The sequence below is a fragment of the Oncorhynchus nerka genome, linkage group LG18 (assembly GCF_034236695.1).
Source record: "Oncorhynchus nerka isolate Pitt River linkage group LG18, Oner_Uvic_2.0, whole genome shotgun sequence".
Classification (NCBI taxonomy): domain Eukaryota; kingdom Metazoa; phylum Chordata; class Actinopteri; order Salmoniformes; family Salmonidae; genus Oncorhynchus; species Oncorhynchus nerka.
In genome coordinates this window covers 49,726,643-49,870,821 of record NC_088413.1, presented here as the reverse complement: position 1 = coordinate 49,870,821, position 144,179 = coordinate 49,726,643, and the positions used below count along the sequence as shown (strand labels likewise).

The 144,179-nt window shown below is 42.8% G+C and overlaps 3 protein-coding genes and 1 pseudogene across 6 annotated transcripts; all 4 read right to left on the bottom strand.

The window, feature by feature from the left end:
* Positions 1–41,803: 41,803 nt before the first annotated feature.
* Positions 41,804–45,552, bottom strand: LOC135561628 (uncharacterized protein K02A2.6-like; annotated as a pseudogene).
* A 24,557-nt stretch (positions 45,553–70,109) lies between these two features.
* LOC115146043 (JNK1/MAPK8-associated membrane protein) lies at positions 70,110–74,433 on the bottom strand. Of its 3 annotated transcripts, none has more exons than XM_029687804.2 (7): positions 74,344–74,433; positions 73,990–74,069; positions 73,685–73,839; positions 73,288–73,494; positions 72,331–72,512; positions 71,337–71,413; positions 70,110–71,231 (listed from the first exon to the last, which is right to left on the bottom strand). In XM_029687804.2, the coding sequence occupies exons 2-7, from the start codon at positions 74,059–74,061 to the stop codon at positions 71,013–71,015; spliced, it is 912 nt and encodes a 303-aa protein (XP_029543664.1). In that variant the 5' UTR covers positions 74,062–74,069; positions 74,344–74,433; the 3' UTR covers positions 70,110–71,012. The 3 variants fall into 3 exon arrangements, with proteins under 3 accessions (XP_029543664.1, XP_029543661.1, XP_029543662.1); XM_029687801.2 differs by having other exon boundaries at positions 74,298–74,427; XM_029687802.2 differs by having other exon boundaries at positions 73,990–74,066; positions 74,298–74,427.
* A 4,235-nt stretch (positions 74,434–78,668) lies between these two features.
* LOC115146041 (disheveled-associated activator of morphogenesis 1-A-like) lies at positions 78,669–103,176 on the bottom strand. 2 transcript variants are annotated; one of them, XM_065004159.1, is made up of 23 exons: positions 103,109–103,176; positions 102,034–102,128; positions 100,456–100,789; positions 99,894–100,004; positions 99,696–99,799; positions 99,519–99,585; positions 99,300–99,417; positions 98,561–98,699; positions 97,776–97,834; positions 97,470–97,657; positions 95,335–95,613; positions 94,776–94,883; positions 93,785–93,811; positions 92,351–92,448; positions 91,038–91,122; positions 89,302–89,408; positions 86,708–86,796; positions 84,994–85,162; positions 84,734–84,841; positions 84,009–84,069; positions 83,712–83,843; positions 82,474–82,644; positions 78,669–82,172 (listed from the first exon to the last, which is right to left on the bottom strand). In XM_065004159.1, exons 1-23 carry the CDS (start codon positions 103,115–103,117, stop codon positions 81,966–81,968), a joined length of 2,865 nt encoding a protein of 954 aa, XP_064860231.1. In that variant the 5' UTR covers positions 103,118–103,176; the 3' UTR covers positions 78,669–81,965. The 2 variants fall into 2 exon arrangements, with proteins under 2 accessions (XP_064860231.1, XP_064860232.1); XM_065004160.1 differs by lacking the exon at positions 93,785–93,811.
* On the bottom strand, positions 103,123–140,832 carry LOC135561627 (disheveled-associated activator of morphogenesis 1-like). The gene is made up of 4 exons (XM_065003350.1): positions 140,222–140,832; positions 123,402–123,640; positions 107,531–107,619; positions 103,123–103,180 (listed from the first exon to the last, which is right to left on the bottom strand). Exons 2-4 carry the CDS (start codon positions 123,582–123,584, stop codon positions 103,123–103,125), a joined length of 330 nt encoding a protein of 109 aa, XP_064859422.1. The 5' UTR covers positions 123,585–123,640; positions 140,222–140,832.
* Between the last annotated feature and the right edge of the window lie 3,347 nt (positions 140,833–144,179).

The following is a 144,179-nucleotide window of genomic DNA, read 5'->3' as shown; positions in this document are numbered from 1 at the left end:
TTTTTTTCAACAGGTAGTGGACTCAGAGGGAAACTGCAAAGTCCAGGTGCTGCTGCCCTCTTTGTGCTGAGTGTTTGCAGTGCTAGTGTTTTTAGCTAATCGGTGCAGCTCACATTATGTGCCCAGTATGATAGTTTTCTTGCTCTTTCTTAGCAGATAATGATAACATGACAACAGTAGCTGTAGATGATGTAATGAAAAGTTGGAGGGTGGTTGGTAATGGAGGACATCAGGTGGTCCCACGTCTGTGTGTTGGGCAGAACCGCTAGGTCCTGGAGAACAGGAGCAGAGTAAAGGGAACAAGGTAAGAGACAGATGTAAACAAGCCAACACACAGATTAAATGATTATCAGGTATGTAAAAATACAGCTATTGAATGATTTAATTGAAATATTTGAATAGACATGCAATAATGTTAATGGCAGACAGAAAAGAAAGGATACCTGTCTAATTTTTGATGTCAGTGGGGTTGGTAAGGGATAGTCCCTGGAAAAGATAGAGAGATGAGTTGTGAGAGAAACTCCAGGGTGGCGTCATGACCAGTGCAGTCATACACCTTAACAGTACCTACCTGGAAGTGGCGGTTACTTAACGTGACCCCGTGGTTAGCTTTGAGATGAACTATTTGGAGAAACCTCTGGGCCAGTGTTGGTACTGCTGACAGCATGGTGATGCCGCCCACCACGAGGCAGCATATGCAAATAGTTACCATCTGAGATTTTTATATTTCACCTTAACAAATGTTGACCCCAGCTTGGAGCAAAAGAGCACCAAGCTTTCCCGGGTCTCGCCTTCCTTTCGTCCTTCTTCCAAGCCAAGTCATTCACCCAGATGTTGAAGCACTTTGTCCACTTGATTCTTCTGCGCCCTGTCCATGCTCAGTCTCACCTTGATTGATAATATAAATACATGCAATGCTTATATATCTCTTGGAAGGCCAGAAAATAAATTAACAGCGGACTATTTTTACCTGGTCAAAAACCTCCACATCCTTCTCAGTCCGTGCCCGAAGGTGGTCTTCGAAGGCGTTCTGATCTGGTTCGACAACTTAGACCACATCAGGTGGAGTATCAGTGGCCTCAAAGTATGTTATACAAACAGCAAAAGAAAAACACTAAGTCAGTCAAAAAATATATATTCTACAGTATATGCAATAATGTTATACACAATTGCATTGTTTTTGTCAGTTAACTGCTGAGGCTCATAGAAAATAAAACAAATTGGATCCAAAACTTTGAAAAAAAAAGTACGGACACCATGTTAATCCCTTTTCATTCATGTAAACCATTAGCAACCTAGCCAAACTCCATTACCTTACTTACAATTTTTCACTCAGTTAAAACTTCCTTCAAATATCAACAAACTCATTGACTATGTAATTAACCATGTCACCTCAATATTTTGAGTCATATTTTATTTTTGCACATTACATACCTGAATTAATCGGGTAAAATTATGGGACGGAGAAACGTTTGTTTTCAGAACTAACGTTAGTCATTCTCCATAATGAAGAAGAAATGTTAAATATCTCACTAACTTACTTATTTGACGTCACAGTTCCCCTAGCGGTAGTAATTATATACACTGCTCAAAAAAATAAAGGGAACACTTAAACAACACAATGTAACTCCAAGTCAATCACACTTCTCTGAAATCAAACTGTCCACTTAGGAAGCAACACTGATTGACAATACATTTCATATGCTGTTGTGCAAATGGAATAGACAACAGGTGGAAATTATAGGCAATTAGCAAGACACCCCCAATAAAGGAGTGGTTCTGCAGGTGGTGACCACAGACCACTTCTCAGTTCCTATGCTTCCTGGCTGATGTTTTGGTCTCTTTTGAATGCTGGCGGTGCTTTCACTCTAGTGGTAGCATGAGACGGAGTCTACAACCCACACAAGTTGCTCAGATAGTGCAGCTCATCCAGGATGGGACATCAATGCGAGCTGTGGCAAGAAGGTTTGCTGTGTCTGTCAGCGTAGTGTCCAGAACATGGAGGCGCTACCAGGAGACAGGCCAGTACATCTGGAGATGTGGAGGAGGCCGTATGAGGGCAACAACCCAGCAGCAGGACCGCTACCTCCGCCTTTGTGCAAGGAGGACCACTGCCAGAGCCCTGTAAAATGACCTCCAGCAGGCCACAAATGTGCATGTGTCTGCTCAAACGGTCAGAAACAGACTCCATGAGGGTATGGTATGAGGGCCCGACGTCCACAGGTGGGGGTTGTGCTTACAGCCCAACACCGTGCAGGATGTTTGGCATTTGCCAGAGAACACCAAGATTGGCAAATTCGCCACTTGCGCCCTGTGCTCTTCACAGATGAAAGCAGGTTCACACTGAGCACATGTGACAGACGTGACAGAGTCTGGAGACGCCGTGGAGAACATTCTGCTGCCTGCAACATCCTCCAGCATGACTGGTTTGGCGGTGGGTCAGTCATGGTGTGGGGTGGCATTTATTTGGGAGGCCGCACAGCCCTCCATGTGCTCGCCAGAGGTAGCCTGACTGCCATTAGGTACCGAGATGAGATCCTCAGACCCTTTGTGAGACCATATGCTGGTGCGGTTGGCCATGGGTTTCTCCTAGGGCAAGACAATGCTAGACCTCATGTGGCTGGAGTGTGTCAGCAGTTCCTGCAAGAGGAAGGCATTGATGCTATGGACTGGTCCGCCCATTCCCCAGACCTGAATCCAATTGAGTACATCTGGGGCATCATGTCTCGCTCCATCCACCAACGCCACGTTGCACCACAGACTGTCCAGGAGTTGGCGGATGCTTTAGTCCAGGTCTGGGAGGAGATCCCTCAGGAGACCATCCGCCACCTCATCAGGAGCATGCCCAGGTGTTGTAGGGAGGTCATACAGGCACGTGGAGGCCACACACATTACTGAGCCTCATTTTGACTTGTTTTAAGGACATTACATCAAAGTTGGATCAGCCTGTAGTGTGGTTTTCCACTTTAATTTTGAGTGTCACTCTGAATCCAGACCTCCATGGGTTGATAAATTTGATTTCCATTGATAATTTTTGTGTGATTTTGTTGTCAGCACATTCAACTATGTGAAGAAAAAAGTATTTTTTCATTCAGATCTAGGATGTGTTATTTTAGTGTTCCCTTAATTTTTTGAGCAGTGTACATACATTAAATGCAAATACCTGGGAGGCAAAATAAACTAAATTAAACATAAAAAATGTGTCCATACACATGGCATATGTTTGTGTACCACCTTGACATCTCTGATCTGCTTGCCTCAATAAATGAATACGAGAACATTAGTAGCCAGGATTAGCTATTTCAAATCAAACTTTGTCACATGCACCGAATACAAGTGTAGACCTTACCGTGAAATGCTTACTTACAAGCCCTTAACCAACAGTGCAGTTCAAGAAGATTAAGAAAATATATTGTAAAAAAATAAAATACGAAATAATTCAAAGTAACACAATGACGTAACAATAGCGAGGCTATATACAGGGGGTACCGGTACCGAATCAGTGTGCGGGATACAGGTTAGCTGAGGTAATTTGTACATGTAGGTAGGGGTGGAGTGACTATGCATAGATAATAAACAGCAAATAGCAGCAGTATACAAAAGAAATGGGTGGGGGGGTCAATGAAACAGCAGCAGCGTATCTAGTCTCCTAACAATTGCATAAAGGTGCAAGTTAGACAAGTCATCTTTTGTTTGCATGTTTTTTAAATATATATTTTTAAGTAACCTTTATTTAACTAGGCAGGTCAGTTAAGAACAAATCCTTATTTACAATGACAACCTACCACGGCCAAACGCTACCCCGGACGACACTGGGCCAATTGTGCGCTGCCCTACGGGACTCCCAATCACGGCTGGTTGTGATACAGCCTGGAAACGAACCAAGGTCTGTAGTGATGCCTTTAGTACTGAGATGCAGTGCCTTAGACCGCTGCACCACTCGGGAGTCCCAAGCATGTATTTTTTTGGGGCCTGTCAATGTTGAGTGATCACACATCCCTCAGCACACATGGGTTTCTTTGCCTGCTTGCAAATGTGTGCTAAGTGGGGATGTTTCATAGTATTTCTGATTATCTTAACTCACCACCAATTCATTTTATTTTTCACAGATATCCACGGAACCACCACCGCAATATAGGCCTACACTCAGATAAACAAACTAACAGGATTCTTCCGCTGTCCCCATAAGAGAACCCTTTTTGGTGCCAGGTAGAACCCCTTCTGTGCCTAGGTAGAACCCTTTTGGGCTCCATTCCACAGAGGGTTCTACATGGAACCAAAAATACTTTTACCTGGAACCAAAAAGTTTTCTCCTTTGGTGACAGCCAAAGAACCCTGTTGGAACCCCTTTCTCAAAGAGTGTACTCAACAAGTTTAGACTGTTAAGTTTACACCATTTGATTCTGTACTCAAACACCACCTTTAAAGGTTTTCGTCAACCTCTGCTCAGACTTAAATCACAGTGTTCCAAGAACCTCCACCAGGGGTGACTGTAGTATCCTCAAATGGACTAAAAGGAGACGCAAGAGGCAACCCACACTCATTTTAGATCCTAAGGGGTCTTTATCTTCATACTGTATGCTCTCACTCTCATCACTATCTCCCTTGTCATCTTCTCAAGTCTTTGCTTGGAACTCCATCCACACACACACACACACACACACTATAGCATCTTACTTACATTTCTCACATTTTAGGCATCCAGCTAAGGCCTTGGATGGATCATATTACACTGAGATGGGCACAGGGGTATATGTACAGTCTTTTCTAGTGTGGTGGCAAAATAGTTGAACAGGAGAAGACATTGTGGTTATTTGTGGATGGAGAACATTGAGGGTGGTGGGTTGAGCACCTGCAGTGAAGCTGATTGGTTGCTCTGGCTCATCACATCTTGACTGGAAGAAAGAGATTTAGAAAGTAGCTTGACATTGCCATAGTTCAACAGCTGAAAAGCCATCAATAACATACTCCCAGAGATAGCAATATATGCAGTATTCACTGAATGAAGTAGCCTACCCATCCCCATTTACAACTGTATTAATCAATTAAATACATTATACTATAGCACATTCAATTACATTATTACTGTAGACTATAGACTACTCCTGTATCTACCTTGTACAATAACGTAATCATTGAATGAAATAACGTACCCATCCACATTTACAATTGATCAATTAGATAAATAATACCAGCACATACAGTTACATTGTTGTAGAATAGGCTGCTACTGTATCCACACTATATAAGGATACCGTTGTGATATTGTCAGGCTTAATTTTAGGTCGAAGTTCGATCGAAGTTGCATGTTGTACCTCATTTCCCTTCTACAGTGAAAAGTAGTTATTTAATTTACAATTTAATTCATCCGTTAAGTAAATAATACTAGCACATCAAATTACATTATTGTAGCCTATCCTACTCTATTTAGGCTAGTGTTATTTACGCTATCGACACAGTAAATAATATTGCCTACATGCTTTCGACAATACGTTATCAACAAAACAATATTATTTTCAAATAAACCACATTAGGCCTACATTAACACAGTAGGCCTAAATAGTTCCTAACAATATCACAACTTAAATATAGCCTACTTACTCCTCAATTGGATCAAGGACATAATTATTTTCATTATCTTTAATGAAACTATCATCGGCAGACACTCGAAAATCACTTCTGCCACTTGTAAAAAAAAAGAAAAAAAGAATGAATATATGTGTCGCCGAGCTCTCAAATACCATGCCAGTCTCTCACTCTATGAACAGTCACTGCAATCCGGATTCCTTGGGACGTCCTTACCCTAAACCCTAAACTAACACTAAACTTCAATTTAAATGTATACTTGACAGAGGTATGGACATCCCAAGGATTCTGAATAGCACGGACCCTCTGAGAAAGTCTATGAACTGTTTTATTCGACTGAAGGGACATCCCAAGGATCCCGAAATAGCACCTATGAACTCCTCTGAAAGCCTTATTGGTTGAAACTCTTATTGAGTGTCTGATGTGGAACTGGTAACAACACAGTCTGTGATAACGACATTTAGATCTGTTTTCAGCAAGATAAAATAGGGAAAGACAAATTATCTATAGATTGGGCATCATCCTTTCTAGGCCATTAGCGATAACAGGAAATACACAAGCCGTAGGCTACACTATAGTTCAAGGTGGCTACGTTGGAATGTCTGCTTGCACGGGAGAAATTGTACGTTTCTAACATTTATGGTTTAAATTGTATTTAGAAAAATATACTAAATATAAACTATGCACATTATGATTTTCATTAACACGCGATGCAGGCGTCACGCAGACGTTGGTATCATGTCATGTCAGGTGGTACGCTTGCCTAGGCTTATATATGTCCCTTATCACCCCCTATAGATTTGGGTATCCATAAAAAGCAGGAAAAAAACTCACACGTTCCTACAACACAGAAATAAGACTCGAAGCTACAGGGCTGTTGAATGTGGGGACGGACTTGATGTTTACAGCCACCATGGCGCACAGAATCCTCAGTCTTCTCGGTCTTCCAAACAAATTAATCCAGGCAAAAGCAATGGCTCTTTACACTGGAGTAAAAGTGGTCCGCAATGAGTTGGAGTGTGTCGAGAAACTGAGGTGCGAGTTTAAAGCCATTTGGGCACAGTGCAGTGCCAGTGGCACTGATGCAGCATCCCCAGCTCGAAGCAAACGACAACGTTATGGAGGCCCTGTGTACCCTTGACCCAGAGACCCATGACTTAGATGTGAAACCACTGCTGGATCTAAGCAAAGCAGATTTGGTGGAAGCTGAGTTTAGTGTCGCTTGCCAGTTTTTGCCGCTCTGGCTCCAATGAGGACAAATTGCCCCCTTTTGATATCCTGCAACGATTCTCTAGGCCTCTCTTCACTATGCTGACCGTGCTGACTGCACTGGAACATGGACTGAGTTTTGAGGTGTCCACAGTTACCTGCGATAACTAATTGTCCACTTTGACAAGTGTTCAGTCAGTACAGAAGAAGCATGCTACACCTGAAGAAAGCTAAACTAATCACTCTAAAAATAAAAGGTTCCTGGAGTATCCTTTAGGGGTTCTTCAAATTGAAACTGTGGGGGAACCCCTATTTGAAGAAAAGGGTTCTTCAAAGATTATAAGATTGTAATTATACAGATGACTAACAAAACATGCACAAGTCAGTTTTCATACCTTGGATTTTGTGGTGAATGTGAATGAAAAAAACTGTTTTGATAATGGTTTTCATACACATACCTTCATACACATATCCATAATGTAGATGCTTATGGGACATCCATTCACTGAAGAGGTAAGGGAGTAGGATGATAAATGTGATCTGCGTAACATGCCAATACTAATTGACATACCTTTGTATGCCTCCTCATCTGTATACCTGCAGACAGACAAAAAAAAAGTGAGTAGCTCAGTCATCTGTGCCCAATACAGCTAGCCTTCAACATATTCTTATAGCCTACGTATTCTTCCTCTTTGTTGACTGATATCCATTGAATTGTGTCCATTTTCAGATTTAGAAAGATTTTCACAAATATGAAAAGATAGATGGTAGAACAATATCAATTTAGATCATTCAAGGGACAGATCTTACCTTAAACCGAGATCTTTACATTTTTTCAATGAGGTGCCTGCACATGCTGTCCTTTCAATTTCAAATCCAAATGTTTCAGTTGGGCAGTCAGGTTCCTGCAAGAACCCCCACCAACTAAGGAGGTTCCTCAATGAACCCCACCTCCTATGGGGTTCTTGGAAAAACCTTTTGGAGGCCATTTTCAATGCCAAGAACCCTGAGGTTCTTCGAAAAACTTTGAGGATCTTAGAAGAACCCTTGTTGAACTCCACATGTTTTGAGTGCACCGCTGTTTTGTTCTGTTCCATTCGTTCACATTCGCAGTTTTGTCGGTATTCTAAGCAAAAACTGCTATTCAATATTATTACTTGCTTGCATGAATAACTAGGCAACTATTTTCAGCATGCATTAGTATGCATTATTTTGATAAGACAGCTGTGTGTACTGTTTGTAATAGGTGAATTGCCATATCTATCTTGTAGCCTGTAGTCATTACCTAAATGGCCTAGCTGTTGGGTGCTGTCCATTGTGCTGCTACAGCACAGCAGAGATAGGCTACAGATTTAAAAAGCACTCAATAATCTCGCAGTCTCTGCATTTTATCTTTGTGTTTATTGTGGTATAGCGTGATTATATAAGCAGAATTCAATATTATTCCAATGCAAGAACCCCCCCTCCCCAAAAAATGTTATGCCTCGCCAATTTCAACTGCGCCCGTAGTCATTTTATCCTGGCGCCAGGTCTGAATAGGCCTATAGCAAATGCAGCATATGGCATTCATTTTTCACATGCAAATAGCACTTTTCGGGTAGTGCTCAATGCGTGCCATTCAATGAGAGCAGCATTTATTTTTCAACTCTAAGCAATGAGCCCAATCAGTCCTCCACGACAACAAAGTCATAAACAACAGAGTAGGCTAAAAGTCCTTAGTTTTGAGGTTATGCTCAGGTAAAACAATTCAACCAATCTATATTTCCAAGTCCGATTCTTAAAGATTGAGGGCTATTAAGTTAATTGGAATTACTTGAAATCTGACAGACTTTGGCCTAATCGTAATATGATCTGTAGTAGAAAGCAATGGGTTAGAAGAAGCCTACATAAAGTAAAATGCAACGTCTGTTTATGGGCAGCATGTAAACCATTATTTATCCTTCATGTCAAAAGCTCTAAAGGGGAAAGTAACTGAAAGTAAATCAGATTATGTTGCTGAGTTGGGTAATCCAAAAAATTACCGATTACAATTTTGGACAGGTAACTAGTAACTATTTGATTACATTTAGAAAGTAACCTACTCAAACCTGGCCATTTCTGAATTAGCTTAATTAGCACGTTCAGTTCAACATGTCGATGTGTTTTTCCCCATTGTCTCTCACAGTCTTCTTCACAAGGAAATGCAGAGGTGTTTCTCTAAGCAATGAGTAGAGACGGTCTCAGCCCAGCGTTAAACTCATCTCAGCTTCGTTCACAATGAGGTGTGGATAAGGGGGTTGGTACACATAGTATGTACCATAAGATTGTGGTTTTGGCATTGGTGCTGTTCCCAAAGCGCTACATTGACAAATCTCAGTCATTGGGTTTGATAAAGTGTTTAACTGATACTAACTGTATGCCAGAGTTCAAAAGACATGCAACCCACACACATCATACACAAATATTATACTTTGACAACATAGCACTACACATACTGTAGAACAGACTAAGCATTCCAAATGTCATCTACAGATGAACGTGTGAATCATCACTGTCCTATAAGAACTGTAAATATAATATTTCTTATTTTTAAATGCAGTCAAAAATGTGATTTTCCTGTAATTTATATGTACTGTATTTCCACACTATGAGGTTAGAACAATACTGTGAAATTGTGAAAATTATGATAATTTTTGTGTAAGAGCTGTTTGGAAAGACTGCCTGAAATTTCAGCCTGTTTTGGTGGGATGGAGATTTGGCCTGCCTGGTGACATCAGAAATGATATGATATTGAGATAAAAATGGCCGGATTGGACCTTTAACTTTTGTAGTGGTCCAATCCAGCCTTTTTTTTATCTCAATATCATATCATCTCAAAGTGCTTTAAATATTAAAGAGTGAAAGTAAAGACATGCCATTTTGAAAACAAAAACAAATCATTATTGCGTCGATGATGGACGGGACGATCATGACAGGCAGGGTAGTTCATTCATGGCTTGGAAGGGTTGAGTAAAGGCAGTTCAGAGATCAAACAGATGGAGGTTTCAGACCGGTCTCGAGCTGTTCATCAGGGAACCCCGGCACTTGCCATCTCTGAAAGATGCTTCTCTGTAGTAGTCTCTGAAGTCAGACTCGATGGGTAAAACTCCACCAGTACCGATATGTAGCACACTGGGTGACGTCACGACAGAAACAAAGGCGCCAGAAAAGCACACTGGACATCAGTCCAGACTAGTCAGCCTTGGAGCTAACCACTTAAGAAAACTGCTCAAAACGGTAACTTCAACATCCTTATCTCAAAAACAAACATCCCCTTACTTTCAATCAAAACATGACCTAGTTAGCTTGCTAAACTTCTTGATGACAGTGAAATATTTTATGGCGAAACCAACTGACTTGCCAGTCATACCATGCTGATAGATAACAAATTAGAAGACAATTAGAAGATAAAAAGATAATTCAAAAATGTCATCAAAAATCCCCAAAAATGATTCAATATTTACAAATGTACAGGAGCTCATAGCCTAGGGTATCAAACTCATTCCATGGAGGGCCTAGTGTCTGCAGGTTTTTCCTTTCAATTAAGACCTAGAAAAGCAGGTGAGGGGAGTTCTTTACTAATTAGTGAACTTAATTCATCAATCAAGTACGAGGGAGGAGCGAAAACCAGACACTTGGCCCTCCGTGGAATGAGTTTGACACATATGGCCTAGGCTATTCCAGCGCCATTGCTAAAATGGAATTACTGATATGACATATGTCTAATTGTTTCGACACCTTAGACCTAGATTGAAGAAACCCAGGTTAAGACATAACTCTGCAAGATTATTATTCAAAACAGACCAGCTTCTGCATTCAGAATGAATGGAGGAGTATCGCCGAAGCACCAAAACAATAAGAAAGTCGATTTATGCATGTGTTTTGTAATATCCTGATATAGTTCAATGTAAATAAAGACAGTTGTGTCACAGTGCATGCTTGTTGTTTTTTTGCAAATGGTTGACTGTCTTTCTATTGTTAGCCTCTTCACTCCGGGAGAGCAGTACATGTAACATTACAGGTCTCCCTGAATGAAGTGGCTAGCTACAGCGAGCGATAAAACTAAACTGGTAACCCGAAAGGTAGCCTGTGAAAATCATCCTAGCATATGGCTAACACTGCTAACAAAACAGTGGGTTGTGATTATATTGGTGATATAGGAGCAATTGCTATTTATCCCAATGTTAGTTTAAGACCAGAAGCCAATTGTCTCTAACCAAGATTGTGTACGAAAACACTCAACACAAGCATTACAAGTGTGTTTCACGTTGTCTTATGTTATTTTTGTTTAAATTAGTTACCGTTGGATTTTGAAAGTTAATTTTCAAATGGCACCATTGATTATAGTTGTATCTTTTGCTGTAGACGTTGCTACAAAGTAACTAGCTATCTAATCAAAACCGTTCATGTACACTTGTATATTTTTTAAAGGTGCTGAGCCACTCAAATAGGGGTGATGGGGCAAACAAAATAAAAATATTATGTTTCCAAAAGAAAGGAAAAGACAGGAATTGTGGTTTAGGGCTATCAGAAGTACAGGACAGAAATACAGTATTCAATTGTGGTTTCCCAAACCAGGATCAAGGATTTGTGAGGTTGCTATCTATAGGTTGACAAGATTAACTTATTTTAGACATCATGTCATATCAGTCAACAGGGCTTGACATTCATGTGAATTTGTAGTGGCAAACCGGCCAATAACATGGGCCATTGGTGAATTTTGATGTTGTGAATGTGCAGAATAACAAACGTGTCTATTCAAATTACACACCAAATTTCAAACCATGAAGAACACGTGATGCTGATGGTTCATTGACTTGTGCAGGACATGCGGCCTACAAATTACAATTATAGGCTAGTGAATTTGTTTTTAATGTTGAATACAAACAGGGCCTATTTTACTTTTTTTTTCATAATATTTGCCCAAATGTTGTACGTATGACTTCCTCTTTCACTAATGTTGCTTCATTCCTTCCTCGCTCTCATCAGTTCAATTAAATAACTTTCATTGTCCTTCTCGTCATGACATCAGTGGTGATTTTAGCATGTCAAACTTGGTGGGGCAAACTTTAAAAAAAACATTTAGATGCATGCCAGCAAAGCCACTACACAACACTAAACAATACATTAATTGCACTATAATGGTAACAAACGGTGCTCACAAACTGTGGGCCTAGATAAAACTGTCCCAAAAGCAGAGCTTTCTTTTCAGCACCATTGAGTGAATCATTACCACTGCTACACCTGGCTATCAGCGTAGCCTTGTCTGGCATTGAAACAGTTCAGTCAGCCTCATTTACTACCTTTAAAAAAAACATAACTGATATGGCTGACTTGCTTAAACAAATGTGGTTTCTACTGCCAATTGAGATGTACAAACTATGGTATAAAGGGACGACGAGCGGATAAGAGGCAAACCTTCATTTCAATTAAGACATTAATGAGCGAGCTAGGATGGATGTAATCAATTAAACTATTTGTTCAGCACTTTTTAAATATACAGCGACATAATTCAGAACATGGGCCGTTCTTACAGTATGCTCCATGTACACCAAGTCAGAAGCATATGATAAATAAAGGGAACATATACGCAGACAATGAAAGCTCTTACAGTATCCAATGATTACATTTCTCTAAAACAGGCAATAGGCCACCAAGTCAGAACAGTAGGCTAAGTTATGAGGGGGAAAGGAACCAAATTATTAGGGTGAGGAGCATGGGCTACTAAAAACTTACTACACAACATACACTTAATATTACTTCCTTAGCTACAGTATACATATCTCCCTGGCATACAAGACCCTTTTGGACTCTTGTTGTGCTTTTTGGACTCTTGTTGTGCTGTGCTCACTTGGCACAGCGGTCCTTGTGGCCAAATTTTGTCATCAATGTCTGGCATTCTCTGGATTGATGGTGCTCTCATGACAACTGGGAACTCTGGGGGGAAAAACAAGGTTGAATAATGACGTCAGTGATCATCAGGTCGGAGCTCTAGAAAGAGGCTAAAGGTCCCGACATGGAATTCCGAGTTGGATGATCGTTCAAAATCTTCACAGTCAGAGCTAGTTTTTCCCCCAATTCCCTGTTGATTTGAACTCACTGAAGTCTGCGATTTCCTAGTCCTGAGTTTCCAGTTGTTTTGAACGCAGCAGAAGTCATGCTGGATTGACAACATGGCCAATGTATTCAAACTTTTCTGGTCCATGGTGTTGAATGTTTATCCTTTTAAGCTTGGAAAAATTACCCATAAACCCAAACTTGGACCACATACCTACTCCACTGAATAACAGGCTACTGATTGCTTTGCAACGCTTGCAGTTAGCTACTGATTCCTTCCAAACCACTCATTGTTGAATTTGCGATTTCCAACTTGTTGTGTGATGTTTATGTCCAAAGGCTAATGAGCCTTCGATACGTTATATCTGTAATTTATCTTCATTTGACAAGGATTGAAAAGGATTTTCCAGGAGATTGCCAACGTGATTCATGATGATGACTGCTTATCTAGCTTGCTAGCATGATGTTAACATGATCAGTCCAATCAATGCTACAGTAGATATAACGTGATTTGTCGTAATTTTATCTGTGGCTAATGACCTTGAGCCTTCTTGGATGGGCTCTTCTAATATAACTCTATGGCAGCACCCAAGGTGCTTTTATTTTAGAGCTCTGCCCGTAGATTTTGCTGTGATGTAGTGTCCCCATAAGCAGTTATTACTACATCATTACTTAATCCAGTATTATATATGAGTGTGAGCAGTAGATGAGAATGTAGTATCAGTAGACAAAACATGAACCTGAACTAATAAGCTGAACCTGAACTTATTAGTTCAGGTTCATGTTTTGTATACTGTTACTACATTCTCATCTACTGCTCACATACATATATAATACTGAATTAAATAAGGATGTAGTAATAACTGCTTACTGTACCTCTCTCCACTGATCTCCACAGCGAGCCTGCTCAAACGGTTCCAGGACTCTACACACCACCTCCTGCATTGTCGCTAACACAACAGACCCCTTTCCCATCTACTTGCCATTCTCTGGCCACTCTCAATGGTTCCTCTGCCAAGTTCCCTGAGGTGTGTCTGTCGCTGAACTCAAAGGAGTCCAGAAGACAGCTAGACATCAAACAAATCTTCAATGAAGTGACATGTAACCATAAGAAGTGGTTACCCTTGATGTCCAGCAGTCAGTGGTAAGGCAAACTGCAGTAGCTTTTTGGAATCTCTCCCGCACTGAAGCCTGCTCTCGTACATTTGTGGAATAAGTGATTTTGAAAGGGTTTTCCTGCTTGGAATTGTGTACACTGGATTTAGACTATTGCTATAATTTCTCTGTCCTCCACGATCAAAAATGTCTGGAAATCGGTGGAAATCATTTCAGCCAATGCAATATCAATTTGGCCTTGTTTTGCTACAGACATAGACTTTGGCATAAACTGATCCCTAGAAGATTGCGTTGCTGTGGGTCGCGGAGTAAGCCTACTTGACTGAGTGGTGAGGTACTGGCTCCACCACTATCACTAGTAGGCCCGCTAGTTTCTCGAAGCTCCGCTAAAGCTAGCTTCACAGTTGGGTGTACAGTTCACATATGACGGTGTTTGTTGTACGTTGAACCGGCTTTATATGAAATTTTGTTTTGGCAAATTCTACACTGTGCTTTAACATGGTCTACATTATTAAAATGCATCCAAATGCTACTATGCTTCCGACTCATTTTCCAACTGTTGTTTTCACAGCTGTCCTTCCTCTCTCTCCTCGGCTGCTAAGTGTGTGACTGTGAGTGAGTTGGCTCGGCCCTCCCTCACACATCTTTGGTTCATTGGTTGACACTGGGCGTCTGATTGACAGGAACAACACGTGAGGCTGTTAGTCTGAGCAGACAGTCAGAGCAAATGTGTGTACGCTTGAGCATTTAGCCCTATATTATTTTATTTATTTTTTCGTTCTTTGAATTAGCTAATTCTATTCATTTAAATCTTTTGATTATTCATATCTTAATTTTTTAATATTTTTAGAAATAGATTCGGCTCTTTTGATATACGAGCCGGCACCCAACACACACCTACAAGAGCTCGCTCTTAGAGCCGACTCGTTCGCGAACAACCTATTTCTATCAGTTACAGCTAGTGGAACGAGCACTGGATACAAATGTCAAGATATGAAATACATAAAACCATGTTTCCAACTAAGGCACGATCATTGAAAGAAACTAACCAGAAAGATTAAGTATATCTAACGTACAGAACAGTTCTGGGTTTTGATCAAATTAAGTTGGATCTTAGTCATTTTTTTATACATTAGTGTTTGTGAAACACTAAAAATTAAGTATATTATATGTAAAAAATACATGTTGGAAATACTCAAAAAGCTAACGCAAATAGTTCCTCAATTATTTTAAGTGGAACTTGCAAAGGTCTTTTTACAGTGTAACTGTAATGGATGTCGTCTGGAGATAAAGAGGAGGACCAAAGCGCAGCGTGGTTAGTGTTCATCTTATTTAATAAAAATCAATACTGAACACTGAATAACAAAAACAACAAAGAAACAACCGAAACAGTTCTGTCTGGTGCAGACACACAAAGACTGAAATTAACCACCCACAAAACACAAAGGAAAACAGGCTACCTAAATATGGTTCTCAATCAGGGACAATGATAGACAGCTGCCTCTAATTGAGAACCATATCAGGCCAAACACAGAAATGGAAAATATAGAAAAACGAACATAGACTGCCCACCCCAACTCACGCCCTGACCATACTAAATAAAGACAAAACAAAGGAATAAAGGTCAGAACGTGACAGTAACTCTGTACCCCACACATACAATTATCTGTAAGGTCGAGCAGTGAATTTCAAACACCAATGAGGATTTCCAATGCCTCGCAAAGAAGTGCACCTATATGTAGATGGGTAAAATTTAAAAAAAGATGACATTGAATATCCCTTTGAGCATGTTGAAGTTATTAATTACACTTTGGACGGTGTAGCAAAACACCCAGTCACTACAAAGGTACTTCCTAAGTCGGTTGCCGGAGATAAAGGAAACCGCTCAGGAATTTCACAATGATGCCAATGATTGTGGACTACAGGAAAAAGAGGACCGAGCACGCTCCCATTCTCATTGACAGGGCTGTAGTGGAACAGGTTGAGAGCGTAAAGTTCCTTGTTGTCCACATCACCAACAAACTATCATGGTCCAAACACACCAAGACAGTCGTGAAGAGGGCACGACAAAGCCTATTCCCCTTCAGGAGACTGAAAAGATTTGGCATGGGTCCTCACATCCTCAAAGGGTTCTAAAGCTGCACCATTGAGAGCATCCTGATTTGTTGCATCACTTTGTGGTATGGCAACTGCTCGCCCTCTGACCGCAAGGCATTACAGAGGGTAGTGCGTCCGGCTCAGTACATCACTGGGGCCAAGCTTCCTGCCATCTAGGACCTCTATAATATGCAGTGTCAGAGGAAGGCCCTAAAAATTGTCCAAGACTCCAACCACTCTAGTCATAGACTGTTCTCTCTGCTACCGCACGGCAAGCGATACCGGAGCGCCAAGTCGAGGTCCAAAAGGCTTCTTAACAGCTTCTACCCCAAGCCATAAGACTGCAGAACAGCCAATCAAAGGGCTTCCCAGAACCCTCTTTTACGCTGCTGCTACTCTCTGTTTATAATCTATGCATAGTTACTTTAACTCTACCTTCTTGTACATATTACCTCAATTACCTCGACTAACCGGTGCTCCCGTGTCACGCCCTGGACATAGGCTTTTATTCTCTATTTTCGTTAGGCCAGGGTGTGACCAGGGTGGGCATTCTATGTTCATTTTCTATGGTTTGTCCGGCAGTCGTTGTCTCTGATTGAGAACCATACTTAGGTAGCCTTTTCCCACTGGGGGTTTGTGGGTAGTTGCTTTCTGTTTTTGTGTCTGCACCAGACAGGACTGTTTCGGTTGTTCTCTTTGTTGTTTTGCTATTCAGTGTTCAGTTCAACGAATAAAAGATGAACACGTGCATCTTGGTCCTCACCTTCTTCCACCAACGGCCGTTACGTCCCGCCGCACATTGACCCTGTACCGGTACCCCCTGTATATAGCCTCCACATTGACCCTGTACCGGTACCCCCTGTATATAGCCTCCACATTGACCCTGTACCGGTACCCCCTGTATATAGCCTCCACATTGACCCTGTACCGGTACCCCCTGTATATAGCCTCCACATTGACCCTGTACCGGTACCCCCTGTATATAGCCTCCACATTGACCCTGTACCGGTACCCCCTGTATATAGCCTCCACATTGACCCTGTACCGGTACCCCTGTATATAGCCTCCACATTGACCCTGTACCGGTACCCCCTGTATATAGCCTCCACATTGACTCTGTACCGGCCCCCCTGTATATAGCCTCCACATTGACCCTGTACCGGTACCCCTGTATATAGCCTCCACATTGACCCTGTACCGGTACCCCTGTATATAGCCTCCACATTGACCCTGTACCGGTACCCCTGTATATAGCCTCCACATTGACCCTGTACCGGTACCCCTGTATATAGCCTCCACATTGACCCTGTACCGGTACCCCTGTATATAGCCTGCACATTGACCCTGTACCGGTACCCCCTGTATATAGCCTGCACATTGACCCTGTACCGGTACCCCCTGTATATAGCCTCCACATTGACTCCTGTACCCCCCCTGTATATAGCCTCCACATTGACCCTGTACCGGTACCCCTGTATATAGCCTCCACCCCCCTCCACATTGACCCTGTACCGGTACCCCCTGTATATAGCCTCCACATTGACTCTGTACCGGTACCCCCTGTATATAGCCTCCACATTGACTCTGTACCCCCTGGCCTCCACCCCTGTATATAGCCTCCACATTGACTCTGTACCGGTACCCCCTGTATATAGCCTCCACATTGACTCTGTACCGGTACCCTGTATATAGCCTCCACATTGACTCTGTACCGGTACCCCCTGTATATAGCCTCCACATTGACTCTGTACCGGTACCCCCTGTATATAGCCTCCACATTGACTCTGTACCGGTACCCCCTGTATATAGCCTCCACATTGACTCTGTACCGGTACCCCCTGTATATAGCCTCCACATTGACCTGTACATTGACTCTGTATATAGCCTCCACATTGACTCTGTACCGGTACCCCCTGTATATAGCCTCCACATTGACTCTGTACCGGTACCCCCTGTATATAGCCTCCACATTGACTCTGTACCGGTACCCCCTGTATATAGCCCCACTTGTTATTTTACTGCTGCTGTTTAATTATTTGTTACTTTTATTGTAAATGTTTTACTTATCTATTTTTTACTGAACACATTTGTTTATTTTTTTATTAACTTAAAGCATTGTTGGTTAAGAACTTGTAAGTAAGCATTTCACTGTAAGGTCTACCTACACCTGTTATATTTGGCGCAATTTGATTTGATATGAGAACTGAGGATGGATCAACAACATTATAGTTACTCCACAATACTAACTTAATTGACAGAGTGAAAATAAGCTTCTTTGTGATCGGTGTCCCTTCCACGGGATGGTTGAGCTAACGTAGGCTAATACGATTAGCATGAGGTTGTAAGTAACAAAAAACATTCCCAGGACATAGACATATCTGATATTGGCAGAAAGCTTCAATTCTTGTTCATCTAACTGCACTCTCCAATTATAGTAGCTATTACAGTGAAAGAATACCATGCTATTGTTTGAGGAGAGTACACAATTGTGAACATAAAAAGTTATTAATAAACAAATTAGGCATCATTGGATCAGTCTAAAACTTTGCACATACAGTACACTGCCAAAATGAATGTTGTACCTGGGCTGGAATAATATTTTTTTTCTTTTTACCTTTATTTAACTAGGCAAGTCTGCCTAGGAACAGTGGGCTAACTGCCTTGTTCAGGAGCAGAACGACAGCTTTTTACCTTGTCAGCTCGGGGATTCGATCTTGCAACCTTTCGGTTACTCGTCCAACGCTCTAACCACCCGGCTACCTGCCACCCTTCATGGTCTTTATCTTGCATTTCAAAGATGATGGTACAAATAAAACACAAAAGAATGTTTTTTTTTTCTTCTTTGTATTATCTTTTACCATAGCTATTGTGTTATATTCTCCTACATTCCTTTCACATTTCCACAAACTTCAAAGTGTTTCCTTTCAAATGGTACCAAGAATATGCATATCCTTACTTCAGGGCCTGAGCTACAGGCAGGTAGATTTGAGTATGTCATTTCAGGTGAAATTTGAAAAAAAATGAATTAACTTTTTGTCCTGAATACAAAATGTTACGTTTGGGGCAAATCCAATACATCACATTACTGAGTGCCACTCTCCAGATTTTCAAGAATAGTGGTGGCTGCATAATGTTCTGGGTATACTTGTAATTGTTCAGGACTGGGGGGTTCAGGATTTAAAGAAAATAAATGGAACGGAGCTAAGTACAGAAAAAAATCCTAGAAGAAATTCTGGTTCAGTTTGCTTTCCACCAGACACTGGGAGATGAGTTCACCTTTCAACAAGAAATTAACCTAAAACACAAGGCCCAATCTGAACCGGTGCTGCAGTGACTGTTCCTGGGTGGCTGAGTTAGTTTCTACTTAAAAATACTTGAAAATAATTTAGAAAAGAATAAAGGGCAAATGTTGCACATTCCAGGTGTAGAAATCTCTTAGACAATTACCCAAAATGACACACACCTATAATCGCTGCCAAAGTATTGACTCAGTGGTGTGAATACTTATGTAAATGAGAGATTTCTGTATTTCATTTTCAATACATTTGCAAGAATTTCTAAAAATATGTTTTCACTTTGTCATTTTGGGGTATTGTGTGTAGATGAGCATGGCCAGAGCTTTGAGAGGCTCAGTAAGGCAGAGTAAGCTTTATTACATCATTTACCAACAGAAACACTTACAAATAAGTAACTTAAAGTATAACGCCAGTACCAAAGGTTATCTTGATCTCAGTCTTTTAGTCCCAACATGTCTGGTGCTGTGTCCCATCCTTTGTGAGCAGCAGCAGCCTAATCATAAGGTTGGGGCTGATTGTACAACCAATCACACACTCTATTGACTAATTAACCTCAGCTGGGCTCCATTAGCCTCCCAACTGGGAAGGTGCAGGAAGGAGCCAAGAAGGCACTGGAAGGACGTCTTTCCCCCAAATTCTGGCTGTAGCACAAAGTGTGCAATAAGTCAAAGGGAAGTATAATACTTTCTGAAGGCACTGTATTTAATATTCAACAAACAAGAGCAAGTTTGCACCCCTATTCAAATAGTCTATTAGCCAAATAAATGCAAAAAACATATGTCCAACAAGCTACACCACTCTAGATTTTCCTCCACAAGAGCTAAGGAGAGAGGCCAGCAGAGAGCAGGTGTGTTATTGCGCAATAGAACAGTGAAGACAGATGCTATAAGTTAGAAGCTTATGCATGTTAACCCACCATTCATTATCCCTAATATGAGGCTAATAGGCCTACTGCATTGAATTGATAACCATGCTCTATGTAAGACAAGAGGCTAAAACATAACCTTTCTGAAACATTTCCCACATGGAGAGCGTTTCCATCACACACCATCATTATCTTGCATGGAGATAAACTCGCTGTAGAATGGAGCCTTTTCTTTCTATTGTAATGACATTTTTGAATAGTATATAGGCCTATTTGGGACTAGAATAAAGCACAGATCGGCTTTAGCTTCTCTTCAAGTGGATTGAATGGGTCTAAATGAATAACTGCTATAGGTCATGCATTCATCCTTTGAGGCTTTAAAAGTGTTCTTACACTGATTTTGAATATTCAAAGCGATTGGGAAATGTCCATGGCAGGCATTGTTGTCACCTTAGCTTGCTACGTAACTTCTGAGTGATAGGAAGCACGAGCACCAATCGGCCTACAGCACTGTGCATACATCCATCGTTACTATGACAACTAGCGTAGCCATGAGCATTAAGGCCTGCAGTGTGAACAAGGCTTCAGACAGAGGGATGATTTTTGCCTTGCTCGTATGTTTTCTCTGGTGAAATAGACTCAGCCTCTTGCGAATTGAAGTAAAATGATGGAACACGAATAGACATGAATGAGAAATAATTTCATAGGTTTGTATCTTTTTGTATTATAACTTTTTTGGTATTTTTTATGGCATTAGCAAAAAAAAAGAAACATTGCCAACCTTATGATCGGCTTCAGACCGCTTTCCAACTTCCTAGGCAGCATACTGTAGCTACAATGCATGAGCTGTTTCCATTGTTGATTCAGAGTGGTAGAACTTCCACATTATTGTGAGGCCATTGTCTGTATTTATTCAACCTAGTAGAATATTGAATTAAAAGTGGGAATTGAAATGTGTGTAGAATAACAAGAGATAGAAAAGGAGGGGGAGAGCGATTACTCAGAAGAATCATAAAGCTCTTCATAACAGAACCTAGGTATGCAGAATATACTCTAAAGCCATATGGTATGGAAGGTGTGTGGGTGTAAAAAGGTTATAGTAAGAGCATTATGAGTAATGTGTCAATAACCATTCAGCCGGGAAGTCGGAAGTTTCACTCATTAACATTCAACACGTATAACAAGGGGTGTTAATGGAACACTCAACACTATAAAGCTTCATCTTTTTGAAGGAGTAAGTGGTTTTATATCAAGAAGAAAATCAGCCATTTTGGGGCAAGAAGTGTGATGTTCCTGTTCCCTGTTCTGAGATGCCTAGAGAGCTAAAGGGCTGTTTCTAAGTTGGCTCTGTGTTGTCCAGGAGACTCTACTGTAATGGCACTGAGGGGATTAGACTCTGGGAACAGCAGTGGCAGAACGGCACGGCACGCCCCTTGCACAATGAGCCATCCTGGATCTTTATTGTACTCTGTGTCCCTAGAAGGTTTCCCCTGAAAAGGTAATCCATCAAAAGGCAGATAAGGTTATCAATGGGGATCCCGAGACGTTTTCCCGTTGTACCTCCAGATGAAAACAAAGAACAGCTAGCCAAGGACTCTGGGTCTCCAGAGGACTCATTATTTAATTATCTAGCAGCCCAGTGGAATTTATGGAACTATTAGGACAGTTTTCTTCCTTTAAGGGAAGTTGACCTATCAGAAAAACGAAATCAAATATTGGGAATCCTAAATACTAATTTAGAATTTTTGGTGGTGTGGGCATACCCCAACAACAGAATCTAACCTAATTTCGCTATATAACCCACAGTAAAGCAAGGCATGAGCTTCAGTTTCAGTTAATCTAGCGGAGTGTTTGTTTATCGACCAGTCTCAATAGCGAGAAGGGCCACTCCACGTCCACATTTTGCAAAAGAGCTTCGACATTGCTTGGATAGAACAGTACACACATAAGGTAATGTCCCAAAAGTGCGTTTAAAAAAGGCATTAGGTTTGCAGTTTGTTACTTTCAGGTTTGTTTATCAGTTTGTACCACTTTTAGTTCATTGCTCTCTAAAAGTGCTGATTCAAAAGCATTACGGTCATTTCTAGAATACACTCCATCCATATGTCTCAGCTCACTGATACAGTACGGAGTTTAAAAAAAAGGCTTTGACATGGTATATGCCATTTCTCTTTGCAGTTGCAACATCACAAGCCCATAGAAATACACGTTTGCATAGATGTTCTTTTGGCATGCTGCAAAATCTCTGCCAATTTGTAAAAATACATAGCCACTGGTGATGCCATAGTTTTCCAGCCCATATCGCATTGAATAGCAGCATTTGGCGGGCATTTACCCACACCAAGGTAAAATATGCAGGCACGGTTAAAAACACCATTAACACAAGTATAATTTCCGTGCCCCCACACTACTGCAGCATAAGTAATAGCAGGTACAATTGAAGTCGGAAGTTTACATACAGTTAGGTTGGAGTCTTAAAAACTCATTTTTCAATCACTCTACAAATTCCTTGTTAACAAACTATAGTTTTGGCAAGTCGGACATCTTCTTTGTGCATGACACAGGTAACTTTCCAACAATTGTTTACAGACAGATTATTTCAATCATAATTCACTGTATCACAATTCCAGTGGGTCAGAAGTTTCATACACTAAGTTGACTGTGCCTTTAAACAGCTTAGAATATTCCAGAAAATTGTATAATGGATTTAAAAGCTTCTGATAGGCTAATTGACATAATTTTAGTCAATCGATGGTGTACCTGTGGATGTATTTCAAGGCCTACCTTCAAACTCAGTGCCTCTTGAATTGACATCATGGAAAAATCAAAAGAAATCAACCAGAAAAATTGTAGACTTCCACAAGTCAGGTTCATCCTTGGAAGCAATTTCCAAACGCCTGAAGGTACCACATTCATTTGTACAAACAATAGTACGCAAGTATAAACACCATGGGACCACGCAGCCGTCATACTACTCAGTAAGGAGACGCATTCTGTCTCCTAGAGATGAATGTACTTTGGTGCGAAAAGTGCAAATCAATCCCAGAACAACAGCAAAGGACCTTGTGAAGATGCTAGAGGAAACAGGTACAAAAGTATCTATATCCACAGTGAAACGAGTCCTATATAGACATAACCTGAAAGGCCGCTCAGCAAGGAAGAAGCCACTGCTCCAAAACTGTTATAAAAAAAAGTCAGACTACGGTTTGCTGCTGCATATGGGGACAAAGAAAACGCCGCACACTGCAGCGTTTTGTAGTAATATATTTGTAGTAATTTACATACACATACAATGTTCAATTAGGATAAAAAAATAATATTTAGAATGATTTCAACTATAAGAACAGTTTCAAGGTCAGCCTGTGGATCCAGAAAGATTCCCTTTGAAGAAGTTTCCTCTCAATGTGTCCTCCCCTGTGTGACATCTTGACCATTTCTATTCCAATGTATCTCAGAGAACTAATAGGATGTCCAGCTAGTACAAAATGAGCAGCAACCAGATTTTTTGTCATTCGCCTGTGATGTTGGGACAAATGATAGTCCCTTACCTAGGACAGATGAACATGTATCAGATATAAACCTGTTGGACAGGTTTATTACCGTGTCTTGCTTCGTGTGTGGAGCAGGGACTTCGGGTGTTGTTGTCTTTGTGCGTAGTCCACAGACTGAACACACTGTCTCCTCTTGGCCTTAACGAGGAGTTTGACTTGAAACCGTTCTTATAGTTTCAATAATTCTAAATTGTGTTTTTTTTTTATCCTAATTGAATAGTATATGCATATGTATATTACTATAAATATTGATAACATTCTCTGTGTATGATAATGTATTTTGATACATTGAATGTTAATATTGTGAAACTATGTTATACATTTTGACCGAAGGGTCGAAACGTTGTAAATAAATATCACCTGTGAGCATGAGCAGCAGTCAGCCGAGTTTTTCCTTTCTGTTTTCCATGAATTTGCCTACAACTCCAGCTCCTGTGGAAAGTACCTGGATATACGTATGTTCTTCAGCTTTTGTACATGAACTCTATACCATACAGCACTCCTTTATGAGACTCCCTTTTCACAAGTCTTACCTGTCTTTTAACATTATGACTGACATAAGAGTTCTCAGAGCATCATTATTCCCGGATCATAATGAAGGACTCGCTTTTTGATGAAACTGGCCCAACGACAGACTGCAATGCAGACTCAGTTATCACATCTCTCAAGAATCTACGGATCCGTGAGGCAAAACGATATTATCATGAAGTGATTATCTAAGGAATAAAACAATTCCACGAGGATTACGGACACAGAAAGCACCTGCTCTTGGTTCGAACAATCCCTCTTTATGTATCCGACGGTGCGAGGTTCTTAATAAATGCTATTTTTATTTAATGGTGCTTACCATACAAGAAGTGACAGAACAACAGAGTGGGACCAGAGATCAAGTGACACAGTTAAATGTTGACCTAGAAAACAAGATCACCGATAAGGACAAAAGAGAGTACATTCTGACCAATGTGGAAAACGTCCGTGACAAACAAGCGGGAAAAGTTTGAGCATGATACTGCGGACAACACGGAGCAGAAGGCTTATTTCTGGAGGGATGGCCAGAGACAGCCAATTGGCACTCCCCCACGAGCAAGCTGGAAGGGTAAATGCCAGCCCAGCCATAATCCTAGAGGGCCACTAATGTGGTGATCAACCAACTCTCTCACATCTAACTCCAGTGACCAATCCGGAGCCGGAGTGTCTTCTTTTTTGGGGAATCCCGATGGACGACGTCATCGAATAGGCCGTCATCAAGACCACCGCTCAGCCTGCATACCCGCAAGAAATGCAGGCGAGGACTACGTACGAAGTCGACAGCTCCCAAAGTCCCCGCCCTACACACGAAGCAAGACACGGTAATAAACCTGTCCAACAGGTCTATATCTGATACATGTTAATCTGCCCTAAGTAAGGGACTATCATTTGTCCCAACATCACAGGCCAATGACTTTGATGCAGTTATGGACTTTCAAATGTTTTTTTGCAGTTTGAGATTGACTGAGTTTTTTGGTAATGGGGTTGCTGCCAATGTTAATCTATTGAACAATATTAGTAACCAGACAGGAAACCGTGCTAATGTTTTTCCAATTGATAACGTCAATGAACTTGACTCTCGCACTGAGGACATGACAAGGGAAAATACATATTTCAAGAGGAAAAGCACATTTTTACCAGCCAAAAGAAATCCCTCTCTTGAAACATATTGCCGAATAGTTGAGAAAGATGTAAATAATCTCCTGGCTAATAAAAAGAATACAAGGTATTCCACAATATGTCCAAGCAGAGAAAGAATCTCTTGTGGAACTGAAAAATGACTCCAGTATCATTATAAAACCTTGCCGACAAAGGAAGTGCAATAGTGATACTAAACGCAGCAGACTGAAAAGGAAATTCTGAGGCAACCTAGTGATGATGAATTTGACAAAAGACTCCCAAAGGACCCTACTAATCAAATTCAAGTCTCTGATCCATGATAAATTGTCAACATTTTTGAATGAAGTGGAAATTACAAATACAGAATATGAGTATATGAAAGTTGACTGCCCAACCACACCTGTCATATACGCTCTACCCAAAATTCACAAGAGTATGACACCTATACCAGGCATGCCCATCGTGAGTAGTAATGGATCTCTGACAGAGAATATCTCTACCTTTGCAGACCATTTTGTGAAACCCTGGGCAATCTCCCTCCCCACATATACTAGAGACTATTGATTTTATACTTTTTTTAATCAGCGGACCATATATCTGGAAATTCTATTCTGTGTACTTTTGATGTTACCAGTCTATATACTAACATCCTCCATTAGGGTGGCCTAGAGGCCCTCATGTTCTACCTCAATGAACATCCCCCTAATGCTCTACTCAGCACCAATTGTATTGTGGACTTGGCTGAACTGGTACTAAACTCTAACTATTTTCTCTTCAGAGGAGACTTCTTCCTCCAGACCAAAGGAACAGCGATGGTAAGCACTATGGCTCCTAATTATGCTAACCTATATCTAGGTATGTTTGAAAAACAGGTGGTGCTGAACCCAGACCTTTACCATTTTCTCTCTCCAATATTCTCCAAATTCTGAGATATTTCGATGACATTTTCGTTATCTATACCGGCACCCAGGAAGAACTTTTGGAATTCCATGCTTATCTACACTCTATGAATGAACACCTTCACTTCACCATTAACTATGACCTATCACAAATCAGTTTTCTTGATGTGATGGTTATTAAGGACAAAACCTCCCTCTCTACAGATCTCTATAGGAAACCTACGGACAGCAATACCCTCCTTAGAGGTGACAGCTTTCATCCACGTCCACTTATTAAGTCTCCCTATAAGTCAATTCAGTCGCATCAGAAGAATATGCAGCTCTGATGCTGCTTATCTGAAACAGACCACGGACCTCGCACAAAGATTTAAGGAAAGGGGGTACGAAAACAATTGGGTAAAACATGCCAATAATCGTTTTGAAGGACTAACACAAGTGGAAAGCCTGAAACCAAAAGTAAAAGAAAAAGCAGAACATATCCCATCATGCTTTTCCCAATACTCACCATTGGGGAAGGCATTTAAGGACATTATCGGGAAGCACTGGTACATTATTGATGCTGACCCTCAATTGAAACTCATTGTTAAATATCCCCCACGTATGGTTTTTAAAAGACCTCCAAACTTGAGAGATATTGTGGTTAAATCTGATTTACCCACCAGAGAAAAGGGAAACTTTTTTGGACAAGGTTCCGGAGGGTAATTACAAATGTGGCCAACGTGCTCAAATGCAGCTTTACGTACAAATGCAACTCATTTACACCCCCCCCCCCCACAGGGCAAAAATTTAAGATAAAGGGCCTGATTACTTGCATGTCCACCAATGTTATTTCCATGTTGAAATGTCCTTCTGGTCTGTCTTGGAGTGAAAACCTGTAGAAGCCTTAAGACACAGATCAGTGAGCACCACAGCAATATAAGGACAGGGGAGACAAACAAATCTGGTTGCTGCTCAATTTGTACAAGCTGGACATCCTATTAGTTCTCTGAGATACATTAGAATAGAAATGGTCAAGATGTCACGCAGGAGAGGGGACATTGAGAGGAAATTTCTTCGAAGGGAATCTTTCTGGATCCTCAGGCTGAACACACTGTCTCCTCTTGGCCTTAACGAGGAGTTTGACTTGAAACTGTTCTTATAGTTTCAATAATGCAAAATTATGTTTTTTTAAATCCTAATTGATTATTGTATGCGTATGTATATTACTATAAATATTGATCACATTCTCTCTGTATGATCATATATTTTGATAAATTGAACGTTAATATTGCGAAACTATGTTATGCATTTTTAATTCCTATTTTAGGAAGTGATGTCACTGAGTACTGCCCCCGAAATATAGGACCTTCCACCTCCACCATGGAATATGGATGCCTGACGATGACGTAAGGGTCGCAACGTTGTAAATAAATATCACCTGGGAGCATGAGCAGCAGTGTGTGGCATTTTCCTTTCTGTTTTCCATTGTTCTTTATAACACACTGCTGTCTTCCACAGGTTCAAGCTTTGAGATGGGTTTTAAAGGAGAAAGGCGTTACTGTCATACTGTCAACACATAAACCCCCTTCATTGTGGGTGTTTGCATCCAGATGAAGAGGTACAGGTAACTGCCTAAATAAAAGAAACCAACATAAAGTGTCTAAATAGTGTGTTGGGCCACCACGAGACAGACCAGCCTCAATGCACCTTGGCATGGATTCTATAAGTGGGATGCAACACCATTCAGAGGGGTCTCAATTTACTGTTGCAAGTTAGAATTTCACTAAATTCACAAGATATCATTCTAAATTTGATTGTGCATCAGCAGTTTCTATCTTGTTATGTCAGACCTGCAAGCAACTGCGGCCCCTCATGATGAGTTCAGATTTGTCTCTCACCCCCATTCAAAGTTGCCCATCCCTGGTTAATATCGTTTTCATGCTCATCAAACTATTCAGTGAGTGACCTCTCGTGCCCTGTTGATGTGGGAATTATCATCCTATGGGAGCATAGCCATGGTAGCCAAAATAATGGCCTGCCCAGTATGACCCTAAGCATTATGGGATGTGGTACTGTGTGGATCTGTTGGTAGAGCATGGTGCTTGCAATGCCAGAGCTGTGCGTTTGATTCCCATGGGGGGGGACCAGTACAATTATGTTTTTGGAAAATGTATGCACTCACTACTGTAAGTTGCTCTGGATAAGAGCATCTGCTAAAATTACATTAAAAAATACATTTTAATTGCTTAAATAACTCAGGAACCACAAATGTGTGAAAGCACCTGCTTTCAATATACTTTGCATCCCTTTACTCAAGTGTTTCCATTATTTTGGCAGTTAGCTGTAAATAGTGTAAATATCCAGCGGAGAGAGTGAATTTATGCTTCTTATATTCGCCTACATTTATTGTGCATCAACAGTATGAAACAAACAGTCAGCCGACAACTTCTAACAGGCCCATTTGGAGTGAAATCAATTACATCAATGCATAGGTATTACCATACCTCCTGTCTTTTCCCAGTGGTTGACATGACATCATAATGAATGTACAATTGGTTGTAATGATGTCTGGGATTGCTATAACACTGTACACTTGCCTGCCATTTCTTCATAGTGCAGTGTAGAACAGTGCATCAAATACAAATCATTTCTGTGTGAAATCAAATGCATTACAACCAGAATGCGAAAGGCTGTGTTGGCCAGACTAAAAAGTCGCCAGAGCCCGTGTACAGGTTACCGTTACCCCTTTATTCTACCGAGTAGTGACAGGCATGCCAAACACACACTCCAACATACACATGCACGCCCCCCCCCCCCCCCCCCCCCCACGGCCAGACCCCTCGGTGGCTCTTTTACCCTCCTGGCCATGGTAAGAGCTGATCAGAGATGGAACCGGTATCTCTCTCTCGCAGAGTGACAGTGCAATCACAGAGCACAGACAGCACACAGGTGTTCAGTGACAGGGAACACAGCTGATATAACACTCATTATTCATCTGAGCCAGCTGATGCTTTTATCCAAGGTGACATGGCCGACAACACAAGACACAGCTGGAGACCCAGACAGGTGATGAGGAGGAAGAGGAGGAGGGAAGAACGGGGTTCACAATGTTCTCTGAAAGATTGTATCATCCAACAACCAACCCTCCCAAATGGTGTTGGCACAAACCAAAAACCTTCCCCACTCTACATGTCAAAATGCAGGGAATAAGATCAGATAGGATAAGATAGTACTTTAATAATCCTCCAAGGGGAAATTGGATTGTGCCAGCCAGAACATACAAAACACGAACATATACACATACCAACACAATAATTCTACCACAAGCAACAAATGAATAAGGCAATATGATGATATAGATATGCACTCTTCATTGGGCACTAATGAAACAACAGCTAGAATATTGCTCAATGGTAAATAAATCAAATCAAAGTTTATTGGTCAGGTAAACAGGTTTGCAGATGTTATCGCAGGTGCAGCGAAATGCTTGTGTTTCTAGCTCCAACGGTGCTGTAATACCTAACGATAAAAATAAAAAAAAACAATACACACACAATCCAGAAATATAAATGTATGAGAAAGTCATTTTCTTTACAGGAGCTGTAAAATAAATGAAGCCCGGGCAAAGCAGTGCAGACAATACAAAGGCAGGTCTGCAGTTGTCTCACGATTACATTCATACTTTGTTCACATTGGTAAATAATTGTGTTCGGTACATTGCTGAACATAATCAAACCATTATGGTTAGGACAATGCCTTGCTGTGCTGTGCCTCATCAAACAAATATAATATGTTTGCTTCGCTCTTTCCCCTTCAGTGGGAAAGGGAGATGTTTTAGTATTTGAAAAATGATTGTCTCTCTCTGGAGATCTCTTGTCTGAGTTATAGACACCTTGCAAGGTAAGCACTTCTATTTACGAGTTTGCATGCATATTTTCATGTAGCCTATTTTCAGATGAGGTGTTTTCTAAATGGAGCTTGGAAAGAAGATGTGCAAGAGAGCCAGTTCCTCCTCGTCTCAAATACATTACTAAACAGAAATCAGACTATTCATTCAGGTTGTTTAGGGTTCAGTTGAGCTTGTAACGGCCTAAAATCTGCATGCAAACATAATTGTGTACAAAATGGATACATTATGCATTAGGGTAAAGTACTCTGGTAGAATGTTTTTACATTTTAAATTGTCTCTGACATTTCGGTGATGATCTGCATCTATAATCTGGGAATAATACATATTTCTGGGAATAATACATAATTCCAAAACAGTCATCTGAATTAAGCAAGGACCTGCATGTGCATCAAGCCTCTAAACAGAATGCAACAGGGTATTACCACTGGCATATAATTAAATGGGTCAAGGAATCTTTGCAGGTGTCAAATTCTGAATTCATTAGCTAGCATGACGATACAATCCCATAGCAATTCTAGTTTGAACGCCATTTTGTAAAAGTCTGCAATACAGACAGACACACACAACCACTGATCAACTCTATACGGGCTGAAGTTGGGTGGAACACAATGTTTGATTTGGGAAATATGTTTTTCTCCTGACTGATGTGCGTAAAAAATAAAGAAAAGTTATATATTTTCTCTCTGCATTGTTGAGAGGGGCCTGTAAACATTTCACTGTTTACTCTACACCTGTTGTGTGACAAATACAATTTGATTTGATTTAATTGATTGGCCTAGTCTGTCAATCGTATTCTGCCACCTGGTGGTTTAAATCAGAATTCCATGAGGGTGGTATGAGGGCCCGACGTCCACAGGTGGGGGTTGTGCTTACAGCCCAACACCGTGCAGGACGTTTGGCATTTGCCAGAGAATACCAAGATTGGCAAATTCTGGCGCCCAGTGCACTGGCGCCCTGTGCTCTTCACAGATGACAGCAGGTTCACACTGAGCACATGTGACATACGTGACAGAGTCTGGAGACGCCGTGGAGAACGTTCTGCTGCCTGCAACATCCTCCAGCATGACCGGTTTGGCGGTGGGTCAGTCATGGTGTGGGGTGGCATTTCTTTGGGGGGCCGCACAGCCCTCCATATGCTCGCCAGCGGTAGCCTGACTGCCATTAGGTACCGAGATGAGATCCTCAGACCCCTTGTGAGACCATATGCTGGTGCGGTTGGCCCTAGGTTCCTCCTAATGCAAAACAATGCTAGACCTCATGTAGCTGGAGTGTGTCAGCAGTTCCTGCAAGAGGAAGGCATTGATGCTATGGATTGGCCCGCCCGTTCCCCAGACCTGAATCCAATTGAGCACATCTGGAACATCATGTCTCGCTCCATCCACCAACGCCACGTTGCACCACAGACTGTCCAGGAGTTGGCGGATGCTTTAGTCCAGGTCTGGGAGGAGATCCCTCAGGAGACCATCCGCCACCTCATCAGGAGCATGCCCAGGCGTTGTAGGGAGGTCATACAGGCACGTGGAAGCCACACACACTACTGAGCCTCAGTTTGACTTGTTTTAAGGACATTACATCAAAAGTGGATCAGCCTGTAGTGTGGTTTTCCACTTTAATTTTGAGTGTGACTCCAAATCCAGACCTCCATGGGTTGATAAATTTGATTTCCATTGATAATTTTTGTGTGATTTTGTTGTCAGCACATTCAACTATGTAAAGAAAAAAGTATTTAATAAGAATATTTCATTCATTCAGATCTAGGATGTGTTATTTTAGTGTTCCCTTTATTTTTTGAGCAGTGTATTTAGACAAGCTCGCTACTCTAATTAGATTGATAGCCTGAAATGGCTTCTTAGTAGCTGGTTATGAGGTTGGTGTGATTAGAAACCTATCTGGGCTAGCTAAAGCCAACTTCATAACATTTCTAAGTGGCTAATACAGAGTATTACAGAGAAGAAAACTAACAAACATTTTTTTTTTAAATTATTTTTAAAGGACTAATCTGAGGGCTCACGTGCCCTCTATAGGCATGGCGCCTATGCCTGTAGTCTTGGCTGCTTTGATGTCATTGTTATTCTTACAAAGGTTTTAAAGGTGTATTGGTAGTAATGTGTGTTTTTTGCTTTATTAAAGGAAATACAGTATGTGACTCGTTTCCGGAAATTATGCGTATGTTGCGCACCACTACTTCACAGGAGAGGCATTTGAACGTAAGCATATATTTTTTTTATCAAAATGTGTTTTTTGGCAGAAATGCCTTCTGGAACATGTAATCTTTTATTTCACTTATTAACAAATTGGTATGCCATCTGTAAATAAGAATAAAATTGTGAAATTACAAGTCTAGTTTGTTTTGCCATGCAAAAAGACAGGAACCTTCCCGCTAGCCGTGATTGGCTGAGATAATGGATGGGCTGGACATGCCGAGAGATGAGTTCGGATTGCTCTGCCAAGTAGCACTCTTCTGTTTATAACAATGGGCTGCTCAGTATGTGTAGGTAATACTTTCTAAAGCTGCTTTTTTTAAGATCTTACTAATAACTGCAAAATCGTTGCCCTCCACTTTCTGGAGGACTGAGTTTTTAAATCAGTGGAATGCTCGGAGGAAGCGGAGTATGATAGCTAAGGACATGGATAAAATTCAGGCGTTTGATTGCAAATAGGTAGAGTGAGTTGAAAAGAGAACAACACAGGCTGTTGTATAAAACACCTGTCTCCGGATTACATCTTCAAACTAAGAGCAACCATGGCATCCGTGACTAGGAGGGAGAAGCATCCATCCATGTATACAGGTAAGAGTATAGCTAGCTACATTTTCAGATATTACAAGTTTTTATTTAGTCAAAAGTAATTGCAAGTTAAAGCATACTGTTAGCTAGCTAATGTTAGCTGGCTGGCTCGCTAGCTAACATTACGTGTATGATCTGTGTAGTACTATTATTCGTGTCTCAGCGACATTTGCATAGCTAGTTATAGACTAATGTCAGCTAGCTAGCTAACATTGAATCTAGCTGGTTAGCTACCTGCAGGTTCATGAAGGGTGGGATTATGATCCACATGTCTAAACAAAAGACTCCACTATGCAAGGTACCATTTCACTGTATCGTTTACACCTTCTGTATCCTGTGCATGTGACAAATAAACGTTGATTTTATTTGATATAGTGAGTGTTTACCAGAGACGATAACGTGAAGAACAACATTACCTGCACCAAAGTCAAATTAGGATATAACGTTAGGCCAACGAGACAGTGTCCAAGTTCTAAAATTCTCCGGTATAATTTAAGCTATTTTCTGTCATTTGCTTGCCCATTAACTTGTAAATAATGATCTTGTTGTGAGGTATATGATGGGTTCATTATCTGTATTAACTGCCGAAGCCAGCTAACTTAACATTAGCTAGCTAGCTAACAAGCTAGAAACTAACCAAAACATTGTTTAGAAAGTTGCTTTTAGTTTCCTGGTTTGCTCGATTGAAATATACTAAATTAATTTTTAAACGGATGGGTTTATTAGTGTTAAAATACACCAGTTATGCTATTTTGAACCACCAGGCTGCTGATGTCATGAATGTGAATCATTAAAGAAATGGGTGGGGCAAAGGCTGAAGAGGGTGTGAACAATGCTGAATGGGTGTAGACAAAGAAGAGCTCTCCAGTACGAGTTCAAAAATATTCTAGGGCCATTTTCAAAAAATTGTGTTATAAGTTTATCAACTTTCAAAGCAGAATAACTTTCCTATTGTTCATCAACTGTAATGTATATAACATGTTCTGGCTCTGTGTCTCTACTTTTATCCAATGTAAAAAAACAATTTCTAATTTTGCTACATAAGACCGAATCGAGCCGGTCGGTCACACATATGTTTTTGTCATTGAACTATATTTCTGTAGAAGTGGGAGTAAAATGGATTTGTGACAATCATCACAAAATACTGTTGATTAAATACCTTTTTGCCAAGCTACATGTAAGTGTTTCTGTCTTACTGCGACAATAGATAAGGAATTAAGGGAAAGGACATTATTTTCCAAACCAGGTTTCTTTTATCCATGCATTATCATAAATTAGACTATTTTCATTCATCTGGTTTGGTTTCTGAGTGACATTTATCAGTTCACATGCCAGCAGCATTACCACCCTGCATACCACTGCTGGCTTGCTTCTGAAGCTAAGCAGGGTTGGTCCTGGTCAGTTCCTGGATGGGAGACCAGACGCTGCTGGAGGGCTAGTAGGAGTAGGCTAATAGGAGGCACTCTTTCCTCTGGTCTAAAAACAATATTCCAATGCCCCAGGGCAGTGATTGGGGACACTGCCTTGTGTAGGGTGCCATCTTTTGGATGGGACGTTAAACAGGTGTCCTGACTCTCTGAGGTCATTAAAGATCCAATGGCACTTATCGTAGGTGTTTTAACCCTGGTGTCCTGGCTAAATTCCCAATCTGGCCCTCAAACCATCACGGTCACCTAATAATCCCCAGTTTACAATTGGCTCTTTCATCCCCCTCCTTTTCCCTGTAACTATTCCCCAGGTGGTTGCTGCAAATGAGAACGTGTTCTCAGTCAACTTACCTGGTAAAATAACTGATAAATAATCATTGACATTTTTCAAAGAGTAGGAGGGCTCCTCGTTTTTTGGCACTGCGATGGAAAAAATATTTTCAATTATGGGGAATTTATGCCAGCTTTCACAGCTGAAGTGTTTGAAATCCAATTGAGAAACTAGATCATTAGCTTGCCAGCTAGCACCCAGGGCACCTTTGTAAATAAGATTGTTATCTCTGGGTAAACAGAGGAGCCCATGTGTTTCTGGGAGAAATGGATCTCTGTGGAGCATCATGTTTTTTGTTAGTGCAAGACGGTGCCGCCGACAAGGTTAGTTTGAAACAAATTAAGGCCCTGTGCCATAGAGACTAGAAGCAAGATGGTTCTCAACTATCTAAGGTTTAGTGTTGACTAGAGGTGATGCCTGGGGGATTCTCTTGGTTGGAATAGGTATGTTGAAAAGCCTGGTGGTTCTAGAGTAAAATATTTGAGAGCAGCTAGAAGCTGCAGGCAGGCCTCCTCTACAGTAAGTAGTCATCAATTTCTATCATAGACAATGTCAGGACACCTCAGAGACATAAGTGAACAAAAATGGAATGAGACCTTCAATTTAAGTAAACAGATAGGCAGTAAGTAGAAAGGAGCGTTTCCCAACCCTCAGTATTTATTACTGTCACTCAGGCGTGTACACACACACACACACACACACACACACACACACACACACACACACACACACACACACACACACACACACATTCAACATAATAACATGGCACTAATTGTGGAGTTACATCATGTGAGTGTTAGAACACACATCTCTATGAGTTACTATTTAATCTAATGTGGTAAGGTATGTTTCCTGGTCTAGATTCCAATCACATGGAAGTGTCTGCTAGGTTGTCATCACCGTCAAGGACTGCGGCATCATCACAATTATGCTGGGTGCCTTTTGCCTAACCTAATGAGATCAACAACCTGACAGACTCCTTTCTCATTGTCTCCAAGAAGCAAGAGTACAAGTGTGACAACTGTCAGTGAATGGTTTACATAATAGGCACAAGTAATACACAGTAATAACAAACTAGGACCAGGACTCTCAGTCAACAGCTAATTCTAAATGTTCTGACAGAAAGGTACATGTATGAATGACATGTATGAAAAGGGTAATCATTCAGGTCAATCCAGTGAACACAGAATAAATGTGATGTGTCCAAAGGCATCCTATTCCCTATATAGGGCACTACATTCGAATAGGGAACCATTTGGGACTCATCCATTTACCAGCCACTCATCATCTTTCCTGTAGTTTTCATGTTCCTGTCTGGAGAGCCTGACTGACTGCCTGGTTTCCACAGTGACAATGCTTCATTGGAGAAGTGGACTGCAGAGAGGGGGTGGCTTCATGAGTAGAAATCTTAGTCGTATTATATAAGCAGTATAGAACACACAGCTACAGCTATGACACAGCAACAAACAGAGAATAACTAAATCTGCAGAATGGGACAAAAGCTCCATGAACTCCATTTGTCAAACATATTTATACTCAAGCTCAAAGAATTCAATTTATCAAAGATATTTAGCTACAATATCAAAAACATTCTCCAACCTATGCTAAAAAGATGTGCTCTGCCCAATAGCATCTATGCTCAATTTGATCAGTCCGATAAGAGCTTGTTCCCTGATCAGTAAGATTCCCATTTACTTTTGTTACCAAATAATATTTCATGTTTACCTTTTTTATTCATTGTTTTCATATGTGATGTGATGAGTGATGGTCAAATTATATATTAATTTCTAGGAACTAGACAAATATTTAATGTCAGTGTTATACAGCTTCTCCATCTCCGTCTTTGAAAACTTGTCCATTCTATGGCGTTTCTACATTGGGAATCGAAACCAAATCAATCTCTGAATCTAAATTATTTGAGATATAAATGGCCCAACCTGTGTTTCCAACACACCCAAGCCAAACTCTAAAGGATTATGCTGAAAAAGTACAATACGAAGTATTTCAAAAACACTGCCTAGAAGGAATATTTCATCTACTGTGGTTCTATTCTTGTTTCAGACAGTTTTTTAGTGTGCAGACCAGAGCAGGGAATGATCGATAACATGGTGTGAAAAACTGCAGACAGTAAATGAATAAATGAATAGCTAGCGGATGGTACGCGTCAGAAGCGAGTCATCTGGCAACATGCTACAGAAAGGATCCATTCACACAGCACTGCTATTTTACCACCACCTGTTCTGTTGTCTCTCTCACGCCCTCTCTCAGCCAACCAACTGTGACGTACAGATGCTGTTAGCTAGCTAGTACAACAAGGAAACAATGTCCAGTTTTTTTTTCAGTCAAACAGTAGCCAAAATCAGTTATATTCTTCAAGAATTAATGGGTATATAATTAATTGAAATGACCATATGACCACGACTCCTACTGAAGGTGGCTCCCCTTCCCGTTCAGGTGGCGCTCGGCGGTCGTCGTCACCGGCCTACTAGCTGCCACTGATCTTTTCCTCCCCCTCCTTGTCTGTTTATTAGTTACACCTGTTGTTAATTAGGTTTATTAGTTGGGCTTTATTAGCCAGCCGGCCCGTCTGCTGGGTGTACGAGATTGTTTTATGTGTACTCGTGTACACGCCTGTAAGTCGCGGTTGTTTGTGTATGTGAGTTATTTTCGGGACTGTTTTAGTTCCCCTGTGTTTTGGGGCATTTGTTTTGAGTGGCGTCTGTTTTCACCTGGTTGGTGAATAAAGAATAAGCACTACTCTGAACTCTCTGTCTCCTGCGTCTGACTCCTTCCTCCGCTACACCCCGGGCATTACAGGTAAATATCACAGCTTGTACCATTAACGCCTGCAGGTAAAACCTAACTGAATAATGGCGCCGGAGGGTATGGCTGCCGTTTTACGGTCTCCTAGCCAACTGTGCTATTTTGTTTGTTTTTTCGCAATGTTTGTAACTCATTTTGTACATAATGTTTCTGCTACCGTCTCTTATGACCGAAAAGAGCTTCTGGACATCAGAACAGCGATTACTGACCTCAAACTGGACAAAGATTGTTTCATTAATTAGTCCGATGCGAAGGAAATACTGCTCTTTCGGGAACAGGCCCAAATGGCCAACATGCAATCATTGGAAAATAAATTGGACGATCTACGATTAAGACTATCCTACTGTCATGACGTTGGCCTGGGTAGGTTTATGACAGTCATAAATACCTCTACCCCCTTTTTCCTCTCTCTACCCTACTGAGGTTACATTTGCAAAACCCTTGGTTAACATAGAGATTCTGGGAATATCAGTAGGTGGGGGAATGAACTATATTCTGGTAATCCGAACAATTGAACATATGCGGTGGTATTTACAGTTTTTCTCAGTCGCTTTGGTGCATTTCTTAGATCAAATGTGCAATTCTTGAAACTACTTGTACAAATTCCAAATCATCTAGTCACTTGTGCACATCATTAAAGCAATTTCTTATTCCTTTTGAGCAAATTACAATTGATAATGTACAAGTGTCAGCTTTTTTCCACATTATCAATTGCTCATGTCATGTTGATCAAAATGTAGTAGATGGTTCTCTGTTGAATAGTCTTACCCCTCAAAACATCTAGGCATTAGTTCCTTGCATAAGCCATTACATGCAAAATTGTTGAACTATTTGTCATAAACTGTCAAGCATAGTTTTACACATTTCTATTAGACCTTTTGTACAAAAACGTGAATTGATGAATCGTGCAGGTGAAATTGACCCTCACTCATGAAGGAATGTAAAGTGTTCGTTCAACCAACAATCAACCAGTTGTCTAAATTTCTCAAAGGTGCATCTCATGAAGAATCAATTGGCAAGCATATATAGACAGACCAAAAACACAGAGTTGCAATTTTCCAATAATGGATGGACCAGGAAATGAACAGGGTCAACAGCCAAGAGGAGGAGGAAGAAGAGGAGCAAGGATGCATGGTGGAAAGGCAAAACAGAGGAAGAGGCAGAAGAGGACATAGGCTCCACCCGGCACAGCCAGAAGAGGACTGGCCACCCCACATAGCCTGGTTCCTCTCTAGGTTTATAATCTCCACCCGGCACAGCCAGAAGAGGACTGGCCATCACTCATAGCCTGGTTCCTCTCTAGGTTTATAATCTCCACCCGGCACAGCCAGAAGAGGACTGGCCACCCCACATAGCCTGGTTCCTCTCTAGGTTTCTTCCTAGGTTTTGGCCTTTCTAGGGAGTTTTTCCTAGCCACCGTGCTTCTACACCTGCATTGCTTGCTGTTTGGGGTTTTAGGCTGGGTTTCTGTACAGCACTTTGAGATATCAGCTGATGTACGAAGGGCTATATAAATAAATTTGATTTAGGCGCATATCTGATGACATAAGGGCCACTATTGTAGACCATGTTGTCAATCATGGCCTTACAATGGCTGAGGCAGGTCGAAGGGTGCAGTCGAATATTGGGAGATCAACCGTGTCCTCAATAGTTCAAACGTTTTGAAGAGAGAAGCACAGTGGCTAGGAAAAACTCCCTACGGTAATACTGTCAAAGTACACAGTTACATTGACAACATGCCTAAACATTTTGACGACCTTGTTCGTGAACAATGACTCAATGACTTATCATTCTGATGACACTGACATGATCATTGGCATGAATATTTACTTTTGAGAGATGTACTAAGGATTTTTAGTGACTGACTAGCTTTAGAAACATATCTATTGTATATTGCAATTTGTACAAATTGTTCTGAGAAATGCACTTATTATTTTGCACATGTTAGGGATGATGTGAAAAATGCACCAAAGCGACTGAGAAAAACTGTAATGAATATGATGTCAGTCCGGTTGTCATCTGAGACATTCTCATCAATGATAAGATGACATAAACTTTACAGTGGAAAGTCTACACATCAGAGTTATCGGATTCACATGGAATTGTTGTTCAATTTAAATATGAAATTAAATGTGATTTTAGCTTCTAAAATGTGAGATGTGGGTTTTCATAAGATAGGGCTGCTCAATCAGTGGCCCGCCCTGTGAAGGGACATGGGCTATAAAACTTTTCAAACACGCCCTCCTCTCCCTTCCTATATAAGCCCTTGACAACAATAGAACTTCCTGTTCCGGGGATGAAGGAAGACGGTCCTATGTCAGAATGGTTCAGATAATAACTACAGAATGAAGCCAACATCAGCGTGAGCTTTGGTTGCGAATGGTATGAACTTTGAACTCTTATTCACTACAGAAGTGATACCTCCTAGCCGTTGAGTTAGCAACCGCAGCTGCAAACGCAGGTTAGGAAGGAACAGACAGAGTATTCCGTCTACCACCCAACAACGTTACTACAACGTATCCAATTGACCACCAGAGACATTCTTCAAAGGACTCGGTTGGGCAACATGGCCTTCCATCTACCACCAACCTACCGAAGCACAGCTCAGAGTAAATACTTATTGCATTTTCCTTTTCCAAATGGGCGGTAATTTAGAATGCACAAGATACTGTATTTACGATAGCACAGCTTCTTCCCATTGATCCTCAGTCTTCCCGCTCTTTCACGCAAACCCAGCCCCTTTTCTTTTGTGTAACAAGCTGTCATATCTGTTCCGCCCGCCAGGGACATTTTCCTTTATGACGTAATTTGTAATCAAGTTATGATTAATTGTGTGTATGTGTAAGTCTGTGTGATTAGTTAGGTATTTAGTAAGTAAATAATTCAACCCAATTTTGTATTGCTGATTCAACTTCTTGGCCAGGGTTCGTGCAGATAAAATAATTTACAACTTTCAGATGAGACTGAATTAAGATGACGATTGATATTGACTGCTATTGATGTAAAATATTACTAGGTCTTTAAGAGTTTATTCGGAAGATAACAGCTCTATAAATATTATTTCATGGTGCCCGACTCTCTAGGTAATTACATTTACATGATTAGCTTAATCAGATAATATTAATTACGGAGAAATTATTTTAAAGAACAGCATGTCATATCACTTAATCTGGCATAGTTTTTAATGACACTACCAACGTGACATTAAAAACTGTAATATCTTGTGTTTCACCGAGACGTTGCTGAACGACAACACGGATAATAAAGAGCTGGCTGGGTTTTCTGTGCATCGATAGGACAGAGCATCTACGTCTGGTAAGATGAGGGGTGGGGGTGTGTGTCTATTTGTCAATAACTGCTGGTGCGCGATGTCTAATATTAAAGAAGTCTCGAGGTATTGCTCAACTGAGGTAGAAAAGCTATACCAAGAGAGTTACACTATCTACACTATCTACCAAGAGAGTCCTGGCAATAAGACCACACTCAATTAGCTGTATAAGGCCATATAAGGCTGTATTTGGTAGCATTGCCTTTAAATTGTTTAACTTGGGTGTAGTGTCTTAACACTTAGTACTTATTTATGTAATGAGAAAGACTCGGAATACAAGCAATTGAACTGGAGCTTCACATTTACTCAAACGAGTTAGTACCAGAATAACATAGAACAACACTGCGCATGACCAAGGGTGCTCCATCCTTAAAGGGGACATCAGTAATTAACAGAACATAACATTCCTTCTCTTATACAATCAGAGTTACTTTTACCAGACCACAACTGAAACATTTCCCAGAACTTGTTGTAGTTATTTTGCATCTTTTAATTTGAACTTGAACAGGTAGTTTTTGTTTGTTTGTTTATAAGTCTAGTCTGTCTGGTGGACGGTGCCTTCGTTCTGGGTAGCGCCTCGGATTGTCTGGAGGCTCCTGAACATCCTCAGTGTGTGCTTGTTCCATTATAGCTTCTGCTATAGCAGCACCTTCATCAACACGTTCCCTTCTTTCAGCCTGGGGTCTCTTTACTGCCCCACCGTCCTCTACAGTTCCCTGTGTGTCACTCTCAGGATCTCTCTGTGCCTGTTCTCTCTCGATTGTTGTGCTGTTTTCCGTGGAATGCATTTGGTTAATGTGACGCCGCCAGATTATGTCTGGGCTCACTTGAACCTGCTAAGTTCTGGGTCCCGTTTGTGTGTGTATGGCCCCTCTTGTCCATTTCCCTCCTCTTCTGTAGTCTCGCACCATCACTTCCTGTCCTGTTTGGAGATGGCGCTCCCGGCCACCGGAGAGCATCTTGGCTTGTTTGTTCAGCACTTCATTACGCCTGTTTGGCTTCATGATGTCCAGCTGTGTGCGGAGAGGCCTCCCGAACATCAGTGCGGCTGGGCTTTCATTTGTCGTGGCATGTGGGGTGTTTCGGTAGGAGGCCAGGAACTTGGCCAGTTTTGTTTGCAAAGTCCCCTTCGTCTCGTTTTGCTGCACGGAGTCCTTGCTTTATGGTTTGCACAAAGCGTTCTGCCAGCCCATTGGTGGCAGGGTGGTATGGAGCTGAGGTTGAGTGTTTGATTCCATTTACTGACATGAATCTTGTAAACTCGTCACTTACAAAAGCTTGCGCGTTGTCACTTACCAGCCGCAGTGGCAAACCGAAGCGTGCAAACGTTGTTCTGAGACACTCTATCGTCTGAGCTGAGGTGGAGGAGTCAGTGCAAAACACCTCTGGCCATTTGGAATGGGCATCCACTATAACCAGAAATATGTGCTTTTCAAAGGGACCAGCGTAGTCCACATGAATTCTCTGCCATGGCTCTGCGGGCCATTCCCATGGGTGGACTGGGACAGGAGCAGGCATGTGAAGGGTTTCCAAACATCCGCTACAGTTCTTCGCCATGTTTTCTATCTGTTGATCCAGACCTGGCCACCAGAAGTGGCTCCTTGCGAGCAGCTTCATTTTGACAATTCCAACATGACCTTCATGTAATTGCTGCAAAACTAGATGTTGGCATTTCTGGGGTATCATGACTCTCATTCCACACATCAAACATCCTTGGTACGTTGTAATTTCGTTTCTCAGCTGGAAATACGGAGTCAGCTCCTTTCTGCCAGTAGCTGGCCATCCTGACATGGTGTAGGTGTACACTTGTGACAAGGTCACATCTTTCCTTGTCTCCTGTTTGATAACTGTGCTTGTGACTGGTAGTGCCTCGAGCTGAGCGGTATGGAACATGTCCACTGCATCCACCCTCCTTTGTCTTTCTCTTGTACACGGCCGTCTGGATAATCCATCTGCATTTGTGTGGAGGGATGACGGCTTAAACTCAATGTCATACATATGACTGGCAAGGAACAGGGCATATCGCTGTAACCTGGCTGCTGTCATTGCCGGAATGCCTTTCTTTGGACTGAAAATGGAAAGCAACGGCTGGTGATCTGTAACCAGTGTGAAACACTTGCCATATAGGTATAGGTGGAATTTTTTGACGCCACACATTAGTGCCAGTGCTTCTTTGTCGATTTGTGAGTAGTTTTTCTCTGCATCATTCAATGTTCGTGACACGAATGCAACTGGCCTCTCTGACCCATCTTTCAGTGTGTGAAAGGACGGCACCTAAGCCATAAGGGGACGCATCACAAGCCAACTTCACTGGCATTTCAGGGTCGTAATGCATCAGGACCTGTTCAGATGTTATGAGCCGTTTTGCCTCCAAAAATGCATTTTCACACTGCTCTGTCCACCGCCATGTCCTATTCTTTTCCAGGAGCTGATTTAGAGGCTGGAGTACTGCTGAAAGGTTTGGGAGGAATCTTCTGTAGTAATTGATCAGTCCCGTGAAAGATCTCACTTCTGTGATATTTTGTGGTCGTGGTGCCTGTACCACTGCCTCAATTTTGTCCTGTGTTTTGTGCAATCCATTACAGTCAATCTCATGTCCACAGAAGACAATCTTGTCTTTGAAGAACTCACACTTCTTTAAGTTTGCCTGTAGACCATACTCTTTCAGTCTTTTCAGGACCTCTTCCAGGTTAGCCAGGTGCTCTTTGTCGGTGCGTCCTGTTATGATCATGTCATCCAGGATACACTGGGTTCCTGGGATTCCTTGCAAAATCTGGTCAATAGTTCATTGCCAAATGGCTGGGGCTGATGCAATGCCAAAAACCAGGCGGTTATACCTGTATAGACCTTTGTGTGTGTTTATTGTCAGGTACTGTTGGGAACTCTCTTCAACCGGTAGCTGCAGGTAAGCCTGTTTCAGATCGATTTTACTGAAGTGTTTCCCACCAGCTAGTGCAGCAAAGATGTCATCCAGACGTGGTAGGGGGTATTGGTCCACATGCAACATTGGATTCACAGTTACCTTGAAGTCCCCACACATTCTAACAGACCCGTCTTTCTTCACAATAGGAACTATGGGTGTGGCCCATTCGCTTCTGTCCACTTTCGTCAGGATCCCTGTATCCTGCAAGCGATCGATTTCCGCTTCCACCTTTGGTCTCAGGGAGTATGGAACAGATCTGGCTTTGCGGAATTTGGGGGTTGCATCATCTCTTAGTACAAGTTTTGCTGTGAAGCCTTTTACTGTTCTCATCTGATCACTGAAAACTGTGTTGTATTTCTTCCGCAAGTGTTCCAGTGTTTGGTCTGTACCATTCTCTTTGGACTGGAACGTGTGGAGCATTTTCAAATCACACCAGTTCAGCTTTATTTTTGAAAGCCATTCGCTGCCAAATAATGGGGGGCCAGTTCCAGGCACCACATACAGCTGTAACTGCTGTGTTTGCCCCCCATAATACACTCTGACCTGCAACGCCCCCATTGGGCTCAATCTCTCTCCTGAGTATCTTCAGCAACACATTTGTGTTCTTCAGCTTGATAGCCTTAAAGTGCTCATTGTAGACGGTAGTGGAAATTATAGACACTGCAGATCCTGTGTCCAGCTCCATTTTGAGGGGTTTGCCTTCGATATCTGGTGTCACCGATATTATGCTACTGCTGGGAGAAGTCACTGTGTTTAACTCCATTGTACCAATTAATCGTTCATCTGAATCACTGCCACTGTTCTCTGCTAGTGCATTCACAGACCCTTTAATTTTCTCAGTTTTCCTGTTGTGACTGAATTTTTGCTTTGCATGCTCTTTGAATGTGCCCCCTTCTACTGCATTTGTGACAAATTTCGTCTTTGAAACGGCAGTCCTCTGCTCTGTGACCATCTCTGTCACATCTCTGTTGCATTTTCGGCCACACGGGGGCGCTGTCGACTGCGTGAAAACTTGTACAGGGAAATTTGTGACAGGTCAGTACTTCTTTTACTTTGCAACTCAAATGCATCTTTAGTCGCGATTTCCATAGCCACAGCAATTTCAACTGCCTTTGCAAACGTGAGCTCTGATTCTGTGAGCAAACGTTTTTGAATGTGTTCATGTTTCAGTCCACAAACAAATCTATCCCTTAATGTGTCATTTAGGTTCTCTCCAAACTGGCAATGTTCAGACAGTTTCTTCAACACTGCTACATATGTGCTAACACCCTCCCCCTCAATCTGATCTCTCTTGTGGAAACGAAAACGTTCCGCGATGAGGAGTGGTTTAGGTGATAGGTGATTTTGCAATATCTCCACAATCTCTGTGAATGTTTTATTTGAGGGCTTCAGAGGGGCAGTCAGATCTCTTAGCAAACTGTATGTTTTTGGGCCAATTAAACTCAACAACGCTGGTACTCTTTTGTTATCAGCAATGTCGTTTGCAATGAAGTACTGTTCCAGTCGTTCAATGTAAGTTGCCCAGTTTTCTTGCGTGTCATCAAACACATCTATTTTCCCGATGCTAGCCATTCTCTTTACCTCCGGCTCCACGGGTCTTTGATCTGCCGCCTCGTTCTCGTCAGCTCTCCCCTCATCTTCACTGCTTGCTAGCTGTTGTGCTACAGGGTCAAAATCTTCCTCTCTTCCTACGAACTCCATCTGTATTCGTGATGCACACTGCAGGTAATCATCCTCGTCGCCATTGTAGTGTCTTAACACTTAGTACTTATTTATGTAATAAGAAAGACTCGGAATACAAGCAATTGAACAGGAGCTTCACATTTACTCAAACGAGTTAGTACCAGAATAACATAGAACAACACTGCGCATGACCAAGGGTGCTCCATCCTTAAAGGGGACATCAGTAATTAACAGAACATAACATTGGGTCAAATGTTTCGGGTAGCCTTCCACAACCTTCCCACAATAAGTTGGGTGAATTTTGGCCCATTCCTACTAACAGAGCTGGTGTAACTGTGTCAGGTTTGTAGGCCTCCTTGCTCGAACACGCTTTTTCAGTTCTGCCCACAAATTTTCTATGGGATTGAGGTCAGGGCTTTGTGATGGCCACTCCAATACCTTGACTTTGTTGTGCTTAAGCCATTTTGCCACAACTTTGGAGGTATGCTTGGGGTCATTGTCAATTTGGAAGACCCATTTGCGACCAAGCTTCAACTTCCTGACTGATGTCTTGAGATGTTGCTTCAATATATTCACATAATTTCCTTACCTCATGATGCCATCTATTTTGTGAAGTGCACCAGTCCCTCTTGCAGCAAAGCACCCCACAACATGATGCTGCCATCCCTGTGCTTCATGGTTGGGATGGTGTTCTTTGGCTTGCAAATCCTCCTCCTTATTCCTCCAAACATAACGATGGCCATTATGGCCAAACAGTTCTATTTTTGTTTCATCAGACCAGAGGACATTTCTCCAAAAAGCACGATCTTTGTCCCCATGTGCAGTTGCAAACCGTAGTCTTGCTTTTTAATGGTGGTTTTGGAGCAGTGGAGTCTTCCTTGCTGAGCGGCCTTTCAGGTTATGTCAATATAGGACTCATTTTACTGTGAATATAGATACTTTTGTACCGGTTTCCTCCAGCATCTTCACAAGGTCCTTTGCTGTTGTTCTGGGATTGATTTGCACTTTTCACACCAAAATACGTTCATCTCTAGAAGACAGAACGCATCTCCTTCCTGAGCGGTATGACGGCTGCATGGTTCCATGGGGTTTATACTTGCGTACTATTGTTTGTACAGATGAACGTGGTACCTTCAGGTGTTTGGAAATTGCTCTCAAGGATGAACCAGACTTGTGGAGATCTAAAAGAAATCTGAGGTCTTGGCTGATTTTGGGGGATTTTCCCATGATGTCAAGGAAGAAGGCACTGAGTTTAAAAGTAGTCCTTGAAATACATCCACAGGTACACCTCCAATTGACTCAAATTATGTCAATTAGCCTATCAGAAGCTTCTAAAGCCATGACATCATATTCTGGAATTTTCCAAGCTGTTTAAAGGCACAGTCAACTTAGAGTTTTAATGACTCAAACCTAAGTGTATGTAAACATCCGACTGCTAAGACAACTGCTGGGACTACCCAGGCAGAGCTCCTGATGACATGTGTACTATGGTGCATTAAGTTGGTTGGAACCTCTCCAGCATGCTGACAGTAAACAATGATTAATATTAAGATTGACGTCAAGTGTCCCTGTGTCAGAATTTCCACGACACTGCTTACAAGCAAAAACTAAAGCAGGAAATACCAGTGGAAAATAAGTATTTGGTCACCTACAAACAAGCAAGATTTCTGGCTCTCACAGACCTGTAACTTCTTCTTTAAGAGGCTCCTCTGTCCTCCACTCGTTACCTGTATTAATGGTACCTGTTTGAACTTGTTATCAGTATAAAAGACACCTGTCCACAACCTCAAACAGTCACACTCCAAACTCCACTATGGCCAAGACAAAAGAGCTGTCAACAGTTTGTGAAAACCTTGTGAAGACTTACAGAAAACGTTTGACCTCTGTCATTGCCAACAAAGGGTAGATAACAAAGTATTGAGATAAACTTTTGTTATTGACCAAATACTTATTTTCCACCATAATTTGTAAATAAATTCATTAAAAATCCTACAATGATTTTCTGGATATTTTTTCTTCTCATTTTGTCTGTCATAGTTAAAGTGTACCTATGATGAAAATTACAGGCCTCTCTTATCTTTTTAAGTGGGAGAACTTGCACAATTGGTGGCTGACTAAATACTTTTTTGCCCCACTGTATGTGATTAAGCAGTTCAATGACCACAGCTCAGCGTTCAACACCATAGTGCCCACAAAGCTCATCGCTAAGCTAGGGACCTTGGGACTAAACACCTCCCTCTGCAACTGGATCCTGGACTTCCTCACAGGCCACCCCCAGGTGGTAAGGGTAGGCAACAACACATCTACCACGCTGATCCTCAACAATGGGGCCCCTCAGGGGTGCGTGCTTAGTCCCCTCCTGTACTCCCTGTTCACCCATGACTGCGTGGCTAATCACGACTCCAACACCATCATTAAGTTTGCTGACGACAACAGCATGATCACCGACAATGATGAGCCAACCTATAGGGAGGAGGTCAGAAACCTAGAAATGTTGTGCCAGGACAACAACCTCTCCCTCAATGTGAGCAAGACAAAGGAGCTGATAGTGAACTGTAGGAAAAGAAGGGCCGGACAGGCCTCCATTAACATCGACGGGGCTGTAGTGGAGCGGGTCGAGAGTTTCAAGTTCCTTGGTGTCCACATCACCAACAAACTATCATGGTCCAAATACAGCAAGACAGTCATGAAGAGGAAACAACAACACCTTTTCCCCCTCAGGATACTGAAAAGATTTGGCATTGGTCCCCAGATCCTCAAAGTTATACAGCTGCACTATCGAGAGCATCACCGCCTGGTATGGCAACTACTCGACATCTGACCGTAAGACGCTACAGAGGGTACTGCGTACGACCCAGTACATCACTGTGGCCAAGCTTCCTTCCATCCAGGACCTATATATTAGGCGGTGTCAGAGGAAGGCCCAAAAAATGTTCAAAGGCTCCAGTCACAGTCTGTTCTCTCTGCTACCACAAGGCAAGCAGATTTAGGTTCAAAAGGCTCCTTAACAGCTTTGACCCCAAAGACTTCTGAACAATTAATCAAATGGCCACCCAGACTATTTACATTGACCCCCCCCCCCCTTTATTTTTACACTGCTGATATGCACTGCTTATTATCTATGCATTGTCCCTTTACCCCTACCTACATGTACACATTTCCTTGACTTAAACTGTACCCCCGCAGATTGACTCGGTACCGGTACCCCCTGTATATAGCCTCGTTACTGTAAGTTCACGGTAAGGTCTACACCGGTTGTATTTGGCGCATGTGACAAATAAAATGTGATTTGATTTAAAAACAGGATTCAAGATGGGATGGCAGGGATGCTGAGACCTATACCCTGCTGAAGGCAGGGCATTCTGACGTTTCTCTTCTTTCATTTGACTTCTGACAGGCCAGCCTCTCGGTGGGGGAGTGCTATTGTTTGCTTTTAACAGGCTTTCAGGCCTGCCGGTAGTGCCTGTAAGACATCCATTATGGCCCGTGAGCCCTCTCTCTCTCCAATCATTCGCCCATTGTCAGTTCACAGCTGACAAGCTGCTTTTTTCTCTCTGTCTACTATCTCTCAGAAAAATCAATGCGATCTGATTTTGTGCCACCCTTGTCAGAGTGCTGTCAGAGCGCTATCTGAGTAATTAGAGTGGGATTTTTCTGAAATGCCATCGGCCGACGGACATGAACTCTTCCATTTTGTATGTGCATAGGTGATGCTCAATATCCACACAAGGCCATAACAAGGGAATTGAATGAAAGAAGAAATAAACAAGTGGAATAAACCAGTCGAGTGCAGGTTATCTAAAGGCCATCAGAGGGTTTGTAGTGGTTAGTAGCTCACAGAACCTGCCAGCCAGGCAGCCAGGCCTCCTGAGGATGCCAGAGCCAGAGACATGGATCTGGATGGACAGGAGGGGACAGCATACAGGGTGCAAAGCCGATCCCGGCTGTGATGAATTTCTCACTAGGCGAACATATCCCCTGAGTCAGCAATCAGTCTGGGCACTGTGAGTGGTCAAGGTAAGGAAGGCAGGCAGAGGAGATAGAGTCATCTTAAGCACCTGCACACAAAGTTCAAGAGAGCTCCAGCTTGAGAGCACTCCAGAACTTAGAGCGGGTCATTTTAGTGCCAAGAAGTATGAAAGGATATTTCGATAGAAAATAGAAAAAAACTCTAAAACATTGAGAATTTATACCCAGGGGACCCCCAAACCTCTGTGTCAGCACTCCTACCTCCCATTGAAAGCTGTTCAATAAATCTCAGCCCTGTTGCCTCTCAGCCCTGAAAAACGGCCTCCAAACAAACTTGTTAAGCAGGAATTTGAGTTGTGTTTTTGTGGTATATATCACAGCTATCTGGGTACCTCTCCAGAGGGGGTGGATGCTGGAGAGATTGAGAAGGTACTTAAATGTGTATTATTGCCATGTCAAGTGGGGGAAAGCGGCCAGGATCATCGTGTTACTGGTCAGAGCTGTCGAATGAGAGCCCTTATCCACATAAGCTCTGCCTCTGCAGCCAAGCAAGAGACATTGTGATATATTACCCCAGCTGCCCGCCTGGAGTTCATTGGCTGAAGCCATCAAGCTGCTCTCCACACACTCACACACCACTTCCAGCACCTATATCAGTACAGTTTAGAGATGGTTCTTGAATGCCTTCAGCAGGGGGGCTGCCCCTTTACTGCCTCAATATCACAGGTAAGTGATAAACCTCAAAGTTCGCAAACATGGTCATACACACACACACACACACACACATATATAAACACATGCAGTCCCTAAGTGACTCCCTAGCAAGGAAACTGTAGTTTATCTGTGCTGCAGTTTATCCCCCATCATGTATTATTCAAGGCCCACTCCTGGTAAAAGGCTCAATAATGTATCAGATAAATAGGATATCTGATGTTAAGCATGTGGCCCATATCCAGTGACTAGGCTTAAGTAGGATTACTTCATGAGCAGAGCACCTCAATGGCTAAGAGCAGTGGAAGGAAGGCCACACAGTAATCTGGGCCTGCAATCACAAAGAAGAGAAGAAAGGCCTCCATTATCAGAGAGGAGAGGCAGGAGTCAGGACGCATTTATTAATTCTCTATACTGCCGTGTAAGGAAGTGGAAATCAATCAATAAGAAGAGAGGGGGAAAGAGATTGAAGGGACCAACTCTGATCTGGTTGGTTGTAACATCTTATAACATTATAGTGTGGTTTTGATCCACCTATCAACCCACTAAACTACAACCATGAGAACCATACATCACTGTAGTTTGGTTGCTGCCTCTTCATCTCATCTTTCTTGATTTAAAACATGAATCACTCTAACATTATATTACCCAGCTGGGGCGGCAGGGTAGCCTAGTGGTTAGTGTGTTGTGTAGGACTAGTAACTAAAAGGTTGCAAGTTCAAATCCCCGAGCTGATAAGGTACAAATCTGTCTTGCTGCCCCTGAACAGGCAGTTAACCCACTGTTCCTAGGCTGTCATTGGAAATAAGAATGTGTTCTTAAATGACTTGCCTAGTTAAATAAAGGTTAAAAAATAAAATAAAAACACAGCCATGAGATTAAATAGCAATATTTTAATATCCTGAAAATCGAGTATCTTGTCTATATTGTTCATCAAGTGGTGGCATCCCACACTGCCTGTTGTGTTTATTTCCAGGTGATTGGATCAAGCTATCAAGCATGTGAATCCTCCACACCTCCACACCCTTCAACAATACTAGTTTTTAGAACCGTTAAGGGTGAGATACCAATAGACATATGTTACAGCAACAAACAACAGATGCATGCTCCAGGACCAACAAAACAATAGTTCACTTTTTTGATAGAAGACAAAATTGTTGGAGAAGTGATGTTTGTAATTTTGGTTTCCTATTGGTAGGTTAGTTCATGGGTAAGTCTACCTGAAACCCAGAAAATAATGATTGTGGCCATTTATAAGCCTAAAGGGATGGTTTCTTCCCCAAAAAAGCATAATGATTATAATTGTTCCATTGATATTTATCTGTGCTGCAAAAAGCTTTTCCTGTGTTGTAGAGGATCACACAAAAGTAAAAAGGAGAATATTACATTACATTAAAGAGATGATCTACTGGTTTAATATTTTCCTTCCTAAACGCACCTTTTCCTTCACATGTATGGTGTTATGAGAATCGAAATCCTTGTGGCCATGCTCATTAGCCCATTCTTAATGTTTTCATAATCAATGTTTCCAGCTCAGCCTTTTCTCCGCACTGCTTCAATTGATCTCATTAATTGGTAGCTCTGTGACAAGGATGAATACTTAAAGGTTTCAGTCGCTCAAGAGAGAGAGAGCGAGAGACTTGGATGTCCTAATATGATTGCAGACTGCAGTGGTGGTGTGGTGTAATTGCTAGTTTAGAGATTATTTTATTGTGTATGACAGCAGATGGGGAACAGTAGAGATGACAGCTTGGGCTCCAGGCACGCCACACTGACTGTGGCTCCGCTGTGCTGTCTGACTGGCTGCCTCTGCCTGCCTCACAGATGCTCCTTTTTAATATTTTATTCAGACCTACATGGGTTCAAATGATTTAGCTGCTGATTGAGTTTGCCTGCTGCAAAAGAACTCACAGAAAAGTCCCGCAAGGTCAAACCTCGTCCACCTGGCACTCCAGGTAGGAGAAAGCCAAACGCTTAGTGTCTGAAAGATTTCAGATAGTATTTGAACCCAGGTCTGCTTCTATTCAGATCAATCACACAGACACCCATAAAATGTCAGCTGCAATGCACACTGGGAATGAATAACTAGAGGGGTCGATGCAAGGCTGGCATTATGGGCAGGCCCTAGGGGGCCTGTACCTTCTTGCCCATCCCCCCCAAAATATTGAAATATTGATAATTTTTTGGGACGGAGATGCACGCCAACAGAAAGATGCATCAATCTCAGCTAAAGCATCCGAGCGAGGGAAACAGCGCCCCTCTGTCTCCGTACATGTGGACCATGTATCTGACACTGTCTGGACAAAAGGAGTACGGCATGTCATACTTTTTCTGTCCAGACAGTATCAGATACATGGGATAAATATAGTAAGACAGAGGGGCGCTAGTTTCAGCAGAGAGGAAGAGGCGAAGCGAGAGGGCTCACTCTCGCCAAAAAATCTGTCCTGAATAAACCCAATGCTTTTCTATGGGCATAATATGCAGACCTAAGCTTGTTGCCTGCATTCCCAGCTTTGGGACAACGACTTGCATTGTTAGGGCATTGTTTGCCAAAGGGCATTGTTTGCCAAAAATAAGTATGCCTGTCTATATTAAGTCAATAGAAATACTTTACCAGAGCCTGACTGGGCACAGAGGATCATTAGCTTATTTGAAAAAAGAACTAGCTGTGGATTGTTTCAAATCACAATAGGCCTATGCCTATTTGCGAAGCCATCAATTTGGGCAGAGTGTGTGGCAATATTTCTTGCTGATTATTGAGTTGCAGCTCTCAGTGAAAAGCAAATGTGTGAAGATAATGTGTCTTGAGTATAATTTAAAATGTTGAGACAAGAAGAAGGGGAGAAGTGTCTGGCGAAGATGTGGGTATCTCTCTCCAGAATGTGCTGCACTCAGCTCTCCAGAATGTGCTGCACTCAGCTCTCCAGAATGTGCTGCACTCAGCTCTCCAGAACGTGCTGCACTCAGCTCTCCAGAACGTGCTGCACTCAGCTCTCCAGAATGTGCTGCACTCAGCTCTCCAGAATTTGCTACACTCAGCTCTCCAGAATGTGCTGCACTCAGCTCTCCAGAATGTGCTGCAATGTCTCCCACCAATTTTTGCACCTTCATTGTTTCATTGTGTAAATTGTCCGCCTTTGATTGTTTATTTTGATCAATTCACCACTACATATGTAACCAGTAGGCCTAGAAGATGTACTGTTAACCCCTTTCATTTGGTCACATTACATGAATTTCTGTTAATGCATGTATTGTATACATGTATATGCATGTACGTTCTCATTCTCGGAGTGGAAACGTTGTTTGCAGAGTTCACAACCTGCTACACTTGTGAGAAACAAGTTTTGGTTTATTTCATAAGCATCAATTTGGAGTTTTGTCCATTTTTACATTATTTTTTGTTTGGAGTGCTCCATGTGAACAATGAGCATGTGTGTGATTTCTCTGTCCTGATTGTCAGCTTTAGGCCTATGTATTTTACTTAGTTGACGATGGAAGTTAGACCTACTGCTGCATTGGCCTATAGGCTATATCTGAGATCTTTAGCCCACAATGGATCACTGTGTATCAATGTGTCCATATGGCAAAGGATGGTGCTTTTGCATTAGTTGAATTTGAACTTTTAGGCTTTTATCAATCGAATTTGTATTGTTATGATTAGCCATTTGACAATAATTTTGAGAAACATAAACGTTTTTATTCTAATGAAACTGCTCCACGAAAACGCGCAAATTAACATAATTTCTGGCACACAGACAGGTAGAAATTGTAGGATAAATTGTAAGCTTCCCCGGACATGAAACTCATGAGTTGCCTATGGTCTTCGTGCAAGGGCATGTGAAAAAATGGGCCCGCCTATAGAAATCAAATGCCCTTCCAACTGATTCGTTCTGGCGTTGGCCCGGGCTTATTGGTGCAATACGTGCACATCCAGAGTAGAGTACATCGAACTGTGCTGTTAGACATATAGACAGAAAGTAAAGGTGCCAAATGTTGTGGAATACAGAATGTATTATGTTTTGTGAGTTTATTTAAAAAAAAATTGAGTTATATTATCTTTGATTCCTCTCCAGATGCCTAATTTATAAACCGTGAGTATTTACAAAATATACCGCCAAAATGTGCATGCGCCAGTTTCCACACAAAAGTTGGCATTTATAAAAATGGAACTTCACGTGAGATGTGCTCACCTCCCCGCAAACTTTAGACCATGAGTACGCACATCTGCTAGTGGTTGAAAGATTGTATTGCGAGATGGCAAGTAGAGGTATTTTGGGCAAATGGGAGATATGTGACGGAGTTGATGGACACCCTATGTTCATTATAACGGACAGAAAGTTCCACATAATTGAATATAATCACGTGTTATCATAAACCGCTGCACTTGAACCAATGTTTAAGAAGTTAACATTCAGTGATGCCAGAGTGAATGATGAGGCTCTTCAAAGAATAACCTCTTCAGCAGGGAGGGACAGCCCCAGCAGTCAGCTGGCTCAGGCACCAGGGCAAAAGGAAGAAGAGGGAGCAGATGGGGCAGAAGCACCAGCAGTACCAGGTCCGATCCTATTTGGAGAACCCCCTCCTCTGCAGATCCTCTGAGCTGTAGGAAGACCAAGGCCTTTGTCTACTGTCGTGGAAATTTCCTCTATTTACCAAATCATGAGAGCAAACCACAACACAAGTCAGAGTTAGTTATCAAAGTCCATCTTTAATTATATGAGCTCTATCACAACTCTGTGACTCTCAGATCAATTCAGTGTCTATCAATGAATTCTCTGAGAGCCCCCTTACACATTGCAGCTGAGATCCTTTAATAGCAAAAAAAACACATAGTCAGACAGCATAGACATAATAAATTGTTCAGCTTTGTCTCCTTACTCAAACCCAGAACCATAAACCAACCCTCCATATCAACAGGCATATATCAAATCCATCCTATCTTGACAAGATCACAGAGACACACTGACTAGCACACAGACATTGTGGAGCCAAGAGATACACGCTTGACCTCTCCCCTCTCTCCAGCCCAAACAACTTAGTCTTGACATAGAACAGATACTGCAACCCTGCCACAGTATTATACAAAAATAACATTCTGATGAGAAGTCATTTACAAACATATGATGAATATAAAACATCTTACCTATGTTACCACCTAATTCTGATTATTCCCCAACACTACCCATGGCTTACTAAAGTCATTGAAGGGAGACTGCATAGCGGCCACATCGTTCCCACATCCGTTCCTGAAAATGGGACAAATAATTACTGAGAGAAGAAACTGCATCAGCCCCTCGAAAGTGAGGCAGTTTGCATTTCTGAATGCAAATCTCTCATAAAAGCTAAACATGGTCAGCATTGCTGTGTGCTGCTGGTTATAACATGGCAATAAAGAAGAGAGAGGGACCGGTTTAATATTTTAAGTGGGGTGCTGCAGATTTATATGCACTTTGTTTATATACATTAAAAAGCTATACTTTAAATGCAAATGTTTAATAGCATTATTTTTCATAGCAAACCAATGCATTTGCAAATACATTGTGGTTAAAGTAGAGTATGATTTCATTTAATAATTTAATTAGAATTCATTTAACACCAATCATAGTCAAACTATCGCAAACTATTTGACTTGAAAAAATACAAAACATGTATTTTTTTAGAGCCGTTTGGGAGCCAAAAGAGCCGGCTCTTTGGTGAGCTGAGCCGAACGAGCCGGCTCACTGAAAAGAGCCGAATGCCCATCACTAATGCGCATCTCTCGTTTAATTGGACCTAGTAGCCTAGTAAATAGATAGCCGATATGTATGTATCATTTTTAAGGTTTGTATTGTCATGTGAACAACTATGCTACAGTGAAATGTATTTATTGCTTGCTCTTTCCCAACAATGCAGTAATGAATATCAGTAGTACTGTACAATATATATATTTTTTAAACAGTAGCCTGCCCTACGTTTCAGAACTCGCGGGAAGGCCATCATGGTGAAAAATTCATAAAACATTGTTGAATTCAAACGTTCTGCTGACAGGTCCATGACAATTTGCCATTTCTTTCTCGTTCCAAAACTGCCACAGTCCTTTTCCAGATACAGTATAAATTACTGCTAAAGATTAAAATATTCTGCCAACACAGTAAATAGACCATTAAAATATTCGACAGTATGGGTAGGCTACATTATTGCTGTTCGATAAGAGCGCGACATCATTGGCTATTTAATCTTAGAGCCTATACCAAGGCAGGACATATAAACCCGATGATCTATTGATAAACTGAATATTGAACAACAACTCCTATTATGCCGTGGCATAATGCCAATAGTTCCAAATTATACAGCAAATTAAAGGGCGTTACTGTCACCATAAAAGGGGAAAGGATGCGTTTTACAGGTGGAGTTTTAATGCTCGTTCACACGCGCACAGTTTTATGACAGGTCTGATTTACAACGGGAAACATGCGTTTGTATTTTTCAGAAATGGCGCACGCAGAAAGTTTGTGTGAAATGTACGCAGCGGTTATAAATGAGTCCACAGTAGATCATAATATGACTTGGGCCTTGATGTCAGCACAGTAAAGGCTTATAATTCCCTCAGATGTGAATTACAAGGCTGTAGAAATGTTCTATCACAAAGTAATACAGTTTACAATACCAACTTCAATCCTTTACTCAAAGTCAGTTGCATAACAGTAGCAGCATGACCATTTTGAAAGCTACAATGTGGGAGTTGTCAACACCAGCAAGAGAGACTCTCAACCTTACAATACTGACACATTGTACACAGTGGTGTATGTAAAAATATAAATATATTGTTTTTAGAAACATACAAGAATGTACCTTTCTTCTCTCAGTGTTTCATAATTGTTCTTCAAATTGCAAGAGGCAGAATGTATCTCACAGGAGAAAGCATCCAGGCAAGCGAAACAGCACCCCTCTGTCTCTACCCATAAGCCATCTGTATGATGCTGTGAGTATGCCATTGTTGCCCCTCATAGCACTGAAGGCAAGGGAAGCCAGCAAGCATTTGGCCTCCCTTGATGAAAAAAAGTATAACAAATTAGCCAATCTGCATTGAGCTAAACTGAGCAAGCTCAGTGTGAATGGCCCTGGAGCACCAAAAAGAAGTGTTAAGGGAAGCCAGCTTGGATTTTTGGCATCACTCCTATCAAATCCCATTGAGAGCATACAAGTCATTGACAGAAAAACTTGGAATTGTTGCATCTCGTTGTCCTACAGTGGCTAGCAAGCTAGTGAGCTAAAATGTCCCTTTCCTAAATTAGCCATGAATGGAGATAGGGATTTGGACTTGTGGTTTTCCTTAATTCTCTGTATTTGCCAATGATTATAATGGCAATTATGATCCAACGATTAATTCATACATTGTTGTGCACCTGGCCTAAGAGGATGGAAGTTCAATATGTAGCTAGATGTAGAAGGCCAATGTTAACTAGTTAACGTTGCCCATGAATGGAAGTTAGGCTAGCGGGCAAGAATTCTAGCCAGGTAGCCTAAGACAACAAAACATTTAAGTGGGAACTGTATGACATAGCGGTAGACCATATGGCTTCCCCAGTGATTTTACAGACGCACCGCTGCTGATTGTACATCCTCACAGGTCCTTTCCTGGCTCATTCTGTCCAATATTCTACTCAAAAATGTTTATTTTACACGTCATCTTCATAAGTGATATTCAAGGAGACATTGAACAACTTCATGTTGAAATGACATAGCTAACTACAGTACAGGCAACACTGGAGCTGTTTGACATTGAGTAGATAGTGAATAAGGATCTTATACTTAACCCCTGGCCTGTTGTACTTGACCTTGATTTAGAGATCAATTATGCACATGAGTTGTAACAGAACACCTGAGTGATCCTAGGAACTGCCTGCCATGTGCTTAAACATCCTTCCACCTGTTTCATTACAATGATCAAGCCCCATAACACACGCACACGCACACAAAACAGAATACCTAAATCAGGGGTTGGCAACAGGTGGCCCGGCCCGCGGGTCAAAATCGGCCCTCAAACAAAACATTTTTGCCCCTCAAAAGCTTTTTAGGCCCAAATACTAACATTTTGTTGGGGTGGGTGGAGATTTTAGTTTTGGGTCAAAAAATGACAGGAATTCAGCTGAACATGACTTCATTTAGGAAATCTGTTAGTCAAATATTCCCATGAAAATGATTACATTAAAAAAAGAGACGTGGTCCTGTCATTGTAATGAAGGTATGAAATGATCTATTTTGGGGCTTAGTTGTGGTCAATTTGCAGTGTACAAATGATTACAATTATGCTTCGGGCCCCCAACCATGTGCTTTGACATAAATGGGCCCGTGGCTAAATCTAGTTGCCTGCCCTTAACCTACAGCCATGCTATGTTTGACAGCAGATACACCCAGCCCTCAAGACCTAAGTGGCGGCTTGTATCCCAGTTCCTGTAAACAAAGGAGGAAAATACTGCCCGTCTTTTCATCACAGTGAGGAGTCAGAGGAACACAGGGGCCAGTGACAGAAGTAGCTTCTCTTCTAAACGACTACTGTAATTTCAGGCGATCAGGCCGGGAGTCAGTGTGCACAGGGGAAGAACATACACACAGACAAACACATCAACACACACCTGCACACACACACACACACAGCGAGCATGATTGTATAGTTCTTCTGTATAAAATCATAGGTTTTGGTTTGAGACATCATCCTGACATCTATTTCACAGGTACATCTCTCAGGTCTCCATCTCACCCTCGCCACTTTTTTATAAGAGCTATGATTTGGGGTCTCGGTCTGTTTTAGCGAGCTGTGCTTAGCCTACAGTGATCCCTGAGAAAATATGTCTGCGAGAATGTCTTTGCCCTCAGAGAGAACTGTGAAGTATAAGAGTCCGGGAGATAACTCCTCCACAACCTCAACTAGAAGATAACCATCCCTCTCGGTCTCGCTCTACTATGCTGGTTTATGGTGCTTAGCCAAGGTCCCTTGTGGGGAGTCTCTATGGCTGCTGGCCTATTTTATCACTACTTTAAAAGGCTAATTACCCTCTGTAGATAAATAAATAGTCATCTGAAGGTCAGTGCCAGTGGTATACATTCAATTTGGTAGCATGAGTAATATTCCACAGAACTATTATGCCGTTGCGTTGTACTGTATGTGTGGTATAACATTTGCTCTGTAAGAAAACTGAAAGCACAATAGCAATAATGTGCATCTTGTATGAGGTTTTCAGGGGTTGCAGGAAGTCAAAAGGGGGTGATCTTAGCTGATGTGAATTAAATACAATAGCTAGTGAACGCATGTTGGCATCATACAGTGACTTCACCTGCCCTGAGACCTAAAGTATTGTCAGCCGACCACACCCTACCATAGCTGTTCGTTTTGGTAGGCCGGTGATTCGCCCAGGTTTGCACTGCAGTTTGCTGACACTCCTTTCCAAGGTTATAGACTCATAACTTAAGATTGCTGTTAGGACAGGGGACATTGAGGAAGCTGCTCTCCACTGTCATTGGCTAATATAGGCCATTGCTGATGGGGGTGGGGTGGGGGGGGGGGATCAATGCCAAAAAATGTAATGCAGCTCAAATCCATCTCATTTCCTCTCAAACATTGTGGATCAGAGCCATCGGTCCTAGTGATACAGACAGATCCACAGTGCCCCCTTCTTGTAAAAAGATGTATGGAATTATAATAGGAGCATTGCTGCTGCTGCTAGACATAGATATCTGGACGGTCTATTATCATGTAAGCTACAACAAAACACCATCTAGGTGAAAGCACAGGTGAAAGGACAAGATAGGGTTCAATGACATGAGAACGGGCTAGGGTTGGTCAAGGGCATGCCAACATATTGCCAGCACATGGACACTTTGAGGTCAGTGGGCACAATGGAAAAACGCACAGGCTTGTGTAAATATTGGACTATAAAATCTTTATTCTATTCTACTGAGACATTTACTTTATGTTCATGTTCTTATATATTTTATTTTATTTCTTATTGTTGTTGCATTGTTGAGAAGGATCCTGCAAGCAAGCATTTTGTTGGACGATGTATACCTTGAGTGTCCTGTACATACGACTAATAAAACTTTCAACTTTAAAGCCACTCTTGAGAACTACTGACATATAGAACCTGTCTTGATGCATGCATGTCCATGACATGTACATTGCCATAGATGACAGGTGATCATTTCTATAATTTCCACTGCAGTGGGTATCACTTCTGGTGGAAACTGGACAGTCTTGTTCTGGGCATTGGTCTATGTCTGGTCCTACACTGCCATCTAGTGTACAGAGCCTTCAAAAAGTATTCAGACCCATATACTCTTTCTACATTTTGTTACATTACAACCTTATTCTAAAATGGATTAAATGAAAAAGAATCTACACACAATACCCCATAATGACAAACTGAAAACAGGTTTTTAGAAATTTTAGCAAATTTATTTTAAAAAACAAAAACGAAATACCTTATTTTACATAGTATTCAGTCTCTTTGCTATGACACTTGAAATTGAGCTCAGGTGCATTATGTTTTCATGGATCATCCTTGAGATGTTTCAACAACTTGATTGGAGTCCACCTGTGGTAAATGCAATTGATTGGACATGATTTGGAAAGGCACATACCTGTCTATAAGGTCCCACAGTTGATAGTGCAAGTCAGAGCAAAAACCAAAGCCATGAGGTTGAAGGAATTGTCTATAGAGCTCCGAGACAGGATTGTGTCGAGGCACAGATCTGGGGAAGGGTATCACAACATTTCTGCAGCATTAAAGGTCCCCAAGAACACAGTGGCCTCCATCATTCCATCATTCTAAAATGGAAGAATCTTGGAACCACCAAGATATAGTAGAGTAGACAGATGGAAGCCACTCCTCAGTAAAACACATGACAGCCCGCTTGGAGTTTGCCAAAAGGCACCTAAAGACTCTCAAACCATGAGAAACAAAATCCTCTGGTCTGATGAAACCAATATTGAATTCTTGGCCTGTATGCCAAGCATTTTGTCTGGAGGAAACCTGGCACTATCTCTACAGTGAAGCACGGTGGTGACTGGGAGACTAGTCAGGATTGAGACAAAGATGAACAGAGCAAAGTACAGAGAGATCCTTGATGGACATCTGCTCCGGAGCGCTCAGGACCTCAGACTGGGGCGAAGGTTCACCTTCCAACAGGACAACGACCCTAAGCACACAGCCAAGGCAACGCAGGAGTGGCTTCGGGACAAATCTCTGAATGTCCTTGAGTGGCCAAGCCAGAGCCTGGACTTGAACCCGATCGAACATCTATGGAGAAACCTGAAAATAGCTGTGCAGCAACGCTCCCCATCCAACCTCACAGAGCTTGACAGGATCTGCAGAGAAGAATAGGAGAAACTCTCCAAATACACGTGTGCCAAGCTTGTAGCGGAATACCAAAGAAGACTCGGGGCTGTAATCACTGCCAAAGGTAATTCAACGAAGTACTGAGTGATGGTCTGAATACTTATGTAAATGTGATATTTCAGTTTCATTTTTAATAAATTAGCAAACATTTCTAAAACCAGTTTTTCATTTGTCATTATGGGGTATTGTGTTTAGATTGCTGAGGGAAAATACTATTGAATACATTTTAGAATAAGGCTGTAACATAACAAAATGTGGGAAAAGTCTTAGGAGTCTGAATACTTTCTGATTGTTCTGTATATCATCAACAATTCTAAAGGAATTTTATGTAAATGATGGTGGATAACGTTATTCTGGATTGTAAAAAAATAAAAATAAATATGAACATACCATATACAGTATAATGCCTACAATAGTTTTAAAATGTTAGAGTGATATCCATGTTATTTCACTGGCATACCAGCTTTAAAACAGCAACATTTTCCCTCAGCCTCATGGCAAAATGTGTAGAATAGCATGAGATTAGCTATAAAACAACATTTTTCTCAATGCCCCATGTTTCTGTTTTATATGTAGAAAATTACAGGGAATGTGCTTTAAAACAGCGACATTGTTTCTCAGCTGCATGGCAAAATGTGTAGAACAGTATGGGATTAGCTATAAGAAGTTTTTTTTTTTCTCTTTGCCCCATTTAATGTACTCTGCGCCATCGTCTTGGAACGCCTTACAAAATACTTTTAAACTGGAAGAACTTGTCCCGATTGGTATTTTTAAATCACTGATGAAGGATCTTGAGACTGATTCCCTGACCTGTCAATGTTTTTAATTAGCTGTTTTTGATTTTGTTATACTCTTGTGAATTCTGTAGTTTTTCATGTTGTTTGTCTGTCATTTCTGTAATGACTTGGTGCTGCCGATCTTGGCCAGGACACTCTTTAAAAAGAGATTTCAAATCTCAATGAGCCCTTCCTGGTTGAACAAAAGGTTATATATATATATATATATATATATTGCAAATTGTGTAAAATTGCAGGAAGTTAGCCATTTTCCCCCTCCAAAAACGTTTTGTGTGTGGGGAGGGGACTTCTGCTACTAGTCCTAATGCTACTTGTTGATGTTGCGCCCCGTGATTCAGCCAGGATTAAACAATAGACTGCTGCAACCTTGGTTGGCTGAACGCGATATGCAACATCCGGGACTAGAATTCCTGTAGGCATTAGCCACTGTAGCATGATGGTGGAAAATGGTGTTTCATAACAAAAGTACACATACTTTCCCCATTTGTCCCCTGCCTTCTCACCATTAAATCCAGTTAAGGAGGAAATCGACGAAGCGGCCTGAGTGGAAAATGTTTTATGTACAAAATGGTCCACGGGGGATACGAGTGTATAGACTGTTGCATGCATTCTCTTTAAGATGGAACAACTCAGTATAGCCATCTACCGGCCTTTGGGCTACATCCCATTCCAAATGCACCACCTTTGAGTGCAAGTTCGACTATTTAATCTCGTGCATGTTAGTTACCATGCCAACCCAGTGGTCAGGTGTGTCGTGCTGCGCTGCTAAAACTTGGAAGCAATGGCTAAACACTGATAAAGGTCAATGACAATTTGTTGTTGTTTTGGCTCTGTACGCCAGAACTTTGGATTTGAAATAATACAATGACTGAGGTTATAGTGCAGACTGTCAGCTTTAAGGGTATTGTCATCCATATTGGCCAACAGGCGCAACCAACCGACGGGGTCAGGTGGGGAGGGGGGGTTAACTTGACAATGTCACAGAAACTTGCGGGAAGAGTTCAGAACAACAATGACAAAAACTTTATACAAAAAAATATATATACCACCACCCAACAGGGTATGTGCCTGTATGTGGGGTCAAGTGGGGGAGCCTCTATTGTTTGTAGAGAATTCTCATCAAATCAAATGTATTTATATAGCCCTTCATACATCAGCTGATATCTCAAAGTGCTGTACAGAAACCCAGCCTAAAACCCCAAACAGCAAGCAATGCAGGTGTAGAAGCACGGTGGCTAGGAAAAACTCCCTAGAAAGGCCAAAACCCAGGAAGAAACCTAGAGAGGAACCAGGCTATGAGGGGTGGCCAGTCCTTTTCTGGCTGTGCCGGGTGGAGATTATAACAGAACATGGCCAAGATGTTCAAATGTTCATAAATGACCAGCATGTTCAAATAATAATAATCACAGGCAGAACAGTTGAAACTGGAGCAGCAGCACGGCCAGGTGGACTGGGGACAGCAAGGAGTCATCATGCCAGGTAGTCCTGAGGCATGGTCCTAGGGCCCAGGTCCTCCGAGAGAGAGAGAGAAAGAAAGAGAGAAAGAGAGAATCAGAGAGAGCATACTTAAATTCACACAGAACACTGGATAAGACAGGAGAAGTACTCCAGATATAACAAACTGACCCTAGCTGTTGGAGGCTGAGACAGGAGGGGTCAGGAGACACTGTGGCCCCATCCGATGATACCCCCGGACAGGGCCAAACAGGAAGGATATAACCCCACCCACTTTGCCAAAGCACAGCCCCCACACCACGAGAGGGATATCTTCAACCACCAACTTACCATCCTGAGACAAGGCTGAGTATAGCCCACAAAGATCTCCGCCACGGCACAACCCAAGGGGGGGGCGCCAACCCAGACAGGAAGATCACATCAGTGACTCAACCCACTCAAGTGACGCACCCCTCCTAGGGACGACATGAAAGAGCACCAGTTAACCAGTGACTCAGCCCCTGTAATAGGGTTAGAGGCAGAGAATCCCAGTGGAAAGAGAGGGGAACCGGCCAGGCAGAGACAACAAGGGCGGTTCGTTGCTCCTGAGCCTTTCCGTTCACCTTCACACTCCTGGGCCAGACTACACTCAATCATATGACCCACTGAAGAGATGAGTCTTCAGTAAAGACTTAAAGGTTGAGACCGAGTTTGCGTCTCTGACATGGGTAGGCAGACCATTCCATAAAAATGGAGCTCATAGGAGAATGCCCTGCCTCCAGCTGTTTGCTTAGAAATTCTAGGGACAATTAGGAGGCCTGCGTCTTGTGACCGTAGCGTACGTGTAGGTATGTACGGCAGGACCAAATCAGAGAGATAGGTAGGAGCAAGCCCATGTAATTCTTTGTAGGTGAGCAATAAAACCTTGAAATCAGCCCTTGCCTTGACAGGAAGCCAGTGTAGGGAGGCTAGCACTGGAGTAATATGATCAAATGTTTTGCTTCTAGTCAGGATTCTCATGCATTAGTAGATAAGGCGTTGTGTAGATGGGCTCTTCTGTTATGTGTACAGGTAGATGGTGAGATGAAGGAGGGCCAGATAGTGAACGCCATCCACCTGGAGTCTATTGCTAAGTTGTCTGACAACTTCAAAGCTCAGTGGAATGAGGAGGGAGACGTCATGGATGAACACCTCAGTGTCTCAAGACAAGTCACCCTGCAACTCTGCTTTCCCGTTACTTTGGCTAACAGTTATATTTACTTATATTTTATGTTTGTTTCTCTGTCTGTTTCATTTTCAGGTTAGAAACATCCAAACTTAGACTTGAGGAGCACATTACATTGATCCCTAAACATAAAATTGAGAACAGAGAAATGGAGAAAGATCAAACAACTCCATGAAAATAATATGTAAGTAATATGGTCCATTTGATCATATTAGGCTATAATCTCCATCATGAGGTTTGTGTAGTATCAAAGTAAATTATTTCACTATGGACAGCATTAACCATCTGACTTAGTTAAAAATATAAAGTTTGAAAAGGCAAAATAATTATGTTGAAAACTTTTCTCAGAGCTTTTATCTCATAGTTTCGTTTTTATGTACTGATCATAAAGAGAATGGCATGTAGAATAGTGAGAATAGTTTCTTACATAATTTGCACTCCGTGTCTCATAGTTATTGCAGACCTGTTTGAAAGGAATATGGACAATCTGCATGGACAGCTCAATAAAGAACAGAAGAGCATGTAAGCAAGGTCCTCTTCAGATAGACAACTTATCAGGATAAGGTAAGACCCAGATGCAGACCGTGTCGAAGTAACAACGTTTACTACAGCAACCGGACGGCAGCCAGGCTCAGGTCAGGCAGAGGTCAAAAATCCAGATGGGGCAAAGGTACAGGACGGCAGGCAGAATCAGGGTCAGGCAGAGTGGTCAGGTTCAGGACAAGCAAGGGTCAAAAACCAGGAGGGTGCGCAAGAGCGGCTGGGAAAAACCAGGCGCTGACAGAACAAACACTGGTAAGCTTGACAAACTGGCAACAGACAAACAGAAAACACAGATATAAGTACACAGGGGATAATTGGGAAGATGGGCGACACCTGGAGGGGGGTGGAGACAAGAACAAAGACAGGTGAAAGAGATCAGGGCGTGACACAACTCTCCCAACAAATCAAATCAAAGTTTATTTGTCACATGCGCCAAATACAACAGGTGTAGACCTTACAGTGAAATGCTTACTTACAGGCTCTAATCAACAGTGCATAAAAGGTATTAGGTGAACAATAGGTAAGTAAAGAAATAAAAACAACAGTAAAAAGACAGTGAAAAATAACAGTAGCGAGGCTATATACAGTAGCGAGGCTATAACAGCAGCGAGGCTACATACAGGCACCGGTTAGTTGGGCTGATTGAGGTAGTAGACTTGGCACTCTGGTACCGCTTGCCATGCGGTAGTAGAGAGAACAGTCTATGACTGGGGTGGCTGGGGTTTTTGACAATTGTTAGGGCCTTCCTCCGCCTGGTGTAGTGGTCCTGGATGGCAGGCAGCTTAGCCCTAGTGATGTACTGGGCCGTACGCACTACCCTCTGTTGTGCCTTGCGGTCGGAGGCCGAGCAATTGCCATACCAGACAGTGATGCTCTCCATGTTGCAGCTGTAGAACCTTTTGAGGATCTGAGGACCCATGTCAAATCTTTATTAGTTTCCTGAGGGGGAATAGGCTTTGTAGTGCCCTCTTCATGACTGTCTTGGTGTGTTTGGACCATTCTAGTTTGTTGTTGATGCGGACACCAAGGAACTTGAAGCACTCAACCTGCTCCACTACAGCCCCATCGATGAGAATGGGGGCGTGCTCGGTCCTCCTTTTCCTGTTGTCCACAATCATCTCCTTAGTCTTGGTTACATTGTGGGATAGGTTGTTATTCTGGCACCACCCGGCCAGGTCTCGGACCTCCCTATAAACTGTGTCATCATTGTTGGTGATCAGGCCTACCACTGTTGTGTTGTCTGCAAACTTAATGGTGGTGTTGTTGTGCCTGGCTATGCAGTCGTCGGTGAACAGGGAGTACATGAGGGGACTGAACACGTACCCCTGAGCGGCTCCAGTGTTGAGGATCAGCGAAGGGGAGGTGTTGTTTCCTACCTTCACCACCTGGGGGCGACCCATCAGGAATCCAGGACCCCAGTTGCACAGTGTGTGGTTCAGACCCCGGGCCTCGAGCTTGATGATGAGCTTGGAGGGTACTATGGTGTTCCTATGAAAGGTACCCGATTCGTTGGACTTACGTGGATTCCTGGATGCACAGATCTTCTGGATTAGACGGGGTACTGAAGAGAAAGCAGCGAGATCTGGCTATGGCTATTTCTTCATTTTATGGGATGAGATCCGTTGTACATTTCCACCCAACCTAATTATGCTCTGAGTGGACATTTAAGAGTACATGTGCCCCTTATTGTTTTTTCAAGATGTTCCAACGTTCGTAGATGACCCTCAGGGTCATATAATAACCAGGGTGGCTGTAGAGTGGGCATAAGTTCAACACTCATGAGTCAATGTCCTGTCTTTTGTCTTTTTCATAGCCTGAGAGAGAGAGAGAATATATTACCTAGTTATCACAGCTGCACACTATGGAGCACATTATATTGATAAATGCCTAAAATTGTATGTCATTGTCTTTCATAAATGTTGCAATACCGAATGTTGAAACGTTGTTAAATCATATTTGTTACTATGGTATACATTGAGTGAAAGGGTATACATTGAGAGAGAGTAATATTACACACTTAAATGATAGATCATCATTCACACACACAGCCCTGTGTGTGTGAAAAGGCTGTATTGCCTTTTGATTTCCGACAACCTCGCGGATAAAACACCTTCTGTTTGACTTATGCGCCCCCCACACATTCTCTGGGGGAAATACATTCTGAATAGAGAGGATTCTGTGCACGTTAGTGCCCAAGTTAGTTTCAAACGCCCAATTGAAGAGACCGAAAACCCTTTGTTTTGAAACACACACACACACACGCACGCACACGTCTTTCTGCAAAGCCTTTTTTCTCCGGGTCATGCTTGGTGATAGAGCGAAAAGACATATTCCTTTCGTTAAAAGGTGAGATACAATTTTAAAGCCATTTATTTCATTCTAAATCTTTAGTATAGACCTTGGATCCATGGATCATCACTGGAGGCTTCGTGCACTGGATCATCCCGCAGGTGTAATGTTTGGATGTACCGATCCTGTGCAGGTGTTGTTACACGTGGTCTGCCACTGCGAGGACAATCATCTGTCTGTCCTGTCTCCCTGCAGCACTGTCTTAGGCGTCCCACAGTACGGACATTGCGATTTATTTCCCTGGCCACATCTGCTGTCCTCATTCCTCCTTGCAGCATGCCTAAGGCACGTTCACGCAGATGAGCAGGGACCCTGGGCATCTTTCTTTTTGGTGTTTTTCAGAGTCAGTAGAAAGGCCTCTTTAGTGTCCTAAGTTTTCATAACTGTGACCTTAATTGCCTACCGTCTGTAAGCTGTTAGTGTCTTAATGACCGTTCCACAGGTGCATGTTCATTAATTGTTTATGGTTCATTGAACAAGCATGGGAAACAGTGTTTAAACCCTTTACAATGAAGATCTGTGTCAGGGTTTACCAGAATTGGACCCAGAAGCAGACCAGGACAAGGTGAGTATAAATATGGTGAATATTTATTAATCAATGAGAACGTGGAGGTAGATAGTTCCGGGTGGAGGAGCGGGCAGCGGAGGTGGGTTGATGGGAGTGGATAGGCAGATTCAATGGATAACAACACATTGGCGACTAGCAGACAGGGATGGGGTATGGGTTCTGGGTGAATGGCTGTAGACAAAACAAACGGCGGTAAGTTAAAGGCAAGCAAGACGTACAAAACAATAAAACAAAACAAAACAAACTCTATAAATTGGAGGCTGGTTCGTGGGCACAAAATACTGTTCATGGCTAACGATCCGGCAGGGAATGGATGTCAGGTCAGAGCTTTTGAAGGGGAGAGGTGATGATTAGGACAGGTGTGCAGATTACTGATGGGATACAGGTGCGGGTGAACATCGATCTCCCAACAAGCTAATTCGCCCGGCAACCAGACAGGGTGCGTTCCAGGACACCGGAAACACACTCCAGGACAGAAACACAGGCAAACACAGACTCAGGAAGCGGGATTCGTGACAATCTGTGAAGTTATTTGGATTTTTACAAATTATCTTTGAAAGACAGGGTCCTGAAAAAGAGACGTTTCTTTTTTTGCTGAGTTTATATATATAAAAAAATAAAAATTAAGTGACGGATTGCACAATAAAGTCAGAGACTTATTTCCATTGTGGTCCCTATGTTTTACTTTACTACATATAAAATGACATAGATACAGACACATTGCAAAGATAGAGTCAAAAAAATGCTCAACTATCAGAAGAGTATGATGGAGTTAAAGTACAATTGTTACAAGCTTGTATGGCTTGTAGCTTATTCTTTAGATATTTGAGGCTGCTCCCCGCTAACAGTTATTGTGCTGACGTTGCTTCCAGAGGCAGTTTGGAACATGGTAGTGAGTGTTTTAACCGATGACAGATGATTTTTACACGCTATGCGCTTCAGCACTTCAGCACGGCTGTCCTGTTCTGTGAGCTTGTGTTGCCTAACACTTGCCACTGAGCCTCCAAGGCGTTTCCACTTCACAATAACAGCAGTTAAAGTTGACTGTGGCAGCTCTAACAGGGCAGAAATTTGACGAACTGACTTGTCGGAAAGGTGGCATCCTACAACGGTGCTGCGTTGAAAGTCACTGAGCTCTTCAGTACAGGCCATTCTACTGCCAATGTTTGTCTATGGAGATTGCATGGCTGTGTGCTCGATTTTATACACCTGTCAGCAACGGGTGTGGCTGAAATACCAAAATCCACTAATGTTGAAGGCGTACTTTTGTATATATCATGTATATATAGCCTGTATAAAGGAAGAGAAGCCTAACCCCAGAGAGATTGGTCAAATGGCCCTTACCACGGTGCTTCCGGTTTGAGTTTCTGCCTATAGGAGGGGAGGAGCAAGATGGAATCGTGGTTCGATTTGCCGAATGGAGGGCCTTTTTGCATTCCGGAAGGTAGTATAACAATGGTCGAGAGTTTTAGCAGAGCAAGTACAACAATCACTATGTTGTAGAGAGCAACTAAAGTTAAAGTAGAGAGCAACTAAAGTGAGACAAAGAATTACATCAACACAACTGTTGTTAGAAAATCTAAACACAAATGAAAGTCATATCAGATGGTACACACTTGTAATTTTTATTTCAGAAAATCTCATTTGAACAACATTTCTGACAGTTTTCACAATAGTCAAATCTAGCTAGTCAAGTCCTTGTTTTGTATGTTTTAAAATTACAGTCCAATAAAATTATATAGATCTAATCAACACTTTCATTGTTATACATTTACAGGCATTCTATGAGCATGCATGAAACAAATTCACAATTTCACTTGCTTACTATTCAACAGTGTATTTCCACAACAGAATTTATGGGGAAAAGGCAATATAATTTCCATTTAAAAAACGTACAAGCAAAATAATTTAAATGCATCCACTTGTAACGATTAATATTAGGTTATAGTGAACCATTGTATGTGCCTCTGGGCGTATGCACGTGTTCAGAGTTTTTGGCACATTAGATTTAGCTCAAGAAAACTAAACTTAAACTATTGGACAATCCAGAGACCTCAATCGATTTCAAAACAACAACCAAGGATATCGGCGATTAAAGCAATCAAGGACGTTGAGCATAAAATATTAAAGAGTGAATATGTTTATACACAACATGTATAACAGCCTCAATGAGGAACAGTACATCTTAGGCCTTAGACAACAACATTCAAGTGTACACAAGCATCAACACAATAACATTCAATAATTTACAACACATATATGGAGCTTTATAGATTATAGACATACTGTATGTGCGTAGGGTGATTGTTTTCCCACCTTAGTTGCATAAATATAATAAAATCTTCCTTCTCCCTGTGAGATGAACTCACACCATCAACCCTGCACGCAGCAGTCATCATACTACCATACTCAGAGGAGTCAGTAAAGACTATTGTCCATATGTCTATTGCACAAAACCTTCTGAATTGATAGGTGGATATTAATCCCCACATCCCTCTATAATACTTCTAGTGGCCGTTGCCGCCTTCTGACAGAATCCGGCTAGGTTCAGTAAACCTGGCAGTGAGAAGGTAGAAGAGGGCAGGTCCAGGTACCAGGGCCAATAGAGGCAGGTCCTGCTCCAGTTTATCCAATCGGGAGATGGAGATGATGCCATACGCATGAAGGAGCCAATGACTGAAGAGCACCACCAACCTCTTCTTCTTGGCAATGAGATTCTTGAAAGACTATGGATAGGAGTAAACAAATAGGAAATTGGATATGTTCTAATGAAATGATGTTGACTGATTGATCATAAATGTTAAGTAAATATAAAATAAGGAGTTTCTTACCTGTATTTCTGAGGCTGACATGTACACTGCCAGGGTAACCAGAGACAACACCAAAATAATGTATGGAAAAGCATAATCTGAAATAAACAGAAAATACCAAAGTCATTGGAAGTCTGGAGAAGTTCACTTTTGGATTTTGCTTTTGAATGGGAGCGCTTGCTGTTAACACTCACATTTGATTTGCTCTGAGCAAAAATTGTTTCCCCTCTGGAGGCATTCCCGTATTAGTTTTTTCCCCCATGTTTTGTCCGTGTATTTTCCTACCACTAGCTTGTTGCAAGGCAGAAGAATTCAGAAACAACCTCTTTGGTGCTCCACCCATGCAAAATATTGGACTTATTTTTGTTTAATTATAAAAGGACTAGTTTTGCATTTCTTAATTTTTAATAGTTTTGCATTTCTTAATTTTTGAAGGGCTAGTAAAGTATTAGAAAGACTGGAAAGATAGGCTGGTGAGTCAAAGGGCAATCATTTAAAGAAAAATATTTAACCTTTATTTAACTAGGCAAGTCAGTTAAGAACAAATTCTTATTTACAATGATGGCCTACCAGGGAACTGTATCACTGCCTTGTTTAGGGGCAAAATGACAGATTTTTACCTTGTCAGCTCGGGGATTCGATCCAGCAACCTTTCGGTTACTGGCCCGACGCTCTAACCACTAGGCTACCTGCTGCCCCACTAGGCTACCTGCCGCCGCCAAAACCCCTGGGTTCAAATCCGCCAATTCGCTGGATTTGAACCCAGGTCGACTCTGGCATCCATGTAAGCCTGGTTCAGCTACTCTAACGTGTCACTAGTTTCCATGCATACTCCACAAATATTTATAGTCGTCCTGAAGAGAAAGGGATTTGTTGCTTTTTAAAGGCAGTCGCTCTTTAAAAGAATGCATTTCACATAAATCAATTATGTAACAAGCAATACTATATAAATGCAAACTGGACTTAACCTGACTAGACCGAACCTGACTGGACCCTCATCTGAAAGCATACTCACAGAGGAGGCCGCCTCCCACAGCTTGCAGGACTGTCAGGATAGGGAAGAAGTAGAGAGCAGCGTAGATGCTCTTGAAGCGGTCAGATTTCCCCAGACCACAGGCAATCTTTTTGACCAGGAGTGGACGCAGGAGCATCATGAAAACCAGACAGAAGGCGTAGTAGATCAAAACCATAGTGTACCTGCGAACACAATATGATAAGCCATGTTATTCAATTAACAAAACAGCTCACATCACACTGTGCACAATGCTCTGAACATACCAACCAATTTCATTTATACCATGGCATTGTTGAATACTCGTTTCTGAATGGCTTGAAGAGCATTCTAGAGCGTGCATTATTTCCCTATAACGCACAGTATATCATCACGGCAGAATTTAATGGCTATAGCTTTTGAAAGAAAAAGTCACATTGAAAAAATTATTGACATGTTGAAATCGACTTTCATAATAGCAAGCTAGGACTGATGGTTTGGTTAGCTAAACTACGGCAACTACTGTAGCTATCGAGAAAAACTTGCTAGCTACTTCGGTGGATGTTGAACACATTTCTACCTGCAAATGAACACATTTCTAGCGGCAAATGTGTTAAAATTACAGCCATGGTATAAAAAGGACAATCAACTTAGGGCTCTATGCTTTCTCTGGAAAATAATGCAACTCCGTTGAAGGTTAGTTCCACTCTGCTAGCACGTTGTGGAATACACCTTCCACGTCGTTCATTATTTTTCAATAGAAGGCATAGCCCCTTGCTGATTATCTCTTACATGTTCAACTCATTGCCAATTCATATCAGTTCATTAGGAGACAGTTGAGACAGAGATTGAACTTAATACTGGACTAAAAAGCTATTTCAACAAGCTTTGGGTCCAGGACTAGCTGTGAAAGCAGCCCTACAAGTACAAAGTGTATAGGTCCAATTCATGACGTGGACAACATAGGCATAGGCTACTCACAGGGGAAAGACTGCTTCCTGTGTGCAGTGTAGAGTTGTGACATAGTCTGGGCTGGGGTTGTACAGCATGGTGTACCAGTCTGACAGCATCTGGACTCTGCAGGACCTGATAGACAGCAGACCCACTGGGTCGTTGACCAGTAGAGTCAGCACAGCCGCAGCGCTGCACTCAAACAGGGCAGTTATGTGTTGGAAGAGGGCACTGGAGCTGCAGAAAAATATACATTATATCAGAAACATTAAAGCGAGTTACCAAGTAGGCTACTACAGGACAATGTTAAAATCCTCCTTTCAAAAAGCACCGCCGCAGTAAATGTCACAATATTGGCCATGGGTTATGGTGACCAAATACATCATTGTTATGTCTGCAGTAATTTGGCCTGAATGTGAGGCATTACCTTTTCTTTCCAGAATACCACTCAATGAAGAACCAGTGTAGAACCAGTGGCAGCATTGCCATGAAGCCCAGGTACAGCCAGTCATAAAGTTCAGGGGATTCTGTACACTTCTCACAGATCTTCTGCATGCTAGTCCTCTCTCCTCTGGGACATACCTGATCATTCAACTACATTTTAGTGTGTGGGCATAGCCTACTACTAGGTTACGGAAACATAACTAGTGTTACAGTAGCTACAGTAGAATGCCATTTCAACAGCCTTGCTAGATCGATGACGTTTGTTAACATTCAGCTGGAGCTACTCACCCCACATTCTCCATCAAAGGAGCCATTTATTAACGTCTTGCCGCAATACAGTCCCGGACAAGTTGAACTCATAGCTACTGCTGTAATGAAGCCAGGGGTAAGTAATACAACAAGACAGTTATTGACAATACTGCAGACGTCTATATGTATTTTAGCATAATAGCTAGCTAACAACTAACAAGTAACGCTAGCTAATAGTTAGCTAGCTAGAACAGCTAACTACCTAACGTTAGCTAGCTATAGTGGCTTGTCTGGCTTAGGCAACAGGACGTTAAAGCCATCATTGTGCAGACAATGTAGCCACATACCCATGTTATTAGTCAACCTCCATACGATTAAGCGTTAATACATTACTTAGTAGAATATGTTTATGACGTATCCAACGATTTAATTTCTGCTAAATCAAACGATCAGCCGGAAGTTGCTTCTTCATCTATTATAATATTATGGTAATCCGCAAATAAACGTTAGAAGTACATGCCGCCACCTACTGTACTGGAGTGTCTAGTCAATCACAGTTTACAGACTAAATACATAAAGAAACAAACATTAAGAGAAACTAAACCCTCCTATCTTAATCCTGTACTACTAAGAAAATAAAAACGAGCCCTTCTAACAAACCCTCCCACATTCCTCAAATCCCTTCCAACCCCCTCATCCCCATCCAACCTCAATAATCCTGCACATCAATCCTCTTCCACATAGGCCTACCAGTACTTACAATACAACAACACATGCTTCACTGTTTCATCAACCACTCCATACACAAACCATTTGCATGCTTGCCAACCAGATATAATGAAGAGTTCAATGTACAATGTCCTAGACGCAGTTGAGCAGACTCTCTTCCTTCCTTGTCTGACCCTTGAATCTTGGTCCACCAACCTTTCTTTGGAAGGCATATAAATGCAGGTCCTTGGGCTCTGTCGCACCGTTTCTATCATAATGGTCTCTAATATCGCATCACCTCTAATATGAATTATATCTTGTTTTAAAGCCCTTTGGGCTACCTGGTCTACTATTTCACTCCCAAGTAGACCCAGCAGAATCTCACTACTACACCCAGTACCGAAGGCTTCTGCTAGAGATCCCAAATTGAGCAAAGTGGACAAATGCTGATCAAATGTTAAAACACATGATGATTAAAATGTATTTATTTTATATTATTTTACAGACACACAATATGTTCATATAATATAGAAGATCAGATAAACATGTTCCAATTAGCCTATGTGTCATGAGTAGGGTAGATAGAGAGAGGTCATGAGCTCCTGAATTCTTCTGCAATTTTTTTTTATCAGAGTTGGATAAACATAGATAAACTTGGATTTTTTTCACAAAGGACTTATACAGGATACTACCCTCTACTACAAAACCTTCACTCCAAATCCAAATTCTAAACCTACAAACTTGATTTTGGACAAAATTACCCAGAATGATTCTTACTACTAAGGACTATCAAGAAAACACTGGCAAACCAAAACCTGCAGAATAAACACAGTAGAAACCTGGAAATACCATCCAAACAAAAACTGAGTGAGTAATGTTCAGTCTGAAGCTACCTCTGAAGCCAAAAAGTAAAATATAATAACCTTTAGGTAATTTTGGTATATAAAGCTAAGTTAATAAGCCTACTAAGCTACCTTGGAGCTGTTGTCAGAGGACAGACTAGAGTCTCCCAGCCGCATCATGATTCATACGTGCACAAACGACATAAGGGGCCAGCAGGAAAGGGTGGACAGCACTCAAGGGAGTGATTGAAAAAGCTTATTCCACTTTCCCTAACACACGAGTGGTCATCTCCACCCTGCTACCACAGAAGTACGTTCACCCTGCCACCATACAACGGGTGAATGCAAGCATGTCCTGGGACTGTGCCTCAAAACCTAGTAAAACTGACTATCCTACCGATCCTCGACTTCGGCGATGTCATCTACAAGATTGCTTCCAAAACTCTACTCAGCAAACTGGATGCAGTTTATCACAGTGCCATCCGTTTTGTCACTAAAGCACCTTATACCACCCACCACTGCAACCTGTATGCTCTAGTCGGCTGGCCCTCGCTACATATTCGTCGCCAGACCCACTGGCTCCAGGTCATCTACAAGTCCACGCTAGGTAAAGCTCCGCCTTATCTCAGTTCACTGGTCATGATGGCAACACCCATCAGTAGCACGCGCTCCAGCAGGTGTATCTCACTGATCATCCCTAAAGCCAACACCTAATTTGGCCGCCTTTCGTTCCAGTTCTCTGCTGCCTGTGACTGGAATGAATTGCAAAAATCGCTGAAGTTGGAGACTTTTATGTCCCTCACCAACTTCAAACATCTGCTATCTGAGCAGCTAACCGATCGCTGCAGCTGTACATAGTCTATCGGTAAATAGCCCACCCATTTTTACCTACCTCATCCCCATACTGTTTTTATTTATTTACTTTTCTGCTCTTTTGCACACCAATATCTCTACCTGTACATGACCATCTGATCATTTATCACGTTAATCTGCAAAATTGTAATTATTCGCCTACCTCCTCATGCCTTTTGCACACAATGTATATAGACTCCCCTTTTTTTCTACTGTGTTATTGACTTGTTAATTGTTTACTCCATGTGTAACTCTGTGTTGTCTATGCTTTATCTTGGCCAGGTCGCAGTTGCAAATGAGAACTTGTTCTCAACTAGCCTACCTGGTTAAACAAAGGTGAAATAAAAAATAAAAAAGACTTATGGAGGTCTACAAAAAAAATTCTGAGGTCTTGGCTGATTTCTTTTGATTTCCATGATGTCAAGGAAAGAGGCACTGAGTTTAAAGGTAGGCCTTGAAATACATCCCCAGGTACACCTCCAATTGACTCAAATGATGTCAATTAGCCTATCAGAAGCTTCTAAAGCCATGAAATCATTTTCTGGAATTATCCAAGCTGTTTAAGGCACAGTCAACTTAGTGTATGTAAACTTCTGACCCATTGGAATTGTGATACAGTGAATTCTAAGTGAAATAATCTGTAAACAATTGTTGGAGAAATTACTTGTGTCATGCACACAGTAGATGTCCTAACCGACTTGCCAAAACTATAGTTTGTTAACAATTTGTGGAGTGGTTGAAATACGAGTTAATGGCTCCAACCTAAGTGTAAACTTCCGACTTCAACTGTAGATTGATTGGTTGTATAATCTTATGCTACACAAAGATCAAACATACATTTTTCTAAACTAATCCAATCTGTAAGTAGTTGGACTTTATTTTGTACCCATTAACTGTTACCGAGATGTTTGTTCCAGTTTAGTAGCTTTAAGTAGTCCCATTATTCAATCTTCCATACTATGGCAGACATTCTGAATGCAGGTAGCGGGTGATTAAAAGTACCAATTGTTGAACATCCTCACTCTGGCTGGATTCCAATAGGAATTACATATCACTTTGCAAACCAGCATTATGTGACTTGCAGGCCTGATGTGGCCTGTAAACCTGGAGTTTCCTAACATCAGATTTTATGATATATGCAAAATTGTCATACAAATATATTTTTTAAAGGCTAATAAGGCTGCTTGAACCATTTATAGAGGGTTCCAGGAAGAACACTTCAAAGAGAAAATAATTATCTGCAAAACACTTCATAGAGAGATAACCATTTACAGGGGATTCTATGAAGTACCCTACATAGTGTAGCACCGAAAAGTGTTACCCTATGGGAACAAAATGAAGAACCCTATATGTTTCTAGCACCTTTTTTCCCTAAGAGTGTACAAAACAAGTTGTGAGTTGAATTTTGTTTTATTGGTGATCAGTTGATAAATAATATTTTTACTTTTCAAACATTTAGAGCACCTGCTCTTTCCATGACATAGACTGACCAGGTGAATTCAATTGAAAGCTATGATCCTATATTGATGTCACTTGTTAAATCCACTTCAGTCAGTGGAGATGAAGGGGGAACAGTTTAAATAAAAAAATGTTTTACCTTGACACATGGATTGTGTATGGGTGCCATTCAGAGGGTGAATGGGCATGACAAAAGATTGAAGTGCCTTTGAATGGGGTATGGTAGTAGGTGCAATGCTGCTGGAGTTTTCACACTCAACAGAAAATAAGGTCTGAGGTTAACACAGGTTTAAGACAACTTATACATTTTGTTCTATGAGATAATATCAGTCAGTTAACATGACCTTTATGAATTATGAAGCCTTTTTGTGCTTTATGTGATTTTGACTACATAAATCCTTAAAAATGTACTAAGTGACGTTAGCTGATGAAGATTCTCTCATGTGTTTACCACAGACCTTTATTTTTGGCGTTCATTCATTTCCCCATAGGTTTTGGCCAAGGAGCCATGGCGGTGTTAGTGCCTACAAAAAGACGTCATTACTATTGCTGTCTATGTTGCCAGAGGTTTTATCAGAGATCAAGTCCCTACTCACAATGCTTTCTGAATTGAATAGTATCCAAAGTAATACAATTAACAAGCAAATTTGTGTCCTCAAAGAATGTCTTGAAAACATGGAAATGGAACCCAAAAAATAGATACTTTTGCACATTGGCCACCAGAGGATGCTCCTTACTATAACTCTGAGATGAATACCAGTCTTTATTTCTGGAAAACAGAAATACAGTTTAATACAATCCGAGATGAATTACTGGTTGTAGTTTTGGCTTGTAAACATAAAAAAAACTGATTCAACAGATAATTAACATCCAAGTTTATTACTTTAGTTTTGAAATAGAAAGTTGTTTAAATAATAATAAAGCTGTATTGAAAGAATCCACATACATCAGACATGCTATCACACAGTTAAGTAAGGAGGGTGTTGGTAGAAATGTGACCAAAGGTTTAAGAAAAGGTTTTACTAATTGGGGAAGACTAAATAACTGAAATCTTTCTGCTGGACATGTTATAGTGAGGAATAGCCCATGGTCTTGACTCTCAGTTCCATTCCATTCCATTCCACACATTGGATGAAGGCGTCTTCTGTACAGGGGAGTTTTGTTATGAGCCCCGACGCTGAATCTGAACAATAATGCATTGCTTGCGGTACGGCTTTGGAAGCATAAGGACCTTATGTTATAGATCAGCAAAAAAAGGTTCAATTGATACAGACCTTGATAGGGTTAGGGTTCCCACACGGCCATATCATGTTACAGCGCTTGTTTTTCGGAAAACAGACGGAAAAGGCAACCACCTGTGCTAATTACAGAAGACGGTGCTCGTAACACCTGTGTAATCGTAGTTCGGGGAGTGTCGTTTTGTCAGATGAAGGCACCCATAGCTGGATCTGTGCAAAACTGCTACAGTAAGTGTATATTTTTTATTTGAAGGATTCTTTCTGATGAAGGATAAGGGCCATATGTTTCGAAAGCCGCATCGCAAGCAATGATTAACGTTTGTAGTTCAAATGAGCCACTCATGGGCGAAGCTAATAGCTGAAAACTGTAGGGAGAAGGAAGACTGCCGCCTGGATTTTTTGAGAGTCAAGTGAGGTGACACTGGAACGGGCATACAGTATGTACATAATATACACATACAGTACCAGTCAAAAGTTTGGACACAGCTACTCGTTCCAGGGTTTCTCTTTATTTGTACTATTGTCTACATTGTAGAATAATCAAAACTATTAAATAACATATGGAATCATGTAGTAACCCCCAAAAAAGCGTTAAACAAATCAAATATATATTTTATATTTGATATTCTTCAAAGTAGCCACCCTTTGCCTTAATGACACTCTTGGCATTCTCTCAACCAGCTTCATGAGGTAGTCACCTGGAATACATTTCAATGAAACATGTGTGCCTTCTTAAAAGTACATTTGTGGAATTTCTTTCCTTCTTTATGCGTTTGAGCCAATCAGTTGTTTTGTGACAAGGTAGGGTTGTTATACAGAAGATAGCCCTATTTGGTAAAAGACCAAGTCCATATTGTGGCAAGAACAGCCCAAATAAGCAAAGAGAAAGGTCAGTCAATGCGGAACATTAAGAACTTTGCATGTTTCTTCAAATGCAGCCGCAAGAACCATCAAGCGCTATGATGAAACGGGCTGTCATGAGGACCGCCACATGAAAGGAAGACCCAGAGTTAACTGCACCTCAGATTGCAGCCCAAATAAATGCTTCAGAGTTCAAGTAACAGACATCTCAACATCAACTGTTCAGAGACCGCACGAATCAGGCCTTCATGGTCGAATTGCTGCAAAGAAACCACTACTAAAGGACACCAATAATAAGAAAAGACTTGCTTGGGCCAAGAAACACGAGCAATGGACATTAGACCGGTGGAAATCCGTCCTTTGGTCTGATGAGTACATATTTGAGATTTTTGGTTGTGAGACGCAGAGTAGGTGAACGGATGATCTCCGCATGTGTGGTTCCCACCATGAAGCATGGAGGAGGAGGTGTGATTGTGCAGGGGTGCTTTGCTGGTGACACTGTCTGTGATTTATTTAGAATTCAAGGCACACTTAACCAGCATGGCTACCACAGCATTCTTTAGCGATACGCCATCTCATCTGGTTTGGTCTTAGTGGGACTATCATTTGTTTTTCAACAGGACAATGATCAAAACACACCTCCAGGCTGTGTAAGGGCTATTTGACCAAGGAGAGTGATGGAGTGCTACATCAGATGACCTGGCCTCCACAATCACCCGACCTCAACAGGGTTGAGATGGTTCGGGATGAGTTGGACTGCAGAGTGAAGGAAAAGCAGCCAACAAGTGCTCAGCATATGTGGGAACTCCTTCAAGGCTGCTGGAAAAGCATTCCTCATGAAGCTGGTTGAGAGAATGCCAAGAATGTGCAAAGCTGTCATTCACGGCAAAGGGTGGCTACTTTGAAGAATCAAAACTGTATAATATATTTGGATTTGTTTAACATATTTTTGCTTACTACATGGTTCTATATGTGTTATTTCATAGTTTAGACGTCGTCACTATTATTCTACAATGTAGAAAATAGTACACATTAAGAAACGCCCTTGAACAAGTAGGTGTGTCCAAACTTTTGACTGGTACATGGCAGTAATGAACAAAAAAACAAATATTGGGCTGCATAGTTTCCAGACTGATATCCTCCGTGTGTTAGGATGACCAGATGAAGAGCAATTATTTTTGGTAACTCTTCAAATATTATAGAAACAGTGACACTGTCCTTTCAAGTCAGCAGGCCTAAAATTAGATCCTACTCTTCTACAATATTGTATATTTCAGTTCTAATGGAGTATTTTATAGATGAAAGTTATAGGCTCTAATAAAATGGTAATATTGCATCTTTGATTTGGTTTTAAATATCTAAATTAGGTCTTTGCAAAATTGTGATAAGAACAGTATTAAAATGTGTTTCTTGTTATGCTTTTTTGCTCATCTCAAAAACGTAATTCATACATGATTGATTGTGCTTCAAGAGACACTGTTTCTCTGCATGGGGTTGGCATCCTCTACTGTACTCTCTAGAGGTGTCTGACTGACTGAACACAATAGCAGGAAAGAAGTTCCACTTTCTCCCGTTTAAAAGAGGAAATGTGTCGCAGCCGGTGTGTGCGCGTGTGACCCCTGGCTTTCCATTCCACTTCCTGCTAATTTTTGCAGGTAGGAAGGGTCAAGAAGAGTGTCCTACTCCAGGGCAACAGCCCTATGCTATTAAAAAAAGTGTCCCATCCGCGACAGGAGAAAAACTGTCATTCAGAGCACAGCATTTTAAAAGTGTAGGTTTTGGCAATTAACACAAATAGTTTAGAGAGTCACTCCTTATCCATAGTTCATGGTTTTCAGAGGAGGTAATATCTTATGTCTGTTTCCAGATGGACACAAGCTCTGGGTTATTGTTGCTTGAGTAGCAGAAGAGTAAGTAGAGTTCTGTCCACCCCCTTTCCTGCTCAGTTCCATTTTAGAAGTGAATTCTGTCCACTCCCAAAACTGGGGGCACTAGGCTCATGCCAGGACACCAGAGGGCAGCATAGCTTAGCTCCAGTAAGACAGGATCTGTTGTTTCAGAGGTTCAGTTTGGTGACGGGTCGCTCCCTGCTGGTCTCAGCTGATGAGTTGACGCGTTTGCGGTTGCGTTTCATCTTGGACAAGTCCTTATCGAACACCTCCCCGGAGCGCAGGGCTGAAACGAGGTCATCGAATTCACCGTCCTCCTCACAGTTCTCCTTTGTCTTCTTGGCCTTGCGCTCCTTCTCCCTCTGCTCCTTCAGCTGAGGGGACAAAACAGGAGGAACTTAGTGACTCACACTTACAGTAGCATTGTATTTGGTGTATTGAGTAAATGAGCAGTACAGCAGTACAAGAGTAGTGCTCATTTACAATACTGAGTAAATGAGCACTACATTTGAGTGTGACTAGGTCAAGAGTAGCTTGCATATTGTGTAATCTCACAAACACTAGTTTGATACCCATTTTCAATAATTGTTACATAATGAATGGGTGGTGAAATGGTGACCATAGGTGACTCTCTCTAGTGTTGTGGTTGGAGATAGACAATCTTAACAATCTAACCTGTGCTTCCATGCGGGCCCGTCGTTCCTCTTCCTCCTTGCGTCTGCGCATGTTCTCATTCTCCTGCTTAGCGTCAGCGAACGCCTGCAGGAATTGGTCGAAGATTCCAAAGAACTCGTCAGGCTGCATACGGGTTGCATCCTCTCCAAAATGCTGCACTGCCTTCAGAAACTGGAGAGAAAACAAAGTTAGACACCAAGTACTTCAAGATGGTCAAACTTTCTTTCCTGGAAAGAAAAAGGAGTATCTGTGATTCTTCATCAAGATGTAATGAAATGCAGTCTGTGTGTCACAGGTGATTCAGTGTGAATGTAGGTGAACATTCTTTCAGTGATACACTAGGGATGAATGTGTGAGACCTTGTTGCCTGGTTGATTAATCTAGCTTTAAATCAGAACCTACCCCCATCACACCTGGGTTGAAATACTATTTTAAATCCTAACTAATACATTATCTTGGCTTGATTGAGCTTGTCTGGCACATTGGAACCAACAGAACTGTTGCAAATGTTCACCTTGCACTCCAGACAGGGAAGGGCAAACACTCAGTATTTGAAAGATTTCGAATAGTATTTGACCCAGGGTCTAATCCCAACAGAGATAGTGTCTTCCTCCCTGTCATTGTAAAGTGTAATTTGACACATAAATAACCCTCTATCCCCTGCACATGTATCAAATATATTTGAGGGGGATCGGGGGAAACCACGCCTTTGAAACTGATAGCCTTGACCCATCTTAGTTAAACACTAACTGCCTATATTCAGAGGTTCCAATGTCCACACAGGTAGACTGTAAACCATACTGTGCTCGAGTTACTATGTCGTTGAAATACAGTGAAACACGAGGCATAGCATTCCCAGATATATGAGTTGTTTCGATCTTTAAAAGGTGACTTCAAAGCTGCAGTAAGAAGACTGTGTGCTACCTACTTGGTTATGTGGCCAAGGATAATGTTACAGGATTTGCGATGCCCATCAATTATTTTTTATAGCTCTATTAGAGCTCCTAGTTGTGGAGAGGGGAAAGATGGACAACACGACCCCAACCCCATAGAAATACAACTACTAGAATGTACATTCCCATTCAAGTCAGTGTTCTGTGATGGGTGAACCAACACCCATTTTGAGTGTAACCATGTGTGTTCCTGTCTGAAGGGCTTTGTCCTCACATACAGACAGACAGACAGACAGACAGACAGACAGACAGCATGGCCCCCAGCCCTCTGCCCCCCGTTCTCACCAGCTCCTTGGCCTCAGTCAGAGAATCATCCACCTCTGAAAAGCTGAAGCTGGCCACTGTGATGAAATGGCTCACCACAGACACAAACTTATCCCCCGAAACCTGAGGAAGACCTCTCTGGAAATCCAGCTCCTACAGGGAACAGCATTACAGGAGAATTACATAAATGCCATCAAACAACCCAAAACACAAGAGCACAGTACCATGCCCTTGGTAGAGGAGTGTAAGCCTAATTACACTGCCTGAGATATCATGTGTGGCTTCATTAAGGGAAACCAACATAAAATGGCCACTCACCAGCTCCACACTCTTCAGACCAGAGCGTAGATTGTTGATGTCTTTCTCCAGCTCTGTCATACTGTGGATAAGAGGAGAGGAAAGGGAAAGAGAGGGACTGGAGTTTATTCACATGAAGCAATTACAAACCATCTGTTCTCCAATCAAGCTATAACTTAGAGACATTAAATGTGAGACAATAAAACCCAACTTCCTCCCTTCTCACTCAGGAAAGAAATAGATTCAGGGTTCACTAGGTTTTAACAGAAACTAACTTAGATTATCTTTATTTGCAACATGTTTTCTTACCGTTTTAGGTTTCCTTAAATCTATGGATTATGCTGTTTGCTATACTATTGCTTTCTTCTGGTAAGACAGGAAACACCTTGACCTACCAAAGGTTCTAGGGTTCACACATTTGAATTAGGGGCATTAAGGACAACCTGTGCCTCTGACAAATCCAGACAATATAAATATGACCTTTGACCCTCTATGTAAACAAGGTTTGTAAGGCAACACACACAGCAATACGGTCTTAACCTTTCACATTTTCCACTTAAAGTCAGGCACCATAAATTTAGCTTAGAGAGGAAGACTCAACTTTTACACTGTTGTTACAAGGTTAATTACACACAATTGCTACACAGACATGAAAGCAACTTAGGTTTATGAAACAGTATCGGTAGTGCGTGTGTGTGGAGGGGGGGGGGGGTTCTGATTCAGTCATCCTTAGCAGCAGTTCTTACTTGACTTTAGCTGCCTCTGGAACACTCTGAAGCTCCTCCTGGAACACAGCCACTTTGGGATACTTCTGCTCCAGGATGGTGATCAGGTAATGCAGCAGAGTAATGTTCCTACAAACACAAACATCATATACATCACACACAACATCATTCTCTTTTAAACTTAGAGTTGTGTCATTTGGACAGGTCTCCTATGTACAGTACAAGTCATTTTTCATATCAATGGAGTATATATATGATATATAAACCAGACCATTTCTTACTTGTCAATGCTGGACTTGGTGTCAGCGATCTTGTTGAGTGAGGACACTTTGAAGCCATAGGCGTTTCCCCTCTGGCCCTTGTTCATGTAGTTACCAAAGGCCAGGACCACTTCCAGAAGCTGCTTGAGGTTACGGCTCTGCAGCATCTCTTTAGAGGCCCTGGTTAGAGCTGGGGAGAGGAAGAAGTTACGAGGATGCATAGTTAAATAAAAATGTAAGTCAGTTAAGAACAAATTCTTATTTACAATGATGGTCTACCAGGGAACACTGCCTTGTTTAGGGGAAGAACGACAGAGTTTTACCTTGTCAGCTCGGAGATTTGATCTAGCAACCTTTCGGTTACTGGCCCAACGCTCTAATCACTAGGCTACCTGCCGCCCCAAAAGACATTGGTTGAATCCCAAATGGCATCCTAGTCCCTATAAAGGCTCCTACATACACTACATGACCAAAAGTATGTGGAAACCTGCTCGTCGAACATCTCATTCCAAAAACATGGTCATTAATATGGAGTTGGTCCCCCCTTTGCTGCTATAACAGCCTCCCCTCTTCTGGGAAGGCGTTCCACTAGATGTTGGAACATTGTTGCGGGGACTTGCTTCCATTCAGCCACAAAAGCATTAGCCTGGCTCGCAGTAAGCGATCTAATTCATCCCAAAAGGTGTTTGATGGGGTTGAGGTCAGGGCTCTGTGCAGGCCAGTCAAGTTCTTCCGCACTGATCTCGACAAACCATTTCTGTATGGACCTTGCTTTGTGCACGGGGCATTGTCATGCTCCTACAATGTTATTGTATGCTGAAGATTTCCCTTCACTGGAACTAAGGGGCTTAGCCCGATCCATGAAAAACAGCCCCAGACCATTCCTCCTCCACCAAACTTTACTATGCATTTGGGCAGGTAGAGTTCTCCTGGCATCTGCCAAACCCATATTCGTCCGTCAGACTGCCAGATGGTGAAGCGTGATTCAACACTCCAGAAAACACATTTCCAGTGCTCCAGAGTCCAATGGCGGCGAGCTTTACACCACTCGAGGCGACGCTTGGCATTGCGCATGGTGATATTAGGCTCCTGTGCAGCTGCTCGGCTATGGAAACCAATTTCATGAAGCTCCCAACGAACAGTTCTTGTGCTGACATTGCTTCCAGAAGCAGTTTGGAACTGGTTGTCAGTGTTGCATCCGAGGACAGACTATTTTTACACGCTTCAGCACTCGGCGGGTCCCATTCTATGAGCTTGTGTGGTCTACCACTACGCGGCTGAGCCTTTGTTGCTCCTAGACATTTCCACTTCACAATAACAACACTTACAGTTGAGCGGGGCAGCTCTAACAGGACAGAAATTTGGCGAACTGACTTGTTGGAAAGGTGGCATCCTACGACGGTGCCACATTGGAAGTCACTGAGCTCCTCAGTAAGGCCATTCTACTGCCAATGTTTGTCAACGGAGATCACATGGCTGTGTGTTCGATTTTATACACCTGTCAGCAACATGTGTGGCTGAAATAGCCAAATCCACTAATGTGAAGGTGTGTCAAAATACTTTTGTATATATAGTGTACCTTTAACACCTTAGATAGCATTATATCTGCAGGCTTTGATTATTGCCAGCATCTCTCATTAGAGTATGTTTACATTTGATTCCACAGTCCAACCAGTTATTAAAAAGTTTTAAAGGTAGATAATTTGAGCATCGAACATTGTAAAGAAAATCCTACCTTCAACTTTTGGTTTGACTTCGACGATTCTTTCAGCAAACTTCTTTTTGAAGTAGAGGGACTGCAACCTCTGCTGGTAATGGTTGATCCTGTATTGTAGTTTGAAGTGAAAAGGTTCATTAGGAGTTTACATAGATACAACGCTCCACTGAAACGGTTTGTGTAATATGGTATGACGTCCTAAATGAAGGGCATGAACTTTTGAATAGAAAGACAGTTTTTGGGGGTTTTGTTCATACATTTGATCAACAATCGGGGTTAAATGACTTTGACCTCATTCTGAGGTTTTGTGACAAAAAAACAACATCTTTGCAACATCTTTTACAAATGATCTTACTGGATGAAATACCCAACATGGAAAACTCAGAGCACATTTAATAAAGAAGCTCCTTTCCTTCTCGCTGCCCAAACGCTGTTTCCATGGCTACAATGTTTTCAGGAAGCCAAAACACAAACGTCGCCAGATCCTGGAAGGAAGTCTCTATTCCCATAGTAAACGGCTTGATACATCATGGAAAAATTGGTGCTGGTGCTACACTTGTACATTAGAACCTGCACATTGTTTCCCTTCCTGTAATCTAGTAATCCAATCTTCATTTGTAACACAGAATGCTCATTAAAGCGAGAGCTATTAAAACAGTGAGCCCTATCCCTGGGGTTTTGTTCTTTGTTGCTGCGCGAGCCGAGAATGTCTCCCCAGGGGGGCTTCATATTAATTCATGAACAATATGAGGTACATGGAAAGTTCAGCTGCCTGCCGCCACCTACACACCAGCCTCCCCCTCAACCACAGCCTCCCCCTTAGCTTGTAGACAGTGACTCATGGTAAAGAATAATCCAAAGAAATCAACAATTTACAAACACATATTATACTTAAAACATCATATTAATAATCATCATAATTTGGTGGGTGCTTATTTGTCTTGTTACACATGGTTTGAAATGGAAATGTGTTTTTTGCATATCCCAACTCCCCCTGAGAGTGAACATTGAGCAATTAAGTCCCTTGAGCAATAAAGTGCCTTGCTCAAGGGTACAGAAAGATTTTTCACCTTGTTGGCTCAGGAATTCAAACTAGTGACCTTTCGGTTACTGTCCCAATGCTCTAACCACTAGGTTACCTGCCACCACAAAAAAACTAAACAGTTTGGGGGCTGAATCTCATAAGTATAGTCCATAGTGAATTAAATGGAGAGCATCTATTTGACCTAAACAGGTCCAAATACAGTGCTGTTAATTTGATTTACTAAAAACGATCCCAATCCTTCTACATTCTCCCCAAACTCTCACTGTGTCACACCCTGACCATAGTTTGCTTTGTATTTTTATATGTTTTGGTTGGTCAGGGTGTGAGCTGAGTGGGCATTCTATGTTACATGTCTAGTTTGTCTAGTTCTATGTTTGGCCTGATATGGTTCTCAATCAGAGGCAGGTGTTCGTCATTGTCTCTGATTGGGAACCATATTTAGGTAGCCTGTTTGGTGTTGGGTTTTGTGGGTGATTGTCCTTGTTACTGTCTCTGTTACTTTGCACCAGTATTAGGCTGTTTCGGGTTTTCGTGTTACGTTTATTGTTTTTGATTCGTGTTTACTTTGTTTTATTAAACATGGATCGCAATAGCCACGCCGCATTTTGGTCTGACTCTCCTTCACATACAGAAAACCGTTACACACTGGACCAATGGCCTTCACTGGCACCTTTTTAATGTCTAGAGTGATGTCCCACAGCAGTTAGATATGCCAAAGAGATTTATGTTAAAAAGACGTTCACATCCAGCTAGCATGTGTCACTGTGTGTCATACATATGCTCCTGGTGTTGTAAAACAATGAGGGGATTCAATTAATCTGGCCTGGGCGCCCAGGTAGGTATGCTTTGCACTGGGTGAAAGTTGATTACATTCGTTATGGAACCGGGCTGCCTCCGGGCATGAGCTAGGTGGCCCATTCAAAGCCTAACAAAATTCTAGCATACTGTATGGAAAAGAGATGTTGTATGTTTCTGGACGATGCACCATTCTGCCTTGTTGACAACATAACCGAGAGGCGCAGATTACTGTTCCATTTGAGAAGGGCACTCCTCCCTCACCATTCAAGTCATGGGCCATAGACCAGCATTATCGAATCCGCCCAATGATCGGTCTAAATTCCTGACATTTTATTACAATACTATAAAAAGCATGAACTGGCGCAAACCCAGAGAAAATTATTTAGTGTAGAGGTGATGACTAATGGCGAATAAACTGTAAGCTATAAAACAAAGACAGTCACACACTCCATATGTATAAACTCCCAGTAATTTATTGGGTAAAACACCAAAATTTCGGAATCACTGTGCCTTCTTCAGGGTGATACTATAAACACAGAACGTGTTGTTACAGTAAACCGACAATGGAGTCAGTCCCTGATGAAGACAACTTTTTAACAATTAAGTCGTTTTTAAGTCAACTTCCCTTGTCATCCAAGAGCACCTGAGTATTTTCCAGTATACCAACAACAAAATAACATCCTGTGGCTAGTGCCTAATATGGGGAATGTAGTGATACACATTGTAATAGTACCAATTTTGTATTATGATACCGAAACGAAGTCCGTACCTGCTCATCTCGTAGAGGAAGCGGTCAGCTTTGGCCATGCGGTCCAGCTCATGCTTGTGCTCCTCCAGGAGATCCACGTCACTCTTCTCTGGGACAAACTTTAGCAGCTGGACAGGAACACAACAGGGGGAGAAGACTGTTACCAAGAGAGATCTTGTACATCCACATGCTAATCCCCATATAGATTCACTGTGATAGCTAATGTGTGGTGAGCTTTCTGGCACAAAATGTAAGGTAAGGCGAGTTTCCACCTTACTAAGTAAAGACAGCATTCAGATCCTTTAAACCCTTGCTAAATTACCTACGCCATCCGGGCAGGGCCATGCCCCACCCCTACAAATACTCCAATCCGTTCACTAACCCAGTCCCCTTATTTAGGTCCCTAAAGCAACAGCAACAAAAAGTCTTATAAAACTGGATTATACTTCAAGTACTCTCACATCTATTTGAAATTACTATAGTATTTCACCTAGTAACCATCATAATTATGGGGCGACAAAAAACATGAAGGCTCAGTGGTTTTGAGAAAAGTTTAACAGGGGATGAGGAAGGAAGAAAACGTGACAAACTGTATCAAAAATGCAGTTTTATGGTTACACGTCATCAATTAATCGTCATCAAAGCATCACCTGTAAGGTGGAAGCTAAATGGTGGAAGCTGCTACCTATCCAGACCCTTCAGATCTGCAAACATCGAAGGGTTAGGGGGATGGATCATGATTCCCCCTCCCCCCCTTGGGTTGTGCAATGGCGGAGATCTTTGTGGGCTATACTCGGTCTTGTCTCAAGATGGTAAGTTGGTGGTTGAAGATATCCCTCTAGTGGCGTGGGGGCTGTGCTTTGGCAAAGTGGGTGGGGTTCTATCCTGCCTGTTTGGCCCTGTCCGGGGGTATCGTCGGACAGGGCCACAGTGTCTCCCGACCCCTCCTGTCTCAGCCTCCAGTATTTATGCTGCAGTAGTTTATGTGTCGGGGGCTAGGGTCAGTCTGTTATATCTGGAGTACTTCTCCTGTCTTATCCGGTGTCCTGTGGGAATTTAAGTATGCTCTCTCTAATTCTCTCTCTCTCTTAGAGGACCTGAGCCCTAGGACCATGCCTCAGGACTACCTGGCCTGATGACTCCTTGCTGTCCCAAGTCCACCTGGCTGTGCTGCTGCTCCAGTTTCAACTGTTCTGCCTGCGGCTATGGAACTGACGTGTTCACCGGATGTGCTACCTGTCCCAGACCTGCGGTTTTCAACTCTCTAGAGACAGCAGGAGCGGTAGAGATACTCTGAATGATTGGCTATGAAAAGCCAACTGACATTTACTCCTAAGGTGCTGACCTGTTGCACCCTCGACAACCACTGTGATTATTATTACTTGACCCTGCTGGTCATCTATGAACATTTTAACATCTTGGCCATGTTCTGTTATGATCTTCACCCGGCACAGCCAGAAGAGGACTGGCCACCCCTCATAGCCTGGTTCCTCTAGGTTTCTTCCTAGGTTCTGTCCTTTCTAGGGAGTTTTTCCTAGCCACCGTGCTTCTACACCTGCATTGCTTGCTGTTTGGGGTTTTAGGCTGGGTTTCTGTACAGCACTTTGAGATATCAGCTGATGTAAGAAGGGCTTTATAAATACATTTGATTTGATGGATCGGAAGGGAATTGGGACCTGCTATATGGTATAAAGCCATTAAGCCGCTACAGTAGAGAGGAGGGCTACATGCTGTATGAGTGAGAGAGGAGGGCCCACCTGCTCCAGCATGTCTTTGGGCAGGTCCTCCTGTTCGTCCATAGTCAGGATGGCCCTCTTGATCTCCTCATTGGTCAGCTTCAGGCTGCAACACAACAGCATCAGCATTACCACAGAGGACTACTGTACACCAGTTCTAAATGGTCAACAAGAGAGGACACCAGTTGTACCAGTTAATGCCTTGTTATGGGTGTGTTTACTTTTTGTTTCAAAAGTCATGTGAAATGCATTCCTGTTATGTAATGTACTGTTCTACATGTGTCACCTCAAACAATTATCAGTTAGTATCCCTTTTGAAAAGCACTAAGTGTCAGTTAAAAAGAAAGTAAAGTCCAGAACTTAATATTGTGTGCCGCACACATTCAGCAGTTGCAGAGACAGAGTCAATATTTCAAGTCACAGCTATTAGAAAGAGCCAGCCAGCCAGAGAGAGCAGGTGGCAGAAAGCCTGGTGGTTCTGCTCTTTGAAAAGCTCCATTGGCAAACAAACACCCTCATCATCTGAGCCTGAAGCCCTAGCCTACCACAGCAGACCACGGTGCTTTCTGACAGGACTCCTCACAGTCCAAATACCTGATTTTGGCACACACTAATGACAGAGCAATTAAGATTCAGTCATGTCAATTTTATTAAATAAATGTACATATTAGCCTCATTCAAAGTGTTGGCTCAGTCTGAAAAGGCTTGTTAATGCATAATTGACACCACTTTGCAGAAATAAAACATTTTCAGGTCTGCATGTTCGAAAAAAGGAATGAACCGCTGTTCATAAACCACAAATATTGAATGAGACTTTAAATACAGGAAGCAATCAAAATAGCTGAATCCCTTAAACTTTCAGGTTTCTTTTACAAGTGTTTAAATTGAAGGATAGCTACATGAAATTAACTTAGTAGAAAGGACACAGGCCTCTGTTTGTGGTTGCTGCCATGGAGACCAGGGATGACAGTAATGAAGCAGCAAATAGTTCCTGGCCAACATCATCCCGTTACAAAGTACATATTTTATTCTTGGCTGCACTTGATGTTTAAACACATTGTCAAATATGAAAAATGATCTCTCAACTTGAGTCGAAGTTGATGTAAATACAGAATTGCTCAAATGGTAGATTAAATACGAATTGAATGTACACACTTGGCTGTGTACGTTAACAAATGAAGTGTGTGTGTGTTTGTACGCGTACATGTATGTGTGTGGAAAAAGACATTTCAAGCACCCATCAGATGGACACGATCACAATAAGTGATCTCCACTAATATAAGTAGGACATACTTCTGCAATGATGTCATGGGGTAGAAAGGTCAAATACTAACCGAGAGAGGAGGATGTTACAGTTCTGGGCTCTGCGACCGTCAATGACTGACAGCTCCTTGACCTTCTTGGAGGTCACAGTATCATCTTCGGACTCTTTCTGGAAGGAGAACATTTGGGAGGGAAGGAAGAGTTTGAACATGAACCGTAATTAGCTGAACTTCACATTCCGTTCATGTAAACAGAATATTATATAACTATATAACTATATAATTATACACTTTGGGATGGAGGCTAGCACGCAGAACAGCTCATTCTTTTTGTACTACTGTACATGACCTTAAGTTATACTCTACCATCAAGCTAGATTTAGACAGCTTTACTGTTTAATAAACACCCAATTGTAAATCACTCATCATACTTAAGCACTTTTGGATGCAGTATTTGCTGAACACAGCAAATGCTTGTGACTACATGACCTTAAATGATACTCTCTCTGGGAGGAAGAGCCACACCTAATACACCAGGGTTATATTCATTAGGGAACACGTAGAAAAATATTTTGCAACGTAAAACAAAAAATGTGTGTTTCCTATTGTACAAGCCCAAGTAGTCCTTGCTTGTCTCAGTCGGTATTCAAATTTGTGCGTAATGAATAAGATCCAGGAATAACAGTGCCCCATGCTATGCTAGGTGGAGGGCTGTGGCTGACTCACACCTGCATACAGTTTGGCTGTTGATCAACGGCAATTGGAACAAGTGTTTTTAAGGCCTCTTCCATTTCACCACCTGCTGGTACATAGTAACCAGACCACAAAACAGACACACACACACGCACATACACACACAAAGACTAGACACGATACCCATATGCATCCACCATAAACCCTAATAAAAGCCCAGGATGCACAGGAGACACACAGTATGAACATAAAACAGCAAATTGTTCCTTTGACTGGGTCAGTATTTGAAACTGCCAAATGGAGGACAGCTGTGAAACAGGCTGTGTGAAATAGTGTGTTTGGCGATCAATTGCTTCACCCCAAGAATACAGGAGAGATTTGTTTTTGGAAAACGGAGATCTGGCACTTTTTTATAGTTGCAAGACTCCAGCTGTTTGCAGAATTGACTGCGTGCCACAAAACCAATTTGGCTAATTATGTTCAGAAACATCTTGAAATGATAACCAATAAAACAGTTCATTCAAACATCATGTTGGTGTGTTTAGAAGTACAGTATATTCTAAAAGTCTTGATTGAAAGAATAAATCCACAGAAACACAGAGATGGAGGCTGCAGGAAGACATGGCTTTCACAAGTATTTCACCTCTACGGACACACATACACACAGAGACACACGATCCCCATAGACATAAACAGGACAGAGACAAGGAGAGAGAGAGAGCAGCGTACGATGAAGGACGGTAGCGAGCATCAAGACAGAAGCGTCACAGAAGCAGAGTAGGGTAAACGTCAGAGGGGTCAGAGGTCACTCACCTTGTTATTGTTCATTGTTAAGAAGTCCTAATCAGGTAGGTGGGCAGGAAGCAAGGAAGATTCGGCATTCATTATTAATCAGAACAAGCGTGCAGTAGGCTATGTATGGTGAAATACAGGGCCAGCTCAGCGGCCATTTATGCATTTGTTTGTGAGGAAAAGCGGAGTCATGAGTCAGAGATGCAAATTAACTTTGTTCAGACACATCATAAACAGCATGGGTTAAAATGTATAAATTCCTTATACAACAAAAGGAATTCAATTTGATGCAACTTTATTTATACTTTTAATGGGCAGTTAGTAATGGGAATTGGGCCCTAGTCTAACCTTTCCAATCACAGACTTTTTAGGTTGGTTAAAGGAAAAGGTATGGGAAAAGTGATATCTGGAGGATTTCAACTGAACTAGAATAGACATTGTGGACATATAAAGGCTTAATGAAAAATGCCACCCTTCTCATGCAGCATCATCAGTAAACTATCCAAGGGCCATGTTATCAGCATGGCTACTTCCTGTTCCAAACATTCATTCCGTCTGGGAACATTCACAAAGTAGATGATTCAATTGATCGGACCTACAAAAAACAAAAAAGCTAGCCTGGTCCCAGATCTGTTTGTGCTATCTTGCCAAGCCTTAAGGTCATTGTCACCATAGGAGTTGGCAAGACAGCACAAACCGATCTGAGACCAGGCTATAGTAAAATGCTCTGTAATGGCCTGATTGCCCTTTAAGCCAGTTCCAGACAATGTGTTGAGAAGTGCTGCTGGAAGGATTCAGTTACAGAGTGCAATGGCATGCATGTGTTTATCACTAGCTAGAAGTGTTTGTTAGAACAGCATGGTCAGTGGCCATGGAAACACTCAAAGTAGTTACATGCAAATTGTTAAGAAGTGATTCGAGGTCTTGTGTCCTGTGCTTAAGGATGAATTGCTATATACTGAAATGCCTTTTCCCTACAGTAATACTTTGGTATTTAGGTGTTAAACTATACCTGCTGTCTCTGGTATGCAGAGAAGGTCTTCTCGATGTCCTCAAGGTCCAGGATTTTGAAAACCTTGATGTCATCGACGTCCGTCCACACCGTGCCCTCCAGCTTATTCTGCAACAAAACAGCCCCCATCCATAACTAAGACTGTAAAAGCCATACACACACCCCTGGAACTCTAGAGGTTACAACAACAACATATAAACACGTCTAGGGCTGGTTTGCGATATTGATTTCATGCCATTGTGCAAACAATGCAAGAGATAAAGCATTGGGTAAAAAGGCAATCCTTATCCTTCATTCCCCCTGGACAGTCAGATGTAGCTACAAAAACCTCTGTTCTGTCTGCCTTGTCGGCACAGCACTCACTCCCTCTGTACTAGACAGACATGCACAAAAAAATTTAATTACTGGCTTTGTCCAAAATGACACCCTATTCCCTATTAAGTGCATTACTTTTGACCATGGTCCATAGAGGTCTGGTCGAAATTAGTGCACTTCATGGGGAATAGGGTGCCATTTTGGACGCAGGCCATCACGTTCTGACTAAGCAGAACTCACTGACCTCAGCCAGCTTGGCCCAGTTGAATGACTTGAGTGGGTTGGAGGGCTGGGGGATGTTCTTTTTCAGCCCTGGTCCCATGGGAGCTCCAGGTGGAGGAGGGGGACCCATGCCTGGAGGAGGAGGAGGGCCACCGGGTAGAGGGGGTGGCGGTGGAGGCATGCCCCCAGGGGGTGGTGGAGGGGGTGGGGGCATGGCAGCCTGCATGGGAGGGGGTGGTATGGGACCTCCAGGGGCCCCAGGTATGAGTGGATGGCCACCAGGAACACTTGCATTTGGCCTCTGAAAAAAATGGGACACATTGGGATGTATATTCGATTAGTACTGGATGTATTACAATAATTTCTGTTACATAATGGAAATCATAGAAGCACTCTGTACTAGCTAGAGCAGTTCTAATCAACATATATTGATTTGGAAGAACATCACAAGGCAATGTTGTTGTTCATGTCTAACTGTGCAGTAATCAAACATCCTGTGTATCCACTCCTAAACTGAACGGCTAAGGGAATCTCAATCGCACTCCACTGCCCTTTCACACATGGACAAAAGGAACACCTATGTGAGAATGCTGTTCATTGACTACAGCTCAGCATTCAACACCATAGTGCCCACGAAGCTCATCACTAAGCTAAGGACCCTGGGACTAAACACCTCCCTCTGCAACTGGATCCTGGACTTGCTGACGGGCCGCCCCCAGGTGATATGGGTAGGCAACAACACGTTTGCCACGTTGATCCTCAACACTCTAGCCCCTCAGGTGTGTGTACTTAGTCCCCTCCTGTACTCCCTGTTCACCCACGACTGCGTGGCCAAACACGACTCCAACACCATCATTAAGTTTGCTGATGTCACAACGATGGTAGACCTGATCACCGACAACGATGAGACAGCTTATAGGGAGGAGGTCAGAGAACTAGCAGTGTGGTGCCAGGTAACAATCTCTCCCTCAATGTGAGCAAGACAAAGGAGCTGATCGTGGACTACAGAAAAAGGCGGGCCGAACAGTCCCCCATTAACATCGACAGAGCTGTAGTGGAGATGGTCGAGAGTTTCAGGGTCCTTGGTGTCCACATCACCACACACCAAGACAGTCGTGAAGAGGGCACATCCAAACCTTTCCCCCTCAGGAGACTGAAAAGATTTGGCATGGGTCCCCAGATCCTCAAAAAATTCTACAGCTGCACCATCGAGCGCACACTGACAGGTTGCATTACCGCCTGGTATGGCAACTACTCGGCATCTGACCGTAAGGCGCTACAGAGGGTAGTGCTTACGGCCCAGTACATCACTGGGGCCAAGCTTCCCGCCATCCAGGACCTATATAATAGGCGGAGTCAGAGGAAAGACCATAAAATTGTCAAGAGACTCCAGTCAACCAGTCATGAACAGCAAGCGGTATCGGAGCGCTAAGTCTAGGACCAAAAGGCTCCTTAAGAGCTTCTACCACCAAGCCATAAGACTGCTGAACAATTCATCAAATGTCCACCAGACTATTTACATTGACCACCATTTGTTTTGTATACTGCTGCTACTCGCTGTTTATTAACTATGCATAGTCACTTCACCCCTACCTACATGTACAAATGACCTCAACTAACCTGTACCCCCGCAAATTGACTCGGTAACAGCAACCCCTGTATATAGCCTCGTTATTGTTATTGTGTTACTTTTTAATTTAGTTTATTTGGTCAGTATATTCTTAACTCTTCCTGAACTGCTCTGTTGGTTAAGGGCTTGTAAGTAAGCATTTCACGGTAAGGTCTACACTTGTTGAATTCAGCGCATGTGACAAATACAGTTTGATTTGATTTGAAAAGAGGACATTAGCCTGGCCCCAGATCTGTTTGTGCTGTATAGCCAACTGCTATGGTTGTTGTTTAGCACGCAATTATCGTAGGAATTCGCAAGACAGCAGGCTATGTTGTTGTTCATATACAACTGTACTATAACCAAAGCATCCTGCCTTTATTCCTGATTGGAAAAGCTAAAAGAACGAGTAAGGTGTAAAGATGTGATAGTGTAACATAAAATTACAATGCATTTTGTGATGCTAACATTTTTTTATGTTTTTCCTTGGACTTTTGGAAGATATCCCCATTGTGAGCTAAAACAGAGATCTAAACAAAGAAACGTACAGTGCTGAGGTCATGCAGCCGGGCGGAGAGGTCGGCCACCTGCTGCTTGACCTGCTTGTGTTCGCTGGACTCCTTCTCCAGCTTCTCCTTCATCTTATTCAGCGTCTGCATCATGTCCTCCTTCTCCTGGGTCTTGGCCTCACACTCGCGTTCCTTCTTATCAAACTTCTGCTGCAGCTCATGGTGCTCTGAGAAACCAGACCAGAACAGGCGAGACCAGAGCAGTCGTCAGTATGATGATACACAGTACAGAAAGGTCTGCCTTCCGACAGTTCCAACGCTAATAGAAACCAGAAATGTGTGTACCTTTTCTCATTTTCTCGGCCTGTTCTTTCCATTGTTTGACTTCATTCTCGTTGACCAGCCTGAGCAGAAGAACAGAGGTTAATCTAACGTATTAAACATCGCAGCAAAATCCCACTAGGCATTACCCCCCGCCACTGAGGTTAGGCATAGGCTTAGATTTAAAAACGGGTTCATTAGACAAGTCATTGGTGATCAGAGTTGACAACTGGGAACCTGTAAAATTCTTCTAAACCTACCCAGAGTCAGATTGAGATTTGCAAGAGGCAGCTGAAGGGGTTGACTGATGTTTGTGTATGTGTGTTTGGAATTCTACGTGTCACAGATTTCCTCATCCAAAAAAACAGATCAAAGCGCTTTAATTCTGGATTATATTTTCAAAAAGGAATTATTAAAATCCTGGTAAAACCTGCTTGCTGATTTTTAGCAAGTATTAAGGGATCAGGGTATTCATGCTAAATCAGCAAATAGCATTGGAAGGATTGTAAAATGAAAGTGATAATAGGACATACATATTTTACATGTAACATTTGTGATGTACAGTACCTGGACCAATAGTGATTTTGATCATGGCCACTGTATTGAGTGCAGGATAACATGAACGCATTAATAAATATACAGCACTGTTTATATTCATGATCACCATATTCGGGTTTAAAGCCATTTCTGGAATGAGGCATGTTAAATAACACATGGAGATTTATGATGAAGACCGTCAGCCCTCTGCCGTGCGGGGGAACGTCAAACCAGACTCAGGCATGTCGAAACATTTCCCCCCTCTCACTCACATTCGCACCACGTTCTTCACGTTGAAGTTCTCCAGGGGGGTGACGTCAGGGTCATGACCTTTGTCGTTCTGTAGGACGATCTGCTGGACGATGCGGTCCAGGAGGAGCCAGTAATGCACTGTGTTCCCACTACGCTTGTCTGAGAGAAGAGAGAGCTTTATTAATACACCTAAGGGAACATTTGATTGTGCCAGCCAATGCATATGCAACAACAAACATCTAGGGCCAGTCTTCTGGACACAAACTAAGTCTCGTCCTGGAGTAAAAAGCATGTTTAATTGAGATTGTCCATTGAGAATGCTTCTTAGTCTAGGACTAGGCTAAATCTATGCCCATGAAATCCTACCATACACATAGCAACACAATAAGGACAGAGTCTAAGGGGAGAGATTAGGCTGAAGCCAGCTCCCTCAGGACAACATACACAAAGCTAAAGCATTGTGGAGGAACAACATTTCCGCTGTAGTGTAGAAAGTTCTTATCAAACGGCAGAACACGTTCTAGAGAGAAATCCCTTACATAAGCAGAACTCCAACAATAATTTCCAGGTATTTAAAACTACCTAAAGAGGACATCATTTTTACTGCTGTTCTAAAATACACTAAAAACACTGATATATAACCACCTTGGATCCCTTTGAGAAACCAAACAGTCTAGTTCTCAAAGATGTAAAAGTTGAGGCCTGAAAGAGTCTTGGCAAACTCAAACAAATGGCGGACGGGAGGTAGGTGGCACTTACAAGGCATAAGGAGACAGTGCTGTAAGACAGATATAAAGTGCGGGTGTGCATCTGTGTGGTTCATCTTCTTCTTTATGAGCTCAAACACTTGCGTGGCACTTTTTGTGTCAATGTGCACCTGCAACAACAAAAAACAAACGCCGATATTAGAACTAGTAGACAGAGAAACGACTATTACAAACTCCATGTACTGTATAGGTAAATACCAATGTTACTCACAGTGTCAAAGCGTTTTGCCAAAGATAGTTCATCCTCGTTTCTCAGCATCTCAAAGAAGTCCAAATGCCTGGAAGACAACATCTCATGGTCAGACACAATCTACTGCAGTTGGGTATGACAGTGTGGTCTAGATCTTAAATGTACTATAGCAATCACGCAGTTTATGACTTCACTCACCTGTCTAACGTTGAGTTGTCGTGAGACCTCAGTTTATCGATGATTGGCTGGATGCCCAACATAAGGAACTCGTATCGCAGGTGAATTCTGAACTCAAAGCTCGACTGTGGAGTACAGTACACATAGCAGTTAAGACTCTCTGAAGACAACCAACAGGACCATAAGAGGGCAAAGACTTCGAGGAAGAGGAGTACTCACCTCCCCTGCTCCCTGACTAAGCACTGCATTGATGAAGGACATGATGGCTGTTTTCAGGTTGACCTCGTCCCTGTAGCGCCCCGTACTCCTGTCCAGGTCATTCAGCAGAGTCTAAGACAGGAGAAACAAGGAGAATTTTTTTTATTTTACTAGGCAAGATCAGTTAAGAACAAATTCTTATTTTCAATGACGGCCTAGGAACAGTGGGTTAACTGCCTGTTCAGGGGCAGAACGACAGATTTGTACCTTGTCAGCTCGGGGGTTTGAACTTGCAACCTTCCGGTTACTAGTCCAACGCTCTAACCACTAGGCTACCCTGCCGCCCCTTATTCACTTAAGGAGTAAGCATCAGTAATATGATCTTAAGAAAAGAATTGCTGTGGTCGTAAACACAAATTAGATAAACATCTCTAAATGTTAAGTGAATAAGACCATGCAATATCTCTGGCACAGCCTTAACACACGGTTAAGGAAAACCTTGGGCTAACACATTAGTGTGAAAAGCCCAATTGAACACTTGGCTACAGTGGTGTCTATGAGGCTAGGGTGTCTGTCTTCCCACCTGGAAGCGTGTCCTCTCGCAAGCGAACTTCTGATAGTGCAGCATTGCCTCCAGGATCTTCCTGTGCCCTCCTGGCACCAGACACACAGCGCCCATGATCTCCAGCACCGCCACTTTGGTCTTGACGTTCTCAGTTGCCAGGCTCTGGGCAATGATGTTGATGCTCTCTGTGTGGGAGAGCACATGGGAGCGCCCCTGGGAGTTGTTCATCAGGGCCTTGATGCAGCCAATCAGGGACGTGTGGATCTGGGACTCGGTGGTCTCGTAGTCCATGCTCTTCAGGAAGTTCAGGATGCAGGTCAGACCGTCCAGGTCGATGAACCGCGTCACAAACCTTTAAAGGATGAGGATTGAGGGTAAAGGTCAGGGAGAGAGACAGGTTGCATTTGAAATGGCACCCTATTCCCCATGTAGTGCACTATTTTTGACCAGAGCTCTTAGACCAGAGCCCTTTGAGACTCCCGAGTGGCACAGCGGTATAAGGCACTACATCTCAGTGCAAGAGGCGTCACTGCAGTCTCTGGTTCGTATCCAGAATGCATCACATCCAGCCGTGATTGGGAGTCCCAATGGGCGGCTCACAATTGGCCCAGCGTTGTCTGGGTTTGCCCGAGGTAGGCTGTCATTGTAAATAAGAATTTGTTCTTAACTGACTTGCCTAGTTAAATAAAGGTTAAATAAAAAAATATATAAATAAAATAGTGTGGTGACCATGTGTTCTATGAAAATTGACTAAATTATATTTATAGAGAGTTTGATCCCTTTGTTGCCCTCCACAGTAACTTCACTTTGTTTAACAAAACTAAGAGTTTGCACACGTGTGTTTGCATGTGCTTTCGGTGTGCATATGTGTTCAATGTAAGCAACTGGAATTGCAGTTGTCATTCCATGAAAACAAGAACAGGAGGACAAATAAACATCCTCAGCCAGCAGCCAAGCGCCATTTAGCACAGTAAAACAGGCATGGAGGAAAACAGTGAGCTCATTGGTGATAAACTACCATGACCCCTGGGAGGGGTTAGAGGTGAAAGGTGAGAAGGAGACCTAACCTCTGGAGGACCTTAAGGGGAAGACATTTTACCTCACGTGTGTGCTTGCATACGTGCACGTGTGTGTGTGTGCGTGTGTCAGACTAGTCTACGCGGTGTGGTCTATAGAGCTGTAATATCATATTAATGCAGTGGTGTTTGGACTGGAACTGAGTCTGAATGGCTCTCAACACAAAGCCTAGTCTGGTGATTAATCATATTAGGTCACTCTAATGATGATGAATGGACTCGGAGACTGAATTAACAGTGAATTAACTCAACCTACTTTGTGAAAATAGCAGACTCACTAAATCACTCTCTGCCAAAATATGTTATGACTTATGCTCGAAATAGAATATGAGTTTATCATAACTAATATCTCATAAAAGAAAAGGAAACTCGATCTCATGTGATCTAAGGCTATCCAATTCTTCAATTTCAGCCTTCGGTTTCACAAACACATACATAGCACACATCATAATTGAATGCATGCATACGAGAACAAGTAAGCATTAAAAGGAGCATGAGTGTGTGAGTGTCACTGGTTTACCTCATGGGTTGTGTCCTTAGAGCTGTCTTTAAACTCTCTATTGTCTTGTTCCTCTCTTCCTCATCCTCCATTTCCAAAGCAATAAGGGTCTTCCTCTGGTGATGACAAGATGACTCAATGACAATGTGCTCACTAAAACTCAAAATGGTGTCCTTCAAGGCTCTGTTTTAGGACCGTTATGGTTCTCTGTTTTTTCCAGGCCATAAGAACTGATTCACAGTGCTGGGAAGGAACCTGCTCAGTAAGCTACTATCCCTAGCTGTAGACCACCAGCAGGCAGCTCTTATCCTATTATCCCAGCAGACCACCAGCAGCTCCTTCACTGATACATGATTGGAGGTCATTTCCTTTACTTGGCCTGGAGCAGGCTACACCCTGTGGTAACAGTTAGAAGTTAGGGATCCAACCAGAATCTCACACCTGCCAGCCCTAGTGCTACTGTAACTTCACTGCCCTGTGAAAACATCCTAAATTAGCCTATAGGGATCCCCCCCAGGACTACTACCTCCAAACCAGAGGAAGCATGTGGAGATTTAACACACAACTCCAGGGTGTGAGATTCCATTAAGGGACCATAGATTAACGTCATCAGCTTGTCAAATAGTGCATGTTCAGGTGGACAAGCCTTTTCAGCGCATATATTTTTAAAATATATGTTCTCAATAACTTACCAGGTTAAATAAAAGGTCATTATTATACTGCATATTTGCCTAATATAAACTGAGAGGGTTTTACAGTTATTTACATATGTGAGAAATATGTAGCATTATAAGAGACACACACACACAGACCCCCCCCCCCACCCTCCAGGCAAAACTATAAAACAAATTGATATTACCCTTAATTTACTCAAATTTTCCACAGATTTAGCATCAGACCATAAGCTTTTACAAGGAGAGATACCCATAAAATAGAGGGTCTACTCTATATAGTGGCTAGTGCAACACCAAAATCACATGGCTCTGTCTACACTACAGCATGGTTGGTTATTGTGTGTTATTGTTTTGCATCTGCAATGTTAGCTATATTTGCCAAGTACAGGTTGGGTATTTGATGAGGGGAGAAGGATACTTACAGCAGCCATGGAATTCAACTGGTCGATATAGAACTCTGGCCAGCTAGTCGCACCCTTGCTCTCTTCTCCCTCCTGAAACAGAAAACAGACAGACAAAGGGTTACATAAAACACACACACATTCCTTCCGCACCACATAAACGTTTAATATATTTCCCTTGACCATCATATCATTATCCAGACAAAACCCAAACCCTGTGTTGAAAAGTACAGTGCATAGCCTGAGAACAGAGAATACCTCCAAGGCCTTATGACCCCTATATAACCTGACCCACTAGCGTGTAATTGCAGCTCAACTCCTTCCAGTGACAGTGGAGTGTGTGAGCTGGACTGCCCTCGTTAATTTCCAGCCTAGTCTCCCTTTGGGATCATAACAACCACACCAGATATGTACTCTCTGGTTCTCACCTGGCTCTCAGTCTCACAGAATGTATAAGGTTGCTGTGCAGCCTAATCTCATGGATTCTTATAAATCCCTTGTGTATCGCAGGCTCAAGTCGTCCATTTTGTCTTAGGTTTTGGCTGAGCATGAACAGTCTAGAGTAATGTCCAGTACATGCCTTTTCCCTCCTTAGTTATGGGTTCTCAACAGATGGTAGTATTTGTATTGTATAAAAAGGTTAATGATCTGAAATAATGCCATCGTACATTTACTGCAATTGGGTAATTTTCTATGTTTAGGCTATAATCTGCTACTGCTCCTCTTTAAATCACAGCATACGTTTGGCCAACACTGACCAGGATCAAGCCCAGCCTTCAATGCACAAGTTCTTTCAAACATTCTTCCACAATCATTTCAAAAGATAAATTATTCTATTCTTCATTCTTTCTTCCTGTTCAGTGTCCTAGTTCTGTATACTGTCCAGTCCCCTGGCACCTCATAATTGAAGCCTTTGAGTCCCCACAGGAGTGGTTAGGTAAGCAGATTTAATGGGCTACTGGGTGAGCTGCCCACCCACACTTCCCAAAGCTTCCCAGACTAAAAAACCAAACACTAACACCAGCACACCAAAGACTGGGCTAGTGAAATGAGTGTGTGGCTTTTCTCACAGGCTTAGCAATGGTCAACACAATATCCCATTAAAGGGGTCTATAAATCTGTGAAAACAAAGGAGCTGGAGCACTCCCTCTCTCTCCCTGATGAGGTGTTAGTTACCCAGATTCCCATCCATCCTCACCACATGAGCAATGAGATAAGGATGAAACCAGATTATATTTCAGAGGTGGCTATATTTCAGACAGCAGAATTTATTAAAATAGTTGGGTTTAGTAGATCTTTATAAAAAAAAAGTATGCTTCAGTTTGGTTGGTGACTAGCCGTACACAACCAGCCAAACAGAATGAGTGCGCTCGCATACTCCCGTAAAAGACCTTCGCTTGAAAAACAAGAAAAAAGCAGAAATAGTACTGTTTGTCCATTTTGAGATGCCATAGCCAGTATACACTTCCTCAAAACAGTCAGTATTAATCCAAGATAACTCAAGAAATCTGTCATTCATTTTGATGTTTTTGCCGATGAGATCTTAGTGGTGCAATTTTATATCTAAGATGTTTGGTGCAGTATTTCTCAAAGAAAAAATGTGCATGAAAACTTTATTGAAGAATCCCTACTGTTGTCTAATCACAGATTAAGGTACGTAGACTTTGGCTCAGAATTTGGGCTTGCTTTCAGAAAAAATGTGTGCCTGAACAGCTGAAAAAACCCTCACCGAAGTCAAAAATATCACAAAATGGTGTCATAATATATGCACAAATTCTTCTGAAATGTTACGGCTGGGAAGCATGTGGACGACTTAAGGAGTGGGTCAGCAGGAATGAGGACAGTAGTAGTGACCACTTGTGAAATGTAGCACTGTGCTGCTATATCTCCCAGTACTTACTGGAAGACTGGTAAGCTTGGAGCTCGCTTTGTAGGTCAGTAAGACATCACTGCGAACACAGCGCACTTGCTACCACACATTGACCACCTTGGCAGGTATCATGGCTGGAAGGTTCCGGCCAACTGACGATGAGATCTACCCTGGAATCCCAACTGAATATTGCTTAATTTCACTATTGTGTCACTTGTCTGATCAACAATAGTGAAAAACAGAGCCGTGTTCAATTTGGTTCCCAGACAAGGTGAGATCCACGCAGTTAATGAGACAAGACGTTGACCCCGGTAATGGAACAATGAGGGAGCGTAAGCTGGACAGGAAATGGAATGTAAAAAACAGGAAGTGTATAAGGGCTACCTGGGCTCAGAGGGCCCTGCACCTGCTATTGGCTACTGGCCATGCCACTCAGCGCCCGCCATTGAGAAGAAAGCTGCCTACTGATCAACAGACAGCAGCTGCATTGGTGTTTCTATGGCAGCACTCTCTCACTCTCTTAACAAGGTCTTACAGTGCAGGACATGCCATACAACAGAAACCAACCACTTACTGTTACAGAGCTGTTACAGAACAGGGGGAACTCACATTCAGTCAAACACTCTCCTTTATTAAGTCAATTCCATGTAACGCCTCTCTAGATAAAACCCTCTAGTTTACAGTGCCTTCATAAAGTATTCACACCTTTACTTTTTCCAAATTTAGTTGTGTTACAGCCTGAATTTAAAATGGATTAAACAGAGATATTGTGTCACTGGCCTACACAAAACCCCATGATGTCAAAGTGGAATTTTTTACAAATAAAAAATAAATGAAAAGCTGTCAAAAAGTGTTAAATACGTTCGTTATGGCAAGCCTAAATAAGTTCAGGAGTAAAAATGTGCTTAACAAGTCACATAATAAGTTGAATGGACTACCTCATCTCTGTACCCCACACATACAGATAAAATTGTAAGGTCCCTCGATCGAGCAGTGAATTTCAAAACACAGATTTAACCACAAAGACCAGGGAAGTTTTCCAATGCCTCGTAAAGAAGGGCACCTATTGGTAGATGGGTAAAAAGAAAAGAAGCAGACACTGAATATCCCCTTGACCATTATTAAATTACACTGGATGGTGTATCAATACACCCAGTCACTACAAAATACAGGCCTCCTTACTAACTCAGTTTCCATAGAAAAGGGAAACTGCTCAGGGATTTATTCATGAGGCCAATGTTGACTTTAAAACAGTTACAGAGTTTAATGGCTGCGATAAGAGAAAACTGAGGATGGATCAACAACATTGTACTTACTCCACAATACCAACCTAAATGACAGAGTTAAAAGGAGGAGGCCTGTACAGAATAAAAATATTTCAAAACATGCATCTGTTTTCAATAAGGCACTAAAGTAAAACTGCAAAAAACGTATCCTGAATCCAACACAACACGTCACTGAGTACCACTCTTCATATTTTCAAGCATGGTGGTGGCTGCATCCTGTTAAGGGTATAAAAACTAGGGACTTTTTTGGGATAAAAATAAACAAAATAGAGCAAACAGGCAAAATCCTAGAGGAAAATCTGGTTCTGTCTGCATTCCACCAGACACTAGGAGATTAATTCACCTTTCATCAGGACAATTACCTAAAACACAAGGCCAAATATACACTGGAGTTGCTTACCAAGACAACATCTTGGTGGCCTAGTTACAGTTTTGACTTAAATTGGCATGACAATCTATGGCAAGACTGGATAACGGCTGTCTAGCAATGATTAACAACCAACTTGAAAGAACTTGAAGATTTTTTAAAAGAATAATGTGCAAATACTGACTGTACAATCCAGGTGTTGAAAGCTCTTAGAGACTTACCCAGAAAGACTCGTCGCTTTAAATCGATGCTAAAGATGATTCTAACATGTATCGACTCAGGAGTGAGTACTTACGCAAATTAGATATTTCTGTATTTCATTTTCAGCACATTTGCCATTTCTAAAAACATGTTTTTACTTTGTTATTATTGGGTATAGATTGGATTAAATTGATTTTTTTTCTCACCATTTTAAATTCAGGCTGGACCTCTGTGTGTACTTTAATCTGGCAAGACAGGCAGGATTCTGTATTCACATATTTATCAGCTAGTCGGCCAGGACAGATGAGAGCGTCCTTGCAGGAAATGTATCCAATCCATTAATGAGGAACAGCACAACTCCAACGTTAGGGTTAATTTTCTATTAGAGGGCTGGAACACTAGGAGAGGGCTTTGATGTGTTGACTCAACGGAATTGGGGCAAGGGGGTGGGGATTGGAAGGGGAAAAGAGGGGGGCTTGTGTTGAGTCTCTCCCGCTCTCTCTCTCTCATTTGTTTCAATTGAAAATATTTCCCACACACTAGCAGCGCTCAGCAGACATTCCCTCTGGATACTGTAGCTAACATACACAGAGAGCAAGAGAGATGCACACACACACACACACACACACGCTCTCTCTCACACTCAGACACAATACAAACAGAATCAAAACACATGGTTACATTAATACTAACTACTAGTCAAGTGGCCTTAAACTTACCTTCTTTTGCTACAGTACATCTGCCATTTCTTCTCAGCTGGCAGCGCAAACATGACTTCCCGGTGTTTCCCTGACAGGTCCAGCTCATCCTGCAAGGTGAAAGAGGAACATTGTACTGAGTTAGAGGGTTATTAGGCATCTCTGTGCCTGACACTGTCACAAACCTGTTGTAGAGGGACTATTAAATATTTCTTGATCAATGTGAAACCTGTATTACGATCATTTAAGCTGAAAGTGTTTTTGAATGGTCTTGGCATTGTGATTTCTCAAAATATATATTTTTTTTAGCTTTCTGACTTCAAACTGGTTTTGTGAGTAAGATGGGAAGTAGATTGATCAAATTATACAATAATAGTGAAGACATCAAAACTATGGAATAACACATGTAATCATATAGTAACCAAAAGAAGTGTTAAACAAATCCAAATATATTTTAGATTATTCAAAGTAGCCACCCTTTGCCTTGATGACAGCTTTGCACACTCTTGGCATTCTCTCAACCAGCTTCATCTTGAAGGGGTTCCCACATATGCTGAGCACATGTTGGCTGCTTTTTCTTAACTCTGCGGTCCAACTCAACCCAAACCATCTCAGTTAGGTTGAGGTCGGGGGATTGTGGAGGCCAGGTCATCTGATATGCAGCACGCCATCACTCTCCTTCTTAGTCAAATAGCCCTTACACAGCCATGCTGGTTGAGAGTGCCTTGAATTATAAACAAATCACAGTGTCACCAGCAAAGCACCCCCACACCATCCCACCACCTCCTCCATGCTTAACGGTGGGAAATACAAAATGCGGAGATCATCAGCTCACCTACTCTGCGTCTCACAAAGACAGGGCGGTTGGAACCAAAAATCTCAAATATGGACGGTACTGATGCAATCCACCTGGTGTCGAAAACGCCATCTTCTCCCGGGAGGAGTTTGCCAACGGTACCTGCCAATATCCTTTGGTCAGGTCAAGGGTGCTGATGTACCGGTCCTTTCCCCAATCGGTCGATGAGCTCATCCACCCTCCGCATAGGGTAGGCATCGAACAAGCTTATGTCGTTCACACCGCGGAAATCATTACAGAAGCGCAGGCTACCGTCCGGTTTGGGCACCAACACAATGGGGCTGCACCATGCACTGTGAGACTCTTCAACGACCCCCATCCTCAGCATAGTCTCCACTTCCTGTTTCATGGCCTTCCTTCGGGCCTCCAGAATCCGATATGGCCTCTTTCGTACCGTTTCCCCGGGCCGGGTATGCATGTGGTGTTCAATGAGGGTCATGCGGCCGGGCTTCTTGGAGAACACCGCCATGTTCCGATCGACGAGCTCCCTGAGCTCATGCCTCTGGGCTGGCTCGAGGTCCTCATTGGTACCGTTGGCATTCGGTGCCCCGACCATAACACGGCCAAGGCTGTCCTCTCGTGCCATTTCTTCAACTGGTTCACGTGGTTCACCTGCTGAGGTTTCCATAATTGACAGGTCCCAGCTTCTCATTCACCTCGTAGGGCCCGTGCCATATTGCCAGGAACTTACTTTCGGCCGTGGGGATTAAGACCAACACCCTGTGTCCCACCTGTAATTCTCAGGGCTGGGCTCCCCGATTGTAGACCTGGGCTTGGGCGCGTTGGGCCTTCTCCATATGTTCCCTCACGACTGGCCATATGGCTGTCATCCGCTCCCTCATCGTCTCAACGTGCTCTACCACGCTGTGTAAGGGGGTCGGTTGGGCTTCCCACACCTTCTTGGTGAGGTCCAGTAGGCCGCGTGGCCTCCTCCCATAGAGGAGTTCGAAAGGGGAAAACCCCATGGAGGACTGGGGTACTTCTCAGATTGAGAACATTTAGGTGGGGTAGTAGCTGGTCCCAGGACAGGAGAGCACACAAATCTTTCATTAGGTGGGACATAAACTCAGTACCTTGGTCTGTCAGGATCTCATTCAGGATGCCCACCCGGTTAAAGAGGTGGAACAGCTCCAGGGCGATTCCCTTGGACACCGCCGCCCGTAGGGGAATGGCCTCGGGATACCGGGTGGCATAGTCTACGATTACCAGGATGTACTGGTGTCCTCGTGCTGTTTTTACCAGGGGTCCCACTATGTCCATGGCGATGCATTCAAAGGGCACCCCAATTATCAGTAGGGGGACCAGTGTGTTTCGGAAGTGTGCCTTTGCGGCAGTCATTTGACACTCCGGGCAGCTGTGACAGTAGTTTTCCACGGCCCTCCTCATCCCAGCGCCAGTGGAACCGGGCTGCGATCCGTTCCCGGGTCTTCTCCATTCCCAGGTGCGCCCCAAACAGGTGGGTGTGGGCCAGCTGAATAACAGTTCCCATGTATCGTCGTGGCAGCAACAATACCTCTCGAGGTTCCCCCTGTTGGCGTGACACCTGATAAAAAGGTTATGGGGGTATTGCCAGTCACTCACCCCCAGAAGTAGCTATCCATCCACCGCTATCACTTGGGCTAAGGGCGGATTTCAAGTTAGGGTCCTCCCACTGGGCCGTCCCGAATTGTCCCCTCAGTTGGCCCCCTGGGGGTGTCTCGACTGGCCCCTCGAAATTGAGGAAGGGGAGGCTGGGCTCTTTCTCACGTGGTTCCCCAGCTGGGGGTCAGGTTCCAGCACCCCCTCCGACTCTGACTCCGGACCCGTAGATGCAGGTTGGTCAACCATTTGCTTCAGGCCGCGAACAGTGGACAATCTCGTCCCATTAGGAGAGGTACCAGCAACTCTGGTACTACACCCACCATCATCTGGCAGTTCCCTTGTGGCGTCACGATGTTGGCCCATACGGTTGGATACCGCTTTGTGTCCCCGTGAACACAGCAAATGGACATCTCCCTACTCCGTTCGGTCTCCTGGTTCAGCAGGCTCGTGGCTACGAGTGTAACCATACTTCCGGAGTCTAATAGAGCTTCCATGTTGTGTCCGTCAACCTTCACTGGGACCATGGGTGCACTTGATTCGTGGTGTCCCCAACAGGAGGTGACGTAGTTCACTGTGTGACTCACCTCGCTTCCGGGACTTGCAGATGGCATCGACTCCTCTCAACCCAGGACATTCAAGGCCATGTGCCCCCAGGTGCCACACTCAAAACACCTTTGGTCTCCATCTACCTGGGGTCATCTGTGGCGGGTCGGCCCTACCCCAGCCATCTCTACAAGGGTTTGCGGTCCTTTGGCCCTGTCTTGGCCCTGCCGACTGGCGGTTCTTGGTACCCAGCAGTGGGGCTGTCCTTCCGACTCCTTGAACTGGTCACCGACTCTGCCCGGCTACCACTCAGCAGGGCCTGAGTGTTCTGATGCGTCTCCACTGCTTCCAGGAGGCCCTCCAAGGTCTGGGGCGCGCATAGACTCTCTGCCCTCTTCATGTCGTGGGGTAGTGCCCGTAGGAAGCGAGGACCACTAGGATGGAGTGGGTGGGTACGAGCCATCCCCTGGTGATGCATAGTAGGTCGCTCATCTGGGCTCGGGAGGGATGTGTCGGCTACGAACCTCCAGCTGTGGAATAGTTGAGCCCGATGGGCCAGGCTGTGAGTATCTCCCCGTTTGAGTCTGTCATAGTTAGCTGCCTGTTCATCGTTCAAGTCCCAATACGCCTTTTTGGCATTCCTAGAGAGGAACGGGGCGAGCAGACTGGCCCACTTCTGCCTAGGCCATCCTTCTCGTAGCGCTGTCCGTTCAAACGTACAGAGGTAGGTTTCGATGTCGTCATCTTCTGTTAGCTTGAATAAAAACTGTTTTGGATGTGATTCAGTAGACACTCCTCCTTGTAGCTCCCTGATTTCCTCAATGAGGTGGAGGTTTTATAGCCGCTGTTCCTCCCGCGTTCGTTCCTGAACCGCCTGCTGGGCTTGTTGGGCCCAGATGAACTGAGCTATCAACTCGTCCATGCGGATGCTACGTAAAAGTCAACCCTGATCTGACCACGTTGTCAGATCACCCGCAGGAGGTTGGGTCAAAAGGTTTACACAGATCAGACACAGACAGAGCAGGATTAGCTCAGTTTCAAAAGGTGTTTATTAAAATAATCGTCCAAAAGAAAAGGTCTCCCCCAAGAGACCCTCTCCGGGATACCGTCTTCTGGGCTCCTGGTCTAGCTGTAGGCTGTGGGGATCAAAACTGAATTCCCTCCTGTTACATCTTGTACTGTTCACAACTATAGGGGAGTCCTTCTCTCCCCAGGTCTTTCCCTTGTGTGCTGCCATTCTGGCAGCTTTATGGGACTTGTACAGCTGGTGAGCAATCAGCCTTCGATTATGCACCAATCCCCAACCAGCCCCAATTAGTCCTGGCCGGAGAGCCCGTCGAGACCTGGCACATCCAGCAGATTGATCCATCGCCTCGTGATGTATACTCCGTCTGTCACCAGGCCTCGACGAGTCTCCCCCTGGTGGCTGACCTTCTGTACGCCACTATACATTTTAGAATATACAAAAAGCGCTTTTCTCTCAAATTTGGTGTACTTTTTTTTATATCCCTGTTAGTGAGCATTTGTCCATTGCAAAGAAAATCCATCCACTTGACGGGGGAGGCATAGCTGATTACACAGCATGATCATTACACATGTGCAACTTGTGCTGGGGACAATAAAAGGCAACTCAAAAATGTGCAGTTTTGTCACACAATGCCACAGACATCTCAAGTTGAGGGAGCGTGCAATTGGCAAAGTGACCGAAGGAATATCCACCAGAGCTGTTGCCCGAGAATTACATTTTCATTTCTCTACCATAAGCCGCCTACAATATCATTTTAGAGAATTTGTCAGTACGTCAAACCGGCCTTACAATCGCAGAACACGTGTAACCACGCAAGCCCATGACCGCTACATCCGGCTTATTCACTTATGGGGTCGTCTGAGACCAGCCACCCAGACAGCTGATGAAACTGAGGATTTTTTCTGTCTATAATAAAACCCCTTTGTGGGGAAAACCTCATTCTGATTGGCTGGGTCTGGCTCCCCTGTTGGTGGGGCTGCCTCCCAAGTGGGTGAGCGTATGCTCTCCAAGGCCCACCCACGCCCTAATTAGGCTCATAGATTAGGGCGCAACTCAATACTAGGAAGATGTTCCAAATGTTTAGTATACTCAGTGTGTGCACACACACAACCGTTCAAAAGTTACAGGTCACTTAGAAATGTCCTTGTTTTTGAAAGAAAACTATTTTTTTGTCCATACTACTCCCTTCACAGAACAGCGCAAACTGGCTATAACCAGAATAGAGAGAGGAGTGGGAGGCCCCAGTGCACAACTGAGCAAGAGGACAAGTACATTAGAGTGTCTAGTTTGGAATAGCCGTCATTTCTCAGAACAAAAATAGACTGACAAGTTTCAGAAGAAAGTTCTTTGTTTCTGGCCATTTTGAGCCTGTAATCGAACCCACAAATGCTGATGCTCCAGATACTCAACTAGTCTAAAGAAGGCCAGATTTATTGATTCTTTAATTCAGAAACAACAGTTTTCAGCTGTGCTAACATAACTCTTTTGCAATTTTCTAATGATCAATTTGCCTTTTAAAATGATCAACTTGGATTAGCTAACACAACGTGGCATTGGAACACAGGAGTGATAGTTGTTAATAATGGGCCTCTGTACGCCTTTGTAGATATTCCATTACAAATCTGTAATTTCCAGCTACAATACTCATTTACAACATTAACAATGTCTACACTATAATTCTGATCGATTTGACGTTATTGTAAAATGGACAAAAAATGTATTTTTCTTTCAAAAACAAGGACATTTCTAAGTGACCCCAAACTTTTGAACTTTAGTGTGTACACACATACACAGCAAAAAAAAGAAACGTCCCTTTTACAGGAGACTGTCTTTCAAAGATAATTCGTAAAAATTAAAATAAACATCACAGATCTTCATTGTAAAGGCTTTAAACACTGTTTCCCATTCTTGTTCAATGAACCATAAACTATTAATGAACATGCACCTGTGGAACGGTCGTTAAGACACTAACAGCTTACAGACGGTAGGCAATTAAGGCCACAGTTATGAAAACTTAGGACACTAAAGAGGCCTTTCTACGGACTCTGAAAAACACCAAAAGAAAGATGCCCAGGGTCCCTGCTCATCTGCATGAACGTGCCTTAGGCATGCTGTAAGGAGGTTTGAGGACTGCAGATATGTCAAGGGCAATAAATTGCAATGTCTGTACTGTGAGACACCTAAGACAGCGCTACAGGGAGACAGGACGGACAGCTGATCATCCTCGCAGTGGCAGACCACGTGTAACAACACCTGCACAGGATCGGAATATCACACCTGTGGGACAGGTACAGGATGGCAACAACAACTGCCCGAGTTACACCAGGAAAGCACAATCCCTCCATCAGTGCTCAGACTGTCCGCAATAGGCTGAGAGAGGCTGGACTGAGGGCTTGTAGGCCTGTTGTAAGGCAGATCCTCACCAGACATTACCGGCAACAATGTCACCTATGAGCACAAACTCAACGTCGCTGGACCAGACAGGAATGGCTAAATGACTAAAAAGTGCTAATCACTGACGAGTCGCGGGTTTGTCTGACATGGGTTGATGGTCGGATTTGCATTTATCGTCGAAGGAATGAGAGTTACACAGAGGCCTGTACTATGGAGCGGGATCAATTTGGAGGTGGCGGGTCCGTCATGGTCTGCGGCGGTGTGTCACAGCATCATCGGACTGAGCTTGTTGTCCTTGCAGGCAATCGCAACGCTGTGCATTACAGGGAAGACATCCTCCTCCCTCATGTGATACCCTTCCTGCAGGCTCATCCTGACATGACCCTCCAGCATGACAATGCCGCTCGTTCTGTGTGTGATTTCCTGTAAGACAGGAATGTTAGTGTTCTGCCATGGCCAGCAAAAAGCCCGGATCTCAATCCCATTAAGCACGTCTGGGACCTGTTGGATCGGAGGGTGAGGGCTAGGGCCATTCCCCCAAGAAATAAACGGGAACTTGCAGGTGCCTTGGTGGAAGAGTAGGGTAACATCTCACATCAAGAACTGGCAAATCCGGTGCAGTCCACGAGGAGGAGATGCACTGGAATACTTAATGCAGCCGGTGGCCATACCAGATGCTGACTGTTACTTTTGATTTTGACCCCCCCCCATTTGTTCAGGGACACATTATTCCATTTATTTTAGTCACATGTGTGGAACTTGTTCAGTTCATGTCTCAGTTGTTGAATCTTATGTTCATACAAATATTTACACGTGAGGTTTGCTGACAATAAACACAGTTGACAGTGAGGACGTTTATCTTTTTGCTGAGTTTATACACACACACACACTCCATTTAGCAGGTTGATTTTATATGAAGTCATTTACTCATGTGTGCATATATTTTACGTATGGGTGGCTGGCCCAAAGAAATGAACATGCAATCCTGGCTTTGCAAGCGCCATGCTCTATCAGCTGAGTCATACAGGACAGCTATGAATGCTCTGTATGTGTTTGTATGCCCCATCCATATGTGTCTGCTGTTCCCAATATCTAAACCAGCCTGCAGCGCCATTGATCCACTGTCTGGTCCCTCTATATGTTTGTCAACAATCATCACTTACAGCCAAACATCCCTGCAATATCACATCATTATTGACATCCCATTGGACAGATTCCAGACAGGACAGGATGGCTGCCAAGTGGGATATCAAAGGATTATTTATTACATTACGCGTGACCAGACAACACCCCATTTCTATGACAACACCTATAATGCATCAGAATTCCTGTCGGGACTGGATCAAATCGCATTTCATTTGTCACATGCTTCATTATCAACAGATAGACTAACAGGAAAATGCTTATGGGAACTTCCCAACAATGCAGGGAAAAATAGAAAAAAAACATAGAAAATAGAATAACGAGGAATAAATCAAAAATGAGTAACGATAACTTGGATATATTTTCCCGTACCCGTAGGGGGCCTTTTTCCTGGCCGTCATTGGAAATAAGAATTTGTTCTTAAATGACTTGCTTGGCCCTCCGTTAGTTAAATCAAGGTTAAATAAATAAAAAATATAAAAACACAGGGCACCAGTAGATACAGAATGCACATATAGGTGGGGCTAAAGTGACTTGGCAACAGTAGAGATAATAAACCGCAGCAGCGGTGTATGTAATGAGTCAAGAGTTAATGAGTCATGAGTCAAGTCAAGCGGGTCAATGCAGATAGTTAGATAAATAGTCCGGGTAGCTATTTAGAAGTCTTGTGGCTTGGGGGTAGAAGCTGTTCTAGATCCTGTTAGTTCCAGACTTGGTGCCTCGGTATTAGTTGTCGTGGACACCAAGGAACTTGAATCTCTCGAGCCACTCCACTACAGCCCCGTCGATCTGGATGGGGGCGTGCTCGGCCCTCCGTTTCCTGTAGTCTACGTTCAGCTCTTGCTAACTTTGAGGGAGAGGTTGTTGTCCTGGCACCACATTGCCAGGTCACTGACCTCCTCCCTATCAGCTGTCTCATCATCGTTGGTGATCAGGTCTACCACTATCCTGTTTTGTCAGCACACTTAATGATGGCGTTTGAGTTGTACGCAGCCACAAAGCCGTGGGTGAACTGGGAGTACAAGAAGGGAGTAAGCACGCAGCCTTGAGGCGCCTCCGTGATGATGCTCAGTGTGTTGGATATGTTGTTGCCTACCCTCACCACCTGGGGGTGGCCCGTCAGGAAATCCAGGATCCAGATGCAGATGGAAGTGTTCAGTCCCAGGGTTCAGGGCTTAGTGATGAGCTTCGAGGGCACTGTGGTGTTTAACGCTGAGCTGTAGTCCATAAACAGCATTCTCAAATAAGTGTTCTTCTTGTACACGTGGGAGAGGGCAGTGTGGAGTGCAATAAAGATGACATAATCTGTGGATCTGTTGGGGCGGTATGTGAATTGGAGTGGGTCCAGGACATCTGGGATGATGGTGTTGATGTGAGTGATTACCAGCCTTTCAAGGTTATGAGGCAAAAATAATTTAAACAGTCCCTGTGCCCAAGAACTCCAAGGTAACCTATGGTGGTCTGCTTGAAACACATCAGCTATGGAGAATGGTCTGGAACTGCTTGTGCTCTCATGAATGGTTCATTGTTGCTTGTCTCAAAGCTAGCATATAAGGCATTTAGCTCGTCTGCTAGGCTCGTGTCACTGGGCAGTTCGCTGCTCGGTTTCCCTTTGTAATCAGTGTTAGTTTGCAAGCCTTGCCATATCTGATGAGCATCAGCGCAGGCGTAGTAGGTGATGTCATATCCTGTGTTTAATCGATTGGTTGCTTACTGTGTAATCTGCATTGCCATTGGCTAGTTATGACTGGTTAATCATTTTGTTTTTGTCATAATTTGTATTTGTAGTATCTCATCCAATCTTTTTCTTGTATTGACGCTTTGCCTGTTTGATAGCTTGTCTGAGGTCGTAGCTGGATTTCTTACAAGCGTTCCGGATTAGAGTCCCACTCCTTGAAAGCGGCAGCTCTAGCCTTTAGCTCAGTGCAAATGTCCTGTAGCTTAGCATCCACTTCATCGGACCACTAGTACTTCCTGTTTGAGTTTTTGCTTGTAAGCAGGAAACAAGAGGATAGAGTTATGGTAAGATCTGCCAAAGGGAGGGCAGGGGAGAGCCTTGTATATGTTTGTGTGTGGAAAAAAGGGGATCTAGAATTTTTTTGCCTGTAGTCTCACTTATGACATCTTGATAAAAATGAAATAAAACATATTTCAGTTTCCCTGCACCTAAAATCACCAGCCATGAGAAGAGCTGCCTCTGGGTGGTCACTTTCTTGTTTGCTTATGGCCCTAAACAGCTCATTGAGTGTGGTCTTAGTGCCAGCATTGGTTTGCATTGATAAATAGAGTGCTATGAAAAATATGTTGGTAAATAGTATGGTTGGTCTCCAGCTTATCATAAGGTATTCTAAACTCAGGAGAGCAAAAACTTGAGACTTCCTTAACATTCGAGATTGCGCCCCAGCAGTTAACACAGACACACCACTCCCTCCCTCATCTTACCCGAGGCTGCCAACCGGTCTTAAAGATGTATGGAAAAGCCAACTAGATGTATATTATCCATCTTCTTGTTCAGCCACAACTCTGTGAAACATAGAACATTCCAATTCTTCAGGTCCCGTTGGTAGGATAGTCTCAAACGGAGCTCGTCCAGTTTGTTCTCTAGTGACTGTACCTAGAGGCGGTTTATTTACTTGTCAACAAAGTTTGGTCGGGATGCCGGCTCATCTGCATCTTTCGGGCCATCTCATCCAATTTTGAGTCCCGGTGATTAGGGCCTTGTGTCGGAGTATGCAGAACGTCCAGAGCTGCTGACTCGTTGAAGTAGAAACTGGTTAGTGATCGCTGTTCAGATCTCCAGATGCTGTTTTCGGTCGCACAAAAATAGCAGAATTGGTCAGGAAGCCAGTAAAACGGCTGCTATCCACTGCAACGCCTCTCAGTTCATTCTCAAACCATATGTTTGGGTGCTAATATATCAACTTCATATGTAAGTTATTACAGGTCAACTATCTCTCCCCATAACAGCACAGTGGTGACTGTGGAGGACGTGGAGAAGGAGTGAAAAAAAGGCAAAAAAAAATGTTTTGACCAACAGACAGCATGAAATGTGGCTAACATAAAACCCATCAAAACAGAGTAGCTAAAGCAGAGCAGATAGTTCAGTGTGAACAACAGGCATACCAGAGAGAAAACATCACTGCCAGATGCCACAGCTCTTCTCCAGGTCTGCCAAGCTACAGGCCTGATCTTATCCAGACGAGACGTGTGGAGCCCCAAGTCAGAGACACACAACTGTCTGGTGCATCAACGGACAGACGCAGTGGTGTAGTGGAGGGTATACACTGTATACCCACTTATTTTCAGTGGGCATTGCGTATACTCACTTTTTAAACATATAAAAGTAGTGTCGAGGATGTATATGTCATATCAATTAATAAGGTTGATGGAACAGGAACAGATCAGAATGTTTAGCCTAAAAATGTTGATCAACTATTATTTCTTCACATTTTAGGCGCAGAATTGTGCAAATGTTCCAAAATGCAATTTGCGGGAGAACACAGTTCTATAATTTGCCCCACACATGCGAGCGGTTTAATGGACAGAGATGGAAATATCTGTTAGAAATGTAGAAAGAGGGGAGATCTAAAGATGCAACAACTATCATGGGTTGCGAATATGACTAGGATACTGCATTTGGCTGTTAGACAATGAAAGAAAGTTGAAAGAAACCAATAGAACAGGAGAACTCTTTACAAAATAATGAGGAAGTAGTTATAAAATAATTGTCTCGACGTTTCTATAGTGGGATTTTAGCTATAGGCTACTTTGAACCAAGACAAAACATTAATATGAAGTCAAAAAGTCCAAGTTTCAAACAATTAAGGAACAGGAAAGACATAGCGATGCTTAATGATAGCATCTCGTCAGCTCTCGTCAGCTCTCGTTGGCTGGCCCTCGCTTCATACTCGTCGCCAAACCCACTGGCTCCATGTCATCTACAAGACCCTGCTAGGTAAAGTCCCCCCTTATCTCAGCTCGCTGGTCACCATAGCATCTCCCACCTGTAGCACACGCTCCAGCAGGTATATCTCTCTAGTCACCCCCAAAACCAATTATTTCTTTGGCCGCCTCTCCTTCCAGTTCTCTGCTGCCAATGACTGGAACGAACTACAAAAATCTCTGAAACTGGAAACACTTATCTCCCTCACTAGCTTTAAGTACCAACTGTCAGAGCGTCTTACAGATTACTGCACCTGTACATAGCCCACCTATAATTTAGCCCAAACAACTACCTCTTTCCCAACTGTATTTTATTTATTTATTTATTTTGCTCCTTTGCACCCCATTATTTTTATTTCTACTTTGCACATTCTTCCATTGCAAAACTACCATTCCAGTGTTTTATTGTGCTATATTGTATTTACTTTGCCACCATGGCCTTTTTTGCCTTTACCTCCCTTCTCACCTCATTTGCTCACATTGTATATAGACTTGTTTATACTGTATTATTGACTGTATGTTTGTTTTACTCCATGTGTAACTCTGTGTCGTTGTATCTGTCGAACTGCTTTGCTTTATCTTGGCCAGGTCGCAATTGTAAATGAGAACTTGTTCTCAACTTGCCTACCTGGTTAAATAAAGGTGAAATAAAATAGGCCTAACCGTCGTCTGCTAGATAGAGAGACTTTCCCAAAAAGTAGCTACAAAGTAGCAGAATGATGTCATGGCAGAATGATATCATGATTTGCATCAATCCAGTGACCATTTGTTTTGCAAACTCATGTGCTACAGAAACACTGCTAACTAAACCACAGTGCAAGGTGCATGTGCACTTGAATTAAAAGGGTAACTACTCTCAAAAAATAAAAGTAGTCTCGCGATGTGGTTTAAGCATTGTTATGGACTGAGAACATCCAATTTTGTTGTTTTTATTTTTAAAAAAGTGTTACTTTGAGAACGAAAACCTGTTTCAATAGTAGAACTACTATTAGCATACTTGCACAGTACAGCTTGGGTTGGCCTGACTGGGAAAGACCAATATGGGATTCATCATTTTAGGGCATTCAGAGTGTATGTAACTGTTTCTTAAATAAATAAGACAGGAAGTACTCACTTTTCAAAGCACCACTACATCACTGGACAGACGGAAGGAATGGAGGACTGAAATAACTTAGAGATAACGAGAGAGCTTCCTAAATCATTTTTCGGCTGACCTTTGAAGTAATATAAATAACTTAAAAGAAAATAATAAAACACAGCTCTCTCTATGTATCCTGTATTACTCTTCTTCTTTCAAATATGAACTAAGTGGATGGTTGGCAACATCCCCTCGTCTATTAAGGCACCTCCACGTTTGACAGTTTTCTTCCGTTTCGTGCCTACTCAATATGACCCAAGCCAAATTTCCCTCATCCAGAGGCATAGAGCTGGGGTGTTTACCATGCTGGAGTTTAGGCTGATACTGTTTGACATCTCTGTTTTGGCCCATTGTGAGAGGTCCAATCAGGACACAATGGCTGCAGATGGATTCTCTGTAGGAGTCTTGTTTGGCCAGTGCCTGGGACAACTGACTCAGTCGGCAGAGCGCGTGGAAGCCCTGCAAGTTGAAGGGCCAGACTGTACTGCTGGCGGCTGCTGCTGCTGGGTAGGGACAAGGACAGGCACCATCATGAACTGGTAGCCAATGCCTGCACAAACACTCACTGGCCCCCTTCTCAATGGAGTCTGCAGAGCTAAATGAGGATGAGCGTGTCTCACTCATGGTAGCTAACCCTTTAATGGATCAATAGTGAGAGTAATAAGGGGATAACAGAGAGCTTGGGATTATTAGGATGAGCACTAGGAAGAAGCTATTCTCTATCCCTATAGAGGCATGAGCACTGGGCCTTTGTTGACCCTGTGATGACCATACAAAGAGGAAGCATTGGCCTCTGAGTTTTCTGAAGTTTCCTTCATCTGAAACACTATTATTGCAACCCCCCTCCAAGTCTCTGATCACAATCTCTCTCTCCCTCCCTCCCTCCCTCCCTCCCTCCCTCCCTCCCTCCCTCCAACCCTACCCACTCAACCATAACAATCTTTGCTCTCCCTCTCCCGTTACTCTCTCCTCTTCCATCCTATCATCTCTACCATATGCTAAATCCTTCTCTCTCCTGTCTCCTGATTCTGCCTTTTCAACCCTACTCACCTCCCTTTCCGCATCCTATGACTCCGACTGTCCCCTTTCCTTTTGGCCCTCACCTCCTGCTCCGTGGCTGAGTGACTCACTGCAAGCTTACAGAATAGGGCTGCGTGCAGCTGAGCTGAAACGCAGGAAAACTAAAGTTCCGGAGGACCTATCCCTTCTCTCTACCTTCTCTTCCTCTGTATCCGCTATTAAGCTACTTTCGATCACTCTACATTTCAAGCTTCTGCCTCTAACCCTAGGAAACTTTTTGTCCACCTTCTTCTCCCTCCTTAATCCTCCACCTCCTACCTACCTCTCTGCGGACAACTGTCAACCACTTTGAACAGAAGGTTGACGATGTCCCTTCCCAATTCACTCAGCCTACTGAGTCCACTGGTCCCACTCTCACAGAACTTCCCTATGCCTTGACCTCTTTCTCCCCGCTCTCTCCAGATGGAATCCTGCAACTTGTGATGTCCCGCCACCCGGCAACCTGCCCGCTCAACCCCATCCCCTCTTCCCTTCTCCAGACCACATCTGGAGACCTCCCATTACTCACTTCCCCTCATCAACTCATCCCTGACTACTGGTTGCGTCCCCTCGGACTTCAAGAAGACCAGAGTCGCTCCCTTCCTCAAGAAACAAACACTCGACCCTTCTCACGTCAAAAACTACAGACCGTTATCCCGTCTTTCTTTTCTTTCCAAAACACTTGAGCATGCTGTCTCTGACCAACTCTCTCTCTATCTCTCTCAGAACGATCTTCTTGACCCTAACCAGTCAGGCGCCAAGACGGCTCACTCAACTGAGACTGCTCTCCTCTGTCACGGAGACTCTCCGCACCGCCAAAGCTGACTCTCTGTTTTCATCCTCCTATATTTATCCGCTGCCCTCGACATTGTGAACCATCAGATCCTCCTCTCCACCATCTCAGGCACTGCACACTCTTGGATTGCATCCTACCTGGTAGGTTGCGCCTACCAGGTAAAGTGGAGAGGATCTGAGGATCTGCTCTCACTACTGGTGTCCCCCAGGGCCAGGTTCCAGACCCTCTCCTATTTTCTCTATACACTAAGCCACTTGGCTCCGTCACATGATCTCTCCTATCACTGCTATGCAAATGATACTCAACTACTTCCTCAACTACTCAACCTTTCCCCCTTCTGACACCCAGGTGACAACCCGCATCTCTGTGTGCCTGGCAGACATCTCAGCTTAGATGTCGGCCCACCACCTCCTCCACTACAAGACCATGGTGTTTGCCTACGGAATAGCAATGGAAACTAGCCCTCCCTACCTTCAGGCTATGCTCAAACCCTACACCCTAACCCGAGCACTCCATTCTGCCATCTCTAGTCTCTTGGCCCTCGCATACCTGTGGGGGTCAGCTCCCGCTCAGCCCAGTCAATGCTCTGTCAGGGCACCCCAAAGATGGCTTCCTCCTGACTCTAAATCAGCAAAGTTCCTGCCAATCTTCTGAGAATGTCTGAAACCCTACCTCTTCACAGAGTATCTTAAATGAATCCCACGGCGCGCCCAAAAAAGTAATGTCTTCTCCTACTAGCACTGACTTTGCTGATAACAACATTATTGAGGTTGTCTCACCAAACTAATTGTCGCTCTTGATAAGAGTGTCTGCTATGCCTTTATATTGCTGCCAAGAAGCATTGATTATGCTGGAAACAAGCTAACAAAGTATATCAGAAGAAATATATCAAAAGCGAGCTCCTCCCTTTGTGAGTATTTATGAGTCCAAATTACACAGAAGAAAAGCAAGTGCAGACCTGGCCGCTTCGCCTTCAAACATGGCCATCCACGTATCCCCACATATGATTAAGCTAGTTAAATACTTCACAGTCCTGAAAGATTTTGATTCGAGTGTAATCATGTAATAAATGAAAGCCATAAATGGCCAGAACCCTTTAGTCATCTATACTGTAGAACTGAACCAACTACCAACCAGCAGCTCTTAAAAGGATACTTTGGGATTTTGGCAATGAGGCATTTTGTCTACTTCCCCAAAGTCAGATTAAATGGTAGATACCATTTGTATGTCTCTGTGTCCAGTATTAAGGAAGCTAGAAGTAGTTTCTCAAGCTAACTCTAACTAGACAAAGGGCCTCATTGCCAAAATTCCGAAGTATCACTTGAATGGACGAGAGAAGCAGAGTAGAGCAATAGAATGAGACAGCAGTTCAGCATGGCATTGGATCCAGCCCAGCCCAAGAACAGTACGTACAACCAGCTCAGAGAACATGGCATCCAGCTCCTCTTCAAGTGGCATGGGCAGGGAGGGCTCCATGGTCTGTAGGATGAAGTTACTGTCATGGCGAAGGCGGTAGGTGATCTCCGGGTGATCACTCCCTTTAAAACAGCAGAAAATATCGGAGAGGCCCCGCCCTGGACGCTTGCGAGGGGCCATGGCGGCCAGGGTTTGGGCCCTTTCTAGGGAACGTTACCGTTTCTCACCACGGCTCCCTGTAGAAAGAGACAAAACAGATTGTTAGTGGAATACATGGTTGGAGTCATTTAACCAGGTTATTAATTTGGCTTCTGAGGGTGTGATATATATAAATTCGAACCCTGAGGGTGTGGTCTATATCACCCCCCAAGGTGTGGTCTATGTCACTCCCAGAGCATGGTGTATGTCACATGATCTATGCCATGGGCAATTCCACGGTCACAGAATGAGACGTACAGTGGGGCAAAAAAGCATTTAGTCAGCCACCAATTGTGCAAGTTCTCCCACTTAAAAGGATTAGAGAGGCCTGTAATTTTCATCATAGGTACACTTCAACTATGACAGACAAAATGAGAAAAAAAATCCAGAAAATCACATTGTAGGATTTTTAATGAATTTATTTGCAAATTATGGTGGAAAATAAGTATTTGGTCAATAACAAAAGTTTATCTCAATACTTTGTTATATACCCTTTGTTGGCAATGACAGAGGTCAAACGTTTACTGTCTTCACAAGGATTTCACACACTGTTGCTGGTATTTTGGTCCATTCCTCCATGCAGATCTCCTCTAGAGCGGTGATGTTTTGGGGCTGTTGCTGGGCAACACGGACTTTCAACTCCCTCCAAAGATTTTCTATGGGGTTGAGATCTCCAGGACCTTGAAATGCTTCTTACGAAGCCACTCCTACGTTGCCCGGGAGGTGTGTTTGGGATCATTGTCATGCTGAAAGACCCAGCCACGTTTCATCTTCAATGCCCTTGCTGATGGAAGGAGGTTTTCACTCAAAATCTCACGATACATGGCCCCATTCATTCTTTCCTTTACACGGATCAGTCGTCCTGGTCCCTTTGCAGAAAAACAGCCCCAAAGCATGATGTTTCCACCCCCATGCTTCACAGTAGGTATGATGTTCTTTGGATGCAACTCAGCATTCTTTGTCCTCCAAACACGACGAGTTGAGTTTTTACCAAAAAGTTATATTTTGGTTTCATCTGACCATATGACATTCTCCCAATCTTCTTCTGGATCATCCAAATGCTCTCTAGCAAACTTCAGACGGGCCTGGACATGTACTGGCTTAAGCAGGGGGACACGTCTGGCACTGCAGGATTTGAGTCCCTGGCGGCGCAGTGTGTTACTGATGGTAGGCTTTGTTACTTTGGTCCCAGCTCTCTGCAGGTCATTCACTAGGTCCCCCTGTGTGGTTCTGGGATTTTTGCTCACCGTTCTTGTGATCATTTTGACCCCGCAGGGTGAGATCTTGCGTGGAGCCCCAGATCGAGGGAGATTATCAGTGGTCTTTTGAGTTGATTTCTTCAAACCAAGCTGCTTACCTATTACAGATTCAGTCTTCCCAGTCTGGTGCAGGTCTACAATTTTGTTTCTGGTGTCCTTTGGCAGCTCTTTGGTCTTGGCCATAGTAGAGTTTGGATTGTGACTGTTTGAGGTTGTGGACAGGTGTCTTTTATACTGATAACAAGTTCAAACAGGTGCCATTAATACAGGTAACGAGTGGAGGACAGAAGAGCCTCTTAAAGAAGAAGTTACAGGTCTGTGAGAGCCAGAAATCTTGCTTGTTTGTAGGTGACCAAATACTTATTTTCCACCATAATTTGCAAATAAATTCATTAAAAATCCTACACTGTGATTTGTAGGATTTTTCTCTCATTTTGTCTGTCATAGTTGAAGTGTACCTATGATCAAAATTACAGGCCTCTCTCATATTTTAAGTGGGAGAACTTGGTGGCTGTCTAAATACTTTTTTGCCCCACTGTAACAGATGTTTCACTTTAAAAATGTATGTCAAACAAAAACCAATGATTGCAAAGTTAAACAAACCATGCAGCTTTTAATGACATTTAGGATGACTTAACAATTTCCACAGGAAATTTAACAAAAACACATTTACTTGAACAGGGCAGAATGACAGAACAAATAGCACAAACGGTCATTCTGCAACCAAACTTTGCATCTGCATTGTTCTCAAAGTAAATGTGGGTGGCTGAGTTAAAACACAGGCCTAACAGTGGAGGACCATCCTCCTCAGTGAATTTCATAAAAATTGTAAAACTTAAAGTTATCATTTTTAGAAAAAACTATACTAAACATAATCATGTCACCAAATAACTGGTTGAAAACACTATTTTGCAAAGGTCTACAGTAGCCTCAACAGCACTCGGTAGGGTAGCACCATGATGTAGCCGGTGGACAGCTAGTTTATGTACTCCTCTGGGTACATTGACCTCAATACAAAACCTAGGAGTCTCGTGGTTCTCACCCCCTTCCATAGACTCACCCCCTTCCATAGACTTGTAATTATATATTTCAGAGGACGTCCTCCAGCCTATCAGAGCTCGAGGCATGAACTGATATGTTGGCCAACCAATCAAAGGACCAGAGAATTAATCTAGTACTGAAAGCATCAGCTACAGCCACCTAGCACTGCAGTGTATAAAATGTGGTGAGTAGTTGACTCAAAGTGAGAGAGAAAGACAATACAAATACATTTCTTCGCCCCAAAAAAAGTTAACTTTCAGTTTAACTTACTTAGCTAGCAAATGCAGCCAGGTAGTTTAGCCTACTGAAACACCCTGATCAAACAGAGGGATGCTATGTTGGCTAGCTGAGTTTCCAACACAACACTGGAAGATAAGCTTTTGGTATTACTAATTTATTGCCATCATGGCCCGCCGGTGTAACTGCTTACTGACTTTACAATAACATTAGTGCATGATTGTAGCAAGTTTACTAATGCGTTAGCTCTATTAAAAATGCTGACTTTGACGTTACTTTAGTTAATATGGTGATAACGATGTATGAGCGGTTTGGCTTGGAAAGGTTTTTTCTCCTGGCCACATACAGCTGGGTTGTGCTTTGAAGTCCACAAGTGAAGGGAAGAGAATGAATACAACGTGGCTGTTACGAGAGTGAACTCTGTTTACGCGTGATCAGGGGTGTATTCATTCCGCCGATTCTGTTAAAAAAAAACATTTCTTAAAACTGAAGTAAACAGAACAAAACGGGGATAAACATACCTGAATTTTTCCAATAGAAACTCTTGTTTGCAACTTCGGACTAATGATTACACCCTATATCAGCTAGATGCAGGCAAGAGTGTGCAAGGCGGTATTGAATGTCAATGTCTCACCTCAAATGTCTCTCGACCTGTGGTCACCTACGCTGTAAACATTCATAGGTTGTAGCAACCTCAGGTTGGGTATAAGAAAAATGTTAGTATCATGTAGTAGCCTAAACCTATCGTTGTTACATTGAACTGGGTGAATGGAATATGAATGAGCGTCATCCAACATGCTCAAATAGAAATAAGGCCATGCTCATTAAGAAAAAAAATGTGTTCTCCCTCACCTTAAAACGACACTAACCACAACTGAGGCCTAAATGTACTGTTATACAACCAGACATCCAAGGACTCCAAATAAAGAGACAGAGAGTCCTGTATGTCAATGGGAGAGAGCCATTACTGGGTTATTGTCTTCTGTATAGAGAAAACATAGTGCAACACTACAGATTGTTATTTTATTTATTTTATTTCACCTTTATTTAACCAGGTAGGCTAGTTAAGAACAAGTTCTCATTCGCAACTGCGACCTGGCCACGATAAAGCATAGCAGTTCGACACGTACAACAACACAGAGTTACACGTGGAACAAAACATACAGTCAATAATACAGTAGAAAAAAAGAAAAGTCTATATAGAGTGAGTGCAAAGGAGGTAAGATAAGGGAGCTACGGCAATGAATAGGCCATGATGGCGAAGTAATTACAATATAGCAATTAAACACTGAAATGGTAGATGTGCAGAAGATGAATGTGCAAGTAGAGATACTAGGGTGCAAAGGAGCAAGATAAATAAATACAGTATGGGGATGAGGTAGTTGGATGGGCTGTTTACAGATGGGCTATGTACAGGTGCAGTGATTTGTGAGCTGCTCTGACAGCTGGTGCTTAAAGTGATCGGTTGAAGAGCATACATTTAGTTTTACTTCTATTTAAGAACAGTTGGAGGCCCCGGAATGAGAGTTGTATGGCATTGAAGCTCGTCTGGAAGTTAGTTAACACAGTGTCCAAAGAAGGGCCAGAAGTATACAGAATGGTGTTGTCTGCGTAGAGGTGGATCAGAGAATCACCAGCAGCAAGAGCGACATCATTGATCTATACAGAGAAGAAAATTTAACCCTGTGGCACCCCCATAGAGACTGCCAGCGGTCCGGATAACAGGCCCTCCGATTTGACATACTGAACTCCATCTGAGAAGTAGTTGATGAACCAGGCGAGGCAATCATTTGAGAAACCAAGGCTGTTGAGTCTGCCAATAAGAATGTGGTGATTGACAGAGTCGAAAGCCTTGGCCAGGTCGATGAATACGGCTGCATAGTAATGTCTCTTATCGATGGCGGTTATGATATCATTTAGGACCTTGAGCATGGCTGAGGTGCACCCATGACCAGCTCTGAAACCAGATTGCATAGCGGAGAAGGTACGGTAGGATTCAAAATGGTCTGTAATCTGTTTGTTAACTTGGCTTTCAAAGACCTTAGAAAGGCAGGGTAGGATATATATAGGTCTGTAGCAGTTTGGGTCTAGAGTGTCTCTCCCTTTGAAGAGGTGGATGACCGCGGCAGCTTTCCAATTTTTAGGAATCTCAGACGATATGAAAGAGGTTGAACAGGCAAGTGATAGGGGTTGCAACAATTTCGTCAGATCATTTTAGAACGAGAGGGCCCAGATTGTCTAGCCCGGCTGATTTGTAGGGGTCCAGATTTTGCAGCTCTTTCAGAACATCAGCTATCTGGATGTAGGTGAAGGAGGAATGGGGGAGGCTTGGGCGAGTTGCTGTGGGGAGTGCAGGGCTGTTGACCGGGGTAGGGGTAGCCAGGTGGAAAGCATGGCCAGTCGTAGAAAAATGCTTATTGAAATTCTCCATTATAATGGACTTATTGGTGGGGACAGTTAAAACGGCAGGTGTCTGATTCATTCAGTGAATTAGATAAAAGCAAACATACACGCTTTAAAATATATGGGTAGATAGCTACCTCAACACACGGACCAGAACATGTCTCCCCTCACAATCCTCAGATTGGTTTAGGGGCCTAGCTACAGTGGCTTTTGATGATTATAAAACACACACACAGAGAGAGAGAGAGACAGAGAGGAAGCAATATTATGCCGCGGGGCCTCAGCCTGCCGCATCCCTCTCAGTGACCCTACACAACAGGACCAGGATTTATATCCAAACACGGGCACTGTGGGGATTAGTGCACTGACTGGGAAGACCCGCTGCTTCTCAGCTCAACTCACTGTGGTTACTGGTCTTCATGTTCATGTACTAGCAGCAGGCAATAGACACACACACACACACACACACTTCTACACTCTTCACATACGCTGCTGCTACTCTGTTTATGATCTATCCTGATTGCCTAGTTACCTTAACCCATACCTACTTGTACATATTACTTCTACTACCTCATACATTGACTTGGTACCAGTACTACTTTTATATCGCCTCGTTGTTGTCTTTTCTCTTACTATTTTTATTTGCTACATTTCTTACCTTTTAACTTTGCATTGTTGGGAAAGGGCTTGTAAGTAAGCATTTCACAGCAAAGTCACAGATTGAATCTGAGTTTAAGAAAAATGATTTCTAAGATCCAGAACTGGGCCAGTAAGACAAATGGCAGTATGTTAGTCTTTGAAGAGGGAGAAATGTGGATGTTATGAGTGTAAATCATGCGACTCGTATCTATGAGCTTTGATTAAGCACGAACCAGAGACTCAACTCCTGTTGAGAGAGTAAGATTAAGAATCTAAATGAAAGGAGAAAAGCAAAAGAAAACAATATCACCTCAGAATTTTGCTAAACTGAAAAGTTCCATGAATATTAACTTGTAAATGAGGTCCTGGGGTTAGCTAACAGAAACCAGGACTGGCCTGAGAAGCCAATCTAACAACCGCAGGAGAGGAAAGTGAAACCCAGCAGTCTGTGATAACCTCACTGGGGACCACACTGTCTGCTAAGGTCAGACTGAGGGAAGTCTACTCTGTTTTGGGTTCATTCACAAAAATCTCAGTGAATCATTTACACAAGGTTAGATGCTCTCAATGTTTCTCCTCTGAGAGGTCGATTTACACAAGGACAGAGCGAGAAAGATCAGCTTCCAAAACTCCCAAGGAAGCACTACTCTGACCTTCCACAAAGCACTAAGCAAACATCATCATTCAACATCTTCAGTTACTATAAAGAGGCTTTTCTTGAACTAAGAATGTGTGGGTGTGCTAAATCCTGTGGATCTGTACAGTAGCTAGGCTAAATCCTGTGGATCTGTACAGTAGCTAGGCTAAATCCTGTGGTTGAGTAGCTAGGCTAAATCCTGTGGTTGAGTAGCTAGGCTAAATCCTGTGGTTGAGTAGCTAGGCTAAATCTTGTGGTTGAGTAGCTAGGCTAAATCCTGTGGTTGTGTAGCTAGGCTAAATCCTGTGGTTGTGTAGCTAGGCTAAATCATGTGGTTGTGTAACTAAGCTAAATAATGTGATTGTGGAACACACATAACTCATACAATCCACACCATTGAAGTCTCGGAGTAGCCTATTAGAGAACAACTTTACCACTTTCTTAGGTATGGACAAATGTGAACAGACCAAACAAGACTAGAAAGTTGAATGACCACTCTTTGCAGCAAGTAGGCCTATATACAGTATGTTGTATATTTGCTAGTATAGGATATTGTAAGATATGATATGTATAATATTTACTAATTTAATTGTTTCATCACTGAATCAACAGCGTACAAAAGGCAGATAGTTTGAACATTATATGGCAATAAATACAATTGCCGACAAAGTATAAAACAAACACACATCATCTAGAGATGCCTAACCTAAACATGACATAAAACCAAGATGTCTCTCCAGGAAATCAAATTAAAATAAGTCTCCCTCCCCGGCAGTCATTTTAAAAACACATGAAGCGGTCTGTTTATTTATGTGCAACCTTGTCCTTCCTGAATGGACTACCATCATCAGCACAGAGAGTGAGTCCCAAATGGCACCCTTTTTACTGCACAACTTTTTTTTATACCAGGGCCCCTAGTATATAGGGAGTAGGATGCCATTTGGGACGCAAACTGAGTGTTTTCCACATGTGCTGGACTCCAGTGAATCTGTCGGTTCCTACAACAGCAGATGATGTCCTTGTGAACTTTACACAATCCATCTTTAGAAAGGGAGATGTTCTGTTCCAGGGAACTAAAGAGGAAAACTAAAAGGAGGGCAGGTACTGCAGAAGAGCTGTACTAAGACCTGGATCAGAGCCCTTTGGAGAAACCATTCCCACCTCTTACCCAGGTCAGCTTCAGGAAAGACACACACACAGGACAACTTCAGGGAAGCGATACTCTTTGAAGCACAGCCATCAATAAACACTGAGTTTTTCCTCTCCTTTCTCTTTCTCATTCCTTTCTTTTTTCCTTACTTTTATTAAAGACTAAGCACAAAGAGTCCGACTGGAAAACTTTGAGGGATGGGGATTTTTAATATCTTCCATTTCAAAGAGCAGCTTGTAATAGTCAGGATGCTGATAGCAATACTAACTGATGCAGTTACTTTTATTAGCAGTCTCATTCGTATCCTATTTCCTGTTTATCCGTGATATATGACATATATGGTATACTGTACATCCAAAAGAGGCAATCAGAGAGCATTTTGGGAGATTATCATGAGTGGGGGGTATAGCCTGTATGTTTGCATGTCTGAGCTATACATGAATTCAATTTACTCATGATCCTCCATGATCCAACACACAGTCCCATACATTACACATCCATGAATTCATAATCCCCAATTCACAACACAAACATGCTGATACACCAACGTGCCTCCCTCCCTCTGAGACACTGAGCGTCGGAAGCCACATCTGTTCTGATTGTTGTACCAAAGGTGAGTCAGCAGGAGAAAACAGGATGTGTGCAGTGCCACTGGTTGATTCTCATTAGACTCGCTCATTCACACCCACACATGTTCCTACTGTAACAGCCCTTCTGATTACGCTGTACCAGCTGAAAAACACACAGCTACTGAGCTGACAGTCATTCAAATTAGGGTTGGGATCAATTCCATTGAAATTCAAACAATTAAGGGAAATTGACTGAGTTGAAGTGGAATTGTGTCTTGTAGTTTGACTGGTATTGCTGATTCCTATGACAGGCATCTAACTAACAATGCCAATAACAACGAGTATTACTAGGCTATAATTGCGTAGCACTGGGATGAGGCAAACCCTAAAACAATGTTTGAACAAATACAACTCACGATGTGCAGAATCAAATTAAGTGATCTCGAGATCCCAAAGTGTACTTAGACAACATACCAGGCTGATTGTTGCCCTTAAAGCAAAACCAGATACGCTCAACGTGTTCAAGAAGTAATTATTGGATTCTTCGTAGCTAGAGCTGTTTACACATATTGGGTACAGATGTCATATTGGATACAGGGCCATGAGTTGCACTGTAACCCCTCTGCAAAAAAAAAAACATTTTCATTTTTTTTCTTCCAACGACACGCACACATCTGAGAACATCTGGCAATTAAAAGTCCTGAACAATCGCAGGATGTTCGTGATCTTTATCAGTCTCCTGACAGGCAGGACAGTTTGATATTCTCTCCAGTGCTCAGCCGCGTCAAACTTCTGATTGCTGTACACACAACACTAAAAGATGACTCACTTGCTCTCTCTGCCATTGCCCTGAGTTGGGGCTTCTGATAAAAGCAGACACATACAGACACTCCTCTGCTCCCATTTCTGATTATGTTATGTTTATATCTGACTGATTGGAGCATTGTTCACTTGCAGTATGGGCCGGGTTTCCTGGACCCAGATTAAGTGTATTCCTGTTCTAACAAGCACTTTCAAGGGAGTTGATTGAGTCGCCATTGACCAAGCAGTTTAGTCCATGAATAGGCTTAATCTGGGATTGGGCAACTGGCCTTGATAACCACTAATACAAACTCACTGCACTATGAGCAGCAGCATAGGAGGACTGCAGACAGAGAAAGTGTGAAAGGAAATGAAGTAACTTCGAAGTGTATTGCTCAGCAGCCCAGCGGTCAGTCAAAGATGATGTAGTTCTAATCTAGACATTAGAGACAGACTGTAAACCACATGTTACACATCCTGCTGCTGCTCATTGACCCGCTGGACCAAACCAACATATACTGTACAGCCAGGCACACACTGAATTCAGTAAGAATATCTGTTCATCATGTGTGTGGGGACCATTTGGTCTGAGCATCCATTTTGCCTAAATAAAGTCTGCATTAAAATATTCTTCGAAACTCATGGCCTTACCTTATGATAGTTCAGGGCTGTCAGACTCAGGACAACAATACAATAACAATGTTCTGCCTTCGTAACATTTATGCCCTGTAGGTAAACAAAGCTATAGAACACGGGTGTCAAACTCATTCCACGGAGGACCGAGTGTCTGCGGGTTTTCGCTCCTCCATCGTACTTGATTGATGAATTAAGGTCCCTAATTAGTGGGGAACTTCCCACACCTGGTTGTCTAGTGTTTAATTGAAAAGATAAAACTAAAACCTGCAGACACTAGGCCCTCCATGGAATGAGTTTGACATCCCTGCTATAGAACAATCAGTTTCAACAACTTAAATGTCACGTAGAAGAGGTTACAACCTCAACCCTTTCAGTATGATTAATATACAAAGAGCAAAACAAGCTTCTTTGGCTGATGAATAATGACAAGGAGTAAACATGCATCATACAGTCTACTCCTTCTCTCAGAATCATCAACAAGTGCACAACCATCTGGAAAATGCTGAGTTGTTCAAGCGTGTTCTACCGATAGCAAGACATGAGTTCCTCCCGTGTTCTCCCCTTCGCCTTGCACAGGAAGTCCAAGTTGAGTTGCCAAAGACCTGAAGTTATGACAGCCAGACAGCAGACAATATAATGCAATCATGTAGATGTATCTTTATTATGATGATGTGGAATGTAGAAACAAGTCCTAATCTATCTCAGCCCGCGTGTTTATTATTTCCCTTGACGTCGCCAAGTCAAATACCGATCTATGGTTCTGTCCCAAATGGCACCCTATTCCCTATAGGCCCTGGTCAAAAGTAGTGCACTACATAGGGAACAGGGTGCCATTTGGGACAGACAACTTATGACCTAAATATAAAACTGGAAGAGGAAAATCAACCAACCATTTAAAAAAATACACTTAAACTGATGAGCTCATAGCACAAACAGGAATCCCATTATACTACTGTGAACACGTTCCAGTGTTTGCATCCCAAATGGCACCCTATTCTCAACATAGTGCACTAACTTCCTACCTTCGTCCTAATATTTATTAATTTCTTATTTCACTTTAGATGTGTGTGTATTGTTGTGTATTGTTAGATACTACTGCACTGTTGGAGCTAGGAACACAAGCATTTCGCTACACCCGCAATAACATCTGCTAAATATGTGTATGCCACCAATAACATTTGATTTGACCTATGGGCCCTGTTCAAAAGTAGTGTACTAGACAAGGAAAAGGGTGCCATTTGGGATGCAAAATATGTGAAGCAGCGTGCTAACAGTAAAGGCTCACTAGGCTGGGCTAACCCATACAGAGAGCAGCCTATCCCTTGGGGCTTCCCCGTCACATGTCTGTCTCTGTCTGCTAATGACAGGCAAACCAGAGCCAAGCTCGCACTCCCAGCCCAAAGATGTACTGAACTCTATCCAACCATAGGCACTTCACTGCTAGAAGTCCATACCAACGGATGAGAATAAAACACATCATGTGTGTGGGCTTTACTTCCTTTCATCATCAGTCTTTTTGGCCATGCCTCAGTGGAGAAATGTAAGATGTGCTTAGCTATCATCACCTACACACTTCATCTATGTTGAGATGGAGGTGCACTGATTGATAGTGATTCATACATATACATGATTTACATTTGCAGTTAATCTAATCAATCCTACCCGACAGACTCCTGTCTGTCTTATCCTTGTCATCTGAGAAAAGAGATCTGAAGCTCAGACCCCTCTGATTCCATGTCAACATCACCAACATGGATCGAATGATAAGCTGGGTACTGTAAGAGCATTAAGCGCAGCACATGAGGGCCCTTAGAAATCAGAACGTTTAAGTGGAATCAATGATCCAGCAGCATTGCGAAACACAGGACAAACTTTTAAGGTTCACATAAGAGAGAGTCAGGCTGTCCAGTACAGTTCAATGAGGTTAGTCAATCACACCATGGGCTGGGTTTTTACTTAATGAACCCAGCAAATCCACTAAACGATTTAACCGGCATCAATATGTAATCAAATGGAAGCAAAGTGTGTCTACCTAGTACTCGTAGTTCTGCACAACAGTAGATACCAGATTTATAAAACACGCACATTTTACCATGTGACACATTCACTCACTGCATGGATGGAAAACTAGCTCATCTGATTGTCAGATCCCATTATAATGGAGATTATCTGGACACCAGCATTGGAACCACTGGGTGAGGAAAGGAAACAAGGACAGAAATAGAGACGCGTGTGTGTCTGTATCTGAGGTAAGGGGCAATTTCCCATTCACAGGATATGAAAACAAACTAGGGCAGCATCCCAAATTGTACCCTATTCCATATGTAGTATACTCGTTTTGATCAGGGCCGATTGGGAATAGAGTACCATTTGGGACGCAGATATACAAGTCATATAGCCTAGCTAGTGACATGTGTGTTACATTTTGGTTGGAGTTGGGGCCATTTGGAATTGATTTTGGTCGGGGTGTTTTTGGGGCTCTCCTGACAGAATGCAATTGGGATCAGATCACTCAGACTACAAAGTGGAGCACTCCAGGTCTAGAGAGTTGCTGAGATCAATATTAGCAGGGTGCCGACAGGCTAATCTGCTCTTATTTCCCCTGGGCAATGCTAAAGGGGTCATAGTTTAAAGCCCCTAGGGGGATGCCTCCAGCCCTCCTCCATCCTTCTCATTAAATAACCAAAAAGGCAGAGAGTCCCTGGTCCCTGCAGGAATGCAGTTACACACACACACACACTTACCTGATCCCTCCCTCTTGTTCAGCAATATCCTAGCTATCTCCCAATGTTATACAGAATGCCACTGCAATAGCTACAGTTGAAGTCGGAAGTTTACATAGACTTATGTTGGAGTCATTAAAACTTGTTTTTCAACCACTCCCCAAATTTCTTGTTAACTAACTATAGTTTTGCCAAGTCGGTTAGAACATCTACTTTGTGCATGACACAAGTATATTTTCCAACAATCGTTTACAGACAGATTATTTCACTGTATCACAATTCCAGTGAGTCAGAAGTTTACATACACTAAAGTTGACAGTGCGTTAAACAGCTTGGAAAATTCAAGAAAATGTCATGGCTTTAGAAGCTTCGGATAGGCTATTTGACATCATTTGAGTCAATTGAAGGTGGACCTGTGGATGTATTTCAAGGCCTACCTTCAAACTCAGTGCCTCTGTTTGACATCATGGGAAAATCCAAATAAATCAGCCAAGACCTCAGAAATTAAAATTGTTGACCTACACAAGTCTAGTTCATCCTTGGTAGTAATTTCCAAACGCCTGAAGGTACAACTCATCTGTACAAACAATAAAACGCAAGTATAAACACCATGGGACCACGCAGTCGCCATACCGCTCAGGAAGGAGACGCGTTCTGTCTCCTAGAGATGAACGTACTTTGGTGCGAAAAGTGCAAATCAATCCCAGAACAACAGCAAAGGACCTTGTGAATATGCTGGAGGAAACAGGTACAAAAGTATCTATATCCATAGTAAAACGAGTCCTATATCGACGTAACCTGAAAGGCTGCTCAGCAAGGAAGAAGCCACTGCTCCAAAACCGCCATAAAAAAACAGAATACAGTTTGCAACTGCACATGAGGACAAGGATCGTACTGTTTGGAGAAATGTTCTCTGGTCTGATGAAACAAAATACACTGTTCAAAAAAATAAAGGGAACACTTAAACAACACAATGTAACTCCAAGTCAATCACACTTCTGTGAAATCAAACTGTCCACTTAGGAAGCAACACTGATTGACAATAAATGTCACATGCTGTTGTGCAAATGGAATAGACAACAGGTGGAAATTATAGGCAATTAGCAAGACACCCCCAATAAAGGAGTGGTTCTGCAGGTGGTGACTACAGACCACTTCTCAGTTCCTATGCTTCCTGGCTGATGTTTTGGTAACTTTTGAATGCTGGCGGTGCTTTCACTCTAGTGGTAGCATGAGACGGAGTCTAAAACCCACACAAGTGCCTCAGGTAATGCAGCTCATCCAGGATGGCACATCAATACAAGCTGCGGCAAGAAGGTTTGCTGTGTCTGTCAGCGTAGTGTCCAGAGCATGGAGGCGCTACCAGGAGACAGGCCAGTACATCCGGAGACGTGGAGGAGGCCGTAGGAGGGCAACAACCCAGCAGCAGGACCGCTACCTCCGCCTTTGTGCAAGGAGGAGCAGGAGGAGCACTGCCAGAGCCCTACAAAATGACCTCCAGCAGGCCACAAATGTGCATGTGTCTGCTGAAACGGTCAGAAACAGACTCCATGAGGCTGGTATGAGGGCCCGACGTCCACAGGTGAGGGCCCGACAGCCCAACACCGTGCAGGACGTTTGGCATTTGCCAGAGAACACCAAGATTGGCAAATTCGCCACTGGCGCCCTGTGCTCTTCACAGATGAAAGCAGGTTCACACTGAGCACATGTGACAGACGTGACAGTCTGGAGACGCCGTGGAGAACGTTCTGCTGCCTGCAACATCCTCCAGCATGACCGGTTTGGCGGTGGGTCAGTAATGGTGTGGGGTGGCATTTCTTTGGGGGGCCGCACAGCCCTCCATGTGCTCGCCAGAGGTAACCTGACTGCCATTAGGTACCGAGATGAGATCCTCAAACCCCTTGTGAGACCACATCCTGGTGCGGTTGGCCCTGGGTTCCTCCTAATACAAGACTATGCTAGACCTCATGTGGCTGGAGTGTGTCAGCAGTTCCTGCAAGAGGAAGGCATTGATGCTATGGACTGGCCCGCCCGTTCCCCAGACCTGAATCCAATTAAGCACATCTGGGACATCATGTCTCGCTCCATCCACCAATGCCACATTGCACCATAGACTGAGTTGGCGGATGCTTTAGTCCAGGTCTGGGAGGAGATCCCTCAGGACACCATCCGCCACCTCATCAGGAGCATCCCCAGCCGTTGTAGGGAGGTCATACAGGCACGTGGAGGCCACACACACTACTGAGCCTCATTTTGACTTGTTTTAAGGACATTACATCAAAGTTGGATCAGCCTGTAGTGTGGTTTTCCACTTTCATTTTGAGTGTGACTCCAAATCCAGACCTCCATGGGTTGATAAATTTGATTTTCATTGATAATTTTTGTGTGATTTTGTTGTCAGCACATTCAACTATGTAAAGAAAAAAGTATTTAATAAAAATATTTCATTCATTCAGATCTAGGATGTGTTATTTTAGTGTTCCCTTAATTTTTTTGAGCAGTGTATAACTGTTTGGCCATAATGACCATCGTTATGTTTGGAGGAAAAAGGGGGAGGCTTGCAAGCCGAAGAACACCATCCCAACCGTGAAGCACAGAGGTGGCAGCATCATGTTGTGGGGGTGCAGTGCTGCAGGAGGGACTGGTGCACTTCACAAAATAGATGGCATCATGAGGTAGGAAAATTATGTGAAGCAACATCTCAAGACATCAGTCAGGAAGTTAAAGCAAATGGGTCTTCCAAATGAACAATGACCCCAAGCATACTTCCAAAGTTGTGGCAAAATGGCTTAAGGACAACAAAGTCAAGGTATTGGAGTGGCCATCACAAAGCCCTGACCTCAACCCTATAGAAAATTGGTGGGCAAAGCTGAAAAAGCATGTGCGAGCAAGGAGGCCTACAAACCTGACTCAGTTACACCAACTCTGTCAGGAGGAATGGGCCAAAATTCACCCAACGTATTGTGGGAAGCTTGTGGAAGGCTACCCGAAACATTTGACCCAAGGTAAACAATTTAAAGGCAATGCTACCTACTAATTGAGTGTGTGTAAACTTCTGACCCACTGGGAATGTGATGAAAGAAATAAAAGCTGAAATAAATCTCTACTATTATTCTGACATTTCACATTCTTAAAATAAAGTGGTGATCCTAACTGACCTAAAACAGGGAATTTTACTAAGATTAAATGTCAGGAATTGTGGAAAAACTGAGTTTAAATGTAGTTGGCTAAGGTGTATGTAAACTTCCGACTTCAACTGTATATAGCCAAGCTGTCATTACTCATTGTGTATTTATTATTACATTTCTATTATTTCACTATTTTCTTTCTCTCTGCATTGTTGGGAAGGGCCTGTAAAGTAAGCATTTCACTGTTAGTGTACATTTGTTGTTTACGAAGCATGTGATGAATAATATTTGATTTCATTCGATTTTCTGAGCTCATCCTCTTCCACGGGACCTTGGATAACCCCCGCCCTCTTCCCTTGTTGCCAGGGCTGTTTCCGATTCAGTGCCCTGCATTACATGTGCTAATCCAGCAGGATGAGTCGCTGGGATTGAACAGGGACCAGTGTGAGTAATGAGTTTTTCCAGACTAAGCTTTCGGATGCATGGGGCCCCCAGCTGCCAATCAGAGATGGGTGGGAGTCTCTGGGCTGTGTGTGTGTGTGTGTGTGTGTGGGGGGGGCGACCGTAGCTGCTTCCTGCAAAATCATACAGGGGCTAAGCGTCTAACGACATCCATTCAGCCGTCCATCCACATGGAAACGGATGTGTTATTAAGCAACTAAGGAGGATATACTCAACCATGACACAGCCAGCTGGCCCTTGCCCTTGGAAAGTAGGGGTATGCCAACTACTAACAGTCAGGCCAGAACAAGGCCAAAGTTCCTGGCCCCATTGACTTGACATGTATTACCTTTCTCACAGCCTAGCCCTAGTACTCACTTTGCTGTTATGAAAAACTCCACCTTCTATTTAAACAAACAAAGTCATGGCAATTGCCAGACCAGAGTTCCAGTCAAACATAACACTGCTAAAAACTCCTAGAAAACCAAAATGACACCCAGACGTCCTAAAAACAGTAATAATCAACAGTGCAGTGGTGCACTTATGATAAACAATCTGACATGCAAGCTGTGTGTGTGTGCGTGCATTTGTTGGGCACCCTGGGCAGTCATGTATACGAGTCTCATTCCATTCATAATAGTTTTTCTGTTCAGGGTTCACAGTTTACACCTCATAGAGACAGACGGAGTGTTGTTTTCCATTGAGTCACACGACACACACATTCTGAGCACAAACCTGCCTAAATACAGAGGGAGTTCAATTCCACTGTGCCTGTAGCCTACTACTCATACTTCCCTAACAGTTAGTTGTCCATAATGAAACAGAGGCAGCCACAGATTTCCACTGTGACCCATTACTATGCTACTAGTGGTTGTTGTTACCTTGTTGTTTGGCCTAGAATACGATACAACCAGAAGAGTTTCTCTTTCAATTAGAAAGATGTTAACAATCTTACCTTTTTACCCAACAGCAATAGATCCACTTAGATGATTAAACAGCCATGCTATAATGTCCCGTCCAGGCAGTTAAGCAAGCTCCACAGTACAGAGCGAGGCCTGCTCTGCTCTATACAGGCAGGCAGACAGAGAGAGTAGAGACTAGAAAGTGTGAAAGGCGCTGAATATAGGGCTTCCTACATCTCCAGCAGTGAGATCACACCATCACAGAACAGGAGAGAAACGCATCCAGCTCCAGCCTTATCCAGAAAAGACACAGACCTCTTCAGCTTGGACATAGCATTATGACATCCAATGGTTGAGTCAGTGAAGCGTGGTCACGTAGCTGTAGAGTCGAGCCAACTCCTCTCCCTGCTGATAGATAGCCTCGTACTGTAGGCTACAGGACCCTTGTATGCTCCCAAAAGATCTCCCGATCAGTCACAAACTATCCATCACACAGAACTGTCTCACTGGGATCTATCAATCTATCCAAGAAAAGTCTCACTCCAATCCCGTAAAGTCTCCACAGTGAAACAATCTGTCGAACTGGCTACACAGAGCACAGAGGCAGCCAGTCCAGACTGGTCTGAGACTACGGACAGAGACACACAAACACACAGATGTTGGCTCCTGCTGCCGCTTCTGTCAGCCAGCCCTCCTCCCCGGGCCTGCCACACCCCCCCGTGACCAGCCGTATTTCTATTGGAGAGAGTCAGAGCTGGGCTCCTCCCACTGCTCTCAGCTTTCTTTCTGTTCCAAGTGGAGTTCCGAGTGAGTGCGAATGTTGGATCACGGGAGAGATATCTTAGAGAGGTTGTGTGTGTGTGCGTGTGTGCGTATGTTTGCATGTCTGTGTGATATAGGATAGCTGATAGCTCCAAATGCAATTTTCCCACAGGCTTCTGTGTGTGTTCCTCAGCGTCATTTCATTGTTCTCATCATGCACAGCCCTGTTTCATGAAGAGAGTTTACAAACCGAAGCTTAGGACAACACCTGGAGAGGATAACATTAAGGTAGCAGATGTGCATTGATAATATAAAGCTTTTATCCCAATAGTTTCAAGATTATTTTTATTCATATGCCACTGACGACCATCACTGAAAAGGACGGCCTCACTGACATAACACACTTCTACTAGGCTTTTAAAACGAGACAATGGGAAGGAATGTGGATATTTACAACAGCCAGTTCAAAACAGACAGCTGATGATAGTCCATGCAGTGTATTCAGTATTATAACCAGAATCAAGGGCAGTTGTGTTGTGAGTCTGAACCATTTCCTGCTCGATTGACTCTGCTGAGAGAAAGATCAATACCCTTAGTGACATGGATCATCCATCTGTTCATATTGGGTTTCACTAAGCAGGAACTATTTTGTAAGAGGTTGAAATCACACACCATAACGTATATCTATCGTGAACAATTAATCATTTTACAGTCTAAAGTATATTGAGCTACAATACTATCAGCAACAATTAATCATTTCACAGACTAGGCCTACTGTACATAACATACTGTACATTGCGCTACAATGGCTGTCGTCCTGCCTTTGCCTTCCATCCACCAGACAGAGAGAGGCAGAGTTCATGTCCTATAATTTTCCCAGAATACTTACCCATCAAGGCAGTGATGAGGGCTTTCCTCTCCAAGAACAGATCACATTACCATCCCGTCCAGTCTGTCTGACACACACACACACACACACACACACACACACACACACATCTGCTTCTGAGGTAATCCTTTCTATTAGGTGGCTTTAAGACTACATTTCCAACCAACCACCACCACTGATGTTTTGACTTAGATCGTGATTCAAGTGGTTAATCACTTTGGGCTAATCATAGCCATTACCATTTATTTAATTTAATCATTTCAAATTTCATACACAGACAGAGTTTCTTTCCATCCATAGCTGTAATTCTGTCCCTCTTTGGCAGTATTAACATTATTTGATCTAACCCTGTAATTATACACCACATTATATAGATGTTGTATGGTGAGGGAAGTTCTGAATGGTTGTTGATGTTTCTTCTCTGTCCTCTGTCAAGAAACACTGCATCTGATTCTAATGGATGTTAACGTAAAAATAGAAAAATAAAATCAGAAAAATTACAATATTTTAAATGTCTACAAAGGGACAGTTCCTTTGTTTGAGACCGAGCACCTTTGGGATCATTCTAGATGGGTGTACCTCACCCATTTGACTCAATGTAAATGTAGAGTACTCCACTATACTGACTACAAGGTAAGTAGTGGGCTACTCAGTAAGCAAATGGAGCTCCTTAGTAAGTAGGGGGGCTCCTCGGTGGGCCACAATAAGTAGTGGTCTACTCAGTAAGCAAATGGAACTCCTTAGTAAGTAGGGGGGCTCCTCAGTGGGCCACAATAAGTAGTGGTCTACTCAGTAAGTACTGTAGGGGGCTACTCAGTAAGCAAATGGAGCTCCTCAGTAAGTAGGGGGGCTCCTCAGTAAGTAGGGGGGCTCCTCGGTGGGCCACAATAAGTAGTGGTCTACTCAGTAAGCAAATGGAACTCCTTAGTAAGTAGGGGGGCTCCTCAGTGGGCCACAATAAGTAGTGGTCTACTCAGTAAGTACTGTAGGGGGCTACTCAGTAAGCAAATGGAGCTCCTCAGTAAGTAGGGGGGCTCCTCAGTAAGTAGGGGGGCTCCTCAGTGGGCCACAATAAGTAGTGGTCTACTCAGTAAGTACTGTAGGGGGCTACTCAGTAAGTACTGTAGTGGGCTACTCAATAATTAATATAGGGGGCTACTCAGTAAGTAAGGGGGCTACTCAGTGGGCTACAGTAAGTAAGGGGCTACTCAGTAAGTAGTGGGCTACTGAGTAAGTAGTGGGCTACTCAGTGGGCTACAGTAAGTAGTGGGCTACTCAGTAAGTAGTGGGCTACTGAGTAAGTAGTGGGCTACTCAGTGGGCTACAGTAAGTAGTGGGCTACTCAGTAAGTAGTGGGCTACTCAGTAAGTAGTGGGCTACTGAGTAAGTAGTGGGCTACTCAGTGGGCTACAGTAAGTAGTGGGCTACTCAGTAAGTAGTGGGCTACTCAGTGGGCTACTCAGTAAGTAGTGGGCTACTCAGTAAGTAGTGGGCTACTGAGTAAGTTGTGGGCTACTGAGTAAGCAGTGGGCTACTGAGTAAGTAGTGGGCTACTGAGTAAGTAGTGGGCTACTGAGTAAGTTGTGGGCTACTGAGTAAGTAGTGGGCTACTGAGTAAGTAGTGGGCTACTGAGTAAGTAGTGGGCTACTGAGTAAGTAGTGGGCTACTGAGTAAGTTGTGGGCTACTGAGTAAGTAGTGGGCTACTCAGTGGGCTACAGTAAGTAGTGGGCTACTCAGTAAGTAGTGGGCTACTCAGTAAGTAGTGGGCAACTCAGTAAGTAGGGGGCTACTTAGTGGGCTACTCAGTGGGCGACAGGAAGTAGTGGGCTACTCAGTAAGTAGGGGGTTACTCAGTAAGTAGGGGGGTTACTCAGTAAGTAGGGGGTTACTCAGTAAGTAGGGGGTTACTCAGTAGGCTACTCAGTGGGCGACAGTAAGTAGTGGGCTACTCAGTAAGTAGGGGGTTACTCAGTGGGCTACTCAGTGGGCGACAGTAAGTAGGGGGCTACTCAGCAAGTCGGGGGGCTACTCAGCAAGTAGGGGGACACCAGTAATGGGCTATTTTTCCCAAAAAATGTTCACGAAGCAGATCAAAATCATTGGACCTTTAAAAACCTTCTTTACATAAAATAGTGGGTGCTATAACTTGGAAAATAAATAAATGTGATTCTGGATGACAACATAATGATGTTTCTTTCCAACATTAGGACTGTTTGCCTGTGGAAGTTAAATTCCCTTTGTGTTTTGTTTCCTACCGAGTATCACGACACTGGTATCATCCCAGCCCTAGTAAGTAATTTTGTGTTTGTCCCAAATGGCACCCTATATAGTGCACTACTTTTGACCAAAGCCCTATGG

Excerpts from the sequence above, each read along its gene's own strand:
- LOC115146043 (XM_029687801.2), bottom strand. Across the intron at positions 73,495-73,684 it reads TGGTATTCTGGAAAGAAAAG|CTCCAGTGCCCTCTTCCAAC; the intron begins GTAATGCCTCAC and ends ATTTTTCTGCAG. Across the intron at positions 71,414-72,330 it reads TGTGGGAGGCGGCCTCCTCT|ATTATGCTTTTCCATACATT; the intron begins GTGAGTATGCTT and ends TGTTTATTTCAG.
- LOC115146041 (XM_065004159.1), bottom strand. Across the intron at positions 97,658-97,775 it reads GGCCGAGAAAATGAGAAAAG|AGCACCATGAGCTGCAGCAG; the intron begins GTACACACATTT and ends CTGGTTTCTCAG. Across the intron at positions 93,812-94,775 it reads CTGCATACCAGAGACAGCAG|GACTTCTTAACAATGAACAA; the intron begins GTATAGTTTAAC and ends CTACCTGATTAG.
- LOC135561627 (XM_065003350.1), bottom strand. The coding sequence starts at position 123,584 with ATGGCCCCTCGCAAGCGTCCAGGGCGGGGCCTCTCCGATATTTTCTGC. Across the intron at positions 107,620-123,401 it reads CCATGTTCTCTGAGCTGGTT|GATGAGCTGGACCTGTCAGG; the intron begins GTACGTACTGTT and ends TTCACCTTGCAG. Across the intron at positions 103,181-107,530 it reads ATGTACTGTAGCAAAAGAAG|GAGGGAGAAGAGAGCAAGGG; the intron begins GTAAGTTTAAGG and ends TTTCTGTTTCAG.